The 144,179-nt window shown below is 40.3% G+C and overlaps 2 protein-coding genes and 1 long non-coding RNA gene across 3 annotated transcripts; all 3 read right to left on the bottom strand.

The window, feature by feature from the left end:
• Nucleotides 1-1,777: 1,777 nt before the first annotated feature.
• LOC125886023 (complement C3-like) lies at nt 1,778-45,241 on the bottom strand. The gene is made up of 43 exons (XM_049571924.1): nt 44,951-45,241; nt 40,244-40,442; nt 39,869-40,031; nt 39,682-39,776; nt 39,215-39,303; nt 38,693-38,775; nt 38,494-38,581; nt 38,163-38,265; nt 37,781-37,901; nt 36,971-37,086; nt 36,229-36,375; nt 35,078-35,177; nt 32,466-32,560; nt 32,174-32,365; nt 31,900-32,055; nt 31,621-31,750; nt 27,982-28,050; nt 26,234-26,431; nt 26,007-26,124; nt 25,836-25,924; nt 25,484-25,623; nt 21,702-21,914; nt 17,140-17,203; nt 15,291-15,380; nt 14,991-15,194; nt 14,688-14,763; nt 14,382-14,541; nt 14,124-14,219; nt 10,274-10,424; nt 10,048-10,133; nt 9,034-9,111; nt 8,775-8,930; nt 8,576-8,638; nt 8,329-8,410; nt 8,169-8,217; nt 7,526-7,616; nt 6,502-6,591; nt 6,304-6,418; nt 6,004-6,093; nt 4,366-4,458; nt 4,182-4,265; nt 2,359-2,503; nt 1,778-2,062 (listed from the first exon to the last, which is right to left on the bottom strand). The coding sequence occupies exons 1-43, from the start codon at nt 45,193-45,195 to the stop codon at nt 1,921-1,923; spliced, it is 5,154 nt and encodes a 1,717-aa protein (XP_049427881.1). The 5' UTR covers nt 45,196-45,241; the 3' UTR covers nt 1,778-1,920.
• A 3,865-nt stretch (nt 45,242-49,106) lies between these two features.
• Nucleotides 49,107-142,079, bottom strand: LOC125886024 (complement C3-like). The gene is given in 44 exon segments (XM_049571925.1): nt 49,107-49,379; nt 49,609-49,651; nt 49,654-49,752; nt 50,354-50,437; nt 80,032-80,124; nt 81,750-81,839; nt 82,897-83,011; nt 119,887-119,976; nt 120,094-120,184; nt 121,633-121,681; nt 121,815-121,896; nt 122,053-122,115; nt 122,227-122,382; nt 122,487-122,564; nt 124,119-124,204; nt 124,696-124,846; nt 125,139-125,234; nt 125,348-125,507; nt 125,670-125,745; nt 127,041-127,247; nt 127,387-127,476; nt 127,583-127,646; nt 128,088-128,300; nt 128,914-129,053; nt 129,194-129,282; nt 129,403-129,523; nt 129,633-129,830; nt 130,207-130,272; nt 131,602-131,731; nt 131,956-132,111; nt 132,269-132,460; nt 132,564-132,658; nt 132,776-132,875; nt 135,130-135,276; nt 135,525-135,640; nt 137,186-137,306; nt 137,441-137,543; nt 137,725-137,812; nt 137,917-137,999; nt 139,794-139,882; nt 140,212-140,306; nt 140,480-140,642; nt 140,778-140,973; nt 141,941-142,079. Coding segments are annotated over 44 exon segments (4,983 nt in total). The 5' UTR covers nt 142,018-142,079; the 3' UTR covers nt 49,107-49,237.
• Nucleotides 61,183-62,452, bottom strand: LOC125886026 (uncharacterized). Its single transcript, XR_007448970.1, has 3 exons — nt 62,406-62,452; nt 61,369-61,484; nt 61,183-61,203 (listed from the first exon to the last, which is right to left on the bottom strand). It is a non-coding gene; the product is annotated as an uncharacterized LOC125886026 (long non-coding RNA).
• Nucleotides 142,080-144,179: the final 2,100 nt, after the last annotated feature.

Genomic DNA, 144,179 nt, shown 5'->3' with positions numbered 1-144,179 from the left:
AGACACCTAGCCTCTCGTCATCAGGCTCTTCAAGCGAAGAGCCTGGTCACTCTGAATTTTGTCTGGATTCTGGTTCCGGTCTAGGGAGCGGATGCGGTATTCACCAAATTCACCAAACTAAAAGTGTTCACCATAGTAAAACTTTAAATTCTGGCGCACCATCGATTTGGGGTGATGAGGAGTGTAAGAAAATCGATTAACTTAATGGCTTGGGGCTTTTCTTGAAAATTATATTCTTTAAATTAAAAGTTTCACCGCATTTTTATTAGCTTGGTGCTTTTATTTTTACAGAAAGGCACATCCATTGAATTCCGGATCCTGTCTCACTCGCCCTGGTTCCGTTTCCTTACCAAAACGGCCACTAACGGCCCCAGACTACTAGACACCACACCTCATTTTACACCACCGCCATGCTGGATTTAAAAAAAACACCTAGAAGTGGGAAGATAGCCCCGTCCACTGTTTACTGCATTGAAAATACTACTGCAGGAGGTGTATAAAGATGGAGTAACATGTGAAAGATGAATTTGGAGCTAATTTTCGATGAATGATGTTAAAAAATGGGCTGAAGAGGGATCCAGAATACCTAGAGCTGTCTTGCTGAAAGGCTTCAGCAATTGGATTGAGGGCTACATCACTGACATTGAAGGTAGGTAACGTTTGTTTGGGTTGTGTCAGGTTGTGTCGGTGATAACATTATCAGGCTAGCTAAAACTCATGGCTAACTAGTCTGTCTTTAGAGTAGCCAATGTGATAGTCACCTTTCGATCCCGAAACACAGCACTTATGATTTCTGAGTAGTTTCTAAGTCTGCCCCGGTATCTGTCACCTTTTTCACTCTTCATTAGTTTCCTAAAGTTTGCTATTCGTCAGTAGGCCGCACAGTACACACATCACGTCAAGCTTAAAATGCATTGTAATTTGTTCAAGCTTGCATTAACGTTAGCCGCTTTGCTGTAGCTAACGTTAACTAACAAGTTCCTATGTGCCTTGTGTACTCTACTGTCTTAATTGATATCTCATGCTAACGTTTGGTGTCGTATGATTTTACAGTCAGATGGAGTGAGCCAGGGAGTGAAGGCATTTCGCTCAATGAGGCAAAATGAGTCCCCTTACAATGTTTGGGAAATCGGTGGAAAGATAGGTTTTTATCGCTTTCTCACCGTTGGTACGAGTTGCACTGGGGTACACAGCAGTAAGACATAACTGCCTCCCTCTCAAAACACTACTATTTTCAATGCAGTAAAAATCCAACATGGCAGCGGTGTGAAATCAGTCTAAAGAGCAACACTGCTGGCGTTTCAAACCTACTACCATTGTTGTGTTGATAGGACTGCAACCTTCAAGTTGGGAGCCAAACAACTCAGGGACTTCTCGGAGTCGGAGCTGTTTCCTGATTCCTGTTTAAGACTCACAGATAAGTCTGTGTGTTGTATCTTAAACATGCTCTTGTGTCCTGCCACCAGTTAACCAAAGTGTTAACTAGCAAATGTAGAAAAGCTGTTTATGTCTCCAACGTAAGGACTGTGAGGTAAAAAGGTCCTTCAACTTATTCAACTTAACTAATAACATTTTTGATCATCTTGTTGGTGATCCAAAATTTGGCAAGTAGGCAATTTGTCTTTTTTTTTTTTTTTTTACTCTGTTTGTTTCTGATAGTACTGCACAGTGTAACTTTTAGACATGTAGGTGCTTATGGTGTAATTTATCTCATAAAGTAAAGTACTCACCCTTTGTCCTCTTCCCACTTACTTACGGTACACTTTTGACCACCCAGTATAGGTTCTCTGTAAGTATTTTATTGATAATCCGTATGTACTACATGTTAACACTTCCATTTTCAAACTCTAATCTTAAGCATTACAGAATAATGCCAAATAAAAACAATTTGAACAGAACATTTTATTTCCTTAAGCTTCACTACTGCTGACATCCATCTCGTGTGTACTTCTGGGCCATCTCCAATATGCCTGCACAGGTAGGCTTGTATACAGCGGTTTTACACTCTGCATCTGTGGGCCAGTACTCGATCCAGTTTCTCTCACTCAGCACGTACTGATACCTAGAGAAAGTGAAAGAAACACTGGGTTTTCATGTAAACAGCTCTCTCTAACTGCAGGAATAATGAAAAAGGAATGACCAGAAGAATAATGGCAAGTACAAAGTCAAAAAAATAAAAAAAAAGATAAATAATAATTACTCACAAACAACACTACGAAAACTGATAAAGATAAGCATGATTTGCATGCGAGTATGTACTTTAGCAACACAAAACACAGACAGGTAAAATGTTTTAAATGCTGACAATATTACAGATGGAACAAACACACCACACATGCACAGATGCAACGAACTTACAATTGTCTCTGTTGGTCTGTGTAAATATCTTTGGATGCACCCATGATAAGGTAGGTTTTGCCTTTGCTCAGACCTAAAGTCTTTCTGCAGTGCCGATAACTGAGGAATGTGCGCTGTTTATTCAGAGGGCCTACGTCATCATTTCCTGTGGTTAAAACAAAGAACAGAGAGAACATACTTAACAGAAAACTATGGTTTATTACATCCACCAAAGAGGTCATGCTTTTGGTTCAGTATGTTTGTTTGTTTATCTTCAGGATTAGGGAAAAGTGCTGGCCTGATTTTCATGAAACTTAGTAAAGGGGTGTAGCATGGGTCAAAGAAGAAATGGTCAAATTATTTTGCCCTTTTGTTTAACTTGAAATATACGACATTGATAGTCTTGATTGCCTGCACTTGGCTATCTCGGACATCACAAGCAAACATAGAGGTTACTGGGCCGAAATAGCGGCATATTTGTGTGGTTTGTTTACATGATGAAACAGACGTGAATAATGGATTTCGTGTGGACGGACAGCTCTGATTTTATGTGATATGACATGATATTTGGATGCTCATTGACTGTCAGGACAGAGTGTCATTATGTTCCACTCAAGAGGGGTTGCTGAGTCAAGTGTGACTAGATAGTAGTGGTTCCGGTCCAGTGTTTGGCTTAATATCAAACCAGTTTGAAAAATGTTACACCAGTTGATCAGCTAGCTGGTAGGGACATGAAAGTGGGGGGACTAACATGCATATGCTGCCCACCGGCTACCGAAACTAAGGACAGGGAAGTTTGGATTACGTATGCATCGTCAACATTGTGGTATAGGGCATATGGCCTTGGAGGAGGTCTGCGATCTCTGAGGGCTCTTCTAGTTTAAAACTAGCAATACTTCTGTGTTCAGCAGATTTTGGGCTCAGATCACAGCTTTTATTTTGGTGAGTACGATCATATCTGATAGAAGTGATGATCAGAGCAACATGTAATCAACTACATTTTTCCTTTAAACATATTAGATGCCTAACAACAAGCACAACTTCGAAACATTACTTTTGAATTCTCACGTACTCCCAGTATAATTGTGGCTGGAAGCAGCTCTGGGGAGATCTGAAGTGAACGTCAAAATCAGAAAGGGATTGAAATGTATTGGTGAAGATTCTCAGTCATCCAGGTCATGGTCATCGTAAGTGCTGTATCGTAGGCAACTGGACTTGCTTGTGTTTCTTGAAGACGTTTCGCCTCTCATCCAAGAAACTTCTTCAGGTCTAAATGACTGGTAGGAAGTTGCAGGCTGTAAACCCTGTGTGGGTGGGAACCCTTGCAGAGTTGTAGGGGTCACGTGAGCTCTTAGTTTCAGAGTCGTGAAGGTCATAATGTGAGCCGTTGACCCACCTGGCTACCATGTGAGTCGTTAGGGTCAGGTGGGACCTGGGGTAAATGGGCGTGAAGTCATCTGGGGAGGGATCCCAAGACTGCACTGTAGGTGGGGGATAAATAGTGTCATAAGCCGCCCCCTCTGTTTAACGATGGTCATTCCAGCTTAACGTAGATGGCTTCTTTTACTCCTCCTTCAAACCATCTTTCCTCCATGGCCAAGATGTGCACATTGTTGTCCTCAAAGGAGTGTCCCTTCTCTGACTCTGCAAAGGTTCCCACCCACACAGGGTTTATAGCCTGCAACTTCGTACCAGTCATTTAGAACTGAAGAAGCTTCTTGGATGAGAGGCAAAACATCTTCAAGAAACGCAAGCAAGTCCAGTTGCCTACGATATAGCACTTACGACTGAAATGTGGTATCTCACCTTTGAGGTACTTTACGTTCAAAGATGGAAATACCCACCTTCTTTGATGACTTCCAGTACCAGCACTGTGTAAATGTCCGTGGACAAGCCATCTATAAAATCTTCCACTCTCACTTTGTACACTGAGGAAAGACAAATTGCATGTTGTTAGCTCACTGGCTCCATTGCTTACTTGTTCTTGTAATTTCTCAGTCACGCACAAAAACATACAGAAACTCTTACCAAAATCTATATTACTGCTCACTTTAGTCTCACAGCTCTTAGCTGTGCGCTCCACATTGCTGACGTTGCCCTTCTTTAGTACACCACAGTTCTCTGGAAATAAACAGTAGACACAAAGTAAATACTGATGTTGCGCACTGTAAAGCCACAATTACGCACGGCAGATCTGCTGGTTCCATTTGTGCAACCAGCATCAGACTATTGTAAAATAACTGTTCCTCCGGTTGCTTATGTACACATCAAACATGTTGTTTTGATGAATCATTCTTTGCAGTTTCTTCTGCACATCAACAGGTATGTTGGAGACAGACTCGTTAAAAAAAGTTCACACAGCTCCAAGAAAAATTGTGAATCACTTAAAATTTATTGCTCCACTTAAACTCCCACAGGATCCTCTGTTCTTGCCAGTGTTGCACCTAAACACTGGGTACTGGGCTAACAGCTGCATGTGTCATCTTTTTCTAAACAAGGCTGGCCAAAATGTCAGCTGGAGCTCCACATTTTTGTTTATAATACAGGGAGATGTGTTGTTGTGACGAGCAAGATGATGTGATAAAGATTGTTCGGGTTTCAATCTAAGCCACGCTTGTCATATCATAATGTATTCTTTCTCATCTCACCCCGAGCCCAAGTGTGCCACAGGTGTGCCAAGGGAGTCTGGCCTAAAGAAAATGCACCTAAAGTGCATTTGGCACGCTCGTAATACACGTAACTGCAATCTCGATGTGGATGGAGCCTGTGGTAACCTCTTGTGCACACAAGAGGACACCATTTTACCACTTTATTGCCGTAACACCTGAAAATGGGGGAATATAAATTCTGGTTGTCTCTCATGCTTTGGCTCTAGTGCTTCAAACAAGGTCTAACACTAAGTTCTCTATTATCACCCTGTGATCTTGAGAAAACAGATGTTGTTTTCTTATGATAAATGATCTTGTTGTCGAGAGAAATCAGCCTTTTGTTTCTTCAGTAGGGCAGAGTGTAGTTTGACCATTGTCTGGCATATTTGGATGTAATTTTTACTCTGTGACATTGTGGAGGCTTTGTAGCATTATTATCAAGTATTCTTTTGTGTATTGATACCTATTCTTGATTTAAACGTACCCCTGTAAGTTCATTTTTGTTATGTACGTCCAGGATTTGGATGTGTGTTTTTTGAGAGATTGCAAGTTAACAATAAGAATTCAAGCATTTATTCTCAAGAATTTACCTATGAAATGGTAACAAAACTGTTTGCGTGATGAAGGTCTAGTCTCTGAAATGCTGCAGCAGCACTAAAATTATTTTTGTAAGTTAGACAGTGTGCGGGAGTCTTTTCTACAAATTTTCTCAAATATCGACATAAATTAATCTATCAATACGAGAAAACAAGCTTTATCTTGATAAAATGAAATAACTAATTTGATCTCGAGATAATGTCGCTGGAAAAATAACAGCAAGCACGGCCGTTCTCAGCTTCCATAAAATATACAACTGACGGCCTGATTAAATAAGATATGTGTTTGTATGAGTTGATGGGTGAGTGCTGCTCTATCTAAGTCACAATTTAAGAATATTCATGAGTTATTCAGTCAAGATTTGAGATGCACAATTATGCATATACAGCCTCAGTCTTTAGTTAGACATCATCTTGTTTACCTTCTGCACATGTGCATTCATCATTTCTACAGATTCGCAGTAGCTCACCACCTCTCCTCTCTGGATGGTAGAACTTCACACAATGTGTTTCTGCAGTGGGAAAGAAAAAAACAAAAAATACTTGCAGGATATTCTGGGCTCACAGCAGGATTGTATATCTGGAGAATGTGAAAACACACTCTTAACCACTGTGCTATATACACTGATCTACTGGCAGCAAATAATAATCCTTTAACCTGGTCCGCGTTTGTTTGTGTGTCAGAGGCAGAGCATATATTTCTGGGTGTCTCTGAGACTCACGGTTACTGTTTTCATGGTTAAACTCATAGACAGACACGGCAGCTGGTTGTAAGACTCCCACTTTCATCTTCTGATGAATCCTAAAAATGATCTCCTCTGGTCTTGTGTGAGAAACCTGCAGACAAATGTGAGGTAGAGATAAAAAAAAGAACAAGGCAGACAGAAATAGTATAGAGGCAGGAAACAGTCATGTCTTACCTTGTCCAGGTGGATTATGAGTGAGCTTCTTTCTGACTGGGCGGGGTTTACCGAATACTTTGCAATGGTGCGAGCACGTCCTTGGGCTAACTACAAACACACACACATACACACACACACACACATATATATATGTGTGTATATAAACCGATCAGCCAAAACATTAAAACCACTGACAGATGAAGTGATTAACATTGATCATCAAGTCATAATGCTCTGCTGAGAAATCTTGGGTCCTGGTATTCATGTGGATGCCACTTGACTGGCACCATCTAATCAAACACCATTGCAGACCAAGTATACCCCCCTTATGGTAATGTAACTCTCAGATAGCAGTGCCCCCCACCAGCAGGACAATGCACCATGCCAAAAACGGCTTAGGAGGTGTCCAAGGATATGACAAAGAGCTCATGGCGTCAACCTGGCATTCAAATTAGCCAGATCCCAATCTGATTGAGCATCCGTAGGAAGTGCAGGCACACCACCTCGCAACCCACTTGACTCAAAGGATCTGCCAGACACCACGGGACACCCTCAGAGGTCCTACGTCCATCTCTCAACAGGTCAGAGCCAAATCCAATCCAAGATAGATCAGGAGTACCTCAGATTGGGATCTGGGAAATTTGGAAGCCCAGTTGATGCCTTGAGCTCTTTGTGACATTTCTCCTTTTTGCTGCATGGCATGGCACATTGTCATGCTGGGGGGCCACTGCCATTGGGGAGTGCCATTGCTATGAGGGGGTGTACTTAGTTTGCAAAGGTGTTTGGGTGGGTGGTGCATGTCAAAAGGCATCCACATGCATGTCAGGACCAAAGGTTTTCATTAGAAAATTGTAATGGGATGATCAGTGTTATTTACTTAACCTGTCAGTGGTTTCAATGTTTTGGCTGATAAGTGTATATGTAAACTGTGCGTCCAAACATAACATTGTATCATTTTTTTGATAACGACGAAGAGGGACCTTTTGTGTGTGTGTGTGTGTGTGTGTGTGTGTGTGTGTGTGTGTGTGTGTGTGTGTCTTACTAAGCTCAAATCATTCGTGTTAGGGGTGAAGCCAGTTAGCATGCCAATATCCAAGATTGTCATGGATGCATCGCGCTCCCTGTCTTTATACCTGTGCAGAAAATGGAATGAATAGATAAAATAAGGAATGTATTGGTAGTAAAATATTATCAAATATTACAATACATAACTGTTATAAAGCTATATAGTTATAAACTGTGACAAAACAATATTTTTTGAGAAAATTGAACTTGGTGGTGAAAATTAACTGCTTTTTCTAAAGATAATACTTAACTTTAAATCTGGACAAGAACTCGACAAGAAATTTAACTTGATAACTGCAAGATTGCGTGATACAATCAACAGCTTCAGACCAGCTGCCAAATGGTTTGGAATCTATGGATGTTCAATTGAGTTTAAAGTGAGTCGGACAAATTCAAAAAAATATGTGACCATGATATCTGCAACATTTCTATTTTTTGAAAACATGAGAAATGAAAGCAAAAAAAGTTGCTATACTGGGAAGGGATAATGACAAAATCAGGGACATGGGGCTACTAAAAACAATAGCAACACCGAAAAGATGATAATGGAAATAAATTGAAAATCAGAAATAGCCATTTAAATCTAATGTTTATTTATATGATTTCTTTTATGTACTTACAAAACCGTTATTTTCAGCCTGTATATCTTCTCATCCTCGGCCATTTTCTCTGGAGGAACAAAAATTTGGATGAAAATTAATCTTTTCTCATAAGAAAAGGAGGCAGATGTCAATACAAAATAGATTAATGTGAGCAATGAGACAGAGGGCACCAAATTACCTGGAAGGAGCTGCACTGACAAGTTAAACCTCTGACAGTCACTCTCCTTTTCTTTCGGTAGAGCGTAATACAGCGACACCATCTGTTACACAGACATTAAATGCATTGTGATAATGTCAATAGGCTTACAGACTTAATAGTACTGTCCACGTGAGGTTATTTAAATGTCTTTGTTCTTATCTAAAAAGGACATATCAATAATCAACAGATGATAAAACTCAGAACTAAATTAGTGTTTTTTATGTACCGTTAGCACTGCTTCTCCTGTGCCTGTGGCAGTCACTTTCACATTCCGGTTTATTTCATTGATCTGGGGGAATTTCAATGTGCAACACACACACACACACACACACACACACACACACACGTATAAGCAGGAGAAACATACAGAAAACTTCATGGATGATGATGTTAATGAAACATTGTGTGTTTGTGTGTGTTCTGACTTTAGATGTTCTGGTGCCATAGTGGTTTTCCCTGTTGAGGTTGTACTTGATAGGCCTAGACCTGCCCGGCAACAAGATGTCCACATTCAGGTCATACTCTGGTTCTTTAGCACTGGCCCAGTACTCTGCTACAGCCTGGTACACGAGTATAGTAGCCTAGAGAGTGTGGGAGAGAAGGAAAATGAAGTAGTTTGATCCCAGCAAAGAATTGAAACAGTGCGAAAAGATAGATAGATCGATAGCTGGAGGTCTGGGTTACCTGAGTTGATCCATAGCCTCCCTTCACTCTCCGCTGTTTGTTGAACCATCTCACAATAGGTATGGCTTCTTCGTAGGCCTTTATTAACAGAGGGGTTGGAGACAAAGGTTGTTATATAATAGAAATATCATTTTGATCCCTTATTGTTATACATCCATGTATATTTCCAAAGCATACCTTAGATTTCGGGACTTGTCTGTAATGTCTGCGTTTAACAAAAATGTTTATCTTGTCTCTGTGATAGATTACTTCACTTAAACAAGAGGTACAACATATTCTCACTCCGACCTCATCACATATTGACATTTGGTCATGGACTTTCTACGTCCACATACGATGTGCAAGGTACCCTGGGTGTGTTGGTTGTTGACGTTCTGGGACTCTGTGTCTAGTACTGCCTGTTACATGCATTGTATTCTTTCAAAATACACTTCAGTTTTCACAGGAAATTTAACGCTTACATACAGTCTCTTTCAAAATGAACATACATTGGTACAACACGGCAAGTTTGGTGGAAGGGGGCTCTGGCTTTAGAAACTTACAGGATGCAAACACCAATCTCTAGGCTGAAAGTTGGTGTTTGTTGGACCCATCCACTGACCTTCACCGCCTAAGCTTTCATCCTTGTCCTACAGCATTTCCCCCTGATGCCACCAGGCGCCTTTAAACTATAAGGGCAACCAGCCGCATACCGTGCCGACATTAAAGGACACCCTTTTTTTTGGTGGTTTCTGATGCCACAAGTCACTGCCCAAGCGCCAGATTTCGATGACTTTGGAGTGAGACTTGGCTCAGTTGTAAGTCTCTACAATGGGATTTTATTCTTTACTACCTAGCAAGAAATATGCCTTTGGTTATCCATATAGAAGCAACTATGATGTCAGCAGTGTTGTCAGGGCTCAGAGGCTTTGCAGTGACCAATCTTCTACCCTGTAGTGTGGTACCATAAAAGATAACTCCACTGAATGATTTTATAGCATGCTCTGTTGATACAGATAAGTAGGACATGCTCACCTTGGCCTTGACCAGAGCCAGAAGAGCGTAAGCTGTGGCCTCTAATGTGTAAACACGTCCCCTAGGTGTCGGCCAGTGGGACAAATCTAAGGAAATCACAGACACATGTAAATGCATTACTATTCTATACTTCTGACAAGCCAAGATATGTTCTACTGTTACTTTAACAATGCTATTACACTACACTTTTTCTCGGAAGATGTATGTGTATATTGCATAAAGAAACCTGGGGAAGCAAACTTCAAGAGGCTCTCCTGGTTCAGTTTGTTTTCATTGGCCAGGGCATATGATGTTATGGCAACAGCATATGGGTTGATTAAGCTGGGCAGACGCTTCTCCAGATAGGCTGCTGCTTTTTCTATACTGCCTTGCAGACCCTGAGCATAAGGAAAAAACAAAGAAAGTGAGGAAAAGGAGAATAATGGGAGAACATATAAATTGTAGAGATTCCTGAATCTGACAAGCTTAATCCTTGTGGGTCCTCAGGTGGTCCAAGAGGCCAATCCTAGATCCGCATATCAAGGGGGTGTGAGATAGAGGTTTTTGTGTGGTTTGGGCATTTTTTATTATGTTTTTTTCTTTCGGAGGCCATTCTTGACTTCTGCAACATGGTGGAGGTTATGGTTTTCATTTGTCCTCCTGGGACATGGTGACCTGTCTAAAGCTGGGAGAAGAGAAATTGCTTTGGCAGCTGAGAGTAGGGAATGTGGATCATGAGTTGGTGTGTGACAGGGGCAGCAATGGTGGGTAGACTGGCCTCCTTGGGGACACTGAAGTTAGTGCATCTACCCTGCCATAGATGTTGAGAATTCTCCTAAAGCACCTCTGCTAGTGAGCATCTAGAGGTTTCAGTTGTCTGCTCACGTGATCCATGTTACTGAATTTGTTCAGTAAAGTGGGCAGCACTATCAACTTTAAGACCAGAAATTTGGTTTTGGCCTTGAGATTGTGATTCTCAAAAACCCTTCTTCTCAGCCATGCGAAAACCCTGCTGGGACTGCAGGGACCGTGATAACTTTCCTCATCAATGCTGTACAAAAAATAAGGGCCATGTAGGGTGGTTGGTTTTGGTCTTTGATACTTTTCTTGAAGTTGGTTAGTGCCCTTGCAGTCTGCTGGCTGTTGGATCTCTAGGACTTTCTTTGTCCTCCACTGGTTCTTCAGTTCCCTAACCTGCCCTTTGAGTGACTGCTTTTGCATTGAGTGCTCTTTTATGTGTGCAATTTATGTATTTCTGCCATGTGACAAAGGATGCCAGCGTTGATGAGGTTTTGGTTGGTTGGTTTGGGTTTGATTTTGGCTTTGTGTCCAAGATGCTTCTTAAGCCATGAAAATGACAAACTTAAGCATACTGCAGTGTGTCTCAGTCCCCCAATCCCAAATGGATCCCTTATAGACTCGTTGACTCAAGCCCTTACAGAGCAAGGACCAATTCCATTTCTTCCCCTTAGCCCTTGTCTTAGCCCTTCCCATTAGTTTTGCACATTCACATGAAGGGAAGTGGTGTCCCAATTCTCCATCAGGTTAAGAGCTAACCTGACGGAGAATTGGGACACCACTTGGGATTGGGGGAGTGTCTTCAGGACACTACTTGGGCAGTTCCTTACTGAGTACAGTCTGAGACTTTTGTCAAAAGATGGTGTCATCTGGCCATTTTTTCTGTACCCTTCTTTTTCGTTGGAGACAAATGGACATGACGGAGTGGATGAAGTAATGGTCAGACCAGCAGCCATCTGCCTGCTCATTGCTCAGGTGTTCAGTACCTCATTGGGATCATTTGCTGTGATGTGGAAAAGTCAATGGGGTGCCAGAGGTTAGAGCAAACTGGTGGTCCACCATTGTAGTTGTTGTTTCTAGTGCATCCTCATTACAAAGCAACTATGGACATGCATAAACTCAGGAGATGACATCAACGTGTCCCAAATGCTCTTTTTTCCATGTCCACACAGATACACAGTAACCAGAGTTTTGAAAAACTGCACCTTAGAAGGTGTTTTAAAAAATCTCTGTTTTAGAGACCCAAAACTCTGTTTGTGTGTGAATGAGAGTTATGCCAAGATGTTGAGGCAAATATGTTTGTAAAAATATCTGTATGTAGACACTTAGTTGTGTCATATCCTGTAGTGTAAGATTTAATCACTAATCAGGTAAATGTTTTATTTTGCACAAGTTGATTAAGGTTGGAGTTCATGTAACCATGTTTTATGTATCCATGTAAGGCAAAGCACTTTTACACAAGTTTGAGTATTCATATATTGAAAACACACACATACCATACCATGTATTGCCTGGAACTGTAATAGTAGACACACACAAGGCACAAGGGACTGTATAGGAAAAGTCCCCAAGTTCCATATGTTTTTAAAAAAATAGGGTGAACCCGAGGTCAAACCTAATGGTGGGAGAGTTTGGGGATTTCCAGGCTGGGAGAAAAAGATTACACCATTAGGACATGTCTGGGCATGTCCAGGCATGTCTGTCTGCAAAGGCAAAAAGGCCTGCCACCAGTGGGTAGGATGGACTAAAGGAAAAAGGTGGAGATTCTCTCGAATCCTCGCCAGTATAAAAGGGAGCAGTGCAGAAAGTGAAGCTTCAGTCTTGCTCCGGAGCTTGACTCATTGAGTTGTGATGTGTTTGTTGCCAGCGAGCACTTTAAACTCAGTTGCATCTGATTCTACGTGTCTCCAGTGATTTTTTGACCTCTGAGTATTTGAGTTTTTGATATCTAATGGAAGACAAAGAAAGTCCGTTCGAGAAGAAAAGAGCGAGGTCGGGAGCCATCTGGCCCAATTCCAGGCACAGATTTTCGCTTCAACAATCCTTACTACATTCCAACATTTTACCATGAGGACAGATGAGATTCAGCCCTTTCTACTGAAAACACAACACTAAAATATGAATCAGCCTTTCACCAGATCAATCAAATTGTCCTGGGAAGGACCAGTCATGGGGTTAGGGGGCAATGGACAAATGCTATATTTACTGTGGTCTATTTAAAGATAGTGTTGCTGCTAATAGGTCCCACTTAGTCTTGATATGCTTATTTGTATATTATGTGCACTTAAACTATTACACAAGTTGATTCAGTGCTACATAAGTGGCAACATGTTACAGTTACGATGGCCCCAATAGGGTTGGGTCGGTATGAGGAAAAAAAAAAAAAGTTCTGTTTTTTGTAAAAAAAACAAACAAAAACAAAACAAAACAAAACAAAACAAAACAAACAAACAAAAAAAAACATCAAGTCGGTAATACCGGATTTTCGCCACTTAGGGGCGCAATTGACTCATTTAAAATAAAAAACGACAACCGAGTGACAGTAACAAGTTGTTTCTTTTATTCCTTACAAATAAATTTTGCAGCTTACTCAATCAGTGCAAACAAGGGTTGCCTCCTTCATCTGGCTCAAAGCCAAAGTGTTGCCATAGTGGCGTATTCTTTGATTTCGTCGAGACTAAATTGCTCGCCATTATCGACTCCCAAACTCCAGGCTACAGTAGAGGCCTCGGCACATGCGCACTCGCACCCCCTAGCTCAGTCCCCGCCCCACCCCCCACTCTCTCCTGCTTGCTGTGCGCTTGGTGAAGAGGCAGACACAGGTGCTCACAGACACGGGCGTATTATAAGCGGAGCGGACTCTGTGTAAAAATGTCCGTGAAAAATCCCCACGATGTGAAAAATACATGCCGAACAGAACAGAACAGTCTTTTGTGTGACACTGGTGCGCGTAGCGGAGTCCCCGCAGTCGTGCTTTGCGCACACAGGGCTTGCGGACGTCCACTTTTACCGGGCGGACCTCCGCGGCGTACACTCCGCCCGAGTATGCTGTCCGGTCGGTCTCAAAAAAAAAAAAAAAAAAAAAAAACGGTCCAAGACGGAGTACCGAACCGAATTGGTATTACCGAGAACCGACCCAACCCTAGCCCCAAACCAATTTTTGTTTAGGACCCCCAGAAGCCTGGGGTCGGGTTAGCTGTCCTTTTTGGACCTGCCACGCAATACGAGCCATAACCTCCTTAGTTACAGTTACCATTGGGGTGTAGGGTTGGTAAACTGTACACAGATGAGATACTCACATTAACAGTAGCTGTACATAGTATGCGTGACTCCTGCATGGCAATGAGGCAGAAGGCTGTCATGGAGGCATCTGAGTCTACACCACGCACATCCCCCTACGCACACACACAAACACAAGCATATTATTACCATCATCAATATTAAAATTCTGTTTATTCATCAATGACAGCCGGTGACATGTAATGGTTTTCATTTTGATTTGGTCTTTTGTTTAGAATCATGTTGAAGACTGATGTTAATAATAACAGTGCACCTACGATCATGGTTTCATGAGACACCGCTGCGACTTCTCTAAAAAAGCCACCAGGTTGCTGCGCGTTGTGAATCAGAAACTCAACAGCATCACAGATATGTTCCTTTTGCACCGCCACCAGATTGTTGGCAATGGAAAACACCTTGGCAACATAAGCTGTCAGCCTTAGATAGGAAAGGAGAGAAGAAGGTGTGATAGTTTAGTTTCATTTATTTGTACATGAAAAACATCGCTTCTCACATAGTCAAAATCTAGGTTAAAGGAGGGTGTGCCATCATTTATGTATGAGTTCATGCATGCCAGGTCTCACCATGCGCTGCTTTTGTGATCAGGATACGCAGCAAAGGACCCATCATTTTTACGGTTGTTAATCTGATTGTTGTAACCTAGATAAAATAAATACACAACTCTTCTACTGACAGCTTTTCAACTCTGCACAGAATCTCATCCATTGGAAGCCAGTTTGAGCAGTTAGGTGGTTTATACTGCTGTCTACCAGATGTCTTTTTTAATACCACTTCTGCCAAAGTCAGTGAGCTTCTTTTCTTACACACAAGGGCTTTAAACAGAATTTCAGGTATCTATGCTAAGGAATGCATTCGTTTGAGCCCACCGGTGCTGATGTGTTGGAGGGCTTCAGTACGTCTCTCAATGTATGCAGGTTCCCACTGGTTGGTTTTGTCCAAATATGTGATTGCAATGACAGGTAGGGTCAAGTGGATCATGTTCTCCTCTCCACAGCCTGAGGGCTGATAGATCAGGTTTTCCATTGATCTCCAATTAATGTTGTTCGTCAGATCAATTACTTTCTCTTTTCCTGCGAACATTTCCAAAACAAGTGAGGTCATAATTTGCCAAAGAAGAAGTAATACTGCAGTCACTTTATCACATGCTATGCCATAAGATATGTTACCTGTCACCGAGATCTGTGTGGTAGAAGGTGTGTTTGGAACAAACTCTGTCTTAGGAATCTCACTGTTGAGAACTTCTTGTTGTGTACCATCTAAAAGGCAGAAAGTATTTACATGTTTTGGGATTCATTCACAAATAATAACAGATATAATAACTTGGGGAATGGAATGGGGATGCATAGTTAAAGGCCATTAACTACGAAGAGATCAGAATAATTATGTACTAAACAAGTAAAACTAATGGCCCAGGTTCTGTACATCAGTAGCTTTGTAATCTTGTATCATAGGGCACATTTATCTCGATAATTTATAGTCCTCCATGGAGAAAACAATTAAAGACCACTGGTCACAGAAACATAAACACAAGAAACACAAAGGAGCTCACAAAAACATGTATCTCTTGTATTATTGCTGCAGTCAACGGAGGGCAGTGATCTGTATCTGAGATAGTTTGCATACCATCTGGTAAAAACATGTCAGTAGTTCTGTGAATGGTGAGCCCTTCATGATTTTTAGAGGGCTGTGCTGTGCAGATCCACAGACACGGTCAGATGACACAGATGTGCGCACATACATGTGCAGATGTGTGTCCACACTGATCATACAAACTGTATGCACATGCTGACGTGTAAACAGACACCCAATGTTGTGTACGTAAAACTGCATATGCATTCATTGTTGCCCTGCTGTCCACTATCGGCCCAGCTATAGATTAATATTTTAAAGCCCCTACAAGGAACTTTCATTTTGAGTTGATTTTGGCGACCCTGTGGACAAAAACGGCAGTGTTTTGCCGGAATGAAGCCTACATTTCCCATGAGCTCTAGCGTGTATTGTCGTAAAGACGCTTACCTGGCTCGCGCATGTGTTTGTTTTGGGGATGAAGGAAACAACAAAATGGGAAAACTTGGCCCCCGCTTCTATCGGGGATCCCAGCTCACCTCTGCCGCGCCCCAGCTCCACCTCTCCAGTGTAAGCACCACTGCCGCTGGGGTAAACGCAGCGGTCGGCTGGTAAGGCTGAAGGCCTGTTTGGCGAGCACTTCCACGGCTTCTTGGACTGAGTATGGAGCGGTGCCTTGCCTCTTTATTTCTCGGCACTCTCTGGACCCTGTTGACACCTGGCTGGTACCTGTGGTTGGCCCGGATGAGGTGTTCCAGCCCCGCGGCTCCTGCTCTCCTCGTCCCCGCTGGCGCGGGGTGAATCTGCACAACCTGCGGCCTCTGTGTGTGGCTGCCCGGACAGCTGACCCGCCGGCTCCTGCCAGGATTGGGCTGGTAAATGCTAGATCGCTAGCAAACAAAACGTTTATCCTGAAGGATTTCCTGACTTCCCGAGGATTGGATTTTCTCTGAGTGACTGAGACATGGCTGACTGTTGCTGAGTCCAGTGCTTTCACAGAACTTCTACCCGATGATTGCTGCTATTTTAATTCCCCGCGGACATCGGGTCGAAGAGGAGGAATAGCGACTATTTATAAGAGTCATAAATGTAAGCAGCTAGGTAAGATGATGTGTGCCATCTGAGTGCCGTAAATTGCTTCGTCCTGGAAGCGACCTGGGGCGGACCTGTACACAGTTTCCTAAAGGTATGGATATACACTATATAGAAATAGCTTATCTTCACACCGATGGTCTCATTTGCTGTTGTAGATCAAGCACAGACATCAGCAGAAATGAGAGACTTTTGCATATCCAGTTAAAAGTTCCTTGTAGCGGCTTTAATAATGAATTACTGTTTTTCAATTTCTGGTAATATTACTATGTAATTCATGGCCAGTAAATTAAAATGTTACAAAATATGTTTTTAAATTATTACGTATTTTTACATATTGTTAGCTTGTAAACTCACCTGCACCTTTTTTCACAGGATCCAGAGTTAGAATCTGGGGAGATTTTACCAATAATCCTTCGGGCTGAAAAACACAATTGAAAAACACAATTGGACAAAAATCAGAAATCACAACTTCACTATTTTTTCAAGTATACTTTTTAAACTTATGTATAACAGAATAGGTAGTGGGAATTCTTTGGGATCTTATGATGGGATCTGATTATAGCTCTTCAGTTCAATTCAATTCAGTTCCTTTTACTGTCACTGTAAATAAATACAATGAAATTCAATGCACATAATAAAACAGAACTCATTATAAAAGTAATAAATAAATAATACGGGAGGGGATAAGATATCATTCATTCATACACTAAACACATACATACATACACACACACACACACACACACACACACACACAAACAGTGCCAAAATATGTTTGAACATGAATAAGTTAAATTTACTGCACATACAGCAAAAAAATAAATAAAGATATTGCACATGATATAAGTATAAATATGAAATAATAATGTTCAGTGAAGTAATGGCTTTGGGGTAATATCTTTGTGCATGTTTTAATTGTCAGATAGAGTCTGTTTGAGGGCAGAAGGTCAAACAGACGATAGGCAGGGTGACATGAGTCCTTCAAAATGTTTGTTGATTTCTGGAGGCAGCAGGAGGTGAAAATGTCTTCCAGGGCAGGTGGGGGTGTGTTCGTTAAAATCCAAAGCGTTACAACTAAACTCATAATCAATTGTAAAAACATGACTAGCACTTCAGAGTACCCTGCAGCATGTTTGTTAACCTCCATGACTGTATAATAAGGCATTAAGTATATTTACAGGAGGTATCGGATCATATCGTCAGGATTTGACACTGCTCAAATTTGGGTGCAGCTGAGATAATATGGAGGGATACAGAGCTGTACAGGACAGTTCAGCTCCACCCACACCTCATTCATTAGCATTAAGTCAGGAGAGGAAGGGTGTGGGTGAAATGGATACATTTCAGCATAACAATACTTTCCTAGCAATATCAACAAGGTTTTTTTTGCGGACTGAGATCCAAAAACACACCTCTGACCTGTGATATTGCTCTGCTAGCTACTACAAGCCACAATCTAACATTTGGGAGTGGTTTTATAGGATGGACAGGGTTAAATAATCATATTTAATTGGATAAATTTAAATAACTGATGTTAAGGTGCTATCAAAAACATTCTAATGATTTTAAATAAAGTAAACACAGTGGGAAGTTGTGCATAATGGCACTGTGCTTTGATGTGGCCCTTCTCAACATATCTGTCCTGCTCTCCTCAGATGGCTGCCAACATTTCATTTACTCAACTCAACTCAACTTTATTTATAGAGCACTTTAAAAACAACCACAGCTGAAACAAAGTGCTGTACAAAAATAAAAACATAAGACAAACAATAAAAACAATAAAACAGTAAAACAAGAGCAGAGTCTCATGCTGGGTTGAAAGCCAAGGAGTAAAAATGGGTTTTAAGACTGGTTTTAAAAACGGACAGTGAGGGGGCCAGTCTAATGTGGACAGGTAAATCATTCCAGAAACTGGGGGCCACCACAGAAAAGGCTCTATCCCGTCTGAGCTTCCGCTTAGACCTCGGTACATCCAGGAGCACCTGATCAGCTGACCTGAGACACTGAGCAGGAGCGTAGGGATGAAGCAGCTCAGAGAGGTAAGGCGGGGCGAGACCATTTAAAGATTTAAAAACAAATAAAAGAATCTTAAAATGAATTCTAAAGTGCACGGGCAGCCAGTGGAGGAAGGCCAGAATGGGCGTAATGTGTTCCCTCTTACGTGCTCCAGTTAGTAGCCGAGCAGTGGCGTTCTGAACCAACTGGAGACGTGCGAGGGAAGACTGGCTGACTCCAAAATAATGTGCGTTACAGTAATCCAGCCGGGACGTGATGAAGGCATGGATTACTATTTCAAAGTGCTTTTGTGCAAGAAAAGGTTTAACCTTTGCCAGCTGCCTAAGGTGAAAGAAGCTGGACTTAACCACTGCACCAATTTGACACTCCAATTTAAAACCACTGTCCATCTTAAAACCCAAGTTAGAAACTGTTGGCTTCACATATAGTGCCAAGGGGCCCAAATCAATAGGGGGGTTTCACAAGAGCTATTTGGACCAAACACCATCACCTCTGTTTTCTTTTCATTGAAATTTAAAAAGTTTAAGGCCATCCAGTCTTTGATGTCATCAAGACATGACAGAAGCGGTTGTAGGGAGAAAGCATCTCTCTTCTTCAGCGGCACATAAATCTGACTATCATCAGCATAACAATGGAAGGAGATGCCATGCTTTCTAAGAATGGAACCCAGAGGAAGCAAATACAATGAAAAAAGCAGGGGCCCTAAAATTGAGCCCTGTGGAACCCCATATGACAGAGGAGCAGAGTGGGACTCAGAACAAGCAAGGCCTACACACATAGTTCTGTCTGCCAGATAGGATCTAAACCACTCCAGAGCACTACCCCAGATGCCCACATGGTGCTGCAACCGGGATACTAAAATATTGTGGTCCACAGTGTCGAAGGCAGCTGTTAGGTCCAACAAGACAAGAATTACATAATCACCAGAATCATTTGCCAGAAGGATGTCATTAAAAACCCTTAGTAGAGCTGACTCTGTGCTGTGCAGGGTTTTAAAACCAGACTGAAAGACCTCCAGGATATTATGCTCATCCAGAAAAGATTTTAACTGTGCATGAACAATTTTCTCCAAGATTTTCAAAATGAAAGGCAGCTTAGAGATGGGCCTGAAATTAGCCAATATAGTGTGGTTGAGGCTAGGTTTCTTCAGCAGGGGCTGCACTATTGCATGTTTAAAGCTTATGGGGACAACACCAGAAGACAGACTGCTGTTAATGATGGCAAGGACCAGCTGCCCTATACTAGGGAAGATTTCTTTAAAAAAGTGAGGAGGGACAGCATCACAAGGGGAACCTGATGGCTTGATATGGCCAACCACATCATCTAAAAGTGACAAGGTCACAAGCTCAAATTTATCAAACACAGCCTGGCAAGGGACAGAGACAGAGGGGTCAGAGACAGGCGCTGAAATGAGAGCCCTTGTGTTTACAACCTTGTCTATGAAAAAGTGCAGGAAGTTATTGCATAGCTCAGGGGATGCTTCCAAGCAGACAGACTGCGGGGCATTTAAAACAGTGTCAATAGTTTTGAATAACACACGAGGGTTATTGCTATTTGACACAATGAGGCTTGACAAGTATTCTCTTTTGACTTCCTTAATAGTGTTCTGATAACGGTGCCAACAGTCCTTTAAGATTTGGAATGAAACATGGAGCTTGTCCTTCTTCCACCTGCGTTCAGCTTTGCGGCACTCCCGTCGAACTGCATGAGTCCTGTCACTGAACCAGGGCTCGGGTTTCACTTTAGGCTGCCTTGTTTTTAATGGAGCCACAGTGTCCAGAATGGTTCGGCATGAGGAGTGGAACCAGGAGCTGAGCTCCTCCATGTCAGCAGACATTGAGTCAGAGGAGGCACAGAGCTGATCGAAAGCAGCAGAGAACTGACCAGCAGTGGAAGGGTTAAAAGTCCAATGGTGCTGACCAGGAGCGCAAGATTTAACTGCAGTACGAGACAAACCAACTTCAAACAATACGGGCATATGGTCAGAATTGACATGAATATTAAAATCCCTAAGAAAAAGGACACGATCATAGTTTGGCATGATTTCAGCCAGAAAATCCGAAAAGTCTTTCACAAAGTCCTTATTGTACTTGGGGGGCCGGTAGATGACAGCGCACATCACCGGGTCAGTGCGACCCACCTCAAATAAAGTCGCTTCGAAGCTGGAGAAAGAAGATGACACAGCACACTGCACCAGCACCGATCGAGGTCTCTGTCACACAGAGAAAATCCAGGCCACGGGAGCTGAAGAAATCCCTCAGGATAAAAGTTTTGTTTGCCAGTGATCTGGCATTTACCAGCCCAATCCTGGCAGGAGCCGGGGCCTGTATTTCGGCGGATTGGGGAGCCCGGAGCAGCGTCTTCAGGTTCCGGAGATTCACCCCGCGCTGAGGGAAGGTGACAGGCGACAGGTACCAGGCAGGCGTTGATCGGGTCCAGGAAACGCTGGGGCACAGCAAAGGGAAAGGATAATCCATGTCCTGACTGGGAAATGGACGGAGATCGTGCCAGGCAGACCTTCAGCTTCACCAGCCGGAGACAGAGACACTTCCGCCGGGGGGGTAGAGCCCAGGCCCGGTAAAGGTGAGTTGGGATTTCTGACAGGAGCAGGGGCAGAGTTTTCTGTCCACCATGATCAAATATACTTAGATCTCTGACATTATGTCTCAGATCTAACAGGGATTGGCGATCATACACCTGCAGAGACTCGATCTGTACAGTGCCAAGGATTACAAACAACAAAAATGCCAGCCAAAGTGGGAGCAGCAGACGACCAGCCATACACACTGGCGCCATCTTGCTTTGCAACAGACCTTATTTACAGATAAGACGACATTATTATGTATTTGTGGACAACAGAAAAAATGCTCTTAACCTCGTACAAAGAGTGTTTCTCTTACCACCACCTGCAGAGTCTTCACAATTCCATCACTGATATCTTGGTCTTTCACAGCTGCTTTAACCTCAATGCGGTATTGTCCTTCCCTTGTGGGAATAAGAATGAAGGGTACAGACTGCGGAGTTTTGGCCCCAACTTCAACCTCCTTGCGATATTTCCCACGCTTAGAAGCAGCACTGCACACGTGTGTCTCCTCAATCAGATCCACACGTACCTTGAAAACAAAACAGAGATACAGAAGGGGAGGTACTGTAAAAGTAGCTGATAAAAGATGGTCAGCTACCATGGGCGGATTATGAGATGATGGGCTCCTGGGCACATGGAAAATTGTATCTCTTTGTATTTTCTGTGCATCTTTTTGTGGTATTGTGTCTCTCTGGGGTAATTTGGTGTCCTTTTTGGTCACTTTGTGCTTCTTAGGATATTTTGTGAGTCTTTGTGGTTGTTTTGCCTCTTTTTGTAGTATTTGATGACTCTTTGTTGAGATTTTGTGTCTTTCTTTGGTTGTTTCCCCTCTTTGTAGTTATTTTGTGTCTCTTTGAAGTATTGTTGTGTCTTTCTTTGATCATTTTGTGTCTTTGGTTGTTTTGGCCCTTTGGTAATTATTTTGTGTCTCTTTGAAACAAGGTTGTGCATTTCTTTGGCTATTTTGTGTCTATATGGTTGTTTATCCCTGTAAATGTATCCATGATGGTGCATACAGTTCATTGATATATTTCATTAATGCATAATTGATTCCATGATTGGTTCATATAAACAGTTAATTCATAGTTAAAATTGTATTGCTAGCTACATGTGTGTAGCCTACGTTTTCTCTGGTCTAATTTACTTTATTTTATTATATCTAATTGTGTCAATTGTGTTATTTGTATACAGTTTTCACGGTGTGATGGAGATTGGATGGCTTCATTAAACCAGTTCCTAGAAAACTACTTGTGTTCGTCGTGCCCGTAGGGGGATTCATAATCCCCTTTTGTAGTTATTTCATGTCTCTTTAAAGTAATGATGTGTCTTTCTTTGGCTGTTATAGGTCTCGTTATGGTTGTTTTGCCCCTTTTTGTTGTTATTTTGAGTCTCTTTGAAGTAATTTGAATGTAATGCATTTTGGGAGTGAGACAGAGGGAGTGACATGCCACAGGCCGGAGTCGAACCCGGGCCGCTGCGGCAAAAGCCATATGGGACACCTGCTCTGTCCACTAAGCCACCAACATCGCTTTGAAGGAGATTCTGCTTGCTAAATTTCACATGCCGCCCCTCTCTCCTTGGCAGCTTTAGCGCTGTTACTTTTTTTACGAAATATATGCTCATATTCGCTGTAGGCATTCATGAGCACCTCCAATTCCACAGGTGTAAAATAAGTTGATTGCTTTTTCTTTATGGTTTACATGGTGAATTGAGGTATCGAGGCTCCATTGATGATGGCTTTTTATTATGGTTGTGCACGTGCTTAACTCAAGGGGTACGTCCCAGGTCCCTTAAAATTACTGCTAACAACCTAACCTAGCCACCTTACCTAACTGTTTAGTCCCTCCCACTTAGGAAAACATACAGGGAGTCAGGAGTTAGGAGTGAGGAGCGAGGATTGCTGATTAAGAGACAAGAGACGGCTTTACTCTGAAGCATCCGGTAAAGCTTTTCTGTTGACGGCGGCACAGCTGGATCTGCTGCATAACAGAGCCAGCGTTTGGCGTACATCCCAAGTCACATTATATTTGCTGATCAAAGCCGTAACCCCCACTCCCCGCCGTCATGACTTAAGTCACACACTTTTGCGTGTATTACCACTGCTATTGAGTCATTTACTGAATTTTTTCGCAATTAAAGAACGGTCTGTAGCCCTGCCACTGTCACTGTGATGAGCATCATTATCATTATTATTATCATCATTATTATTATCACTATTATTAAATCTACTCGCCATCATTCAACAAGTCAGCTGCTGAGTGAATAAGACATATCAGACCTGTCAGTCTACCTCAGTCAATTCAATTTTATTTATAAAGCCCAATATCACAAATCACAGTTTGCCTCACAGGGCTTTACAGCATACGACATCCCTCTGTCCTTAAGACCCTCACAGCGGATCAGGAAAACTCCTCAAAAAAACCCTTTAACGGGAAAAAAACAGAAAGAGAAAGAGAAACCCTCAGGAAGAGCAACTGAGGAGGGATCCCTCTTCCAGGACGGACAGACGTGCAATAGATGTCGTACAGAACAGATCAACATCATAAATTAACAGTAATCCATATGACACAGAAAGAGAGACAGAGAGAGAGACAGAGAGAGAGAGAGGTGCAGGACAGACGGTAATGACAGTAGCTTACAACAACATTAATGAAAGTAATAATATTAATATTAATATTACCTACAGACTATTAAACATTATTCCACTCACATGACATGCAGGACAATTAATGATGGGCAAATGTGTTTGTGTGATTGTGCTCACTCTGTTTCTTTTCTTTTGACTTTTCTAAGATGACAGATGCTGAATATATACTCCCTATCTGATGCTGTGGCTGTTTGTGGTTGGCTGAGAGGGATGTGAACTCATTAGTTTGCATCTGTGTTAATCAAATCAGGTTGGGTTTCCATTACGCGTGCCAAACGTGCCAAACGGTGCCAATCCCCTTTGATCTGACATCAGATGTGACGGGACAGTCGATATAGAGATTATGTGCTGATTGCAGATAGTTGCATTGAATAGTGGTTTTTGGGGTATTTATTGCATTGTTAATGTGCCTGATATTCTGGAAACCTGCCTGTGAGGTTTTGGTGACATGTGCGCACTGTCCGCCAGTCAGCCAAACTTCGGCTTACACCGGCTGCGCTCCGCCTGCGCTGACAGGCGAGCTTTTAGCGCACTTTCGGCGAAGCCTTTTGGCACGAAACTGTCACTGTGCCAAGCTGGATCTGTCGACACCTCCCCCTGCTGCGCTGCCACACCCATCTCAGCACACCTCGGTCTGCCAAACTGCCAAACTGAGCGTGTCTCGGGTTGCGCTGCTCAAAACTAGCTCTGCGCGGGGTTCGCCACCCTGCGCTGCACCGGGAAACTAGAGCCCTTTGTGTTTTCAATGCAAAGAATGCATGTAGGTACACTTGCACTGTTTCTCCGCCATCTCGTTCAAATGAGCCAGACGTAGTGGGCGGGTATTTATACGTCAAGGCCTCAAGCTGGAAAAGACTTCCTGTTAGGAACCTCTTGTGTTACCTTACACATCGCACCGAACAGATCCCTCCTAACTCCTAACGCTAACTCCTTACTGGCAGGAATAAGAGACATGAGACTGCCTTAGAGATGGCGGACCTCGAACGACTTCCGGTTCAAGTACGGAGTTAGTAGTATAAAAAAAGAGACTTGGGACGTACCCAAGGTGTACCTACTCAGAGTTGACTGAACTAATTAGAATCAGCTGTTCTGGAACCGGATACTCAGAGTTTCCCAGCTCAGGGTAAGTCAACTCAGAGTTCAGGATTAGACCCAGGATCAGGATCAGATTCCGATGATGTCAAACACTTTTTGTCATTACTTACAATAACCATAATACTATTTCTTGCCAGATTAGTGATCCAGTCCCTGTACTGACTGAAGAATGCAGAATTAACCGAATCTACTGAAAAAACGTCACATTGTTTTGTGAGACAGGCCTATACATTAGTTCCATTCATCCTCTTTTTAGCAACCTGTCGTATCATAGTCTAATATTTCCTATCCTTTTGCCCTGAATTGATTCATGAAAAATATGGTCCAGTATGCTTACTTGAATGATTCAGACTTACAGTAGAAATAGTGGGGCTGTAGTTGTGGATGACTGCTTTAATTTCCAGCTGCTCTCCACGAACAGCAGAGTAGGGCAATCTGAGATCAATGAAGAAGTTCTTCCTGACAATTATCTCCAATGGTTCAGCCACACAAATACCTTAAAAACAAACAAACAAGAAAACAGACAAAAAAACAATGACAACAACAACAACAACAAAAAACAAGGCATGAATCAATGACAGAAAGGGTAGCTGGGTGAGGAACAGACTAATGGAAATAGAGAAACCATGGAATGTAGTTTGGGCTCTTGGTTTTGAGGTTTGTAGCGCAACTAAAACACAAGACAGATTTAATTCATTGAATCCTCACCGAGAGTTCTTGACAGACTGATGCCAGTGAACTGCCAGGTTGTGATTGAGTCTTGCAAAGGAACACTTTTTGTCACTGATGTGGTGTCACTGAAACAAAGAATAATACTTTTAGAGGTGAAATTAAAGCTATCAAAGTATTTTGTGAGTGTATAAGCTTCAGTTGACTCACCAATTAGGTTTACTATCAGGGCAAGGGGGCAGCGTGATATCTGACCACAGCCAACTTTCAGGGAAGTTGGTACGAGAAACAATTTCATTGCTGTCCATGTAACTGTCTTCCTCTTCACCTAAAGTGTCATTAAAAAGGTTATTATACTGATTGTTTTACTGTTTCTACCAGTATGACCATGAGTAACTACCCAGGGCTTCAACCGATCCCTTGTCCCCGTCTCTTACTTCGAGCCAGTCGCAGGCTATCCTCCTTCATCTCAGCTCGCTGGATTTCCATCTCCTTGCAGCAGCGCAGGAAGGCCTCAACACAGGCTGCACCATCATTGATGTACTCGCTGCGCCTCTCACAAGTGTATGGAACGGGGGTTTCCCTCATGCCATCCAAACAACATTCACGTTGCAGTTGGTCCTCATATTGACTCGCTGGAAAGAAAGGGGGTTGTGGGGAGAGACAGAAGAAAGAAGATATGGAGTACAAGCAGTGTTGCCAGATTGGACTGACCAAAAATAGCCCAATCAGAGGCTAAAACCCGCCTGATCTTCATAACAGTAGCCATATCTGGTGAATCTGGCCAAACCATGGTGACAACAATGAAAAATTCATAGAAGATAGTGCTAAAAGTTTTCATATGGACAGATGTACTGTAGAATTTTACAAGACTTTTATCACAGAGTGATGATAGGATAACAAAGTGAAATTACATTTGGTTAACAGTCATTTTGTATCAAGCTAAGCCTGCTGTACATAGCGCCCTCGTAATGTCAATCATACTACTCGCTTGAGGATTTACTACTATTTACTATGACGGCATCCATTAACCATACAGTCTACAGTGTCAGCGAGTGCCCACCGATTAGCTTCCTTCACAGATGGAGTTGCAACTTGCCACTTAACCTCTTCAGTTACTTGGTACTGAGAGCGGTGCTCAGCAGCCACCGGCATGCGAGGCCTGTCAGGCGCAGTCCAAGTTTAGACACCAGCAATGGTGGACTCACTGCAAATGTTTTGATGTGTGTTTTGCCGCCATTAGAGTGAGGCAGAACTTGAGGCCAATAATGCAGACACCTGCTCTGACTGTCAACATGCCACCACCTCCAGTCATCCCCTCTGAGACAACAGCATCATCTGCAGATAATGACATATCTCTTCTGTGCCCGGTACTTCAGTGTCCTGGGATTTTACGGCCCGGCTTGCCCAGCTCCGGCAGCTTTTGTCTTGCCCCCTCTCATCAGATGCATTGCTTTGATGATGGAGTCGCTGGTAAGACCATATTCAGGAAATGCATTGCAGTATGGTGTTGTGGGTGGATATCTCAAGCCTACAGGCGGTCAGGTAGGGATCCTCCCTCTGTGTTTATGTATGCAGTGTGGCAGTCTTGGCAGCCATGTTTTGTTGAGTGAGTGTTGAGGACATATGAAAGCATTGTGGTCTACGCCCGGTCTGTTCATATGATTCTATCTCTTAGACATGTTGGGCTCCTTTTCAGGGTCTGTGCTCGCTAGAACAACAGCGAAGAGGGTTGGGTGTATGTCAGCTGTGTTGCGCTTGACTCCAATCTGCGCATGATACACCTACATCTTTTCGTGCTCCTTGATGACCCAGGAAATGTGTTGTGCAGTGTGTCTAGTGCTTGTCTTTTGACCCTTGCAAGTTAAGGTCATGGCTCCAACCAGTTCAGTTCCATACTTTCTGGGTTGGCTGGGGCCCTCTACTTCAGTTCAGCTGCCAGGTTACAAAGAAGTAGGCATGCTACAGCAACTAACTTTTAGCCAATGAAAATCAGTATGGCTGGGTCAATGTCATGTCATTCATTGGGCTCCACTCACTGTCCCTATAGTACCCCAATACATGGTATGGCAAAGTAGAGTACTGAAAAAATCAGCAGCGCAAGAAGACCTTCTACAGACATCACGGAGAGCCTGACCTGAGGGACATGAGATGTTCCTCGGTAGTTTAAGATTGTGTTTCTTACCCAAGCTAGTTGTTACGTCCATTATAGTTGTGGCTCGTTTTTTCCTGCTGAGGGCCGGACAATTCAAATCTGGAAACACAAGGCAGAAAAAAAAAATTCACAGAACCCAACAGGGTGGGACCAAGACTTGATTTCTGCTTTGTACAACTTACACTAAAATCTTAAAATGTGAGGTAATTTTAACAACTGGACATGTGGACAGGATGTGAGGAAATGAATCTTCAACTGTCCTTCATATTAACTGGATTGTTTGGAGATATGTCTCAGACATATATGGTATGCCTTAGCCCTGAGCCCCAGACATTAAAAACACCTTTAAAAAAAGTAAACAGTAACATGTTGTTCAGGAAACAGTGTCTGCATTGCTAAATTGGAAAAGATAAAATGATTTGTTTGGGTGAACTAACCCATACAAACGTAGTCCCTCTGTTATCTACTGGGTTTGTACCCCTAAACCTAAATTAACTGATATTTCGGCTATTTGAGAGCAAGGGGGAAAAAGCTGTAAACATAATTCTGCCATATTAGCACCTGTACCAACTCCTGGAGAAAATGTCTGGCTCTTTAGTTGCTTAACCAACTCGCTTTGTCATTTGGTGCTGGGCAGGAAGTGTATAATGGATTTTAGAGCACTTGCAGTGAGAACAACTGCCTGCTGCTTTGCTGCTCAAAACTGAGCAGGCAGGCAGTACAACCAAAACAAAATATAAGCAATTTTACTCTTTTTTACACAGGTAGTTTTAGATGCATGTTTTGAAAGTACACAAACCGCACACAGTGTTTGGCTTAAACAGTATACTTTGACAAAGAAAACCTCACGGGTCTATGTACACTGTCACTTTTATTTCGTAATTTGACTGTTTGTTTGAACATAGTTCATTTTTAACTGTGATGACTATGGGGTGCCGTTTGTAAAGTGGCTCACGCTGAAAATAACATCAACATTTTGCCACATTTAGCTTCAAACAATGTTTAAAAAAGTGTTGTGAATTTTTTAATGTCACCTTTTACCACATTTACAGCAATATTTGTTAACTTAGAAATATATTAAATCTAAATATTAAATGTGACACCTAAATGTTAAATGTTAAATCTAAATATTAAATCTAAATGCTAAATCTAAATCTAAATGTTAAATCTAAATATTAAATCTAAATGCTAAATCTAAATCTAAATGTTAAATGTTAAATCTAAATGTTTTGGATGAAACTAAATATTTAGCTAATATGCAAATTCACACTGCCGGTCACCGGAAGTACCAAAATAAAAGCTTGAGATGGTCAGACTGTGTTTATAGAATCAAATAATGAATTAAAACCAACTTATCGGGGGAAATGGACACTTGAAAATACATTAGCGTGATAATAACTACCTAAAATAACAAGAAACATGTTTGGAGAAATTTTATTTGACTTGTACTTTGAGTTGTTAATGTTCCTTCGGAGGGACTAACAACCTGAGCTAAGCTAACAACCGTTAGCTGTTAGCCCCGTTAGTGGTGTCTGTAATGACTCATTAACTGATTAAACGGTCTGTGAAAAAAATATTTTTTTTCCAGCGGATGTCTTAGTTACAACATGATTGAGCTAGCAAAGCAGTTTTGTGTTGGTCTGTGTGGTATTTATTCAGTTTTGGGAAATCACGATGTCTAGAAAGCATCAGTGGCCGCAGCAGCAGCAAAGCTAACATCAGGACATCATCTGTTAAAAGCTTCCTGTTGTCGGATACGACATGAAACTACTCCAGTTAGCTCAATCATGTTGTAACTAAGACATCCGCTGGAAAAAAATATTTTTTTCACGGGCCGTTTAGAGTAACTGAGTCATTACAGACACCGCTAACGGGGCTAACAGCTAACAGTTAGCCCCGCTAATCTACGATAAGTCCATGTTATTATTATTAGAACGTGATAGTAATGTTTGTTCAATCATTGTGTTTATAGACTTCACAAACACCAGATTAGTCTAAACGGTAATATAGTGACGGGAAAATGTGAGATATTCATATATATATGTAACGTTAGCTAAACTCTGCTGGTTTTCTACCCAGAAGTATTTGTAAACAACAAGGTGATTCCCTGCGAAGGGACACTAACAACTCAAAGTAGCCTACACATCAAATAAAAATTTTCCAAACATGTTTCTTGTTATTTTAGGTAGTTATTATCACGCTAATGTATGTTCAAGTGTCCATTTCCCCTGATAAGTTGGTTTTAATTCGTTATTTGATTCTATAAACACAGTCTGACCATCTTGAGCTTTTATTTTGGTACTTCCAGTGACCGGTAGTGTGAATTTGCATATTAGCTAAATATTTAGTTTCACCCAGAACATTTAGATTTAACATTTAACATTTAGATTTAGATTTAGATTTAGCATTTAGATTTAGATTTAACATTTAAATTTAGATTTAGCATTTAGATTTAACATTTAGATTTAGATTTAATATTTAGATTTGACGTTTAGATTTATATTTCGCATTTAGATTTAAATTTAATATTTAGATTTAGATTTAGATTTAATATTTAGATTTAACATATAACATTTAGGTGCCACATTTAATATTTAGATTTAACTATTTAATATATTTCTAAGTCAACAAATATTGCTGTAAATGTGGTAAAAGGTGACGTTAAAAAATTCACAATACTTTTTTAAACATTGTTTGAAGCTAAATGTGGCAAAATGTTGATGTTATTTTCAGCGTGAGCGCGATCTAAAATTTCACTATCAGCTTGAACTGCTGCAAGCCCTCTTGACTTACCATTGACTTACCAGTAAATGAAACTTAAGCAAAGAGGCCAATGTTGTTGTTTTCTATGAAAATGGAGGACAGTGGCAAGTTAAGCTGTCCTGAATGGACAATCAAGGCATGAAAGCATTCAAGAAGCATTGTGTGGAAGTAATTTGGGTTCTATATTGTAGATGGAAAAGTAACTAACAAAGACACGGTTGTTTGTCGATGTTGTACAAAACAGCTACGTATCGTACTCTACAAGGACAACAAATTGGCAGACTCATCTGCAGCATTAACTTGCCACCCGAGCGAGACAGCGGAGGCACCACAGACGAGCAGAGCAACGGCCAGTTTACAACTTTGTCAGACCGCCTACTATTTGACAGACAGATGGACATTGCTGGCCACACATGCTTAGTTACAGCTCACAGTATTTCAGATTCATGGGAACTACAATTATGTTTGGTGTACTAAGGAGCTGAGAAGAAGCCACACATCTGTCCATATTGCAGTAAGCATTGGCAGCATGCTGGATAAATTTGACATCTCCCATGAAGCAGCTGTAGTTGTTGCCAGTCACTGACACTGTTCAGAACTATGTGAACACCATATGCATGAAATAACTGATAATGTAACTTTAATGAACTGTTTCAGGGGTGGGGGAGTGGGGGGCATTCAAATTAATTTGAATAAATGATGTGTCATTTAAAAATCATTTGATCTTGATTTTTGGGAAAAGTGACAACCCTAATGGACATTTTATTAGTGATATTTTATTGGTACACTAAGGAGAGCATGTTCGGGGCAGTATTTGCTTTTTTGACAGGTGGCTGAGGCAGTCAAACTCAGCTATGGTTTTTACAATAGAAAAAAGAATGTGAATGGAGAGTGTCATAGTATCACCTTCTCTGTGGGGAGTCCCGGAAGCTGTGTTGGACTCAAACAACAGCCCAGCATCGTAGAACACACTCATACCATCCTTCCCTCCACCTGGTGTACACCCTGTGTCATATGTCTCTACCATCTCCCACACCTGAGGAGGGTGGAGGTTATCACACGTATAGAAATAGAAACAGATAAGGCTTGGGGTTAAGTTATATTTGGAAGAAGAGTGTATTGTCCTAGGGTTTGCAGTTTGATCCTTGGCTGCACCAAATGTGTGAGAATAAATAAAGAAATTGCCTTTTTTTGGTTGAGGTGGTGCTTGTTGTTTAGGACATAGACGCCTTTGTCAACTGCCACCAGTCCAACTGTGGCTCCTGGATCTCCAGTGACCTTCAGGTTAAATATTTTGCGAGGCATATAGGTTGTCTTGCGTTCTGCTGGTTCCAATTTTAACTGAGAGAGGAGGCATATTTGTATTTGTGAAAAATACAGTTATTTTTATTGATTTGTTTGTGTATTGTTATATTGTTCACCTACTTTAACTCTGCTATATTGGTGTGGTGTGTCATACCGAGCCCATGCAGGAGTCCTCTGCATCCACCCAAACAGAGTCTGATACCACTTCATTTTCATCTGTATGGTAGTAGGCTATGATACGAAATGACGGCAGCATGTTTTTGGTAATGGTGACTGTCATGGATATCAGCATTTGACCTTTTGTCTTGTAACGGTAGTGTTTCACCAGCTGACCTCTGCTCAGTACCTAGGGACACAGATCAGTACTTAGCCAACAACAGGTCGCAGGTAGCAACGCAAACACTCAAGCATATGCACAAACGCACACAGTGTAAAACATCTCTCACCAGTGCTGTGATGTCTTTTTCTGTACTTGCTGGCCTTTTGAGGTTGAGGCTGATTTTCAGGTTTTCTCCCAATGTTACTTCAGCTGTATCCACACCTGCAGTAACAACATTCCAATTAACAATACCACAAAATAGTGCTATATATATATATATATATATATATATATATATATATATATATATATATATATATATATATATATATATATGTTAAAAAAATCTTGTTTGGTAGTTTGGCAGCACTGCCACTACCAGAACCATCACTATCAGAGATTATTTCAGTTTTTACCTGGGGCATTCTACCGATTTTGTGCAAAGTGCTGTCCCTTACCAAAAAAACAACAAAAATAATAAAATTGAGTATTCAGACATAGATATTTACAAAGATTATGTTATGACCTATTTAAACCCAGGACATTAAATGAAAAAGTTATAAGCTAAATATATACAAAATCACCATTTATAGGGTACTTTCTATTGGGAAGTAGCTGTCCCCAACCCTGACCTCTAAAATTCAATTCATGTAAATAACACTTTTTAAACACAAAACATTTTTCATATTTTTTTTTTCAAAAGTGTAATTTAAAACATCTTTGTGATTAAGCTTAAACACAAGTTGAAAGATTTAGATGTATTGTGGGATTAATTTTTAAATTAAGAAATTAAGCAAAAAAAAAAATAGTGTCCCTTGTTTTCATGTCACTACCGAAACACAAGAGTTTTAATGCTCTGGTTGAGTCTGGATTTTAGCCACACCCCTGAATTTCTGAGAAGGGGGGTAGTACTGCACCCCCGTCCCAGATGGCTGCATGGTAAGTCGCTGACTCCCATCATTTTTTAAATAAATGTCTTCCAAAGTCTGAAAATCAGTGTGTAACTTTTAAAGTTGTCACTACTGAACACATGTTCTCTTCAATTATGTGAAAATTTGGGGGGTTATGCAGAATATTATGTTTTTCTGTGTGAACAACTCTTCAAACGTGCTTGTTAGCCATATGACTGCTAGCATTCTTTAGTTATCCTGAAAAATAGCTAGGAATGTCACTACTGAAACAGTCACTACCGAAACCTATGGTAAAGTTTCGGTAGTGACATGATCATTTCGGTAGTGACAAAATGGCATGGTCAGTAGTTAAACCCCATAATTTTGTGGTCCAAAGTCTTGCTCTTCTCTGCTCTGCTCTACTCTGCTCTACTCTACCCTGGTCTACTCTACTCTGCTTTACTCTATATTCTTCTCTTCTCTTCTCTTCTCTTCTCTTCTCTTCTCTGTTCTACTCTGCTCTACTTTGAACTAAACTGCTCTACTCTACTATACTCTGCTCTATTCTATAATCTGCTCTACTCTACTATGCTCTACTCTATTCTGCTCTACTCTACTATACTCTGCTCTATTCTATAATCTGCTCTACTCTACTATGCTCTACTCTATTCTGCTCTACTCTACTCTGGTCTACTCTACTCTATTCTGCTCTGCTCTGCTCTACTCTACTATACGCTGCTCTATTCTATACTCTACTATGCTCTATTCTGTTCTGCTCTACTCTGGTCTACTCTATTCTATTCTGCTCTGCTTTGCTCTGCTCTACTCTACTATACTATACTCTGCTCTATTCTATAATCTGCTCTACTCTACTCTACTCTGGTCTACTCTATAATCTATTCTTCTCTACTCTGCTCTACTCTATACTCTACTCTTCTCTACTCTATTCTGCTCTGCTCTGTTCTACTCTGCTCTACTTTGCTCTACTCCACTATATTCTGCTCTACTATACTCTACTTTGCTCTTCTCTGCTCTACTCTACTATACTCTGCTCTACTTTGCTCTACTCTACTATACTCTGCTCCACTATACTCTTCTCCACTCTACTCTACTATGCTCCGCTCTATTCTGCTCCGCTCTACTCTGCTCTGCCCTCTCAAATATTAAATTGTTTTATTGACCACAAAACAATTGTCTTTGAATTTGTAATTCCCACCATAAGGCATACATTTGAGGAAATATGATGCAACCTTAAAGACAGTATAATGGTCACTACGGAAACAGGACAGTCACTACCGAAACAGTGCAGTCACTATTGAAACACTGGGTGTTTTGTAAAAAATAAAGTATATTGAGTTATCAGCTAAAGTATTATGATGCTAATCGGTTACATTTATGTTCTGTTTCATTAGTTATTAACTCTGAAATCAATCTGATCAGCGTTATGCATTTTACAAAGAAAGACTGCATTTAGATTTTGAAGAATTCTATAATTTGAACATCAAAATTTGTTAAAATATTAAATTTTATAGATTTAATTGTGAAAACCTTCAGTCAAAATTTGTAAAAATTTAAATCTTTAAACAAGGGAAGGAACAAGCATAACAGGTTGATAAATATTTTTTTGTATAATCTAATACTATATGTTTCGATAGTGACAAATTTTGGGAGAGGAAAAACATTAAAAAACAGTCTGAAAATACAATATACAAATTTACAGTCATTTTACTAGATATGTGTCCTTTACATATGGTACAATATATAGAGGGACAAAGTTGTGGAAATAAAACATACAAAATTTCAAAATATTTCCAGCCAAACTTTGCACACATTCGGTAGAATGCCCCACCTATGTGAAGGTAATTGTTGCTGGCAGTGCTGTATGGGATAGCTGTCATGTTGGCTGATGCTTGTCTTTCAGATGAAATTTGAGGATCCTTGGTCATGGCCTACAGTTGAACACACAGATGAACATATACACACAGTGACATAAAGTGATGTACATGACAAATTGCTAATCATAGCCTAGGTTGACTGTGCCTACACACACAACCACAAATTATTAGCTTGTCATAATACAATGAAGTGTTGTTCTTGAGCCTTTTTATAGTACTACATTGTTTCATATGCAGAGGAATCCATTTAATTGTGTAACAGTGAAAATGAGTCCCCTTTCCTCAACCTCGCGAATTAAGGTTCTTCAAAACCATGGCCTAATCCCATTTTGTATTTTTACCCCTACCACTAGTTTCCAAGTGCCCCTTTGCCCCTTGGAAAATAGTTGGGATAGTGCTTGAAATCTTCTGTGAAGTGTGACAGCCCTTCAAGACCCTAATTAGTTATCAGTAGTTGTTGATAACGTTTACATGCAAATGCAGTCCCTCTGTTTACAGTCTCCACTCTGTAGCCTCACTCAATGTCCAACAGCACTTTCTGATTAGTTAGACATCATGAGAAACAGACTCTCACCACTGAAGGCTGCCATTCCACAGACTGTGGTGATAGGTCGCTTTTTCACCAAGGTAAGAAAAAATCCTTACCATCACAACCCTACCCTGACCTGCAGCAGATAGAATATATTTCTTGGGCTGCTGTTTTTATGGATTCTGCATCACTGGCTTGCTAGGAGCAGCCATCTGAGGAGGTAGCTGCCAAAGGACTTTGAATGTCTGCACACCAATTGGCTGGGCCTCAAAACAGGTGAATGTGTGGCAAGCACAAGCCAAGCTGCAGAGCTTCCCCTTTTAGGAACCGACAATAGTGCTGAAGCCAGAGGATTAAGTGTTAAGTTTTTTCCATGTCTGAAAGCCCATCTGGCCTCTTTTGGAGGATGACAATGCTAGGGGCCCTTCACACTGCCTGACATGTTGCTCCGGTGAGGTGATTGTGTGTCTGGTCAGTTGACAGTCCAATATTCACTAATAACCTACATTTGCTAAATGTACTAAAAGAGAAAATGTCAATGCATAAATAAAAATTTGAAGAATTGTCAAGACTTACTGTCACTGTCAGTGGTGCAGGACTTTCATCAGTATTGATGGAAAGCCTTGCCATGCCATTGGCTGCAGTGCGGCCCTGTACCTCACCCGGATTCACCTCCACTATAACACCTTCTTTTGGTGAGCCGTCAGGGTTCACAACTTCAACCTGCCATCAGAGAAACAGAGAGAATACTTCCTAACTAATGAAAGCAAGTTTAAGGAAGATCTAATACTATTATGAAAATACCATAATCATCTGCAAACTGCAGTACCTGTACTGAAAGAGCAGCCATATAAGTCATATTTTATATAACTGATATATATATATGACCTTAACCGTACTGACATTTAAGCAATTTACCAATAAGCTAAAGGACATTGCTGATTAAATTTTCTCTGCAAATATGTTATGACTGACATAATAGTGATTTAATACATCTACATGTAAAGTTCTAGTTTTTCTCAGAAAACCCATCTGTTTCATCTGTTTGAAGAGATTGCCATTTCTATCATAATCAAGATCCATGACAGATGCAGTCATGGCAGTAATAAGTGAAACAATAATGAAAGTTAAAAAAAAAAAAAAAAAAAAAAAGTTTTAAAAATCAACCCTTCGAGAGGAGATTTACATGAAAGACTACCACATCAATAAAAAGAAAGCCCGGTCTTTTATTTGTTATTAAAAATGTATTTGATATAGTCCTGTGTGGAGGACTGTGAAGGAACCCTAATGTTATTCTAAACTCATATGTGCACTTTACCGCAACATCAAAGGACATCCCTGGTTTGAAGTATTTGGGCGTTCTCTTGAAGTAGATGGTATAAGGTGATTGGACAATCTTGATACCTCTCAACTCTGCCTCCACCATTTCACTACCTGTAAGAAGACACAGTATCATGAACATGTACATAAGAAGATGCAAAGACGCATGCAAACACTAATTATTAAGTACAAGCATTTTTACTTTATCTTTCCTCCGGTCTTGTTTAGCTTACTTCTAACCATGTAACTGAAATAAACAGTTCAGTTAATTTTTATTTAGATCACACTTTCTGTAACTAACTTCTCTCTACTTTACTCTTTACATTTCAAGCTGTATTTCTGTATGTTATTTCACTAAACAAGCATTTATCCTTTATTAATTATATTAACAACAACAATAACAACAACAAATATTATAACCATAATGGTTATAACCAATAACCGTGCACAGTCAAATGCACATACTGTAAATGCAGGGAAGTATGTATTGACTTTTATTCATCACTAATGAACATGAAAGTGTAGTGCTAAAAGTACTGAAAATAAGTGCCATTTTAGCATAGCACACACACACCCTTGTACTTCTCTATTTATGAGGACCGTCATTGACATAATGCATTCTCTAGCCCCTTACCTTAATCTAAACCAATAACCATAGAACCAAGTCTTAACCTTCAAACAGGCCTTTGAAGAAGCGAGGACTGGCTGAAATGACCTTACTCTGTTGGTGGTGTGCTTCGGTCCTCACTATGTAGCAAGGACACACACACACACACACAGACACACAGACACAGAGTCTGTTTCTTACCGCTCTCTGTCAACACACCAGCAGCTACATATATGGAACTCCCCACCAGGTCGAAGATGTTTGGGAAGCTCTGTGTGATGTACTCTTTCTTCAGTATGACTTTTCCTTCACCGTCCTTGATCTAATGTGACATATTATAAAAATGCATCTTGAAATACAGCAAGTGGACAGTTGCTAGGTACTAAATTTTGTGACGCAGATTTTGTGTCATTGAAGGCCAAGCTGTAAAGACAGTGGAGGTCTGTGCTTGTCATGTCTGTGCTTTTCACGTGTTTTAATGCATGGCTGCAAAAGATAAAGAGCATGAGGGTGACAGATAAACACAGAAAAGATTAAATGACTGATAGACAGATGGTGATAGAGCAAATGTGTGAGCACTAACCGGCACTCTCTGAAGGGAGCTGGGCAAGCTTGTTTTATGACCCCCATGCATAATCCCAAATACCCCGTAGGCCATCCCATCTACGTTTTCACCAAAAAGATACCTAAAAACACAAATACTCATAAGCAGTTTGTTTATTTCATACTAAGCCAAAACAGAAGTGGTACTAAATGGTAATAAAATGGTTACAGTTAAGTGTAACTACAAAAAATCACCCTGACAGCTTAACAAGAAGAACCCCCCCCCCAAAACTTAAAGCAAACCTCTCTACTTAATCAGTCTACAAATCAAACCTTGTCTCTAAAGTCACAAAAAGAAAATATTCACTTACGTAGCTTTGATATCAACAATTAGTTGTCGACTGTCCACATAGAAGAAGGGGTTGTCAATCATCAGTTTAACCTCAAAACTGGGCAGCACTGAAAAATGAAATGCATTTTATTGGCTCCAATCAGTCAGAAAGTAAAGACAAGTTGTATATGTTTTTAATAACAGATTAAGGGATAAAGAAGACCTTTGCTATGACTCACCATATTCTTTGACCTCAAATTCTGCAGAGTAAGTCAACTGTGGTTTGTTGTGAAACCTTGCCACCACTTTCCACAGTCCAAAACTACACACACACACACACACACACACACACGCACAAACAAACACACACATGTAATTAGCCTATGTCTTATACATAAACCTAAATTCTCAATACTTTCAATGCAGTCTTCATAGTGGTGTATATGCAGCGCCAACACTTGACTACACTCTTGCAAGACTACTGACATCAACCTAAGCTGTATTTTGTGGTCAGTGATAATAGATAAATCTTAGCATGCTTACACGCTAAACTAAGATGTGAAGTAAACATGAAAGGCTACCTGCTAAACATCACCATGCTAGCACACCTACAGACTCTTATTAATGTAATACAGCTGAATCACCTATGCATGCAAGACACAGAAATTCATCACTAAAAAGGACAAATTTATTCAACCTTAAGGAACTGAAATAAAAACAAACAAACAAACAAACAAACAAAAAAGAAAAAAAAAACATACCTGACAATTTCAGTGAGCTGGTAATCTCCTGAGTGCATCCCTGATTTCAGAGAGACCAGATCAATTGGTAAAATGATGCCGTCAGGGTTCTAAAATAAGACGAAATTCAGCAACGGTTTATTAAATAATACAATAAAACAAGTTGTTTAGATCAGTGGTTCCCAGATGGTGGGCTGCAGTCTAAAAGTGGGTTGCAGGTCCATTTTGAATGGACCAAAAGTGACTTGCAAACTCACAAGTTTGTAAAAAGCGCACTTTCTTTAGAAGTACAGTGAATTTCCAACAGAGAACTTTTATTTTGAAGTGCCATTTCCTGCTGCAGAATGAGTAAACAATTAACAGCCACTTAACAGAGACTGTAAACTAGCTTGATCTGGACTTAACACGCTAAACTAAGATGAAAATTGAAGGTAAATGTTTGGAAATGATCTAAAATTCTATTGCATATAAAAGATAAAATACAATACCACAATCTCAATGTCAACAGAAGCATCAGCTTGGGTTTTGTTATCCCTCTCTACAGGCTCCATGCTGGGCGTCACTGCAAACATCCTGTAATGAACTGACGGAGAGACATTACTGTTCTCGTTAAAGTCTGAATGAAGCTTAGGACAGAAGTGTTTTAACAACGGTGGGTGTTTGTATTGAACTCACCTTTGCTGTTGGGGGTGTAGAGGGTCTTGTCTGTCTGGATGTAGATGTACCCGGACTGGAAGGACAGTAAGACAAGTTTCTCCAGCTCTATATCAGGGAACCGAGCCTTTATATAAACATACTGTTTCGTGTTGGGATCCGGACTGAAGTCTCCAGCAGGGATCTGAGAGACACAAGCAGTGTGTGAGGAGCAGGACGGATATATCATGTGCATTTATAGATGCTAAATTAAAAATCTTGTTGTCTCCTCTCTTGTTTGTATCCATAATAAAAAACAATATTGCTTCACTAGGTGATGAATTCAGGCTTCTTAATATATAGTATTTTGACAACAAAACCAAAACAGTGAGATGTATTTCAGTATTTCTACATTACCACAATTTCTCCGAAGCCTTGGAACTTTATTGCACTGGTAAGGGTCACAGATGTGGATGTCAGCCTTTTGCTTTTTGTTGGATAGTTTTCTACGAAGATTTCTACTTTGATGGCATCATCATCGGTGCAGTCTTGACACTCCACAAAGATGTTCACTGGTGTTCCAACCCGCAACAAGTTGGGGGCAGACATTATCTTCCTACACAGCAGTGGGAAAAATTATATGTAGAGTATAGTCAGTGCGTAGAAAGAACCACATGCTGTTTAGGATGTACTGAAACTTGCTGACAAACTGAGGAGTCATTTTGTTTTTCTCAGTGGTGGTTTGAGTTTTTTTTTTTTTTTTTTTTAAATTTGGTTATTCCAGTTTGCAACATATATTATATTGCAGATGAGAATCTTCTGCTCTAGCATGGTCTTCACATGAGTGATCCATTATCTTGGCAAAGATCCAGCGCTAGATCAACAAAACATTTCATCATTTACTGGCATTATTTGAAGGACCACATCACATGATTTACTGGAGCTACTCATTACATAAGACACCAGTGACATGTTACTTTAGACTAAGTTAAATAAATATTCTCTATCTGCACTCCGAACCATGTATCAGTATTTTTAATTGTTTGCAAATACTGGTAATACCTGGTCTTCTTCTTGCTCCCATTACAGCTGTTCTCAACTGCATTGTTAGACTCTTAAAATATTTTATACAATCATCCTGTCCACTTAACCTTTTGTTTGAGGTTTAAAAGGCTCTCTTAAAAACTCAGTCAAAGCCTTAAAGCAGCGTTTCAGTATTAGATAAATTCATCGATAAGTTAATCCTCATCCTCATCACACAGCGGAGCTCCCCCACCCTGTCTCTGAGGCGACAGTGCTAACCACTGCACCACCATGCTGCCAAATAAGTTAATCACTAAATATAATTTCCCTTTCTAGCTGCTTAAAGGTCCAGTGTATAGGATTTAATGGCATCTCCCAGTGAGGTTGCAGAACTGAAATTCTCCCTTGGTGTCAATCGTGGGAGAACTAAGGTGGCTGACACAAAAACGCAATTGGCCCTGTCTAGAGCCAGTGTTTGATTTGTCCGTTGTAGGCTACTGTAGAAACAATACGGCAGACTGTCAGAGACATAGACATATATACATAGACGCCGCATCGCCATCTTGGATGGGTCTTGCTTTGCCTCCACAGTGCATTCACTTCTATTGAGGAAGGAGCTATCTGCACAAGTAAAATAGAATAACTCACTGAATTTTCAACTGATTTTCACGAGGTTTGGTTTGTTACAAACGGCACACATGTAGTTATGATACAGGATGCGTTCGTACATTAAAAATGCGGGATTTCATGCTTTAATACTTTCTGCAGATGGCAACAGCATGTTATTTAGGTCACAACACAGTTATTTTATTCACCTCAACCCCAGAGTGGGATATATATATATATATATATATATATATATAGATACACACACACACACACACACATATATATATGTATGTATATATACTTTATAAACACAATATACACAATACAAAACATAGTATAGCATACTAATAAATTTATTAATATATTTTAATAAAGAAAAAGCTTGATTGTTGATTGAGTTTATTTCTCACACACACTCTCTTTTATACCCACAGCCATCAGACTTAATAATTCTTTGTTAAATAGATGATCTTACAGACTTCTTTGAGATTTTCTTTTTGGGGATTAATAAAGTTCTTTTTATTCTTATTACACTGACTGCTGTGATCCCTCAAAAGTAGTAAAAAACATTTTCAGTACTTACATAAACACTGAAATTAATTTTGGTATTGGTATTATAACTATTAAAATGGGACCGTGGTCAAGATAATTTGAAAAAAAGATACAGAAGGATGAGCAGCAGGGGATATTTGCAGCACAGCTGGTGGAAAAGTGAATATGTGCACAAAGGTGTGCTATACATAATATGCTATACTGTGTTTTGTATTGTGTATATTGGGTTTATACAGTATGTTTATACAGTATATAAATACTGTATATATATATATATATATATATCCCACTCTGAGGTTGAGGTGAATAAAATAACTGTGTTGTGACCTAAATAACATGCTGTTGCTATCTGCAGAAAGTATTAAAGCATGAAATCACGTATTTTTAATGTATGAACGCATCCTGTATCATAACTACATGTGTGCCGTTTGTAACAAACCAAACCTCGTGAAAATCAGTTGAAAATTCATTGAGTTATTCTGTTTTTACTTGTGCATACAGCTCCTTCCTCAATAGAAGTGAATGCACTGTGGAGGCGAAGCAAGACCCATCCAAGATGGCGGCCGGCGAGGATGTCGGCTCTGATAGGCAGCGGCAGTCAATGCGGCGTCTATGTATATATGCCTATGGTCGGAGAGATATATATGTAGATATAAATGGCTCATTTTAAGCTAACAAAAACACAATTCATATTTTCAGGTAATTATAAACTAATGAAAACACTGTTATGAATATTAAACATCATTTCTGCCAATAGATGCTCCTTAATCCTGCACACTGTACAGTGATGACAAAAGTATGTAAAGGAATTTTGTTGATTATAATGGTATAGTTAAAGTGTGTAATGGGTTAAAAAGCTCAGGGTCAAGGTTAATGTGATTAAAAAATGGTTAAAAAAGGTATAAAAAAACAGTTCATGTGAAATGATTAAAAATATGACAGTCATGATTAAAGTCAGGACTTTAAAAAAGATAAAAGTATTTAAAAGGAATTTTTCTGGGTTTAATTCAAGTAAATGTAATTTCATCACAGCGGTCTTTTCCTAAAAATGTTACTCAGGTTGGTCGCTAGAGGGCGCATATGTGGCGCTAGGGAGTTTAACATCCCCTGAGACACACACCACCACAGAATAAATACTGTGGTGAAGCTGTTAACACGCTCTTCGTGTGTCTGTTGTTTTCAACTAACAGGTGGGTTAATATTCCTCCAGAATGCACAGGCACATCACAGTCTGAAAGATAAACATGTTGTTAATGTTGTATGTGTATTGGTTTGTGTCAAAGTAACAGCGGTAGAGTTCGTTTTGTAGTATTGTGTGATTTACTGGACCATTCAACAACATGCTAATGTGCTAAACTAGCGGACCCATTGAGTTTACATTGAAGATGCTAACAAGCTAACCTGTAGATTGTAATAAGAATGTGAGATTACAGACAGCCCGGTTCATTTGTTTCAATCTGTTGATGTTATTTGTGGTATATTGTACACCGAGAATACTTGCTGCATGCTGTTGTTGCACATGGGAACAGTAGAAATATGGCGCCCGCGCCAGCGTATGAACGTAACTTTATTAGGAACGTGGCCTGATGTACATACGCCATCTTGCCGTTAAAGGAGCAGGCTGTGATATGTGTTTTCTTAATTTGTACTGAAAACTATCGGTTGCATGCACTTAATGTTTCATTCTTGTTATTTTATGATGTTTTATGAATGTTAAAGCTGAGCAAAAGTATAACAAAAGTTTAAGTATTTTGATAACTATATTGTGGTAACAGCTACAGTGATAACATTAAATTGTCACTTACTATATAGGTATGAAAGGGTTATGTTTATGATTTGTGTTTGAGATTATTTTCTGTATAGGAAAAAAGAGACATAAGACATTTATTTGATACAACATATAAACAAATGGTACAGACAAAAACTGTAATAGAACTGTGAAGTTTAAATAGCTGAAGTCTGTCAACAGTCAGGTTGTTTCAATAAGTGCAGAATATTTATTTGCCTAATTACACAGAATAAATACTGTGGAGAAGCTGCTAACACGCTCTTCGTGTGTCTGTTGTTTTCAACTAACAGGATTTCATTCTCACACACGCCCACCTGGTCAACGCTAGGCCAGGGGGGCAACACACATCCATTAAAGTTGTGTTTCTGTATTCCCCTCGTCAATAAGACAGTCACTCAAAAGTAAAGTCAAGTTTTCTATCAAGCCAATCGAACAGTATTCACCAAAGCCTGTGTTACACTTTCACCAAAAAGTCTGTTGATATGTTTTACACTGTTGGTGTACAGATTTCTAGTTTATGCATTTGTTTTCTAAGGTTTTTCTCGGCCTTCTTGGGTTGGGTCATGAAACAGTGACAAGAAGGGTTTGCATTTGGTATGCATCTAAAACTACCATCACCACCCTGAACAGTTTAACAATTTAAAATAACAATTATAATAACAATACACTGCTTTGTCGTATATCCTATATAATGTCTATTGTGTTTTGTGTGTCCTTGTCTATTCTATTTTATTTCGGAGCTTGTCAAAGACAAATTTCTGTTACTTGTGACAGACAATAAAGGTTTATCTTATCTTATCTTATCTTAAACAATATAAAAAGCGTAAACAGTAGGAACAGTAATGTAAAATACAAAAAATAATGCTGTTGCATGTAAATTGGGGACCTGAACTAGAATTAGAATTACAAAATCAATTTACCATGCAAATGCTCCTCTATGTGGCAGCAGCGTTTCTTTAACTTCACATCTAATATTTGTGTATACAGAACACAAACATATCTTGGCATAGTGCAGCCACTCCCTACATGCATGCAGGCAGCACATACATATTTTTTCCTCCTCCTGTCTCTTTCCTGTCCTTTGCTTTTAACCTGCTCTGCCTCTTTGAGCAGACATTTAAGGCAGAGTGTGAAAAGGCAGATCTACTTACATTGGAGATCCATCAGCCAGAAAAGTCAGAGAGGAAAAGACCAGAAAGGCCAACAGCCAGAGCCGAGTCCTGCACATCCTCCTGCTCGATCTCATATCTGCTCTCCCTCTCTGCAGCACTCTCCTCTTACACACTTGTACCCCTCTGCCTGCACTTTTACTCCACCTTACTGCTGTCCCATCCAGATGATCTGAAGTAAACTGAACAATGAAATCAATTAATATATGAATGAACAACTCAATCATTCATGTCACGTCACAAGGTACAACTTCAGTAAAATGAAGTGTCGACTCCTTCAACCTGTGCATTGTAATTTAGTCTTTATTTGCCTCTTGCATGGTGGTTAGTTTACATATCTTGACCTGAAAAAGACTGCCACATGGTCGCTCCCTCTGAACACAGGCAGCACACAGGCAGTGACTCTGCTCTGTAGCCACCTTTGAACTGTGTATAGCAGTGATATGGAGTGTTTATTTCCCTTGTGTTGCAGGGCAACCAGGAACAGGACAGCACTTCACATTCCACTGTCACACCAGTCCTTATTCACCATATAGCACATTCCTCCTCTCCTTCTCTTGCTAGAGTTTACCAGGAAAATGCATGAAAAGTTACAAACCAAGAAGTGAACAACTAGGTCTATAAAAGAGGTCAACATAACATAGCTATACTCAATATAATAACTGAACAAGGTGTTAACTGAACAAACTGACCTGTCAAAATGACGGAGCAGGTATAGTGGCTTGGCCAGACCAAATAATTCACCAGGGCTAACCTAAATGGACAGCAAATACATGCAAATACATAGCAAAACTAACTAAACCCCCCATGACATGGCAGCACATGGTTTGGTCCAGTGAGTTGGCTCCAGGATTTAAATGTCCTCAGCACTTAACCATGCCTTTTGCTCCACAGGAGGTGACCTGCCCTTACAACCACGGTGACTTAAAGACAAAGAAACAGGCGATTAATATCAGTGTGTGACCTCACAATGTTAGCACGTGTACACTTAAACAATATAAGATTGATGGAGTCCCCATGTAATGCGGCCAAACTTGACCTTGCGCGCTGTAATGATACGCCACTGGTGTTCACTCCTCAAATGCCGAACCAAGACGTTTTGTTCTAAACCCAACCATATGCCTTTCTGACATCTAGCATTAATGGCCTGTCCCGGAACGTCAATGCAGGGGGATACCTAGTGCGTAATATGTCAATGAGAAAGGTCACTGACAAAGCGGCAATATGTGACAACTTGGGATGAGAACATGTTGCTGCAGTGCAGGCTAGCTGGCAGGCGAAGGCAAGGACCTTTGACTCAAGAGAAAATCTGATTTTACCATTGAATAATTTAAGTCTCATTGACGAGGAAAATACAGAAAATCAGTTTCAGCAAATGCACAATTGACACAATTCCTTACACTTTTGTCATCTCTGTTTAAGCAACAAGAAATGGAAATTTCATTTTAGTGGTAGTGTTTAACTTAATGATAAATTCATTTAATTTTGAAACATTGCTTTAATGTTTTGAGTTATTTCACAGAGCCCTTTGTACCAAAAAGAAAGAATAAATAGAATAAATGAACATGACGATTGTATCTGATGTTCTGAGATTGTATTAAAGCAGTTGAAACAAACTGTATTGGTAACAATAAGTCCAGGTATTCCCAGTATTTGCAAACACTTAAAGAATTGTTGATAGAGGATAGGGAGTGAACACAGAGAATATACATTTGAATTTATTTTAGTTTAAAGTTTAATCAAGATACTGATGTCTGTCAAGTGATTCCAGTAAATGGGCCTGAATTTTGTTTTGACTTTGCACAGCATTACACCTGATCCAACAAACAGAGTCCAGGTCTTGTTGAAATGTTTTGTTGATCCAGTGCTGGATGTTTGTCAACGCAATCAATCGGTCACTCATTATGGGTGAAGTCCATGCTGTAGCAGAAGATCCTCATCTGGAAAAGATATGTTGTTAAATAGACCGGTGAAAAATTCTGTGTATGTACACACATAAAGCTGATGAAGACATGCCACTATTTGTGCTCTTTGTTAAAAAAAAACATGAATTTGATAATCTGGGACAGGTCTCTTTGTAACCTGGGACACTTTTATTAGTCTTGAGGAAAAGCTTGATTGACTGGGGAGCTTAAACTTCCCGCAATCCCAAAGAGGACATCACATTTCGAGTTTCCGACTCCTTAAACTTTATTCTGCTTTGTTTGTCGTCGTTTGCAGACACTTTTATCGGCCATCTAGTGGTAGTAAGTCCACAATATACTAATCTATGTAAAAACAAGATGGCAACAGTCAATGTCAAGTCAGTCTACAGCTGATCCAGACACAAAAATGTAATTTCATTTTTATGGTTGAAACTTGTTTATTTATGCTCAATAATGTTTGTAGTTTGATATGGCATACAAATCTGACCAATCTTAGCACCAGTAACAAGCTAGGACGCTTTTAGGTTTGACAGACTTCCTACGGACAAAAAGAACGTTCAATGCTCAGAGTATGGAGCAGGGAAGATTCATCCACAGTCACAAAATTATCAAATCACAAGGCTGCTTGCAAGTTTGCTTTTGCTCAGGCATGGCAGCACGGGGGTGTGGTGGTTAGCACTCTCGCCTCACAGCAAGAGGTTTCCTGGTTTGATCCCAGGTGTCGGAGCCCTTCTGTGCGGAGTTTGCATGTTCTCCCTGTGTCAGTGTGGGTTCTCTCTGGGTACTCTGGCTTCCTCCCACAGTCCAAAGACATGCAGATTGGGGACAGGTCAATTGGTGACTCTAAATTGTCCATAGGTGTGAATGTGAGCGTGAATGGTTGTTTGTCTCTATGTGTCAGCCCTGCGATAGTCTGGTGACCTGTCCAGGGTGTACCCTGCCTCTCGCCCAGTGTCAGCTGGGATAGGCTCCAGCCCCCCCGCGACCCTCAAGAGGATAAGCAGTTAGAAAATGGATGTTCAGGCATTGACATGAACAGTTTATAACAGTTGTAGCCCTGAACAGTGACCTCTTACCTTTAACAATGTTCAGGCATTGAAATAAACACTTGTGACTATTAAAGAAAAACCGATGTCCCCATATGAGGACATTTTTTTCTCAAAAACTACTTACTATTCAAAGATGATGCTTAGTTTTTTATACTCACCAGGTCCTACTAATTCCCAAATAGCTTGGAGAAATTAAAAATGCATGCGAAACAAAAGCTGTGGTTTTAAGTGGTTAATGAATCTGTTCCCTGTCAGTCTTCTTTATAAAACATTTCTTTTATAATAAATTTAAAATTTCTCTTTCTCTTCTTTTTCTTGTTGACCTCTCATCAATTATAGGTCATGGATATTTTCATATTTTAGCTGCCTAATGACTCACATTTGTACATGATGATGAACAACTACAAGTGAGTAAGACAGAGAAAGAGAGGATGTACAGAACAGATTATAAACCTTATAAAACTATATATGCAACCTTAGGATGTCCTAAATGTCTATAACACATTTTCTCGGGATATTGAGCATTTTCCACTTGGTTCTCTCATTTGTTGTACTTTGTTCTCTGTGTCCAGCATTCAAATTAATGAGGGTAACCTATGTAACGTAATCCACAGCTGTGGATGTGGATATAATGTTACTTTCTGTTAAATATATCTTATGCATCAGTAGGAATATATCTGTTCATTAATCATTATACTGTTGAACAGACTTAAATGGGTAAATTGTTCACTTCAATTTGTGACAGGCTATTGCATGTACTGTATCATGTTCCTTATACAAGATTCAGTATATACTTTTTGAATGTGATTTTATTGCTAAATAAATTAAGCCAGTAGAACAACATTTCAGTTACATAGTTTACATTTACTTTTTGCCAGTGGTTTAACAAAGCTGAAAATACCAGCTTTCTTAATGCTGCAGTCGTCATTGATTGAGCTATATGAGCTGTTATATAGTCTGAATAACAAACAATCTGAAATTTTAGTGTTGAACTTTCTATGTATCACTCCACTGAGCTCAACAATATCAGACTTTATGAAACCCCTACTTCCAGCTGAACTTATCAAGCTAATCATACAGTAATCAACATAACAGTGATCATTATTTGTCTAAGTTTCTAGATTAATCAAAAGTTCATTTGTATAGAAAACACAGACAATGAGATTGGGACCATTATATTTTAATCAGTACAGTGGAAATTGTAAGACCTCCATAGCAATGAAAGTTTTACATAATAAGAAAAATGCAACACAAACACAATTTGAAAAGAACGCGTTTTGTTTCCTTGTGCTTCACTACTGCTGACATCCGAAGAGTTGGTACTGCTGGACCATCTCCTCCATGCCCAAACAGGTCGGTCTGTGTTCGTCAGATTGACACTCTGCTTCTGTGGGCCAGTACTCAATCCAGGTTCTCTCTCCGAGTACATACTGATACCTGAGGAGAGCAAAGTAAAAACACATTGGGTTTCCATGTGACCAGCTTTCACTCTGTGACATGACATGAAAAAGCCTCCTGCCTCCCTCTGTGCATTTAACTACTCCATCAGTAGCTACAGTAACACATAAACTAGAGTCAAAGAAAGACTTGATTTAGTTTTGGAAAACAATAAAACAGGGAAATGGTAAAATGCACACTCACACATTCACACAAGGAACAAACTTACGTTTGCTCTTGTTCATCTCTGTGAATATCTTTGGAAGTGCCATGATAAGGTAGGTTTTGCCTGTCGCCAAATCCAAAGACTCTCTGCAGTGCGGATAACTGAGGAATGTGCGCAGTTTATTCAGAGGACCCACGTCCAAACTTCCTGTAATTCAAATATAGGAGAAGAGATAAAAGATAGGGATTGAATGCATAGCAGGTGTATTACAACACAAGTGTTGTATTCTCACATATTCCTGGTGAAATCATGCTTAAAGGAATAGTTGGACATTTTGGGAAATACATTTAAATTTGCCAAGAGTTAGACTGATACCAGTATTGGTACCATTCTCATGAGTGTAGCGGCTAGTAAATATGCAGCCAACAGCCGGCTAACGTAGCTTAGCATAAAGAGTGGAAACAGTTTGTCTGGCTCAGTCCAAAGTTAACAAAGCACCTTTAACGTAGTTTCTTTAACCTGTACAGAAAAAACTAAGTATAAAACCAACAGTTAGCCTTTTTGAACGGGTGTCCTGGACAATTTCCTGGCCAGGACCAATAAGTTCTTGAGTGCCTGCTGATTGCCTGGCAGTGCAACCTAAGTTAGCTTGCTGCTTGCGGTAGCTTCATACTTTGCATACTAAACATAAGAGGTACAATTCAATTTTAGAAAGAGGCAAACCAATCGTTGTGCCACCTTCACCTGTAAGGCATCTTAGAAACATCAGAGGACTGTACACTTTAGGCAGTTCTGCATAAATACCCACCTTCCTTGATGACTTCCAGTACCCGCACTGTGTAAATGTCAGTGGACAAACCATCTGCAAACTCTTCCAGTCTCACTTTGTACACTGAGGACAGACAAGTTGCAGGTTGTTAGCTCACTTGCTGATTCTACCAATTTCCATCAAAAACACACACATAAATTTGTTTGGGATAAAAATGAAGTTCATTTACGGTCTTACCAAAATCTATTTTGCTGATTTGTGTGCTCTTGCAGACGTTAGCTGTTCGCTGATCATTGTTGATATCGTCTTTCTTCTGCATACTGCAGTTTTCTGGAAATGCACAATATGCACACAGTAAATAACACAACTGATGACCTGATTAAATAGACACACGTGGATGAGTGTTAATGAGTTGAGTGCAGCTGTAGCTAAGTCACAATTAGTGTATGTTAGTGAGCTATTCGTTAGCTCCACTGCTGCTCTGATTATACAGGATCCTTCAGGTGCTTGTCGCCTCTGACTGTACGCTCTGGTGCTAATAACTATTACAACTATTTATGCTACCTAGCCATAAGGTACAGACACTCATGTTTTCATGACATTTTCATTAAAGTGCTAAACTAAGATGGTGCCAAGGATAATCGTTATATTTGCCAAGGCTAAGGATGTTAGCATTGTCATTTTGAGCAGGTTAGCATGCTGACAATAGCATTTAGCTCAAAGTGCTGCTGTGCCTATGGTACAGCCACTCAGAGCCACCAGCATAGGGTAGATGCTAGGATGTACCCACCTAATGTAGATGTTTTGCTAGTCCTGCTCTAATGTGCTGTGATTGGCTAGTACTAACCTGTACCATGACCTCTTTGTCCTAACCCTATTGGCCCCTGACTTTGACATGCCAATCACAGAATGTAGTCACAGCATAGTAGGGCAGGACTCGGCGAAATACTCGACTTAGCACGACTTAGCATTTACCCTAGTGTGGTTGTGGACTCTTCTTGTTTCTCCCACTTCACTGAGGGGTATAAATTGCTGCAGTTTACAGACAGTGCAGATGATAAGCCCCGAACATCTGATCAGTGCTTTACCTCTGTTAAGCACAATGTTAGTGTTGTCTTTAGGTGTTTGGGGCAAATGTATGTTTACAGTAGATAGATTAGGTATGATTGACGTCATCCCGTTTACCTTCTGCACATGTGCATTCATCATTTCTACAGAGCCGCAGTAGCTGTCCAGCTTTCCTCTCTGACTGGTAGAATTTTCACACACTTCCTGACGATACTTTCCACGTTTAGAAGCTGAACTGCACACATGCTCCTTCTCAATCAGATCCACACACACCTTGAAAACGAGACAAAGATGGAGACAAAGACTGAGGTATATGTGCCATTGATCAAAGATTAACTCCTCCCCCACCATCGTTAGGATCATAATCATCAGTTTCATTGTGGGTTGCCTAACCAATAAGCAACATTGGGGCGGACATATATGGAACTGGGAAGGTTGGGGGTCCTCCCTCAGAAAATATCCAGCATAAGAAACTTAATTTCTTGCATTCTAGTGAATTTTTATGCACTACTTTGTATATTTCCTTCATCAATTTAAGGTGGGAATGTCTTCTGCTGCTTCTTTGCATTTCTCTGATGTTTTTATCACTGGAGTCAAATGTACATGTTATAAATATTAAGGGGGCGCGTGACCCCTGTGTTCCCCTTAAAATTGATGCCTTTGCATCTAACAATGATGCATCTGGACTTTAAAGAAATGTAAAGCTGAAAATATTGCAATGAGGTTGCTGCAAGTGTTGGACTGACCACCACGTGAAGCTATAACACTTATCGAAGATTTCATGCCATTATTTGAATCATGTTAGTCCAGTGTTCATTGTTGTTTTTGTTGTTTTATTTGCAAACTCCTGAGAAAAATATCATTATCTCAATAATAATACCGCTCTTACAGTGATAGGATATGGGCTGTAGTTGTGGAGGATTGCCTTTACTTCTAGTTGCTCTCCACGGACGGCAGAGTACGGCAGCCTGAGATCGATGAAGAATTCCTTGCGGACAATTACTTCTAACGGCTGGCTGACACAGATTCCTTTCAAGATAAGAGGGATTAAAAAACAAAACAATTGATGAAACAGAAAGAGAGGTAGGGAAATGTGTAAGGGATTGGAGAGGTTTAAAGTTGGAGGTACAACTAAAACACAGGAGAGATTTTGGTCTGAATTCTCGCCATTAGTCAGTGACAGACTGATTTGATTTGATTTGATTTTATTGAGATCCCCATTAGCTGCTACACCTGGAAGCAGCTACTCTTCCTGGGGTCCATTAAAAAAGGACATAAAATAATCAAATATACATAAAATAAAACTAAATTACAAATAATATGAAAAGCTGCATAGTACCCATAATGACAAAATTCTCACCAACTATATACAGTACAGGCCAAAAGTTTGGACACACCTTCTCATTCAATGCGTTTTCTTTATTTTCATGACTATTTACATTTTAGATTCTCACTGAAGGCATCAAAACTATGAATGAACACATGTGGAGTTATGTACTTAACAAAAAAAGGTGAAATAACTGAAAACATGTTTTATATTCTAGTTTCTTCAAAATAGCCACCCTTTGCTCTGATTACTGCTTTGCACACTCTTGGCATTCTCTCCATGAGCTTCAAGAGGTAGTCACCTGAAATGGTTTCCACTTCACAGGTGTGCCTTATCAGGGTTAATTAGTGGAATTTCTTGCTTTATCAATGGGGTTGGGACCATCAGTTGTGTTGTGCAGAAGTCAGGTTAATACACAGCCGACAGCCCTATTGGACAACTGTTAAAATTCATATTATGGCAAGAACCAATCAGCTAACTAAAGAAAAACGAGTGGCCATCATTACTTTAAGAAATGAAAGTCAGTCAGTCCGGAAAATTGCAAAAACTTTAAATGTGTCCCCAAGTGGAGTCGCAAAAACCATCAAGCGCTACAACGAAACTGGCACACATGAGGACCGACCCAGGAAAGGAAGACCAAGAGTCACCTCTGCTTCTGAGGATAAGTTCATCTGAGTCACCAGCCTCAGAAATCGCAAGTTAACAGCAGCTCAGATCAGAGAGCAGATGAATGCCACACAGAGTTCTAGCAGCAGACCCATCTCTAGAGCAACTGTTAAGAGGAGACTGCGCGAATCAGGCCTTCATGGTCAAATAGCTGCTAGGAAACCACTGCTAAGGAGAGGCAACAAGCAGAAGAGATTTGTTTGGGCCAAGAAACACAAGGAATGGACATTAGACCAGTGGAAATCTGTGCTTTGGTCTGATGAGTCCAAATTTGAGATCTTTGGTTCCAACCGCGTGTCTTTGTGAGGCGCAGAAAGGTGAGCGGATGGATTCCACATGCCTGGTTCCCACTGTGAAGCATGGAGGAGGAGGTGTGATGGTGTGGGGGTGTTTTGCTGGTGACACTGTTGGGGATTTATTCAAAATTGAAGGCACACTGAACCAGCATGGCTACCACAGCATCCTGCAGCGACATGCCATCCCATCCGGTTTGCGTTTAGTTGAACGATCATTTATTTTTCAACAGGACAATGACCCCAAACACACCTCCAGGCTGTGTAAGGGCTATTTGACCAAGAAGGAGAGTGATGGAGTGCTGCGGCAGATGACCTGGCCTCCACAGTCACCGGACCTGAACCCAATCGAGATGGTTTGGGGTGAGCTGGACCGCAGAGTGAAGGCAAAGGGGCCAACAAGTGCTAAACACCTCTGGGAACTCCTTCAAGACTGTTGGAAAACCATTTCAGGTGACTACCTCTTGAAGCTCATGGAGAGAATGCCAAGAGTGTGCAAAGCAGTAATCAGAGCAAAGGGTGGCTATTTTGAAGAAACTAGAATATAAAACATGTTTTCAGTTATTTCACCTTTTTTGTTAAGTACATAACTCCACATGTGTTCATTCATAGTTTTGATGCCTTCAGTGAGAATCTACAATGTAAATAGTCATGAAAATAAAGAAAACGCATTGAATGAGAAGGTGTGTCTAAACTTTTGGCCTGTACTGTATAAAGAATAATTATAAAGAATAAACAATCATTCAAGAGAATAATTATAGAATACTAATTATAGAAGAACAATAATTATAAACAAGATAAAAAAAAAATCATAATAATAAAAAAATCAAAACAAAACATATTCAATACAACAATAACATACCAATAGCAACAGTAACAACAGTGACAAATAACACTGACAAGTCAGTAATAGGACATGTTAAACTTTAAGGTAACCTGAACCAAAAATCAAACAGACTTAAAATAATAATAATCTATGCCTTCTGCCTGTCAAGGCATTGCTTTTTAAGACATTTTTTAAAAACAATTACTGAATCTATGCTTCTAACATTATCAGGAAGCTTGTTCCAGAAAGATATAGCCCTATATAAGACCGTTTTTTGCATTGAGCATGATTTTGCAAGAGGTACAGCAATTAAGCCCTTTGCAACCTGTCTTGTATGATGATTGTGAACATTGTGAATGTGACAAATTCTAGAAAAGAAACGTGGGCTTATTTAAGGTATGGACTTTGTGAAAAAAAGAGAGAAGATTGCAAGCCAGCCTATTATCCACAGTCAACCACTGGAGCTTGGAGTGCATGCTTTTGACACTGGTTCTGAAGGGGCAACCTAAGACCAGGCGTGCGGCTCTGTTTTGCACGAGTTGAAGCTTGTGCATGTCTTTATTTGAAGCACAAGACCATATAACAGAGCAGTAGTCAAGATGAGTGAGTACCAGTGCCTGAGTTACAAGTTTCCTAGTGTGATTATTCAAATACCAGGAACATCTTTTAATTACTGAAATGACTGCTCATTTTGAGAACTGTGTTATCAATATGAGTGGTCCAAGATAATTTCTCATCAAAAGTCTATCCCCGGAGCTGGACTGAAAACCGCTTCTCAGCACATCTGCTTTTATGCTGGTGGAGACTGGGTAGAGTCTCCACCCCTTTGTGCTAATCCATCCCACTTAAATACAATTCTATTGGTGGAAACCTTTTTCTTTTTGTCCAATCATGAGCAGGCCCGTAATACTGGTGTAATACTTTCGTTTTGAGCCTGGAATTCCCCAAGTTTTCCACCCTTAGCTCCGGATTCACTTTCACTTTATTTTTAAAAAACGTGAATTTTAGGGACTTTCTTTATACAGCCCCTTGTGCTCTAATGTGCTCTCATGCAGTATAATCCTTTACTGTGCATCAGGTAATACAAACATTTGAGTGTGTGTGTGTGTGTGTTATCGTTATACAGAACATGATAGGTTACATTTGACTGTGTGTGTTCTTGAGTGTATGGATACAATGTGGACTCATATTGTGAATACTTTGACATGTATGACAGTATTTTAACACATATAGATGCATCTCACTCTGTTTCATAAGAACTTATGCATAATCTATGGTTATATGATGGTCATATGGCTTTGTTTTCATAATCAGCTTATGCAGTATAATCATTCTTCTTGATTGGGAGTTAACTTTTTACACTACAAACATCATCTCACTTACCCCAGTTTTTGTTTTATGTGCCAAAAATTTAAGAGAATGGATTTGAGAAACAGTGTCTCCAAAACTATCTGCAAGTGTTGATACCAAAAAGGGGAGTAAGAAATTTAGGGCCAAATTTTACACCTGGCAGAAAGTGGAGCACAGCCAGCGCCCACATTGTGTAAATAGCAAATGTACTTACATTGTATTTTCATCTGTGCGCTCACGAGCCAGTAGGTCTTAAAATGAGGAGTGTTCAGTTGCATTGTTGGCGTATTGCTAATTTGAGGCAGCAGAAAGCTATTACACCACTGACCAACAAAAACCAGGTCTAACAACAGAACGGCGCTGTATTTTCCTGCTATTTAAAGAGCCGCCTCTGTTTGTTCTGTTGGAGAAATACACAGTATTTGCATTTACTAGACATTTAGCTGTTTATTTTTTACTGAATAAATGGTCCCTGTTCTGAATTCTCAGTGGACCTATCCAAATTACTGCTTTATTTTTTGTCAGATGAGTGCATCCCCATTAAGAGAGACACTGTGTGCATTTACCAACAAGGAGCAGTGTAGCTTCAGTAATTATTTCAGACGCTACACATTTACTGCTGTTTCCTCCATCAAGTTTATACCGACAGCTTTTAGTTTTGCTGCTTAAATGTCGCGTGATATTTGCTGCAGTCACATTACAGCTCTTACTGCATTACTTTCAGCAGCTTCTCCAGTTTGCCAAATCTGCCATGTAAATAGTGTTGTACAAGCTGCAGGTGTACCTGGCTTTTAAAGGGAGTGGGAGATGACACTCTGATTGGTTGAATACATATTTAAAACACACCTATGCTTAATTGAGGAACTAAATACAACTCCTTGTGCTTTACTTTGTACCTAGATTATGTGTCATTTAACTTGCAAAACCTCAGTTTGTCACACCCTAAATGCACTTACACCATACACTACTGATCATTAAAATAGGACCCACAATTAAATTTAGTTGAAAAGACCCTTTAATATGAAGTTTTTTTTAAATTTTATTTCATTGGTACAGTATTAAAGCCTAAAGAAGCTACGTTCAAGGTAGGAGAGAAGCCGTGCTGGATTCACACACAAAGATACAAACAAACAAGACATATGGCATGAGACACGCTTACTCAGACAATGTCTTTGCTGCAGGGCAAAGTTATACTGGACATAATTTGAAGCCAAAATCTACCACGAAAGTTCACGTGTCATTTGTTTAAATACGTTTTTATATTAAGCAACTTTCAAAAACTTTATAGATCAATATGAAATAAAGAAATGACCTTTTTCTGAGTGAGACGATGCTTGTTGTTCAGCACATAGACTCCTTTGTCAACTGCCACCAGTCCCACTGTGGACCCTGGGTCTCCAGTGACCTTCAGACCAAACATCCTGCGAGGCTCATAGGACGGAGCAGGTCTCGATGACTCCAGTTTTAGCTACATGTGAAGGTGAGATCAGTGGATGAGACATGCTGTTTTGTATTTGTTCAAGCAGTTTCATACGTCAAAAATAAGTTTGAGTTAACTTTATCAGTTTGTGCGTGGGTGTATTGTTTGCACTTTAAACTCTGCTATATTGGTGTTTATGTCTCACTGAGCCCATGCAGGAGTCCTTCACATCCCACTCCACTCCACGCCTTCTCTCCTCCCCCTTTCCGACTTGCGCAGGTAGGAGGGACGGAGGTGGGTAAGAGGAGTAGCTGCGCCAGGCACATGGTGTGCCAAACTTGCAAAATCCGCCTGGCCACACCCAGTTGGCGAAGCGCAGGTGTCACTGTTGTGATTTTCCTGTCTGTTGAGGTTCAGGTTGATTTTCAGATTGTCTCCTAATTGCAGCTCTGCTGTATCCACACCTGTAAACGTGACATGTGATAAGTGCTTAATACTGAACAAATGGGGACTCTATAGCAACTGATTGAAATTGCAAACTTTGAATGGGCATATCTCATGCCCCGTATGTCGTAGAGACATGAAACTTTGCGCAGAGATGCCTCTCCTCATGAGGAACAATTTTGCCTCAAGAACCCATAACTTCCAGTTATATAGATTGTCCGCCATTTTGAATTAAAACAAAAACACTTAAAATCGATCTCTTCCTCTGAAGTTTGACCGATCTGTATGAAAGTTGGTGAACATAATCTAGGGACCAATATCTAAAGCTACCTCTTGGCAAAAGTTGGAAAACTTACTAAAACTGAGCTTCTATAAGGCAATGAATATTGTGGAGGGTGTGGCTCATCACATAAAGGTGTATAACATCTCAAGGGTTTCACCGATCACCTCACAACTTTGTAGGCATATGAGCACACATAATCTGAGGGGACTCCTCCATTATTGAACCCATCAAACAAAATGGGGGCGCTAGAGAGCTAATTTCTTATCTAGGCCTAACTGCCATATCGATTTTTCCTAAACTTGGTAGATATGTAGAACAGGACGCCTCAAGGTGACTGGAGAAATGTAACTCTAATTGGCAACTGGGTGGCGCTATAACAACAGAAAAAATGCTTAAAAATGGCTCGCGACCGATCGCTGTGGCTCCCCCTGTGGCCGAATGTTTGTTTTTTTCTTTCTAATTTTTGGTATGACTTACTCATGGTATGGTATGCTGTACATAATCACAGAAGCTGTCAGTGTGTCATTCTGTCAGTCAGTCATTCTGTCTGTCCCACGTTTTTCTACTCACTGACGTGGTCAATCTATGTCAAACTGCACATAGGCATCGAGGACTGGCATAGGTAGAAGTTGACAAAGCTACCAATGGGTATGGACTAGTTATTAATAATACATGAAAAGTCTCAAGTGTCTCCTATCCTATCTTAACTTAATGCAGCTTTGCCCAGCACAACTTAACCTAGCAATATAAAAATGTTCAATAAACTGATAAAAAGACATAAAACTGACTAAGTTAAAGTCCACCATGCACATACTGTACAGTAAACATGTAAGCAGCAGAGCCAAAAAAATCAGCTATGAGGAAGCTAAAAATCTGTTTAGAGCTGCAGGGTTAGGTGATAGCACTGCTTGATTTCACCACTAAATGTGAATATCAAAATGTCCATTAATAGAGGTTTAAAGGGACAGTTAACCCTTAAATCAAAAATGCAGATTTTCCTCTTACCTGTTGTAGTATTTATCAGTCTAGACTGTTTTGGTGTGACTTGCAGAGTGCTGGTAAAGATGTCTGCCTTCTCTTGAATAAAATGTAGCCATATGGCACTCAGTTTGTGGTGCTCAAAGGACCAAAAACAAACATTTGAAAAACTCGACAGCAATGTCTCTCTCCAGAAATCACGACCCAGTTACTCAAGATAATCAGCAGACTTTGTTGTGAGCAGTTTCATGTGGGAACTATTTTCTTTTTACTCAACTACACCCGCCAACTGTGTCACCACAGAGAAGGAAACATGCATCTACTAATGGACAAGAGGCTCGGGCTACAAGCACAGCTTTAGATATAAACACTGATGGACTCATCCACATCCGCGCTGTAACGTTAGCTAGTTCAGTGGTGCTAGGTCAGCTAACAGTAGATGAACACTTCCCTCTGCTCAGTGATATGATTGGTCAGTGTAGTTTAGTAGACAGAAAATAGTTCCTACATCAACAACAAGGTCTGTGGATTATCTTGAGTAACTGGGTCATGATTTCTGGAATGAGACATTGCTGTTGAGTTTTTCAAATGTATTTTTTCGGCACCACAAGCTGAGTGCCATCTTGTCCCACAATATTCCAGAGAAGGCAGACATCTCTACGGCCGATATCTCAAACACTCTGCAACTCACACCAAAACAATCTCATCTGATAAATAGCACTACAGGTAAGAGGAAAAGTACATATTTTTGATTTTGAGGTGAACACGCCCTTAAAAAGATTTCGGAGACTTACGTTGATTGTTGTTCCCTGCGACTGTATTGATGGTGAGCCTTGCCATGCCATTGGCTGTGGTGAAGCCCTGCACGTTGCCTGGATCGACCACCACTGCAACACCTTGTGCTGGAGTCTCATCAGGATTCACAACTTCAACCTGCCATCAGACACACACACAACTGAACGATCAGAAAACGTCTAACTGCCTTATTAAAACACATCTTATTAAGGTCAAACACATTATTAAATTAGTTTTCAGTCACATGCACTATGTATTATGAAATACATACCCAGCCATCAAAGTGTCTCAAGACGTCTTAAGATGTGTCTTAAGACACATTTGTTAAGATGTCTTAAGACGTCTTGGTAAGTCAAGACGTGTCTATAAGATGTGTCTATAGACATGGGTCTTGAGATGTCTTAAGATGTCTTGGAAATATGAAGATGTCTTAAGATGTCTCAAGATGTCTTAGAAATATTACTGTCTTTCAGTTAAACTTTCATTACAAATGTCAAAAAAGAATGCAAAACCATATGAAAATACTCAGCATTTAATAATAAAACATAGTATGTACAGAATGATTATGTTTACAAATTGATTACATTTATACAGGTACCCTACCACCCCCCCCATGATTCCATTTCCTTATCATATGACGCATACATCTCAAAGCCACATTGTACGCATAAAAGACCAATTCTCCATCTGTCTTTCCGCTTCATTCAGACACAACAAAAACATCTGTATTTTGGACTGGTATCAGGCTACAACAGCACAAAGTGCTTCACACAATTTTCCCACGCCCACATGGAAGTAGCTCACATAGGCTAAATATGATGTGCCATCACTTCACCTTATTTCCCCTTCAAAGGGGCATTCTAGTCACGTGACTGAAAAGAAAAGAAAAGGCTGTTAATCACTCGGCTCGTGTGCATGTCTTGTTTTTAGGAGAGAAGGCCTTTTTGGGGGATGATAATTTGAAAAACTGAAATGATAGTGAAGCAAGTCTAATGATAAAATGATGAAAATGAGTTATCTGTAGGATGAAATTGACATTGACATATGCCCCCACAGAAAACACCTCAACACCCCCCATTTAAAGATTTTGCTTCTAGCGCCCCCAGACATTCTATGAACGCCCACTGTACTGATGGAGTGTTTACTCTGTATGAGAGTGTAGGAATGTGTTCTTAAGGTACCATTTGTTCCTGGGATTGTGAATGATTTTTTTGTCAACAATCTGACAGTATTGTCCATTGGTGGCAGTGGACTTTGTCGATCCCTAGGTGTTGATTTGGTTCCCAGAAGCATTTGTGGTGGAGGAACAGGAGGGTGTCAGTGATGGCTGCTGTCGGAAAGAGTAGTTTTCCTCCTTCTTGATACTCTTTGCAACCTGTCAGGGGATCTTCTCTGTGTTGTGGCAGGAAGATGGTCCTCAAACAGGACCAGCGGATTATCTGGGGAAAAAACATCATGCATTTAGCTATGGGTTACATCAATATCTTTAGTATAACTGCTTAACCTAACACGATAGCATTAAGCATTATGTTATGGGTTCACATTGCCTGGTTCCTCTGTAATCTTCTTTACATATTTTATTCAAGATCTTTTGACTACTTTACCTGAGATGGTAGCCCATATGGCGGTGATTTTCACTGGTTGCCTGTCGTTCACATGGGTTGGGTTGAGAGGGGCTGTCTCCACAAATGAGCCAACTTTGATAGTCTTTATATCAAATCTGAGAATGAGATAATATATGTTAAACACACTTGGGTTTATATAAAAAGGTTTATTATAAAAGGGGTATTTTCATTTCTTTAGATAAATTTCTAAGGGCCTAATCCATGAAAGGATGCACAGCATCTGGGAAACACTATGCAATACTATTGTGTTGCTGGTACAAATGCTGTGCTATAATTTGTTATAATTTAATTTAATATAATTTAATAATATAATTTATTATAATATATAATATAAATAATAAAATAATTTAGAATTAATTTAATATAATTTGTGTTGTTGCCATGGCACTGGATGTAAATGGCTGCCTCGCCAATAGCTCTCCAGTTTTTTTAGTTTTTTCTCCAATTTTTAAACAATTTTGTACAGATTTTAGACTTTCCCTATCTTTTTGACCTTTCTGCTCTTCTTATGAAGACATTTCTTCTGTTTTATATAGCCCATGGATATTTGCTTTAACTATCAACGCTACCAGGAGGCAGTTCCAAAGCTACCGGCAGCCTGTTTTTTTCCCTCAAAAAATGCTACCAAGAGCCAGTTTCATCAGCTTTTCAAGGAGGCTCCTGGTTCTGGGGAGGAGGAGTGGCGGAGGGACAGAGGACGGAAGGAGCAGTGGCTAGCCAGTAGCCAGCTAGTAGCCATATTTCATTTATTTCTTTTCTTTTACTATATTATTAATAATTTTTATTTATTTTATTTTGTTTATATTTGTTTTTATTTATATTTTTGTTAATATCTATCCTTTTATGTATCTTTATATCTACTTTTTGTAATAGCTATTGGAATTCTAATTTCCCTGAGGAATTTTCCAAAGGGATTAATAGAGTACTATCTAATCTAATCTAATCTAATAATACATTGAATACAAGTTTCTCAATTCAATACATTGCTACCGCTATTAAACACATTGATAACATACTTGTATTTTTGTGGGGACAGTGTAGCACTCTGGTGTTTCATGCATCTCTCGGTTGCCCAGAAAGAGGGTTGTCAATGATGGTGATGACAGGCTTCCCCCTTATCCAAACCTAGGAAATAACAGCATATGATACAAAGAATGCTTCCATACAAGAAGATAGTACTCATTTATTAATATGCATTTTCGTGTACTAGACTGAGAATTATCAACTACAGGGATCATACCTTGGGTCCAAGGAAGATCTGTTCCCATGTCAGGACTCTATCCCCCATCCTCTCCATGAGGTCCGGCTGCCGTGATCATTTTGCCACTTTCAGATGGGATAACTCTGGCATTTGGTTTCCAAGCTGTAACCCTGTTAAGAAAAGAGTTAGAATAAAGTAAAGGATCTTGTTACTGTCATTTTAGACATTATTGGTAGAACTGACACGCAGGAATATGTTAACAAGCAATACAATTATTTTAGTAATTTATTTTAGTAACATATTTTGCAATAGATTTTCCTACCAAGCCCACGTCTTTGCCGAAATTCAGCGGCAGATATCAGTGTGACTGATCCCGATGGCCTGTAAACAGGGGCGTAGCCTGGAAGCCCGTGGACAGATGTATTTTCTGCTGCTCCATCATTTGGTGTTGACAATGTGCAAAGGGCATCCAACACTGCAATCCTCTTCACCATTGTTTTCTCGATACTGACGCCATTCTTGTGAGCGATAACTGAAATACAACATGCATATCAAGACAGTGAGCTTCAAGCACCTGTAGGGCCTAGCAAATGAAATGTCAGGGAAATTTACTTACCCATGTCCTTGATCCTGTGGTGGTATCGCTCAAAGCGGTTGCAGTCACCAATCATGGGGTGGCCCAGTACATCTATTTGCTCCCCAGTGTGATAGCCACAATGGATGTTAGCCCGGTTTGCCACCTCTGCCTTCCATATCTTAAAGAAATATGGAAATAAAAAGTTCTTAAATGTCTAAACGTACAGTAGCATTGGAGACAAAACAAAATGGAGGTACAAAATTACCCTCTCAAATAGTCTGTGATGGTCACATATGTGAACCTGGAGTTGCCTCGCTTCCTCGTCAGTTAGACTTGCCGATCGGATTGAAGACAAGTAGCCACTCAGCAAGATGTTGGCTTTGGTGACAAGGCGGCAGTTGTTGCGGCCAATATATTCAGCAGAGGCTGCTGTAAATGCCTCAGGGCAACACAAAACATCTCTGGTTATTATGGTCCACATCTGAATAAGATGGAGCACCTCACAGCCAGTGGCACATGCCAAGTGATGAAGATCTGGGAGCTAAAAGAATAATGTGTTGTGTAATTAATTTAATCTCTGCATAGCACAAAAAGCTATAAAGGATAGATCAATTTAAAATGAACATGCAAAAGCATCATCTTTGGGTGGACTGTCCCTGAGTAAATGCATTGGTTATCTATATAACTTTATTACCTGCTTGAGCCAATGAGGTCTGTCGATTGCAACAATCAGATCACTGAGGAACTGTTGGACTTGTGTCTTCACGTTGCCCCAGATCAGACTTATTTGCAGTCTTCCAACACCAAGAGCATCGAGGTGGAAGTGATCGATCCTTGTCTTAAACAAAATACAAAGCCAACCGTAGTATTGTTTTTACATGGTTTTCATCATACATGCTTCCTGTTTCAATCCTTTCAACACAAGGTAGAGCAGGACATGTTCAGTCCATTGGTATTGTTGCTCAGAGCTTCATTGTGGCTACAGATACATTAAAACATTTACCTGAATGTGTGGTTCAATGACAATGCCATCGGAGAACAGCTGGTTGTTCGGGCTATACAGGGTCCCAGTCTCTGTTTCATGTTGTTTCCTCTCCACAACACCCATTTCAGACATGGCAGCGATAATGTTGTTTGTGTTGGCCTTTGTCCTGCGGGGTGCTTCACTGGCCACCTGTGGGTTGGAGAGGTCGGCCTTGTCAACCGTGCAAAACCTACATCTAAGAGAGGGCAAAGGAAAAGGGATTAGGAATACATTTTTAAGATTTTTCACAATAAACAGTAAAACCAAATAGCTTATGAAGTAATAATTAATCTAACCTTTTGTTTGCAGTGGATGACAAACAGTTGGCACAGTGGTTTGCCTGGGGCATGTCTGCATTGATCTCGCCAATTCCTCCACAAACAAACACCTCACCCCCATAGTAAGGGCAGTCAGCATAATAACCTTCCTGCAGTTTCTCTATGTATGGTGAAATGGCATCCATACACTGCTGAAATGATGTTCCTGATTTGGAAAGAAGATAAACTGTATCAAATCCTACATAGGCCATGATGTAAACAATTAACTATTTGTATCTAAATGTAGTGACCATGCTACCTGGTTCTCCGAGGCCTATGATGCCCATGTGTTCCCTTTTTGCCCCTCAGAACGAGGCAAATTACCAAGGGAAAAGTACATCCCATTAGTGGAATGGTACTTCCGCCTGTACAGCCCAAACCCATCAAAATATAAATGGATGTACAGCGGAGCACTGGTACTCCTTAAAGAAAAAAAACAATTAGGCTACTTCATACATGTTCATGTTCATCTTAGCTACATCAGTCTCACTCTTTTGATTGAACATATTATTCATGTCCATTGACCATGAAAAGTTCTACTGTACCTGTGGACGGTCTCTTTGTTGCTGTCCCTCACTGCAATGAGCAGGGAGAGTTGATGCATCTCTGATGAACCTGCCGCTTGGCTCTGCAAAAGCTGTGGCAGAGTGGCTGCTGTACAAGTACTGGCCAGTGTACTGTTGGATCTGTGGCATTTTTCTCACCACATCATCTAGTGTAATGGACTCAATGGCGTCAGAGATGAAAATTTGTTCTCTGACTGGTGTTATATGGTGATACTGCTGGTGATTTCTCATCTCCAGGCCACGGAACAGCAGCCTGCACCTAAGGACCAGGTTTCTTTTAGAGCTATCAAAAGCAATTGACTCCACTCTTGCAAGTTGTGCTCTCCGGTCCGTGTTAATCCTGATGATGTCAAGTGCAGTTACCTGAAAAAAAAAGTAAAAAAGCCTACATAAAATGATGACCTGCATCTTTTTTGGTGTGCGCTTTTTAAAAAATTAGTTTACCTTGCCCACATTTGTCTTGACAGACTGTATGCAAAAGAGCTTGCTCTGATGAAAGAGCCTTGAATTGAAGGCGTCCCTGTGGCAGTCGGTCACTGGCACAAATGTCATTTTGGCCATGTGCATATTGTTTTTTAAGATGTTGTCCACTGTCTTCTCCATATTAAAGTGGTAGAAATGGGAATCATCACCATGTACACTAATAGGCACCTTTGGTAGGTTTTTCCTTATCTTCTGAAATGGGAACACAGTCAAATTACATGAGTACAGTATCTTAAAACAAGCCTATTTCTTTACTTACAGTCATTAACAGGACCCTATGTGAGTGCCCAATGGAAAGCTGATGCTAGAGCGCCATGGTATCCAACTTTGCTTTGCCTACCTTGAAAACACTGACATTTGGTGGTACGTCCTCCTTCTTGAAACTGTCGACAGGATTTCTAGTAAGCTAGAAAAATTGCTCTCTGAAATGCCAGAGGTTTCAAAGAACCGGCTCCGGGATGCCTCAGTGAAGGAATTGAATGGATATAGATCCACCTGTAGAGGCAAGGTATAAGCAAACATACATAAACATATGACATATCCTTAATAAACGTTACAGCAATAATTAATGTGGCAATGATGTATTGTTGTGTTATTTTCTTGACATATAGTAATTTTGTGAGTAGCCTAACCTTCAGTTGTACAGTCCTAAGACCGCATAGAGTAAAAAGCAATGCATTATCACAGTGTATCAATTGGACTCTACAGATGGCAGTAAAAGTGTAAAGCAAAATCTAGGTTTGTTATTAGCCTACCATTTCATTTTCAGCATCATCAATGCCTTCTGGCTCAGGAGCTTCCTCAATATCTATGTCCATGATGTCCTCGTCTGGCTGAGGCATGTCCTGCTCTTCATCCTCTTCATAGGCATAGTCTTGCAACTCATTGCCTTCATCAGAGTCCTCCTCATTGTGAACTTAAGAGACACAAAAGCAAAGCAGTCTGTGAGCAATAAAAAGGCTTTCTATTTTCTCCATATAACATTAATGTAGCCTAAATCAGTCACAGCACACAATAGCCTTAATAATAAATAGATAAAAAAAGTAGTCTAATTTCATTTCATTTTATGTCATTATTTCCATATATTTTGCAGGCACTGCTAAGAGCACTGTTTACATGTTGCCATGACAACGCAAGCAGTGCAATCTTTTATAACGGTTTAAAACGGTCTTATGGAGCAAAAAAGATTTTGCTTACCGTTCCTTTGGGACACTTTACATGTTAAATGTTGTCGTGATCTTAAAACTCTTTACCATCAGTGGAGGCGGGAAGAATTGTCACGACAAGGGAATTCAGTTCAACGGTTTACTGAGCACTTCTTCAAGGCAGGTACAACCATAGACATATATACATAGACGCTGCATTGACTGCCTGAGCGTCCCAGCCGGCCGCCATCTTGGATGGGTCTCGCTTCGCCTCCATAGTGCATTCACTTCTATTGAGGAAGGAGCTGTATGCACAAGTAAAATAGAATAACTCGCTGAATTTTCAACTGATTTTCACGCGGTTTGGTTTGTTACAAACGGCACACATGTAGTTATGATACAGGATGCTTTCGTACATCAAAAATGTGGGATTTCATGCTTTAATACTTCCTGCAGATAGCAACAGCATGTTATTTAGGTCACAACACAGTTCTTTATTCACCTCAAACCCAGAGTGAGATATATATATATATATATATATACTGTGTAAACATACTGTATAAACACAATATACCAATATAAAACATAGTATAGCATATTAATACATTTATTAATATATTTTAATAAAGAAAATGCTTGATTGTTGGTTGAGTTTATTTCTCACACACACTCACTCTCTTTTATACCCACAGCCATCAGACTTCATAATACTTTGTTAAAAAGATGATCTTACAGACTTCTTTGAAATTTCCTTTGGTGATTAATAAAGTTCTTCTTATTCTTATTACACTGACTGCTGTGATCCCTCAAAAGTAGTAAAAAAACGTTTTCAAAATTTACATAAACACTGAAATTAATTTTGGTATTGGTATTATAACTATGAAAATTGGACTGTGGTCAAGATAATTTGAAAAAAGATACAGAAGGATGAGCAGCAGGGGATATTTGCAGCACAGCTGGTGGAAAAGTGAATATGTGCACAAAGGTGTGCTATACATAATATGCTACACTGTGTTTTGTATTGTGTATTTTTGTATTGTGTATATTGTGTTTATACAGTATATACATCTCTCTCTCTCTCTCTCCATATATATATATATATATATATATATACACACACATGTAAGAAAGAACTGTGTTGTGACCTAAATAACATGCAGTTGCTATCTGCAGAAAGTATTAAAGCATGAGATCCCGCATTTTTAATGTACGAAAGCATCCTGTATCATAACTACATGTGTGCCGTTTGTAACAAACCAAACCGCGTGAAAATCAGTTGAAAATTCAGTGAGTTATTCTATTTTACTTGTGCATACAGCTCCTTCCTCAATAGAAGTGAATGCACTGTGGAGGCGAAGCGAGACCCATCCAAGATGGCGGCCGGCTGGGACGTCGGCTCCAATAGGCAGCGGCAGTCAATGCGGCGTCTATGTATATATGTCTATGGGTACAACACTCACCAACACTGTGTTTGACTTTGTACAATCTTTCTTAGCATATCAGGCCAAGGCAGGCTGTCTTTGGTGTCTCCCAGGCACCGACGGAGGAGGTTCAACTCTACATCTATGCATTACGGCAGACAGCCGACAACTCTCTCACACACACGCTAACTCTTATTCTGTTACACCATATCACTGCGCCTGGGAGCCTATCACATCATTGTAAACACTGACGTACTAGGAACTGCATTACTGCTTAACAAAAGGCAAATTAGCTTTATGCATCTGCGTTACAATATTATATGGTCTTATATATATTATATGTTAAATGTGTAAAGAAAAAGTCGGGCGAAATCGAAAGTGATGAAAAAAGTGGCCAGCACAAATAACGGACTTTCTGTGATCCTACAGCTAGTCTCACCAGGCTAACGTTGGCTAACGTTACAGGCGACTGGCCTCACACTCATCCTGCAAACCCGCCTTTCAGTAACGGTAAAGAGGAACTTCGGGCAAGCTTTCACTCTGGCAGCAAAATGACGAGACGGTGCGTGTGTGGGACTCGCAAGTCCGACAAACTAGTTCTAAGGTAAGATGCTAACGCTTACTTCTCTTAAGACAAGGAACCCGCCTGGCTCATAACTAAATAAGGTAGATAGATACAACTTACCTTCTGCATCTTCTCTGACTCTTAGGGGATGAGGGTTGTCGTTATCGGGCGAATTCGCAACATTTGTACGACCAAATAGACACGGCAACGTTAGTCTGCTCGCTACGCTGTCAAACTGCGTAGTTGGGCTTGATGTGCTTGACTGTCGCGAGCTGAGTTGACAGGCGCCGTTGGTTGCAACACTGTTGCACGCGGGCTGAGTTGGCACGGGCCAAAGCCCGCGAATAAATTGCCGTATCCTAAGAGACTGGGAGCTATCGAAGCTAATGAAAATGCCCCCGTCGAGACTTGGGAACGTAACGTCGAGCAGTGAAGGCGAAAATCAAAGTTTGTAATACATGTAGCCAAAGCGTCAGTGTACTGTGTCTGATGGAAAATGAACGATACACCCTTTTTGGTTATGAGGTTATATTATTCGGTTATTGGCTAGCTAGCTAACGTTAACGTACATGTAGCCAACGTTAACTAGGTTGTATCAAGGATAACATTTGGCTAGCTTTGGTACTTTATGCTTGCTTTTCTTACTGAACCAGAGCAGTCTTCATTTGAGCCAGAGCAGACTTTAATGCCATACAAAATAGTAAAGCATGATCATGCTGCATGCTTCACTCTTTCAAATTCTTTGTAATTTAGATGGAGAAGGCAGGAGGAGAGGAGACGACGAGGACACCAGGAGACAAGGGGACAAATCCTGGTGCCAAATCTATCAAGATTTGGCACCAACAGAGGAGAGTTGTTCGAGGTGAGTGAGTGATAGACATAGATTAACTTTATCATTACATAGAACAAGACAATTCCAACCAGAAGTGCTAAAATTATATTGCAGTTTATCCTTTATTGGAGCGTATTTGCAGCAGTATGTATGCTACAATACAAGGCAAATAATCATAGATCTATATCTAAGTAGACTGGTGACTGGGATGGTTAAAAGGGTAAATAACTGGTTTTATACAATAGCCCTATGTGCAATGGTTATACAACATGGGCAATGTACTGTATATTTAAAGTGACTTATGCATGGAGTTTACACAGGAGCCTACACAGCATAAACACAATATAGTTGAATGATACACATTGAGCCTCATTCACTAATATGTTCTTAAAGGGATAGTTCACCCAAAAATGAAAAATTAGCCTTTATCTACTTACCCTGATGACATCGAAGAGGGTTAAGGGGCTATTGTCAATATTTTAGTAAACTGAATTATAGAATATTGCCTACTCACAGTAAGGTAAGAGCCCCCGTTTTTTGGGGTGAAAAATGTATGTCCAAAAAAGGCTAAATTTGTGTTTTCGCCCGTGCATACCTTTACTAAAACCTTTCTACAACTGTTCAGGTTCACCCTTTTTTTTAGGTTCACCTTTGCACAGTTACCTATGAGATGTTACATTAACAATTCCTATTTGAATTTGGCTGTGTTTCCAGGGGTGGTTTTAACTCAAAATGAAACACTTTTCTTTAGGCGAGAACCAAAATTTACATTTTCTGATGTGTTCCAAATGGATTTTCTCAGACACACTTATACATATCTTGATTCTGACACTTCTGTAACAAACGTATAGGTGTTTTTGTCATAGGTGACAAAAATTATTCCTACAGCCCTTGTATTTGTGAAGATATACCCTTTTTATTTTGGGTATGTCATTTTCACGCAGGAGGTTGAAAAATAGGTGGGGGGCTTAAGGGATACTATGAGGTGTGCATTAATTTTGAAAATGGAATCGATATACGGTCATAGCTATAGACTCATGTCTATGATTTTGAACCACAGGGTCAGCTGAACGAGGAGATGGGGCATGCTGTCCCTGTGTGGCATGTTCATGCCCATGCCACCTCATGGCTGGGAATAGGATGACAAGTAAGTGAAAAAGAAAAGAATATATGCCTACGACTCTCACCATTGACAGCTCCACCATCACTACCAACCCTCTGGCACACAACCTTAAAGGGATAGTTCAGTTTTTTTTTAAGTGGGGTTGTATGAACTCCATATGGCTACTTAGTAAATTAGATGCAGTACACAGCTATCTCCTCTCCCTCAGTAAGACACAATTGCTCAAACTTTTGGACGCAGAACCAGCCGCAAACAGGGAAGTATTGTACCAAATAAACAGGCTATTTTCTCTGCATACTAGAACTCCCATCTTAGAATAATACCACAGTTTAAGAGGACGCTACATAGACATTTTTAGTGCATTAACTTTTCAGAAAAGCGAAGTTTAGTGGAAAAACAAAGCCATGGAAAAACACAGCTCTCTCCTCTCCTTCAGCGAGTTCAGACTCCTTGTAACAAGGCTACTATCAGAGCCTGAACTCGCTAGCTTGTTGACTCGAACAGCTGAGAGTCGCATATTGCCTTAATATCCACTTCTCTAGTCTCCCGCTCATGCGCAGCACCCGGACGCACAAGTATAGTGGGACAAAATCCTACGCCAAGCTAAGGCATAGCAATGGCGTCAACGCACCGCAGAAGTATAAACCATAAACCAGGCTTTAGTTTCATCCTAGGCCCCACCATCTCCAGTGTTTCCCATATAGTTTATTTGGGACAGCGCCCAGCCCCCCAACGGACACCCCCGCCATCCCAACAGGATCCCCACCCAGAAATTCAAGTGCGGATGAAAAAAAAAGAATCCATTATTTGATTTTTATTTCAATCAAAGGGCGTATAACAGGTATTCTTTTTATCAAATAAAAAGCTAACTTTAATTTGCGCAATTTTAGAGTCTAATGCGTCGCTATCGTTTCATTACATTCCTTCAAATGCATTTCTCCTCTCCCCTCGCTCCTCTCACAACATACTCACCTGCACTCACACCGGTACAGACCCACCCACACTCAAGAGAGTGGAGGAGAGAGCGTGTTGCCGACATTATGGTAAAAAAAAAAATCGAAAGAAAAATCTCCAGACATCCAGCTATGAGCCGCTGTTTTCACTCACTCACTGTTTTCTAAATGATAAATTCATCCTGAGGTATCCTGCATCACTTATTTTCCATGATATAAGAACAATCTTTGAAGGATCAAGCTTCAAATACAATCTACTAGTGCAGTGGTTCTCAACCTGTGGGTGGAGGCCCATAAGTGGGTCTCAGAGCTATTTTCACTGGATGGCGTATAAAGGTAAAGGTAAAAATGTGGCAAACATGTCTTTAGTGTATGGAGGCCCTAAGCAGACAAACATCCATCAGAGTATGTCAGAGTATACCCACTAGAATAAACCAGACTACACCAACTGGATAGATAGATAGATGAATGAATAAATAAAAATGATTAATATAGACAGATAGATGAATGAATAAACAAACAAACAACCAAACTGATTAATATACATGATCCTGAACGATGGACCACGCTCATTTCAGCCCAGGCACCCCCCTTCCCAAAGCAAAAAAGTTAGCGGAAACACTGACCCCCATGTCAGCCCCATTATGAAGACCTGATAGTCCACCTCTGTTACAACGCCTGTCATTCCATCTATCCCAGCTATAATGCTATCTCTTTGTGATGCAGGAGAGCATATGGTGTTGAAAACCGTTTTAACTTATTTTGTTTTTCCAGGCAATGAAGGGGAGCAGAAGAGGGCATTAGAGAAGAGCAAGGCTCTCTTTCTTCTGAAAAGATACCCTCCACTGAGGAGAAGTCTGAGCTGTTAGTGAGGGGCTTCAGATGAAGACTGTGAACAAATGGTTCATTAATTACAGGTATAAAAGGTCAATAATGTAGTATTGGTCCATAGGTGCTGTAGCCTAATTTCACAGCTTTGTGTGCACACTATTTACATCTTACTGTACCCTTATGTATGTAACCCACAAACAGACTACAGACTTTACTGAACTGTCAATGCATAGATTTATCAGAAGAGTAGTGGTTCTTCAATAAGTAAGTGGGGACAGGGACAACATATTTTGATGTCTCTTGATTCATTCCCATTTTAAATAGCAATATTTTTGAAATTGCAGATACACCATGTTTCTTGAACTGGAGGCGGGCAGTTAAGAAAATAACAATGGAGAGCACGGAGGCCGATGTGGACCGCTTGGTGACGAGGGGCACAAACCTGGCCTTTGCCCACCTCCTTGGTAATGGGAGAGTGCTGAATGAGTCCTGCAGGGACACTGTGAAAACATACCTGCAGGCTTGGCTCAAGGCCCTAAGGGGGGGAAAGGACCCCAATGCCGAGGCCATTAAGGCAGTCCAGGACATGAAGAGTGCCTAGGTGTGTGTGTGTGTGTGTGTGTGTGTGTGTGTGCGTGTGTGTGCGTGTGTTCAAACTTCAAATAGAATTTAATTCAATCTTTTGAAGTTTTTAATTTGTTTGAATGTATTTTTGAATCGTTCATTGTATTCCCTAGATTAATTCATTTAAATTCATATTTATTCAATTGAATGATAAAATATTATATCATTCTTTATTTATTACATATTTTTGTATAGATCAGTATAAATGTATTGTTATTGTATATTTAAAATTGATTATTCTATGATACTTTTCTATGATATTCATTTAATTCAATAATTTATTCATTAAACACTTTTATAAACTTAATTTCACCTCCTGTTTATGTTCATCTTCTGTTGAAAACAATTGTTATATAAAAAAAAAATCACAGTACATTACCATATCCTTCTTCATTTGAAGCAGTATTTTACATTTTTAACTTGTTCATTCAGTTATTGTTTGTTTGTTTTTACCTTATTAATCCCATTACGCAGGGCTCTCAAGGAAATTAAAAATAATGCAAGTTAAATATTGAAAAAATAAGTAATTATCATTTACACTCCAATAACATTATATAAGATTTTACAGTAAAATATAAATAGACCATTATCATATTATCATCATAATACTCCAGTTGAAACAAGATAGCTTGACCATGTCTTTGAGACATGCATACCAATATCTGAAGCCGTCTTAAAATGGGAATGTCTTAAGCCAAAGGAAATATGTCTTAAGATGTCTTAAGACACTCAGTGTCTTCAAGACACAAAAATCTGTCTGGGTGCATCCCATGTGCTGCTCTGGCATGTCTTGAGACATGGGTGGCGTCTTCAATTTTTTGTCTTAAGATGTCTTAAGACGTCTTGATGTACAAAAATGTCTTGAGACGTCTTGATTTCTGTCACTAAGACATCTTGAGACACTTTGATGGCTGGGTATGTAAGTAGTTTATGGTGATGCAAACTGTTGGTGGGTAGATTGCTCTTTTTATCTGGAATCTCAGCTGTTTGTGAAAATCCAAACTTATGTGGTCAGTAATGCAAATGTTAATGAGTACTGTACCGCAACATCGAAGGACATTCCTGGTTTGAAGTATTTGGGTGTTTTCGTGAAGTGAATGGTGTACGGTGATGTGACGATCTGGATATTTCTCAACTCTGCCTCCACCATTTCACTACCTGTTGAGTTAATGCATAAACGAACACATTTACACAAACTAATTGCAGCTGAGTATTTCTTAAATACTGGTTTACTTTCTTCTTTATCAGAGAAATAGTTTGCTGATTTTCAACCAGCCTTTAATCATAACAGTGTGGGTAGTATGTCTCTCTCAAACTCCAGAGGTGGAAGGAGTACTGAAAATTCTTACTCAAGTACAAGTACTGTTACATTGCTTAAATTGTATTCAATTACAAGTAAAAGTACTGGTGTTTAAAAAATACTTAAGTAAAAGTACAAAGTACTCTTCTCAAAAACTACTCAGAGTATTAATTACTTTTAACCGATGGATGTTTTATTGTGTCGTCAATAGCAGGCATTAGATTAGATTCACCTGTATAAAATATCAAAAACAGCTCACCTTATGCAGTGAAATTACTGCAATGATATGACTATTATGAGGCAAGAGTGTAAACACATGGCACACACATGAATACATGGGGCTCACTGACTCCACAAGAGTCACAGCTTTCCAATCAGCCCCAATTTATCCAACTGTAATACTGACCCCAATATGCAGGAATAATAAAATAAAATAGGCGAAATTACATAAATACCGCACGCAAAATAACCGCATGGGTTTTGCACAAAACTGCAAGGGATTAGAGTGGATGTGTCTGTAAAGGGCTAACGCTTATCATACGAAAACATCTTCATTCAGTTATCTCGAAGTAAGAGAACAAGGGACCCCTTGCTTGTGCCCTGTTTTCCATGCTAAACGTTAGCCTGAATTTGGAGCACTATTTACCCCCCTTACCGACAAGCTAACATGACATGGTTAATTTTCATGGTTAATGTTTCATATGACATCGCGTCACTCTAGCACAAAATATAGGCCTGCTGAATGTAGGCCTGTGAGTATTAAATGACTACAGATTTAATTTATTGTAATGACGGTGGTTGTTCAAATATTAAGCTAAAACATTTCTAAGAATTGTAGCTCAATTATGCATGTAGGCACACGCACATGTTAGCTAGCTCCGTCTTATTTTGATATCAGGCAAACCAGTGGCAGTGACAATATCTTTGCAGACTTATCTTAGCCAAACTAATGACCAGTGCTTAATTTGTAAAATTAGAAGTAGGGGAACACTTTGGGCCTCTGAGAGAGCAGTGGGGGAACACTTTTTTAAGCGGCACCCGAGCCGCCTCACTGGACGACTCCGAATGGAATGGTTGTGACATCTAGTGTTGTCACGGTACCAAAATTGGGACCCACTGTACGATACCAGTGAAAGTATCACGGTTCTGAGTAGTATCACGATACCATAGCGAAAATGAGGCAGATGTGCCTTTTGTCATTCATAAAAAGATAAATCACTTTTCTATAATACATCAGTGATATTTCAATGGAATAAATTACTTATTGACTTATTCGTACTTCAAAATCAGCATCAATAAGTGATTAACATAGTGGGAATCAAAATAAAATAAAAAGATAAAATAAAAATCAACCAGCCACCCTCCTCCCCTGACAAGTAAAGAACAGTCCCTCCATAAGTAAAGAACAGTCCCTAAGTGCAGTGAGGTTTGTGGACCGTTACCTGCCACAGAGAGAAATGTGAATGGCTTGTTTCTCCTCTGACACGCCACATACCTGTGTGCTGCCACAGCTCGGTTGTCCAGGTACTACTGGGCAGTCATGACACCAATGAAAGAGGAAATTACTGGACCTGGAGTTGGACTTCTCTGTCGCCGGTAAGCCGTTATGTTGTGGCGTGGAGCTCATGGGATTTGCGCAACATGCATGGACACTCACCCTTGGCTTCTTTGTCTCCAAATCTTTAGTCCATAGTCCATTTAGTCTACTCCGCTGTGTAGGTATGTTACCGCCAGACACCTGTGCCTGCTGCAGCGGAGTTGTCCTTTCCTTACGTCATAGATTAATTGGGGCAGTCGCGATCAGACAGCCTTATTGGCTACAAAGATGCAGATGAAAGGTTTGAATATTAATTCAAATTGTGGGCGTAGTCAGTAGCGACTTATGATTTTAAAAGTAGCGAAGTAGATTACATGGTGTAAATTGTACTCAAATATGAGTAAAATTACTCACTTGAAAAAAATACAAATAAAAGTACAAGTACCCAAAAAATCTACTTAATTACAGTAATGTGAGTATTTGTAATTCGTTACTTCCACCCCTGATTATTTGTGAGTAGTTTCTAAGTCTGCCACGGTATCTGTCACCTTTTTCACTCTTCATTAGTTTCCTAAAGTTTGTTATTCGTCAGTAGGCCGCACAGTACACACATCACGTCAAGCTTAAAATGCATTGTAATTTGTTCAAGCTTGCATTAACGTTAGCCGCTTTGCTGTAGCTAACGTTAACTAACAAGTTACTATGTGCCTTGTGTACTCTACTGTCTTAATTGATATTCCATGCTACATTCGGTTTCGTATGATTTTACAGTCAGATGGAGTGAGCCAGGGAGTGAAGGCATTTCGCTCAGTGAGGGAAAATGAGCCCCCTTACAATGTTTGGGAAATCGGTGGAAAGATAGGTTTTTATCGCTTTCTCACCGTTGGTACGAGTTGCACTGGGGTACACAGCAGTAAGACATAACTGCCTCCCTCTCAAAACACTACTATTTTCAATGCAGTAAACAGTGGGCGGGGCAAACCTCCCACCTCTTGATTTTTTTAAAATCCAACATGGCAGTGGCGTGAAATCTGTCCAAAGAGCAACACTGCTGGCGTTTCAAACCTACTACCATTGTTGTATTGATAGGACTGCAACCTTCAAGTTGGGAGCCAAACAACTCAGGGACAGAACTTATCAAATTCAGAGACTTCTCGGAGTCGAAGCTGTTTCCTGATTCCTGTTTAAGACTCACAGATAAGTCTGTGTGTTGTCTCTTAAACATGCTGCCACCAGTTAAGCAAAGTGTTAACCAGCAAATGTAGAAAAGCTGTTTATGTCTCCAACGTAAGGACTGTGAGGTAAAAAGGTCCTTCAACTTATTCAACTTAACTAATAACATTTTTGATCATCTTGTTGGTGATCCAAAATTTGGCAAGTAGGCAATTTGTCTTTTTTTTTTTTTTTTTTACTCTGTTTGTTTCTGATAGTACTGCACAGTGTAACTTTTAGACATGTAGGTGCTTATGGTGTAATTTATCTCATAAAGTAAAGTACTCACCCTTTGTCCTCTTCCCACTTACTTACGGTACACTTTTGACCACCCAGTATAGGTTCTCTGTAAGTATTTTATTGATAATCCGTATGTACTACATGTTAACACTTCCATTTTCAAACTCTAATCTTAAGCATTACAGAATAATGCCAAATAAAAACAATTTGAACAGAACATTTTATTTCCTTAAGCTTCACTACTGCTGACATCCATCTCGTGTACTTCTGGGCCATCTCCAATATGCCTGCACAGGTAGGCTTGTATACAGCGGTTTTACACTCTGCATCTGTGGGCCAGTACTCGATCCAGTTTCTCTCACTCAGCACGTACTGATACCTAGAGAAAGTGAAAGAAACACTGGGTTTTCATGTAAACAGCTCTCTCTAACTGCAGGAATAATGAAAAAGGAATGACCAGAAGAATAATGGCAAGTACAAAGTCAAAGAAATAAAAAAGATAAATAATAATTGCTCACAAACAACACTACGAAAACTGATAAAGATAAGCATGATTTGCATGCGAGTATGTACTTTAGCAACACAAAACACAGACAGGTAAAATGTTTTAAATGCTGACAATATTACAGATGGAACAAACACACCACACATGCACAGATGCAACGAACTTACAATTGTCTCTGTTGGTCTGTGTAAATATCTTTGGATGCACCCATGATAAGGTAGGTTTTGCCTTTGCTCAGACCTAAAGTCTTTCTGCAGTGCCGATAACTGAGGAATGTGCGCTGTTTATTCAGAGGGCCTACGTCATCATTTCCTGTGGTTAAAACAAAGAACAGAGAGAACATACTTAACAGAAAATTATGGTTTATTACATCCACCAAAGAGGTCATGCTTTTGGTTCAGTATGTTTGTTTGTTTATCTTCAGGATTAGGGAAAAGTGCTGGCCTGATTTTCATGAAACTTAGTAAAGGGGTGTAGCATGGGTCAAAGAAGAAACGGTCAAATTATTTTGCCCTTTTGTTTAACTTGAAATATACGACATTGATAGTCTTGATTGCCTGCACTTGGCTATCTCGGACATCACAAGCAAACATAGAGGTTGCTGGGCCGAAATAGCGGCAGAGCTATGGTGCTAATGGTTACGTCTCCAGTCTGATCTCTAGAGCACAGCTGATATATTTGTGTGGTTTGTTTACATGATGAAACAGATGTGAATAATGGATTTAGTGTGGACGGACAGCTCTGATTTTATGTGATATGACATGATATTTGGATACTCATTGACTGTCAGGACAGAGTGTCATTATGTTCCACTCAAGAGGGGTTGCTGAGTCAAGTGTGACTAGATAGTAGTAGTTCCGGTCCAGTGTTTGGCTTAATATCAAACCAGTTTGAAAAATGTTACACCAGTTGATCAGCTAGCTGGTAGGGACATGGAAGTGAGGGAACTAACGTGCATATGCTGCCCACCGGCTACTGAAACTAAGGACAGGGAAGTTTGGATTACGTATGCATCGTCAACATTGTGGTATAGGGCATATGGCCTTGGAGGAGGTCTGCGCTCTCTGAGGGCTCTTCTAGTTTCAAACTAGCAATACTTCTGTGTTCAGCAGATTTTGGGCACAGATCACAGCTTTATTTTGGTGAGTACGATCATAACTGATAGAAGTGATGATCAGAGCAACATGTAATCAACTACATTTTTCCTTTAAACATATTAGATGCCTAACAACAAGCACAACTTCGAAACATTACTTTTGAATTCTCACGTACTCCCAGTATAATTGTGGCTGGAAGCAGCTCTGGGAGATCTGAAGTGAACGTCAAAATCAGAAAGGGATTGAAATGTATTGGTGAAGATTCTCAGTCATCCAGGTCATGGTCATCGTAAGTGCTGTATCGTAGGCAACTGGACTTGCTTGTGTTTCTTGAAGACGTTTCGCCTCTCATCCAAGAAACTTCTTCAGGTCTAAATGACTGGTAGGAAGTTGCAGGCTGTAAACCCTGTGTGGGTGGGAACCCTTGCAGAGTTGTAGGGGTCACGTGAGCTCTTAGTTTCAGAGTCGTGAAGGTCACAATGTGAGCCGTTGACCCACCTGGCCACCATGTGAGTCGTCTGGGGAGGGATCCCAAGACTGCATTGTAGGTGGGGGATAAATAGTGTCGTAAGCCGCCCCCTCTGTTTAACGATGGTCATTCCAGCTTAACGTAGATGGCTTCTTTTACTCCTCCTTCAAAAAATCTTTCCTCCCTGGCCAAGATGTGCACATTGTTGTCCTCAAAGGAGTGTCCCTTCTCTGACTCTGCAAAGGTTCCCACCCACACAGGGTTTATAGCCTGCAACTTCGTACCAGTCATTTAGAACTGAAGAAGCTTCTTGGATGAGAGGCAAAACATCTTCAAGAAACGCAAGCAAGTCCAGTTGCCTACGATATAGCACTTACGACTGAAATGTGGTATCTCACCTTTGAGGTACTTTACGTTCAAAGATGGAAATACCCACCTTCTTTGATGACTTCCAGTACCAGCACTGTGTAAATGTCTGTGGACAAGCCATCTATAAAATCTTCCACTCTCACTTTGTACACTGAGGAAAGACAAATTGCACGTTGTTAGCTCACTGGCTCCATTGCTTACTTGTTCTTGTAATTTCTCAGTCACGCACAAAAACATACAGAAACTCTTACCAAAATCTATATTACTGCTCACTTTAGTCTCACAGCTCTTAGCTGTGCGCTCCACATTGCTGACGTTGCCCTTCTTCAGTACACCACAGTTCTCTGGAAATAAACAGTAGACACAAAGTAAATACTGATGTTGCGCACTGTAAAGCCACAATTACGCACGGCAGATCTGCTGGTTCCATTTGTGCAACCAGCATCAGACTATTGTAAAATAACTGTTCCTCCGGTTGCTTATGTACACATCAAACATGTTGTTTTGATGAATCATTCTTTGCAGTTTCTTCTGCACATCAACGGGTATGTTGGAGACAGACTCGTTAAAAAAAGTTCACACAGCTCCAAGAAAAATTGTGAATCACTTAAAATTTATTGCTCCACTTAAACTCCCACAAGATCCTCTGTTCTTGCCAGTGTTGCACCTAAACACTGGGTACTGGGCTAACGGCTGCATGTGTCATCTTTTTCTAAACAAGGCTGGCCAAAATGTCAGCTGGAGCTCCACATTTTTGTTTATAATACAGGGAGATGTGTTGTTGTGACGAGCAAGATGATGTGATAAAGATTGTTCGGGTTTCAATCTAAAGGTCTAAGACAATGTCCACCTTAAATACCAGACAACAGTAAGTTTCCTCTGAGAAGAAAAGGAAATCCACAGGATTCCAAGGCGGGGCGGGGGTGAATGTGATAGTGAATATGATAAGCCACACTTGTCATATCTTAATGTATTCTTTCTCATCCCACCCCGAGCCCAAGTGTGCCACAGGTGTGCCAAGGGAGTCTGGCCTAAAGAAAATGCACCTAAAGTGCATTTGGCACGCTCGTGACCCACGAGTCTGTGGTAACCTCTTGTGCACACAAGAGGACACCATTTTACCACTTTATTGCCGTAACACCTGAAAATGGGGGAATATAAATTCTGGTTGTCTCTCATGCTCTGGCTCTAGTGCTTCAAACAAGGTCTAACACTAAGTTCTCTATTATCACCCTGTGATCTTGAGAAGACAAATGTTGTTTTCTTATGATAAATGATCTTATTGTCGAGAGAAATCAGCCTTTTGTTTCTTCGGTAGGGCAGAGTGTAGTTTGACCATTGTCTGGCATATTTGGATGTAATTTTTACTCTGTGACATTGTGGAGGCTTTGTAGCATTATTATCAAGTATTCTTTTGTGTATTGATACTTATTCTTGATTTAAACATACCCCTGTAAGTTCATTTTTGTTATGTACGTCCAGGATTTTGAGAGATTGCAAGTTAACAATAAGAATTCAAGCATTTATTCTCAAGAATTTACCTATGAAATGGTAACAAAACTGTTTGCGTGATGAAGGTCTAGTCTCTGAAATGCTGCAGCAGCACTAAAATTATTTTTGTAAGTTAGACAGTGTGCGGGAGTCTTTTCTACAAATTTTCTCAAATATCGACATAAATGAATCTATCAACACGAGAAAACAAGCTTTATCTTGATAAAATGAAATAACTAATTTGATCTCGAGATAATGTCGCTGGAAAAATAACAGCAAGCACGGCCGTTCTCAGCTTCCATAAAATATACAACTGACGGCCTGATTAAATAAGATATGTGTTTGTATGAGTTGATGGGTGAGTGCTCCTCTATCTAAGTCACAATTTAAGAATATTCATGAGTTATTCAGTCAAGATTTGAGATGTACAATTATGCATATACAGCCTCAGTCTTTAGTTAGACATCATCTTGTTTACCTTCTGCACATGTGCATTCATCATTTCTACAGATTCGCAGTAGCTCACCACCTCTCCTCTCTGGATGGTAGAACTTCACACAATGTGTTTCTGCAGTGGGAAAGAAAAAAACAAAAAATACTTGCAGGATATTCTGGGCTCACAGCAGGATTGTATATCTGGAGAATGTGAAAACACACCCTTAACCACTGTGCTATATACACTGATATCTACTGGCAGAAAATAATAATCCTTTAACCTGGTCCGCGTTTGTTTGTGGGTCAGAGGCAGAGGTCCGGGAGGCAGACACCGTCTCCACATTTAAGACTAGACTTAAGACTTTCCTCTTTGATAAAGCTTATAGTTAGGGCTGGCTCAGGCTTGTCCTGTACCAGCCCTTAGTTAGGCTGACTTAGGCCTAGTCTGCCGGAGGACCCCTCTATAATACACCGGGCCCCTTCTCTCCTTCTCTCTCTCTCTCGCTCTCTCGTATCCTATTACTGCATCTAGCTAACCCGGCCATTCTGGATGTCACTAACTCGGCTTCTTCTCCGGAGCCTTTGTGCTCCACTGTCTCTCAGATTAACTCATACCGCAGCGGTGCCTGGACAGCGTGATGTGTGTGGTTGTGCTGCTGCCGTGGTCCTGCCAGATGCCTCCTGCTGCTGCTGCCATCATTAGTCATTAGTCATACTTCTACTGTTATTGTACACATATGACTATTGTCACACATGTATACTGCCAGATATTAATACATACTTTCAACATATTGTACCGCAGTAGCCAGAACTATAACTATAATATTATTACTTTCATTAATGTTGTTGTAAGATACTGTCATTACCTGCATCTCTCTCTCTCTCTCTCTCTCTCTCTGTGCCATATGGATTACTGTTAATTTATCATGTTGATCTGTTCTGTACGACATCTATTGCACGTCTGTCCGTCCTGGAAGAGGGATCCCTCCTCAGTTGCTCTTCCTGAGGTTTCTACCGTTTTTTTTCCCCGTTAAAGGGGTTTTTTTGGGGAGTTTTTCCTTATCCTCTGTGAGGGTCTTAAGGACAGAGGGATGTCGTATGCTATAAAGCCCTGTGAGGCAAATTGTGATTTGTGATATTGGGCTTTATAAATAAAATTGAATATATTTCTGGGTGTCTTTGAGACTCACGGTTACTGTTTTCATGGTTAAACTCATAGACAGACACGGCAGCTGGTTGTAAGACTCCCACTTTCATCTTCTGATGAATCCTAAAAATGATCTCCTCTGGTCTTGTGTGAGAAACCTGCGGACAAATGTGAGGTAGAGATAAAAAAAAGAACAAGGCAGACAGAAATAGTATAGATGCAGGAAACAGTCATGTCTTACCTTGTCCAGGTGGATTATGAGTGAGCTTCTTTCTGACTGGGCGGGGTTTACCGAATACTTTGCAATAGTGCGGGCACGTCCTTTGGCTAACTACAAACACACACACACACACACACACACACACACACACACACATATATGTGTATACTGGTCAGACAAAACATTAAAACTACTGACAGATGAAGTGATTAACATTGATCATCTCGTCATAATGCTCTGCTGAGAAATCTTGGGTCCTGGTATTCATGTGGATGCCACTTGACTGGCACCATCCAATCAAACACCATTGCAGACCAAGTATACCCCCCTTATGGTAATGTAACTCTCAGATAGCAGTGCCCCCCACCAGCAGGACAATGCACCATGCCAAAAACGGCTTAGGAGGTGTCCAAGGATATGACAAAGAGCACATGGCGTCAACCTGGCATTCAAATTAGCCAGATCCCAATCTGATCGAGCATCCGTAGGAAGTGCAGGCACACCACCTCGCAACCCACTTGACTCAAAGGATCCGCCAGACACCACGGGACACCCTCAGAGGTCCTGTGTCTATCTCTCAACAGGTCAGAGCCAAATCCAATCCAAGATAGATCAGGAGTACCTCAGATTGGGATCTGGAAAATTTGGAAGCCCAGTTGATGCCTTGAGCTCTTTGTGACATTTCTCCTTTTTGCTGCATGGCATGGCACATTGTCATGCTGTGGGGCCACTGCCATTGGGGAGTGCCATTGCTATGAGGGGGTGTACTTAGTTTGCAAAGGTGTTTGGGTGGGTGGTGCATGTCAAAAGGCATCCACATGCATGTCAGGACCAAAGGTTTTCATTAGAAAATTGTAATGGGATGATCAGTGTTATTTACTTAACCTGTCAGTGGTTTCAATGTTTTGGCTGATAAGTGTATATGTAAACTGTGCGTCCAAACATAACATTGTATCATTTTTTTGTGAACGATGAAGAGGGACCTTTTGTGTGTGTGTGTGTGTGTGTGTGTGTGTGTGTGTGTGTGTGTGTGTGTGTCTTACTAAGCTCAAATCATTCGTGTTAGGGGTGAAGCCAGTTAGCATGCCAATATCCAAGACTGTCATGGATGCATCGCGCTCCCTGTCTTTATACCTGTGCAGAAAATGGAATGAATAGATAAAATAAGGAATGTATTGGTAGTAAAATATTATCAAATATTACAATACATAACTGTTATAAAGCTATATAGTTATAAACTGTGACAAAACAATATTTTTTGAGAAAATTGAACTTGGTGGTGAAAATTAACTGCTTTTTCTAAAGATAATACTTAACTTTAAATCTGGACAAGAACTTGACAAGAAATTTAACATGATAACTGCAAGACTGCGTGATACAATCAACAGCTTCAGACCAGCTGCCAAATGGTTTGGAATCTATGGATGTTCAATTGAGTTTAAAGTGAGTCGGACAAATTCAAAAAAATATGTGACCATGATATCTGCAACATTTCTATTTTTTGAAAACATGAGAAATGAAAGCAAAAAAAGTTGCTATACTGGGAAGGGATAATGACAAAATCAGGGACATGGGGCTACTAAAAACAATAGCAACACCGAAAAGACGATAATGGAAATAAATTGAAAATCAGGAATAGCCATTTAAATCTAATGTTTATTTATATGATTTCTTTTATGTACTTACAAAACCGCTATTTTCAGCCTGTATATCTTCTCATCCTCAGCCATTTTCTCTGGAGGAACAAAAATTTGGATGAAAATTAATCTTTTCTCATAAGAAAAGGAGGCAGATGTCAATACAAAATAGATTAATGTGAGCAATGAGACAGAGGGCACCAAATTACCTGGAAGGAGCTGCACTGACAAGTTAAACCTCTGACAGTCACTCTCCTTTTCTTTCGGTAGAAATACAGCGACACCATCTGTTACACAGACATTAAATGCATTGTGATAATGTCAATAGGCTTACAGACTTAATAGTACTGTCCACGTGAGGTTATTTAAATGTCTTTGTTCTTATCTAAAAAGGACATATCAATAATCAACAGATGATAAAACTCAGAACTAAAGTAGTGTTTTTTATGTACCGTTAGCACTGCTTCTCCTGTGCCTGTGGCAGTCACTTTCACATTCCGGTTTATTTCATTGATCTGGGGGAATTTCAATGTGCAACACACACACACACACACACACACACACACACACACACACACACACACACACACACACGTATAAGCAGGAGAAACATACAGAAAACTTCATGGATGATGATGTTAATGAAACATTGTGTGTTTGTGTGTGTTCTGACTTTAGATGTTCTGGTGCCATAGTGGTTTTCCTGTTGAGGTTGTACTTGATAGGCCTAGACCTGCCCGGCAACAAGATGTCCACATTCAGGTCATACTCTGGTTCTTTAGCACTGGCCCAGTACTCTGCTACAGCCTGGTACACGAGTATAGTAGCCTAGAGAGTGTGGGAGAGAAGGAAAATGAAGTAGTTTGATCCCAGCAAAGAACTGAAACAGTGCGAAAAGATAGATCGATAGCTGGAGGTCTGTGTTACCTGAGTTGATCCATAGCCTCCTTTCACTCTCCGCTGTTTGTTGAACCATCTCACAATAGGTTTGGCTTCTTCGTAGGCCTTTATTAACAGAGGGGTTGGAGACAAAGGTTGTTATATAATAGAAATATCATTTTGATCGCTTATTGTTATACATCCATGTATATTTCCAAAGCATACCTTAGATTTCTGGACTTGTCTGTCATGTCTGCGTTTAACAAAAACGTATATCTTGTCTCTGTGATAGATTACTTTACTTAAACAAGAGGTACAACACATTCTCACTCCGACCTCATCACATATTGACATTTGGTCATGGACTTTCTACGTCCACATACGACGTGCAAGGTATCCTGGGTGTGTTGGTTGTTGACGTTCTGGGACTTTGTGTCTAGTTCTGCCTGTTACATGCATTGTATTCTTTCAAAATACACTTCAGTTTTCACAGGAAATTTAACGCTTACGTACAGTCTCTTTCAAAATGAACATACATTGGTACAACACGGCAAGTTTGGTGAAAGCGGGCTCTGGCTTTAAAAACTTACAGGATGCAAACACCAATCTCTAGGCTGAAAGCTGGTGTTTGTTGGACCCATCCACTGCTCCTCTTGCCTGCCCCAGTCGGACCTTCACCGCCTAAGCTTTCATCCTTGTCCTACAGCATTTCCCCCTGATGCCACCAGGTGCCTTTAAACTATAATGGCAACCAGCCGCATATCGTGCCGACATTAAAGGACACCCTTTTTTTGGTGGTTTCTGATGCCACAAGTCACTGCCCAAGCGCCAGATTTCGATGACTTGGGAGTGAGACTTGACTCAGTTGTAAGTCTCTACAATGGGATTTTATTCTTTACTACCTAGCAAGAAATATGCCTTTGGTTATCCATATAGAAGCAACTATGATGTCAGCAGTGTTGTCAGGGCTCAGAGGCTTTGCAGCGACCAATCTTCTACCCTGTAGTGTGGTACAAAAGATAACTCCACTGAATGATTTTATAGCATGCTCTGTTGATACAGATAAGTAGGACATGCTCACCTTGGCCTTGACCAGAGCCAGAAGAGCGTAAGCTGTGGCCTCTAATGTGTAAACACGTCCCCTAGGTGTCGGCCAGTGGGACAAATCTAAGGAAATCACAGACACATGTAAATGCATTACTATTCTATACTTCTGACAAGCCAAGATATGTTCTACTGTTACTTTAACAATGCTATTACACTACACTTTTTCTCGGAAGATGTATGTGTATATTGCATAAAGAAACCTGGGGAAGCAAATTTCAAGAGGATCTCCTGGTTCAGTTTGTTTTCATTGGCCAGGGCATATGATGTTATGGCAACAGCATATGGGTTGATTAAGCTGGGCAGACGCTTCTCCAGATAGGCTGCTGCTTTTTCTATACTGCCTTGCAGACCCTGAGCATAAGGAAAAAACAAAGAAAGTGAGGAAAATGAGAATAATGGGAGAACATATAAATTGTAGAGATTCCTGAATCTGACAAGCTTAATCCTTGTGGGTCCTCAGGTGGTCCAAGAGGCCAATCCTAGATCTGCATATCAAGGGGGTGTGAGATAGAGGTTTTTGTGTGGTTTGGGCATTTTTTATTATGTTTTTTTCTTTCGGAGGCCATTCTTGACTTCTGCAACACGGTGGAGGTTATAGTTTTCGTTTGTCCTCCTGGGACATGGTGACCTGTCTAAAGCTGGGAGAAGAGAAATTGCTTTGGCAGCTGAGAGTAGGGAATGTGGATCATGAGTTGGTGTGTGACAGGGGCAGCAACGGTGGGTAGACTGGCCTCCTTGGGGACACTGAAGTTAGTGCATCTACCCTGCCAGCTGATGTTGAGAATTTTCCTAAAGCACCTCTGCTAGTGAGCATCTAGAGGTTTCAGTTGTCTGCTCACGTGATCCATCTTTGATACTTTTCTTGGAGTTGGTTAGTGCCCTTGCAGTCTGCTGGTTGTTGGATCTCTCGGACCTTCTTTGTTCTCTACTGATTCTTCAGTTCCCTAACCTGCCTTTGAGCGACTGCTTTTGTATTAAGCGCTCTTTTATTTGTGTATTTCTGCCATGTGACAAAGGCTTGCTGGCATTGATGAGGTTTTGGTTGGTTGGTTGATTTTGGTTTGGTTTTGGCTTTGTGTCCGCGATGCTTCTAAAGCCATTCAAAATGACAGACTTAAGCATACTGCAGTGTGTCTCAGTGTCTTCAGGACACTACTTGGGCAGTTCCTTACTGAGTACAGTCTGAGACTTTTGTCAACAGATGGTGTCACATTGCCATTTTTTCTGTACCCCTCTTTTCCGTTGGAGACAAATGGACATGACGGAGTGGATGAGGTAATGGTCAGACCAGCAGCCATTTGCCTGCTCATTGCTCAGGCGTTCAGTACCTCATTGGGATCATTTGCTGCGATGTGGAAAAGTCATTGGGGTGCCAGAGGTTAGAGCAAACCAGTGGTCCACCATTGTAGTTGTTGTTTCTAGTGCATCCTCATTACAAAGCAACTATGGACATGCATAAACTCAGGAGATGACATCAAATGCTCTTTTTTCCATGTCCACACAGATACACAGCAGCTGGTGTCTTGAAAAACTGCACCTTAGAAGGTGTTTTAAAAAATCTCTGTTTTAGAGACCCCAAACTCTGTTTGTGTGTGAATGAGAGTTATGCCAAGATGTTGAGGCAAATATGTTTGTAAAAATATCTGTATGTAGACACTTAGTCGTGTCATATCCTTACTACATTCCAACATTTTACCATGAGGACGGATGCGATTCAGCCCTTTCCACTGAAAACACAACACTAAAATATGAATCAGCCTTTCACCAGATCAATCAAAATGCCCTGGGAAGGACCAGTCATGGGGTTAGGGGGCAATTGACAAATGCGATATTTACTGTGGTCTATTTAAAGATAGTGTTGCTGCTAATAGGTCCCACTTAGTCTTTATATGCTTATTTGTATATTATGTGCACTTAAACTATTACACAAGTTGATTCAGTGCTACGTAAAGTGGCAACATGTTACAATTATGATGGCCCCAAACCAGTTCCTGTTTAGGACCCCCAGAAGCCTGGGGTCGGGTTAGCTGCCCTTTTTTGTACCTACAACGCCATATGAGCCATAACCTCCTTAGTTACAGTTACCATTGGGGTGTAGGGTTGGTAAACTGTACACAGATGAGATACTCACATTAACAGTGGCTGTACATAGTATGCGTGACTCCTGCATGGCAATGAGGCAGAAGGCTGTCATGGAGGCATCTGAGTCTACACCACGCACATCCCCCTACGCACACACACAAACACAAGCATATTATTACCATCATCAGCATTAAAATTCTGTTTATTCATCGCTGACAGCCGGTGACATGTAATGGTTTTCCTTTTTATTTGGTCTTTTGTTTAGAATCATGTTGAAGACTGATGTTAATAATAACAGTGCACCTACGATCATGGTTTCATGAGACACCGCTGCGACTTCTCTAAACAAGCCACCAGGTTGCTGCGCATTGTGAATCAGAAACTCAACAGCATCACAGATATGTTCCTTTTGCACCGCCACCAGATTGTTGGCAATGGAAAACACCTTGGCAACATAAGCTGTCAGCCTTAGATAGGAAAGGAGAGAAGAAGGTGTGATAGTTTAGTTTCATTTATTTGTACATGAAAAACATTGCTTCTCACATAGTCAAAATCTAGGTTAAAGGAGGGTGTGCCATCATTTATGTATGAGTTCATGCATGCCAGGCCTCACCATGCGCTGCTTTTGTGATCAGGATACGCAGCAAAGGACCCATCATTTTTACGGTTGTTAATCTGATTGTTGTAACCTAGATAAAATAAATACACAACTCGTTTACTGACAGCTTTTCAACTCTGCACAGAATCTCATCCATTGGAAGCCAATTTGAGCAGTTAGGTGGTTTATACTGCTGTCTACCAGATGTCTTTTTTAAAGGGCCAGTGTGTAAAATGGGTTGAAAACAGTGAGATCAGTGGTCAAATTCTAGATTGCAGGGCTCACTCGCTCACCCCTCCCGTCGGGTACATGACGGCGGCCTCGTAGGGTCAAAAAGCCTTGCGCAGACACAGGTTTTTCAGGAGTAGGTCTATCTAGCGACGAGGTGAATGTTTATTTAGAAATCTAAACCATGTTACGATATTGTAATGAATCCCTCACGAGCAGGAGACCAGAGGAGCGTTCGGGAAAAAGGCCCGTTTATTTGAGCACTCCAGAAACTCCGGTAACACTCCACTCCGTCCCAAACTCTGACTCTTCTGGCGTAACAGACACACTTCATAACTTTACACACATACTCGTTTACCATACTGAGTGGGGACCCCCCTCCCCTCTCTGCTCCACCAATCTCCAGCCCGCACACTGACTGACAGCGTAGCCGGTAAACAGAGCTCAGCTGTTTATTTAGCCTAGCAATATCTCCGGACTATAGTAGCTGCAATGGACGACTTTGAACGCGATTTTGAAGAGTTTCTTATAGTGGACACAGACCCAGAGCCATACCTGTTTGAGCCGGAGCATACAGATGAGGAACTCCATGTGTTTGATGCTGAGCGGACGAGAAGAGATGCTGAATGCACAGAATGGGATTCGGTGCTACCATTGTTGGGGAGATATATCATCAGGAGGAAAAGCGCCGCAGAGAGTGCATCACAAGGAGTGAAGTTGCGTCTTCTTTTCCTTGCAGATGACGGTTCGGGTTCATTCTCTCCTGTTGCGTGGTAAGTGTGGTCCATTCGCAAACTTTATAACTAAAAAAACTTTTCACTACTCTCTATCGACGAACTACTAACACTCTGCTGTTTCTTCCTCCTTCTTCCTTCCTTCCGCTGTCTTCGTTGGTTCATTTATACACGCGAAACGCGTTCTCTGGCTGGCTGGATTGTCCGTTTGGTCTGCCGTACATACATGGCGGCACAAGATGGCGATCTCTCTAAAGCAAGGCCCTTGCTATATATATATATATATATATATAAAAGCATAATTATAAGGCTACGAAAACCAAACAAATTTTATAGCAATCATACACTTGTATAAACATATTAATGGGTAGAATATTCAGATTCAGATTGAGATTGACAATAAACCATTCCAAATATTACACACTGGCCCTTTAATACCACTTCTGCCAAAGTCAGTGAGCTTCTTTTCTTACACACAAGGGCTTTAAACAGAATTTCAGGTATCCATGCTAAGGAATGCATTCGTTTGAGCCCACCGGTGCTGATGTGTTGGAGGGCTTCAGTACGTCTCTCAATGTATGCAGGTTCCCACTGGTTGGTTTTGTCCAAATATGTGATTGCAATGACAGGTAGGGTCAAGTGGATCATGTTCTCCTCTCCACAGCCTGAGGGCTGATAGATCAGGCTTTCCATTGATCTCCAATTAATGTTGTTTGTCAGATCAATTACTTTCTCTTTTCCTGTGAACATTTCCAAAACAAGTGAGGTCATAATTTGCCAAAGAAGAAGTAATACTGCAGTCACTTTATCACATGCTATGCCATAAGATATGTTACCTGTCACCGAGATCTGTGTGGTAGAAGGTGTGTTTGGAACAAACTCTGTCTTAGGAATCTCACTGTTGAGAACTTCTTGTTGTGTACCATCTAAAAGGCAGAAAGTATTTACATGTTTTGGGATTCATTCACAAATAATAACAGATATAATAACTTGGGGAATGGAATGGGGATGCATAGTTAAAGGCCATTAACTACGAAGAGATCAGAATAATTATGTACTAAACAAGTAAAACTAATGGCCCAGGTTCTGTACATCAGTAGCTTTGTAATCTTGTATCATAGGGCACATTTATCTCGATAATTTATAGTCCTCCATGGAGAAAACAATTAAAGACCACTGGTCACAGAAACATAAACACAAGAAACACAAAGGAGCTCACAAAAACATGTATCTCTTGTATTATTGCTGCAGTCAACGGAGGGCAGTGATCTGTATCTGAGATAGTTTGCATACCATCTGATAAAAACATGTCAGTAGTTCTGTGAACGGTGAGCCCTTCATGATTTTTAGAGGGCTGTGCTGTGCAGATCCACAGACACGGTCAGATGACACAGATGTGCGCACATACATGTGCAGATGTGTGTCCACACTGATCATACAAACTGTATGCACATGCTGACGTGTAAACAGACACCCAATGTTGTGTACGTAAAACTGCATATGCATTTATTGTTGCCCTGCTGTCCACTATCGGCCCAGCTATAGATTAATTTTTTAATAATGAATTGCTGTTTTACAATTTCTGGTAATATTACTATGTAATTCATGGCCAGTAAATTAAAATGTAAAAAAATATGTCATTAAATTATTATGTATTTTTACATATTGTTAGCTTGTAAACTCACCTGCACCTTTTTTCACAGGATCCAGAGTTAGAATCTGGGGAGATTTTACCAATAATCCTTCGGGCTGAAAAACACAACAGGACAAAAATCAGAAATCACAACTTCACTATTTTTTCAAGTATACTTTTAAACTTGTGTATAACAGAATAGGTAGTGGGAATTCTTTGGGATCTTATGATTGGATCTGATTATAGCTCTTCAGTTCAATTCAATTCAGTTCCTTTTACTGTCACTGTAAATAAATACAATGAAATTCAATGCACATAATAAAACAGAACTCATTATAAAAGTAATAAATAAATAATACGGGAGGGGATAAGATATCATTCATTCATACTCTAAACACACACACTGCACGCACACACACACACACACACACACACACACACACACACACACACACACACACATACGCACACACAAACAGTGCCAAAATATGTTGTGAACATGAGTAAGTTAAAATTATTGCACATACAGCAAATAAATGAATAAAGATATTGCACATGATGAAAGTATAAATATTAAATACTAGTCCTCAGATTCAGATTCAGATTCAGAATACTTTATTAATCCCAGGGGGAAATTGTTTTTGTTCCAATGCTGTAGAAATACAGCATGAATGGAAACAAGAGATAAAGATGAAGATATAAATAAGATACTAAAATAGACAATGAAATAAATAAAATAAAATATTAAAGTAGACATTAAAATAAAATAAAATAAAATAAAATATTAGAGTAGACAATAAAATAAAATAAATAATAAAATAGTAAAGTAGACAATCTGAAATATATACAATATACAATGAAATGGTTGTAGCGTTATAAATGAAATAAGAATGAGTAATTATATTGTGTGTTTTGTTTTATAAATAGCCAAATGAGTCCGATCATCAGAGGGAGGAGTTGTACAGTTTAATGGCCACAGGTAAGAATGAATTCCTGTGGCGCTCAGTGGTGCATTTAGGAGCAATCAGTCTCTGGCTGAAGGTGTTCCTCTGTTCGACCAGAGCGTTGTGGAGAGGGTGAGAGCCATGCTGAAGTATCACCCGCACCTTCGACAGCATCCTCCTGTCTGACACTGCTGTCAAAGGGTCCAGCTTTACCTCCACAACGTCACTGGCCTTTCTGATCAGCTTGTTGAGTCTGTTGGCATCAGCTACTCTCAGTCTGCTGCCCCAGCACACCACAGCAAACAGAATAGCACTGGCCACCACAGACTCCATACCCACTGGTAGCTTTGCCACCTTCTACCTATGCCAATCCTCAATGCCTATGTGCAATTTCACATAGACTGACCACGAGTAGAAAAACGTGGGACAGACAGAATGACTGACTGACAGTTTCCGTGATTATGTACAGCATACCATACCATGACTTAGTCATACCAGAAATTTAAAAAAAAACAAAAACCCAAAACATTTGGCCACAAGGGGAGCCACAGCGATCGGTTGCATTTTAGCCATTTTAAGCAGTTTTCTGTTGTTATAGCGCCACCCATATGCCAATTAGAGTTAAATTTCTCCAGTCACCTTGAGGCGTCCTGTTCTACATATCTACCAAGTTTAGGAAAAATCGATATGGCAGTTAGGCCTAGATAAGAAATTAGCTCTCTAGCGCCCCCATTGTGTTTGATCAGGTCAATAATGGAGGGGTCCCCTCAGATTATGTGTGGTCATATGCCTACAAAGTTGCGTGGTGATCGGTGAAACCCTTGAGATGTTATACACCTTTATGTGATGAGCCACACCCTCCGCAATATTCACTGCCTTATAGAAGCTCAGTTTTAGTAAGTTTTCCAACTTTTGCCAAGAGGGAACTTTAGATATTGGTCCCTTGATTATGTTCACTGAGTTTCATGCAGATCGGTCAAACTTCCTAGGAAGAGATCGATTTTAAGTGTTTTTCAAAAAATTCAAAATGGCGGAAAATCTGTATCACCGGAAGTTATGGGTTCTTGAGGCAAATTTGTTCCTCATGAGGAGAGGCGTCTCTGTGCAAAGTTTCATGTCTCTACCACATACGGGGCATGAGATATGCCCATTCAAAGTTTGCAAATTCAATTGGTTGCTATAGCGCTCCCCTTTGACCAATTGATGTAATATTGGTTCATTCGCATCCTAAGTTTTTTTTCTTTTGCATGGTCATGTGACTCAGTCACCAAATGACTCACACTGCTGTGATTTACAAGCTGCGTCAGTCAGGTTGATTTACAATTAAGCGCACCTGTGCATGCTGTTGTATTGTTTGCCAGAGTACACTGAAGAAGGGCCAGACCCGAAACGTCTGTGTGGCAAAATAAAATTTAATAAACTTGGAGTGCTGTTCCTCTCATCTTTTTGAATTAATTCGCATCCTCCCATGACCCTCTACCACTGTGCCAAATTTCACATGGATTGACCAAGTCAGTAAGGAGAAAAATGTGGAACAGACACACACAGACACACACACACACACACACACACACACACATACACATTCACATATTTGTCATTATATAGTAAGATTACTGGCTGTGTGATTTCAGTGCAGCGTTCAGTGAAGTAATGGCTTTGGGGTAATATCTTTGTGCATGTTTTAATTGTCAGATAGAGTCTGTTTGAGGGCAGAAGGTCAAACAGACGATAGGCAGGGTGACATGAGTCCTTCAAGATGTTTGTTGATTTCTGGAGGCAGCTGGAGGTGAAAATGTCTTCCAGGGCAGGTGGGGGTGTGTTCGTTAAAATCCAAAGCATTATAGCTAAACTCATAATCAACTGTAAAACATAACTAGCACTTCAGAGTACCCTGCAGCATGTTTGTTAACCTCCATGACTGTATAATAAGGCATTAAGTATATTTACAGGAGGTATCGGATCATATCGTCAGGATTTGATTACTTTGCTCAAATTTGGGTGCAGCTGAGATAATATGGAGGGATACAGAGCGTTACAGGACAGTTCGGCTCCACCTACACCTCATGCAGAAGCATTAAGTCAGGAGAGGAAGGATGAGGGTGAAATGGATACATTTCAGCACAACAATACTTTCCTAGCAATATCAACAAGGTTTTTTTTGCAGACTGAGATCCAAAAACACACCTCTGACCTGTGATATTGCTCTGCTAGCTACTACAATCCACAATCTAACATTTGGGAGTGGTTTTATAGGATGGACAGGGTTAAATAATCATATTTAATTGGATAAATTTAAATAACTGATGTTAAGGTGCTATCAAAAACATTCTAATGATTTTAAATAAAGTAAACACAGTGGGAAGTTGTGCATAATGGCACTGTGCTTTGATGTGGCCCTTCTCAACATATCTGTCCTGCTCTCCTCAGATGGCTGCCAACATTTCATTTACAGATAAGACGACGTTATTATGTATTTGTGGACAACAGAAAAAATGCTCTTAACCTCGTACAAAGAGTGTTTCTCTTACCACCACCTGCAGAGTCTTCACAATTCCATCACTGATATCTTGGTCTTTCACAGCTGCTTTAACCTCAATGCGGTATTCTCCTTCCCTTGTGGGAATAAGAATGAAGGGTACAGACTGCGTAGTTTTGGCCCCAACTTCAACCTCCTTGCGATATTTTCCACGCTTAGAAGCAGCACTGCACACGTGTGTCTCCTCAATCAGATCCACACGTACCTTGAAAACAAAACAGAGATACAGAAGGGGAGGTACTGTAAAAGTAGCTGATAAAAGATGGTCAGCTACCATGGGCGGATTATGAGACGATGGGCTCCTGGGCACGGACATGCAAAATGCCCTCCTACATAGGAGCAAGCCACTCACAGTTTGTTATGGTTTATGTCTTTTTTTGTTGTTGTTTTGTATCTCTTTGTATTGGCTGTGTATCTTTTTGTGGTATTGTGTCTCTCTGGGGTAATTTGGTGTCCTTTTTGGTCACTTTGTGCTTCTGAGGATATTTTGTGTGTCTTTGTGGTTGTTTTGCCCCTTTTGTAGTATTTGATGTCTCTTTGAAGAGATTTTGTGTCTCTCTTTGGTCATTTTGTGTCTTTCTGTGATTGTTTTGCCCCTTTTGTAGTTATTTTGTGTCTATTTTCAGTTCCATTGCATCTCTTGTGGTCTTTTAATTTGAGTGACATTTTGCAGCTGAAGACCAGTGGGGCCCCTGACTTTGGGCCCCTGGGCCTGTGCATGGTAGGCCCATACAGTAATCATCCATGTCAGTTACATATACCTACACTTTCCACGGAGTGGATCAGATTCCAATGATGTCACACACTTTTTGTCATTTCCTACAGTAACAATAATACTATATCTTGCCGGATTAGTGATCCATTGAAGAATGCAGAATTAACCGAATCTACTACAAAAAGTCACATTGTTTTGTGAGACAGGCCTATACATTAGTTCCATTCATCCTCTTTTTAGCAACCTGTCGTATCATAGTCTAATATTTTCTATCCTCTTGCCCTGAAGTGGTTCATGAAAAATATCCAGTATGCTTATGCTCGAATGATTCAGACTTACAGTAGAAATATCGGGGCTGTAGTTGTGGATGACTGCTTTAATTTCCAGCTGCTCTCCACGAACAGCAGAGTAGGGCAATCTGAGATCAATGAAGAAGTTCTTCTTGACAATTATCTCTAATGGTTCAGCCACACAAATACCTTAAAAACAAACAAACAAAAAACAAACAAAAACAACAACAACAACAACAACAACAACATAAAAACAAGGCATGAATCAATGACAGAAAGGGTAGCTGGGTGAGGAACAGACTAATGGAAATAGAGAAACCATGGAATGTAGTTTGGGCTCTTGGTTTTGAGGTTTGTATCGCAACTAAAACACAAGACAGATTTAATTCATTGAATCCTCACCGAGAGTTCTTGACAGACTGATGCCAGTGAACTGCCAGGTTGTGATTGAGTCTTGCAAAGGAACACTTTTTGTCACTGATGTGGTGTCACTGAAACAAAGAATAATACTTTTAGAGGTGAAATTAAAGCTATCAAAGTATTTTTTGAGTGTATCTGCTTCAGTTGACTCACCACTTAGGTTTACTGGCAGGGCAAGGGGGCAGCGTGATATCTGACCACAGCCAACTTTCAGGGAATTTGGTGCGAGAAACAATTTCATTGCTGTCCATGTAACTGTCATCCTCTTCACCTAAAGCGTCATTAAAAAGGTTATTATACTGATTGTTTACTGTTTCTACCAGTATGACCATGAGTAACTACCCAGGGATTCAACCTATCCCTTGTCCCCGTCTCTTACTTCGAGCCAGTCGCAGGCTATCTTCCTTCATCTCAGCTCGCTGGCTTTCCATCTCCTTGCAGCAGTGCAGGAAGGCCTCAACACAGGCTGCACCATCATTGATGTACTCGCTGCGCCTCTCACAAGTGTATGGAACGGGGGTTTCCCTCATGCCATCCAAACAACAGTCACGTTGCAGTTGGTCCTCATATTGACTCGCTGGAAAGAAAGGGGGTTGTGGGGAGAGACAGAAGAAAGAAGATATGGAGCACAAGCAGTGTTTCCAGATTGGACTGACCAAAAATAGCCCAATCAGAGGCTAAAACCCGCCTGATCTTCATAACAGTAGCCATATCTGGTGAATCTGGCCAAACCATGGTGACAACAATGAAAAATTCATAGAAGATAGTGCTAAAACTTTTAATATGGACAGATGTACTGTAGAATTTTACAAGACTTTTATCACAGAGTGATGATAGGATAACAAAGTGAAATTACATTTGGTTAACAGTCATTTTGTATCAAGCTAAGCCTGCTGTACATAGCGCCCTCGTAATGTCAATCATACTACTCGCTTGAGGATTTACTACTATTTACTATGACGGCATCCATTAACCATACAGTCTACAGCATCAGTGAGTGCCCACCGATTAGCTTCCTTCACAGATGGAGTTGCCACTTAACCTCTTCAGTTACTTGGTACTGAGAGCGGTGCTCAGCAGCCACCGGCATGCGAGGCCTGTCAGGCGCAGTCCAAGTTTAGACACCAGCAGTGGTGGGATCACTGCAAATGTTTTGATGTGTGCTTCGCCGCCATTAGAGTGAGGCAGAACTTGAGGCCAATAACGCAGACACCTGCTCTGACTGTCAACACGCTGCCACCTCCAGTCATCCCCTCTGAGACAACAGCATCATCTGCAGATAATGACATATCTCTTCTGTGCCCGGTACTTCAGTGTCCTGGGATTTTACGGCCCGGCTTGCCCAGCTCAGGCGGCTTTTGTCTTGCCCGCTCTCATCACATGCATTGAACAACTATTTGCTTTGATGATGGAGTCGCTGGTAAGATCATATTCAGGAAACGCATTGCGATAGGGTGTTGTGGATCTCTCAAGCCTACAGGCGGCCAGGTAGGGATCCTCCCTCTGTGTTTGGCGCACAGTCTATATGCAGTGTGGCAGTCTTGGCAGCCTTGTTTTGATGAATGAGTGTTGAGGACATATGAAAGCATTGTGGTCTACGCCCAGTCTATTCATATAATTCTATCTCTTAGACATGTCGGGCACCTTTTCAGGGTCTGTGCTCACTGGAACAACACAGGACAGGTGAAAAGGGTTGGGTGTCTGTCAGCTGTGTTGCACCTGACTCCAGTCTGCGCATGAGACACCTACATCTTTTCGTGCTCCTTGATGACCCAGGAAATGTGTTGTGCAGTGTGTCTAGTGCTTGTCTTTTGACCCTTGCAAGTTAAGGTCATGGCTCCACCCAGTTCAGTTCCATACTTTCTGGGTTGGCGGGGGCCCTCTACTTCTTCACTTCAGCTGCCAGGTTACAAAGAAGTAGGCACGCTACAGCAACTAACCTTCTACAGACATTGCAGAGAGCCTGATCTGAGTGACATGAGATGTTTAGAGATAGTTACTCAGTAGTTTAAGAGTGTGTTTCTTACCCAAGCTAGTTGTTACTTCTATTATAGTCGTGGCTCGTTTTCTCCTGCTGAGGGCCGGACATTTCAAATCTGGAAACACAAGGCAGAAAAAAAATCTTTCACAGAACCCAACAGGGTGGGACCTATACTTGATTTCTGATTTGTACAACTTACATTAAGCTCTTAAAATGTGTGATAATTTTAACAATTGGACATATGGACAGGGTGTGAGGAAATGAATCTTCAATTGTCCTTCGTATTAACTGGACTGTTAAAACATAGTGCCAGGTTTGGAGATACAGTATCTCACATAAGTGAGTACAGCCCTCCCATTTTTGCAAATATTTCTTTTTATCTATTCATGGGACAACACTATAGAAAAGACACTTTGATATAGTAGTATAGATTTACCTTCCTCTGAAAATTACTCAAAACACAGCCATCAACATCTAAACAGCTGGCAACATAAGTGAGTACACCCCACAGTGAACATGTCCAAATTGTGCCTAAAGTGTCAATATTTTGTGTGCCAACCATTATTATCTAGCACTGCCTTAACCCTTTTGGGCATGGAATTCACCAGAGTTGTCTTGGTGCTCTGTCAGCATGTGTGGCACCTTGGTGAAAAGCACCAAGACAACTGTCCCTTGCCTACAGTCAAGTATAGTGGTGGCAGCATCATGGTTTGGGGCTGCATGAGTGCTGCTGGCTCTGGGGAGCTTGGTTCATTTAGGGAAACATGAATTCCAAGCAGAGCATGATTGCCCCTCTTCAGAAACTGAGCTGCAAGTTTTCATTATCAAGTTTTCCAAGATGATAATGACCCAAAACACACCTAGTAGATGACAACTGCCTTGCTGAGGAAGCTGAAGGTGAAGGTGATGGACTGGCCAAGTATGTATCCAGCCCTAAACTCACCTGTGCACCTGTGGGCCATCCTCAAGCTGAAGGTGGGGTAGCGCAAGATGTCTTCACATCCATCTGCTCCATGATGTCATCATGGAGGAGTGGGAGAGGATTCCTGAAGCAACCTGTGAGCTCTGGTGAATTCCATGCCCAAAAGGGTTAAGGCAGTGCTAGATAATAATGGCTGGCACACAAAATATTGACGCTTTAAGCACAATTTGGACATGATCACTGTGGGGTGTACTCACTTATGTTTCCAGGTGTTTAGATGTTGATGGCTGTGTTTTGAGTAATTTTCAGAGGAAGGTTAATCTATGCTACTATACAAGCTGTACACTGACTACTTTAAGTTATATCAAAGTGTCATTTCCAGTGTTGTCCCATAAAAAGATAGAATGAAATATTTGCAAAAATGGGAGGGGTGTACTCACTTATGTGAGATACTGTATGTCTCAGACATATATGGTATGCCTTAGCCCCGAGCCCCAGACATTAAAAACACCTTTAAAAAAGTAAACAGTAACGTGTTGCTCAGGAAACAGTGTCTGCATTGCTAAATTGGAAAAGATAAAATGATTTGTTTGGGTGAACTAACCCATACAAATGTAGTCCCTCTGTTGTCTACTGGGTTTGTACCCCTAAACCTAAATTAACTGATATTTCAGCCACTTGAGAGCAAGGGGGAAAAAGCTGTAAACATAATTCTGCCATATTAGCACCTGTACCAACTCCTGGAGAAAATGTCTGGTTCTTTAGTTGCTTAACCACCTCGCTTTGTTATTTGGTGCTGGGCAGGAAGTGTACAATGGATTTTAGAGCACTTGCAGTGAGAACAGCTGCCTGCTGCTTGAAATAACCCAGATAAGCATGGTGAGAGTGAGCCAAAACGGTGCAGGCAGGCAGTACAACCAAAACAAAATATGAGCAATTTTACTTTATTTACAGAGGTAGTTTTACATGCATATATTGAAAGTACACAAGCTGCACACGGTGTGCTTTGGCTCAAACAATTTACTTTGACAAAGAAAACCTCAAGGGTCTATGCACACTAGGGCTGTCACTTTTATTTCGTAATTTGACTGTTTGTTTGAACATAGTTCATTTTTAACTGTGATGACATGGTTAAATTTACAGCTATATGCTCATAAAAACTGTTAGTTTACAGTCTATAAGTGCAGCAGACTGTTTATAAGCCAGCAGGCCGTTTTAAGTAGTTTGCCTTGTGATCCAGCAGAGGGCGATCTAAAATTTCACTATCAGCTTGAACTGCTGCAAGCCCTCTTGACTTACCATTGACTTACCAGTAAATGAAACTTAAGCAAAGAGGCCAATGTTGTTTTCTATGAAAATGGAGGACAGCGGCAAGTTAAGCTGTCCTGAGTGGACAATCAAGGCATGAAAGCCTTCAAGAAGCACTGTGTAGAGGTAATTTGGGTTCTACATTGTAGATGGAAAAGTAACTAACAAAGACACGGCTGTTTGTCAACTTTGTACAAAACAGCTACGTATCGTACTCTACAAGGACAACAAATTGTCAGACTCATCTGCAACATTAACTTGCCACCCGAGCGAGCGACGAGCAGAGCAACGGCCAGTTTACAACCTTGTCAGACCGCCTACTATTTGACACACTTCATCAAGCATCTTGCCAGAAGCTTGTAAAAATGCCATCACCGCCAAAATAGCACGATATACATGCAAGGATATGCAGCTGATTATGATGGATATGGAGCCATGATTCCAAGTCACATTACACTCTTAAAAACATAGTGCAACTGTATGAAACAACAAAAGACAACATAAAGACTATACTAAAGGATACGATAGTCGCTCTTACCACAGACAGATGGACATTGCTGGCCACACATGCTCAGTTACAGCTCACAGTATTTCAGATTCATGGGAACTTTACAATTATGTTTGGTGTACTAAGGGGCTGAGAAGAAGCCACACATCTGTCCATATTGCATTATGTGAACACCATATGCATGAAATAACTGATAATGTAACATTAATGAACTGTTGACAACATTGTTTTTTCAGGGGTGGGGGAGTGGGGGGCATTCAAATTAATTTGAATAAATGTGTGTCATTTAAAAATCATTTGATCTTGATTTTTGGGAAAAGTGACAACCCTAATGGACATTTTATTAGTGATATTGTATTGGTACACTAAGGAGAGCATGTTCGGGGCAGTATTTGCTTTTTCGACAGGTGGCTGAGGCAGTCAAACTCAGCTATGGTTTTTACAATAGAAAAAAGAATGTGAGTGGAGAGTGTCATAGTATCACCTTCTCTGTGGGGAGTCCCGGAAGCTGTGTTGGACTCAAACAACAGCCCAGCATCGTAGAACACACTCATACCATCCTTCCCTCCACCTGGTGTACACCCTGTGTCATATGTCTCTACCATCTCCCACACCTGAGGAGGGTGGAAGTTAACACACATATAGAAATAGAAACAGATAAGGCCCGGGGTTAAATTATATTTGGAAGATAGTGTGTTGTCCTAGGGTTTGCAGTTTGATCCTTGGCTGCACCAAATGTGCACATGCCAAAGCATTTCTCAGCAAGAGAAAAAACAACAACAAAGAAACAATTTTCATAAATAAAGAATAAATAAAGAAATTGCCTTTTTTTGGTTAAGGCGGTGCTTGTTGTTTAGGACATAGACGCCTTTGTCAACTGCCACCAGTCCAACTGTGGCTCCTGGATCTCCGGTGACCTTCAGGTTAAATATTTTGCGAGGCATATAGGTTGTCTTGCGTTCTGCTGGTTCCAATTTTAACTGAGAGAGGAGGCATATTTGTATTTGTGAAAATACAGTTATTTTTATTGATTTGTTTGTGTATTGTTATATTGTTCACCTACTTTAACTCTGCTATATTGGTGTGGTGTGTCATACCGAGCCCATGCAGGAGTCCTCTGCATCCACCCAAACAGAGTCTGATACCACTTCATTTTCATCTGTATGGTAGTAGGCTATGATACGAAATGACGGCAGCATGTTTTTGACAATGGTGACTATCATGGATATCAGCATTTGACCTTTTGTCTTGTAACGGTAGTGTTTCACCAGCTGACCTCTGCTCAGTACCTAGGGACACAGATCAGTACTTAGCCAACAACAGGTTGCAGGTAGCAACGCAAACACTCAAGCATATGCACAAACGCACACAGTGTAAAACATCTCTCACCAGCACTGTGATGTCTTTTTCTGTACTTGCTGGCCTTTTGAGGTTGAGGCTGATTTTCAGGTTTTCTCCCAATGTTACTTCAGCTGTATCCACACCTGCAGTAACAACATTCCAATTAGCAATACCACAAAACAGTGCTAGATATATATATGTATATATATATATATATATATATATATATATATTTAAAAAAAATCTTGTTCAGTAGTTTGGCAGCACTGCCACTACCAGAACCATCACTATCAGAGATTATTTCAGTTTGTACCTATGTGAAGGTAACTGTTGCTGGCAGTGCTGTATGGGATAGCTGTCATGTTGGCTGATGCTTGTCTTTCAGATGAAATTTGAGGATCCTTGGTCATGGCCTACAGTTGAACACACAGATATACATATACATATACACACAGTGACATAAAGTGATGTACATGACAAATTGCTAATCATAGCCTAGGTTGACTGTGCCTACACACACAACCACAAATTATTAGCTTGTCATAATACAATGAAGTGTTGTTCTTGAGCCTTTTTATAGTACTACACTGTTTCATATGCAGAGGAATCCATTTAATTGTGTAACAGTGAAAATGAGTCCCCTTTCCTCAACCTCGTGAATTAAGGTTCTTCAAAACCATGGCCTAATCCCATTTTGTATTTTTACCCCTACCACTAGTTTCCAAGTGCCCCTTTGCCCTTGGAAAATAGTTGGGATAGTGCTTGAAATCTTCTGTGAAGTGTGACAGCCCTTCAAGACCCTAATTAGTTATCAGTAGTTGTTGATAACGTTTACATGCAAATGCAGTCCCTCTGTTTACAGTCTCCACTCTGTAGCCTCACTCAATGTCCAACAGCACTTTCTGATTAGTTAGACATCATGAGAAACAGACTCTCACCACTGAAGGCTGCCATTCCACAGACTGTGGTGATAGATCGCTTTTTCACCAAGGTAAGAAAAAATCCTTACCATCACAACCCTACCCTGACCTGCAGCAGATAGAATATATTTCTTGGGCTGCTGTTTTTATGGATTCTGCATCACTGGCTTGCTAGGAGCAGCCATCTGAGGAAGTAGCTGCCAAGGGACTTTGAATGTCTGCACACCAATTGGCTGAGCCTCAAAACGGGTGAATGTGTGGCAAGCACAAGCCAAGCTGCAGAGCTTCCCCTTTTAGGAACCGACAATAGTGCTGAAGCCAGAGGATTAAGTGTTAAGTTTTTTCCATGTCTGAAAGCCCATCTGGCTTCTTTTGGAGGATGACAATGCTAGGGGCCCTTCACACTGCCTGACATGTTGCTCCGGTGAGGTGATTGTGTGTCTGGTCAGTTGACAGTCCAATATTCACTAATAACCTACATTTGCTAAATGTACTAAAAGAGAAAATGTCAATGCATAAATAAAAATTTGAAGAATTGTCAAGACTTACTGTCACTGTCAGTGGTGCAGGATTTTCATCAGTATTGATGGAAAGCCTTGCCATGCCATTGGCTGCAGTGCGGCCCTGTACCTCACCCGGATTCACCTCCACTATAACACCTTCTTTTGGTGAGCCGTCAGGGTTCACAACTTCAACCTGCCATCAGAGAAACAGAGAGAATACTTCCTAACTAATGAAAGCAAGTTTAAAGGCACTATGTGTAACAATTTCAGTTGTGGCTGTGTAGGAGCCTGAATGGATACTCCATGAAGTATCAGATGACATGGTTTCATCAATGTTATCATAGCTTTTTGGTACACAGCAGTTACCGTTGTTGCAATACGCGTTTAAAACAGTGAGGTGCTAGAGTGCGCTATCCGTTTGAATGCAATATACGATCTCAACACTAGATGGGAGAAATTCCTACACAGTGCCCGTTTAAGGAAGATCTAATACTATTATGAAAATACCATAATCATCTGCAAACTGTAGTACCTGTACTGAAAGAGCAGCCATATAAGTCATATTTTATATAACTGATATATGACCTTAACCGTACTGACATTTAAGCAATTTACCAATAGGCTAAAGGACATTGCTGATTAAATTTTCTCTGCAAATATGTTATGACTGACATAATAGTGATTTCTGGTTTTCTAGTTTTTCTCAGAAAACCCATCTGTTTCATCTGTTTGAAGAGATTGCCATTTCTATCATAATCAAGATCCATGACAGATGCAGTCATGGCAGTAATAAGTGAAACAATGAAAGTTAAAAAAAGGAAAGTTTTAAAAATCAACAACATTCGAGAGGAGATTTACATGAAAGACTACCACATCAATAAAAAGAAAGCCCGGTCTTTTATTGGTTATGAAAAATGTATTTGATATAGTCCTGTGTGGAGGACTGTGAAGGAACCCTAATGTTATTCTAAACTCATATGTGCACTTTACCGCAACATCAAAGGACATCCCTGGTTTGAAGTATTTGGGCGTTCTCTTGAAGTAGATGGTATAAGGTGATTGGACAATCTTGATACCTCTCAACTCTGCCTCCACCATTTCACTACCTGTAAGAAGACACAGTATCATGAACATGTACATAAGAAGATGCAAAGACGCATGCAAACACTAATTATTAAGTACAAGCATTTTTACTTTATCTTTCCTCTGGTCTTGTTTAGCTCACTTCTAACCATGTAACTGAAATAAACAGTTCAGTTAATTTTTATTTAGATCACACTTTCTGTAACTAACTTCTCTCTACTTTACTCTTTACATTTCAAGCTGTATTTCTGTATGTTATTTCACGAAACAAGCATTTATCCTTTATTAAACATTGACTAATAGCTGTAAAAAAAAAATGCAGTAATATATTTTAAGTATGCATAAAGTGCATGTTTAAAACTCTAACGTTAGCACAGAAAAAGTGTACTTAAATACACTGAATTAACATAATGGTTTAAAATGCACAGTCAAATGCACACTCTGTAAATGCAGGGAAGTATGTATTGACTTTTATTCATCACTAATGAACATGAAAGTGTAGTGCTAAAAGTACTGAAAATAAGTGCCATTTTAGCATAGCACACACACACCCTTGTACTTCTCTATTTATGAGGACCGTCATTGACATAATGCATTCTCTAGCCCCTTACCTTAATCTAAACCAATAACCATAGAACCAAGTCTTAACCTTCAAACAGGCCTTTGAAGAAGCGAGGACTGGCTGAAATGACCTTACTCTGTTGGTGGTGTGCTTCGGTCCTCACTATGTAGCAAGGACACACACACACACACACACACACATACACAGAGTCTGTTTCTTACCGCTCTCTGTCAGCACACCAGCAGCTACATATATGGAACTCCCCACCAGGTCGAAGATGTTTGGGAAGCTCTTTGTGATGTACTCTTTCTTCAGTATGACTTTTCCTTCACCGTCCTTGATCTAATGTGACATATTATAAAAATGCATCTTGAAATACAGCAAGTGGACAGTTGCTAGGTACTAAATTTACTTGCAGATTTTGTGTCATTGATAAAAGGCCAAGCTGTAAAGACAGTGGAGGTCTGTGTTTGTCTTTTTTCATGTGTTTTAATGCATGGCTGCAAAAGATAAAGAGCATGGGGGTGACAGATAAACACAGAAAAGATTAAATGACTGATAGACAGATGGTGATAGAGCAAATGTATGAGCACTAACCGGCACTCTCTGAAGGGAGCTGGGCAAGCTCGTTTTATGACCCCCATGCATAATCCCAAATACCCCGTAGGCCATCCCATCTACGTTTTCACCAAAAAGATACCTAAAAACACAAATACTCATAAGCAGTTTGTTTATTTCATAATAAGCCAAAACAGAAGTGGTACTAAATGGTACTAAAATGGTTACAGTTAAGTGTAACTACAAAAAATCACCCTGACAGCTTAACAAGAAGAACCCCCCCCAAAACTTAAAGCAAACCTCTCTACTTAATCAGTCTACAAATCAAACCTTGTCTCTAAAGTCACAAAAAGAAAATATTCACTTACGTAGCTTTGATATCAACAATTAGTTGTCGACTGTCCACATAGAAGAAGGGGTTGTCAATCGTCAGTTTAACCTCAAAACTGGGCAGCACTGAAAAATGAAATGCATTTTATTGGCTCCAATCAGTCAGAAAGTAAAGACAAGTTGTATATGTTTTTAATAACAGATTAAGGGATAAAGAAGACCTTTGCTATGACTCACCATATTCTTTGACCTCAAATTCTGCAGAGTAAGTCAACTGTGGTTTGTTGTGAAACCTTGCCACCACTCTCCACAGTCCGAAACTACACACAGACACACACACACATGTAATTGGCCTATGTCTTATACATAAACCTAAATTCTCAATACTTTCAATGCAGTCTTCATAGCAGTGTATATGCAGCGCCAACACTTGACTACACTCTTTTTTTTTTTAAGATATTTTTTTGGGCATTTTTAAGCCTTTAATTGATAGGACAGACAAGCATGAAAGGGGGAGAGAGAGAGAGAGACATGCAGCAAAGAGCCACAAGCTGGAGTTGAACCCGGGCCGCTGCAGCAGCAGCCTTGTCATTGGGGCGCCTGCTCTACCACTAAGCCACCAACACCCCAACACTTGACTACACTCTTCCAAGACTACTGACATCAACCTAAGCTGTATTTCGTGTTCAGTGATAATAGATAAATCTTAGCATGGTTACACGCTAGACTAAGATGTGAAGTAAACATGAAAGGCTACCTGCTAAACATCACCATGCTAGCACACCTGCAGACTCTTATTAATGTAAAGGTTAAGGTACCGTTAAGGTACTGAAATAAAAACAAACAAACAAAAAAGAAAGAAAAAAAACATACCTGACAATTTCAGTGAGCTGGTAATCTCCAGAGTGCATCCCTGATTTCAGAGAGACCAGATCAATTGGTAAAATGATGCCGTCAGGGTTCTAAAATAAGACGAAATTCAGCAACGGTTTATTAAATAATAAAATAAAACAAGTTGTTTAGATCAGTGGTTCCCAGATGGTGGGCTGCAGTCTAAAAGTGAGTTGCAGGTCCATTTTGAATGGACCAAAAGTGACTTGCAAACTCACAAGTTTGTAAAAAGCGCACTTTCTTTAGAAGTATAGTGAATTTCCAACAGAGAACTTTTATTTTGAAGTGCCATTTCCTGCTGCAGAATGAGCAAACAATTAACAGCCACTTAACAGAGACTGTAAACTAGCTTGATCTGGACCTTGTGGCTGGACCAGTTGGGAGCCACTGCTTTAGTGGTTACCGACCTCAGTGCCTTGTCACAATCACATTACTCAGATATGAACAGGGGAATACTGTATTCGAGTACACCGACTTTGTATTGGTGGAAACAGCTGTTTCTCTGTTAAAATGACCAATGAGCGCCGTGGGGGGACTTGATTTTCCGATCAGTACTATGGGCAGGGCTAACACCGTTATCTAGCTGTTGTCAAGCGTTGCGCCAGAACCAGTGAGGGGTGGCTAATAAAAACATCTTGGCTGTTCTGAACTGACATTTTTCCTCCATTGCCTGACATCATAGTTTGTTTTAATTCACTCTACTCCACTCTTAAAATCATGATAAAACCAGTATGTTGGCATGGCTATGCATCAGTGTGGATGTTAGTTTCAGAGGAATATGTTGGTCTCTAGTGATTGGTCAGGGAAAATCGAATCCCCCTCTCCCATGGAAATTAGAGTGGACCTGATGTCAGACTGAAGATGGAAATGGAGTGTAATGAGTTGACAATTGACCCTTCGCTAAGCCCCGCCCCTTTGTGATGCTCTTTTAAGCTGTTGCATCGAGCATGGAGCCCACACTGTAACTAACTGCACTCCCTGAAGTAATATTATCACATTATTTGGAAAAACAAAAAAGCAATTTCACGGAGAAGCAGACAGAGGGGTCAATCGATCAAGACAGAAGATAATGGACATTAAGGAAAAATTCATTAGTATCTAACCACCTGTGTGCCATTGCACCAATTTGTCAGATATTTTGGTTTATAACCAAATACTTGCAAAACATTGCCATCAGCCACAGGAGTGCTTTTCCTTTAATGCTAATTTGTAAATGATAGCATGCTAACACGCTAAACTAAGATGAAAATTGAAGGTAAATGTTTGGAAATGATCTAAAATTCTATTGCATATAAAAGATAAAATACAATACCACAATCTCAATGTCAACAGAAGCATCAGCTTGGGTTTTGTTATCCCTCTCTACAGGCTCCATGCTGGGCGTCACTGCAAACATCCTGTAATGAACTGACAGAAAGACATTACTGTTCTCGTTAAAGTCTGAATGAAGCTTAAATTTATATATATATATATATATAAAAAATATTAGGACAGAAGTGTTTTAACAAAGGTGGGTGTTTGTATTGAACTCACCTTTGCTGTTGGGGGTGTAGAGGGTCTTGTCTGTCTGAATGTAGATGTACCCGGACTGGAAGGACAGTAAGACAAGTTTCTCCAGCTCTATATCAGGGAACCGAGCCTTTATATAAACATACTGTTTCGTGTTGGGATCCGGATTGAAGTCTCCAGCAGGGATCTGAGAGACACAAGCAGTGTGTGAGGAGCAGGACGGATATATCATGTGCATTTATAGATGCTAAATTAAAAATCTTGTTGTCTCCTCTCTTGTTTGTATCCATAATAAAAAACAATATTGCTTCACTAGGTGATGAATTCAGGCTTCTTAATATATAGTATTTTGACAACAAAACCAAAACAGTGAGATGTATTTCAGTATTTCTACATTACCACAATTTCTCCGAAGCCTTGGAACTTTATTGCACTGGTAAGGGTCACAGATGTGGATGTCAGCCTTTTGCTTTTTGTTGGATAGTTTTCTACGAAGATTTCTACTTTGATGGCATCATCATCGGTGCAGTCTTGACACTCCACAAAGATGTTCACTGGTGTTCCAACCCGCAACAAGTTGGGGGCAGACATTATCTTCCTATACAGCAGTGGGAAAAATTATATGTAGAGTATAGTCAGTGCATAGAAAGAACCACATGCTGTTTAGGATGTACTGAAACTTGCTGACAAACTGAGGAGTCATTTTGTTTTTCTCAGTGGTGGTTTGAGGTTTTTTTTTTTTAAATTTGGTTATTCCAGTTTGCAACATATATTATATTGCAGATGAGAATCTTCTGCTCTAGCATGGTCTTCACATATAATGAGTGATCCATTGGTTATCTTGGCAAAGATCCAGCGCTAGATCAACAAAACATTTCATCATTTACTGGCATTATTTGAAGGACCACATCACATGATTTACTGGAGCTACTCATTACATAAGACACCAGTGACATGTAACTTTAGACTAAGTTAAATAAATATTCTCTATCTGCACTCCGAACCATGTATCAGTATTTTTAATTGTTTGCAAATACTGGTAATACCTGGTCTTCTTCTTGCTCCCATTACAGCTGTTCTCAACTGCATTGTTACACTCTTAAAATATTTTATACAATCATCATGTCCACTTAACCTTTTGTTTGAGGTTTAAAAGGCTCTCTTAAAAACTCAGTCAAAGCCTTAAAGCAGCGTTTCAGTATTAGATAAATTCATCAATAATTTAATGCTCATTCATTTTCTATAAGCGCTTATCCTGTTGGGGGTCGCGGGGGGGGCTGGAGCCTATCCCAGCTGACATTGGGCCAGAGGCAGGGTACACCCTGGACAGGTCGCCAGACTATCACAGGGCTGACACACAGAGACAGACAACCATTCACATTCACATTCACACCTACGGCCAATTTAGAGTCACCAATTAACCTGCATGTCTTTGGACTGTGGGAGGAAGCTGGAGTACCTGGAGAAAACCCATGCTGACAAGGGGAGAACATGCAAACTCCACACAGTGGAGCTCCCTCACCCTGTCTCTGAGGCGACAGTGCTAACCACTGCACCACCGTGCTGCCAAATAAGTTAATCACTAAATATAATTTCCCTTTCTAGCTGCTTAAAGGTCCAGTGTATAGGATTTAATGGCATCTCCCAGTGAGGTTGCAGAACTGAAATTCCTCCTTGGTGTCAATTGTGGGAGATCTAAGGTGGCTGACACAAAAACGCAATTGGCCCTGTCTAGAGCCAGTGTTTGATTTGTCCGTTGTGGGCTACTGTAGAAACAATATGGCAGACTGTTGGAGAGATATATATGCAGATATAAATGGCTCATTTTAAGCTAACAAAAACACAATTCATATTTTCAGGTAATTATAAACTAATGAAAACATTGTTATGAATATTAAAAAAGTATGTAAAGGAATTTTGTTGATTGCACATCCATTGAAGTTGTGTTTCTGTATTCCCCTCGTCAATAAGACAGTCACTCAAAAGTAAAGTCAAGTTTTCTATCAAGCCAATCGAACAGTATTCACCAAAGCCTGTGTTACACTTTAACCAAAAAGTCTGTTGATATGTTTTACGCTGTTGGTGTACACATTTCTAGTTTATGCATTTGTTTTCGAAGGTTTTTCTCGGCCTTCTTGGCTTGGGTTGGGTCATGAAACAGTGACAAGAAGGGATTGCATTTGGTATGCATTCTACAACTAAACAGTATAAAAAGCATAAACAGTAGGAACAGTAATGTAAAATACAAAAAATAATGCTGTTGCATGTAAATTGGGGACCTGAACTAGAATTAGAATTACAAAATCAATTTACCATGCAAATGCTCCTCTATGTGGCAGCAGCGTTTCTTTAACTTCACATCTAATATTTGTGTATACAGAACACAAACATATCTTGGCATAGTGCAGCCACTCCCTACGTGCATGCAGGCAGCACATACATATTTTTTCCTCCTCCTGTCTCTTTCCTGTCCTTTGCTTTTAACCTGCTCTGCCTCTTTGAGCAGACATTTAAGGCAGAGTGTGAAAAGGCAGATCTACTTACATTGGAGATCCATCAGCCAGAAAAGTCAGAGAGGAAAAGACCAGAAAGGCCAACAGCCAGAGCCGAGTCCTGCACATCCTCCTGCTCGATCTCATATCTGCTCTCCCTCTCTGCAGCACTCTCCTCTTACACACTTGTACCCCTCTGCCTGTACTTTTACTCCACCTTACTGCTGTCCCATCCAGATGATCTGAAGTAAACTGAACAATGAAATCAATTAATATATGAATGAACAACTCAATCATTCATGTCACGTCACAAGGTACAACTTCAGTAAAATGAAGTGTCAACTCCTTCAACCTGTGCATTGTAATTTAGTCTTTATTTTCCTCTGGCGTGGTGGTTAGTTTACATATCTTGACCTGAAAAAGATTGCCACATGGTCGCTCCCTCTGAACACAGGCAGCACACAGGCAGTGACTTCGCTCTGTAGCCACCTCTGAACTGTGTATAGCAGTGATATGGAGTGTTTATTCCCCTTGTGTTGCAGGGCAACCAGGAACAGGACAGCACTTCACATTCCACTGTTACACCAGTCCTTATTCGCCATATAGCACATTCTTCCTCTCCTTCTCTTGCTAGGGTCCTCTGCTTCGTCATATCGGCATATAGAAAAAGAGTCAGTTATTATTACAGTTTCTAATATCGTGTTGGAAACTAATACAGACATGGAGGTCATCCAGTTTATTGTCCAACGGCTGAACAATGACTCGCAGGATGCTGGTTTGGCTGGTGCCCAACTTCACCTTGATGTTTACTAATGATCACATTCGAAAACCTCGACATGGCTAGCTAGCAGTGTCAGCAGAAGGAGAGTTTACAGACTGGTGAGTTGATTTCCTCATCCCAATGACAACCATAAAAAGCAACACCAACACTCGCCAACAGTCCTGTTTCATATTGATAAATGGTTGCCCGCTTTTTTGTTGGACTGGTTTGAGAAAACTGTCAATAACAGGAAAAGTTCTACTGGAGGTTGGCACTGGAAGACCACATTAATCCACATGATTTTAAAATGTCAAATTTCATGGACTGGCTGTTTAATATACCTTTTAATATCTAAAACAGAATTCTTGGAATTCTTTTTCCTGCCCTTTTTGACATTGTTGTAAAGACTATTACAAATAATTATGGGGAAAGTTAGAAAGAGAGATACTAAGAGTGATTCACAGACCCCGTATTAATAGGCGAAATAAGGAAAAGTTAAAGGCTGGAAGGAAACTGGGCCTTGCCTTGACCCATGGGGCCTGGCCTGGAACAGCCCAAACAATCTACATGAAGCCACTACCCCATGGGCCCATCACTCGCTGAATTCAGTTTTGGGGTCGGCTGCAGTCAGCCTGTTCTCATTCTGAAGTCGTTGAATACCACCGCTTTGTCAATGATTTTGGTGTCAGACACCTGATGCCAAAAGACACCTTTCTCGACAGTATGAAATGCACATGGGTGGCATCAGTATGTATTGCAGCTGGACATAACCTTTTGCATTTTTATGATACACTGCGGGTCGGCTGGACGGCACCTGTCGTGGCGTTATGGTACACGGCTGTTAGGGACCAAGCAGTGAGGCAACAAGGTCACATGAGTTGTTGACAAAATCGTGGCTTTTTATTTACCAGGAAAATGCATGAAAAGTTACAAACCAAGAAGTGAACAACTAGGTCTATAAAAGAGGTCAACATAACATAGCTGGACTCAATATAATAACCGAACAAGGTGTTAACTGAACAAACTGACCTGTCAAAATGACGGAGCAGGTATAGTGGCTTGGCCAGACCAAATAATTCACCAGGGCTAACCTAAATGGACAGCAAATACATGCAAATACATAGCAAAACTAACTAAACCCCCCATGACATGGCAGCACATGGTTTGGTCCAGTGAGTTGGCTCCAGGATTTAAATGTCCTCAGCACTTAACCATGCCTTTTGCTCCACAGGAGGTGACCTGCCCTTACAACCACGGTGACTTAAAGACAAAGAAACAGACAATTAATATTAGTGTGTGACCTCACAATGTTAGCACGTGTACACTTAAACAATATAAGGTTGATGGAGTCCCCATGTAATGCGGCCAAACTTGACCTTGCACGCTGTAATGATACGCCGCTGGTGTTCACTCCTCAAATGCCGAACCAAGACGTTTTGTTCTAAACCCAACCATATGCCTTTCTGACATCTAGCATTAATGGCCTGTCCCAGAACGTCAATGCAGGGGGATACCTAGTGCGTAATATGTCAATGAGAAAGGTCACTGACAAAGCGGCAATATGTGACAACTTGGGATGAGAACATATTGCTGCAGTGCAAGCTAGCTGGCAGGCGAAGGCAAGGACCTTTGACTCGAGAGAAAATCTGATTTTACATTGAATGATTTAAGTCTCATTGACGAGGAAAATACAGAAAATCAGTTTCAGCAAATGCACAATTGACACAATTCCTTACACTTTTGTCATCTCTGTTTAAGCAACAAGAAATGGAAATTTCATTTTAGTGGTAGTGTTTAACTTAATGATAAATTCATTTAATTTTGAAACATTGCTTTAATGTTTTGAGTTATTTCACAGAGCCCTTTGTACCAAAAAGAAAGAATAAATAGAATAAATGAACATGACGATTGTATCTGATGTTCTGAGATTGTATTAAAGCAGTTGAAACAAACTGTATTGGTAACAATAAGTCCAGGTATTCCCAGTATTTGCAAACACTTAAAGAATTGTTGATAGAGGATAGGGAGTGAACACAGAGAATATACATTTGAATTTATTTTAGTTTAAAGTTTAATCAAGATACTGATGTCTGTCAAGTGATTCCAGTAAATGGGCCTGAATTTTGTTTTGACTTTGCACAGCATTACACCTGATCCAACAAACAGAGTCCAGGTCTTGTTGAAATGTTTTGTTGATCCAGTGCTGGATGTTTGTCAACGCAATCAATTGGTCACTCATTATGGGTGAAGTCCATGCTGTAGCAGAAGATCCTCATCTGGAAAAGATATGTTGTTAAATAGACCGGTGAAAAATTCTGTGTATGTACACACATAAAGCTGATGAAGACATGCCACTATTTGTGCTCTTTGTTAAAAAAAAACAACATGAATTTGATAATCTGGGACAGGTCTCTTTGTAACCTGGGACACTTTTATTAGTCTTGAGGAAAAGCTTGATTGACTGGGGAGCTTAAACTTCCCGCAATCCCAAAGAGGACATCACATTTCGAGTTTCCGACTCCTTAAACTTTATTCTGCTTTGTTTGTCGTCGTTTGCAGACACTTTTATCGGCCATCTAGTGGTAGTAAGTCCACAATACACTAATCTATGTAAAAACAAGATGGCAACAGTCAATGTCAAGTCAGTCTACAGCTGATCCAGACACAAAAATGTAATTTCATTTTTATGGTTGAAACTTGTTTATTTATGCTCAATAATGTTTGTAGTTTGATATGGCATACAAATTTGACCAATCTTAGCACCAGTAACAAGCTAGGACGCTTTTAGGTTTGACAGACTTCCTCACACAAAAAGAACGTTCAATGCTCAGAGTATGGAGCAGGGAAGATTCATCCACAGTCACAAAATTATCAAATCACAAGGCTGCTTGCAAGTTTGCTTTTGCTCAGGCATGGCAGCACGGGGGTGTGGTGGTTAGCACTCTCGCCTCACAGCAAGAGGTTTCCTGGTTTGATCCCAGGTGTCGGAGCCCTTCTGTGCGGAGTTTGCATGTTCTCCCTGTGTCAGTGTGGGTTCTCTGGGTACTCTGGCTTCCTCCCACAGTCCAAAGACATGCAGATTGGGGACAGGTCAATTGGTGACTCTAAATTGTCCATAGGTGTGAATGTGAGCGTGAATGGTTGTTTGTCTCTATGTGTCAGCCCTGCGATAGTCTGGTGACCTGTCCAGGGTGTACCCTGCCTCTCGCCCAGTGTCAGCTGGGATAGGCTCCAGCCCCCCCGCGACCCTCAAGAGGATAAGCAGTTAGAAAATGGATGTTCAGGCATTGACATGAACAGTTTATAACAGTTGTAGCCCTAAACAGTGACCTCTTACCTTTAACAATGTTCAGGCATTGAAATAAACACTTGTGACTATTAAAGAAAAACCGATGTCCCCATATGAGGACATTTTTTTCTCAAAAACTACTTACTATTCAAAGATGATGCTTAGTTTTTTATACTCACCAGGTCCTACTAATTCCCAAATAGCTTGGAGAAATTAAAAATGCATGCGAAACAAAAGCTGTGGTTTTAAGGGGGGTTAATGAATCTGTTCCCTGTCAGTCTTCTTTATAAAACATTTCTTTTATAATAAATTTAAAATTTCTCTTTCTCTTCTTTTTTCTTGTTGACCTCTCATCAATTATAGGTCATGGATATTTTCATATTTTAGCTGCCTAATGACTCACGTTTGTACATGATGATGAACAACTACAAGTGAGTAAGACAGAGAAAGAGAGGATGTACAGAACAGATTATAAACCTTATAAAACTATATATGCAACCTTAGGATGTCCTAAATGTCTATAACACATTTTCTCGGGATATTGAGCATTTTCCACTTGGTTCTCTCATTTGTTGTACTTTGTTCTCTGTGTCCAGCATTCAAATTAATGAGGGTAACCTATGTAACGTAATCCACAGCTGTGGATGTGGATATAATGTTACTTTCTGTTAAATATATCTTATGCATCAGTAGGAATATATCTGTTCATTAATCATTATACTGTTGAACAGACTTAAATGGGTAAATTGTTCACTTCAATTTGTGACAGGCTATTGCATGTACTGTATCATGTTCCTTATACAAGATTCAGTATATACTTTTTGAATGTGATTTTATTGCTAAATAAATTAAGCCAGTAGAACCCACAACATTTCAGTTACATAGTTTACATTTACTTTTTGCCAGTGGTTTAACAAAAGCTGAAAATACCAGCTTTCTTAATGCTGCAGTCGTCATTGATTGAGCTATATGAGCTGTTATATAGTCTGAATAACAAACAATCTGAAATTTTAGTGTTGAACTTTCTATGTATCACTCCACTGAGCTCAACAATATCAGACTTTATGAAACCCCTACTTCCAGCTGAACTTATCAAGCTAATCATACAGTAATCAACATAACAGTGATCATTATTTGTCTAAGTTTCTAGATTAATCAAAAGTTCATTTGTATAGAAAACACAGACAATGAGATTGGGACCATTATATTTTAATCAGTACAGTGGAAATTGTAAGACCTCCATAGCAATGAAAGTTTTACATAATAAGAAAAATGCAACACAAACACAATTTGAAAAGAACGTTTTGTTTCCTTGTGCTTCACTACTGCTGACATCCGAAGAGTTGGTACTGCTGGACCATCTCCTCCATGCCCAAACAGGTCGGTCTGTGTTCGTCAGATTGACACTCTGCTTCTGTGGGCCAGTACTCAATCCAGGTTCTCTCCGAGTACATACTGATACCTGAGGAGAGCAAAGTAAAAACACATTGGGTTTCCATGTGACCAGCTTTCACTCTGTGACATGACATGAAAAAGCCTCCTGCCTCCCTCTGTGCATTTAACTACTCCATCAGTAGCTACAGTAACACATAAACTAGAGTCAAAGAAAGACTTGATTTAGTTTTGGAAAACAATAAAACAGGGAAATGGTAAAATGCACACTCCACACATTCACACAAGGAACAAACTTACGTTTGCTCTTGTTCATCTCTGTGAATATCTTTGGAAGTGCCCATGATAAGGTAGGTTTTGCCTGTCGCCAAATCCAAAGACTCTCTGCAGTGCGGATAACTGAGGAATGTGCGCAGTTTATTCAGAGGACCCACGTCCAAACTTCCTGTAATTCAAATATAGGAGAAGAGATAAAAGATAGGGATTGAATGCATAGCAGGGGTGTATTACAACACAAGTGTTGTATTCTCACATATTCCTGGTGAAATCATGCTTAAAGGAATAGTTGGACATTTTGGGAAATACATTTAAATTTGCCAAGAGTTAGACTGATACCAGTATTGGTACCATTCTCATGAGTGTAGCGGCTAGTAAATATGCAGCCAACAGCCGGCTAACGTAGCTTAGCATAAAGAGTGGAAACAGTTTGTCTGGCTCAGTCCAAAGTTAACAAAGCACCTTTAACGTAGTTTCTTTAACCTGTACAGAAAAAACTAAGGATAAAACAGTTAGCCTTTTTGAGCGGGTGTCCTGGACAATTTCCTGGCCAGGACCAATAAGTTCTTGAGTGCCTGCTGATTGCCTGGCAATGCAACCTAAGTTAGCTTGCTGCTTGCGGTAGCTTCATACTTGGCATACTAAGCATAAGAGGTACAATTCAATTTTAGAAAGAGGCAAACCAATCGTTGTGCCACCTTCACCTGTAAGGCATCTTAGAAACATCAGAGGACTGTACACTTTAGGCAGTTCTGCATAAATACCCACCTTCCTTGATGACTTCCAGTACCCGCACTGTGTAAATGTCAGTGGACAAACCATCTGCAAACTCTTCCAGTCTCACTTTGTACGCTGAGGACAGACAAGTTGCAGGTTGTTAGCTCACTTGCTTGCTGATTCTACCAATTTCCATCAAAAACACACACATAAATTTGTTTGGGATAAAAATGAAGTTCATTTACGGTCTTACCAAAATCTATTTTGCTGGTTTGTGTGCTCTCGCAGACCTTAGCTGTTCGCTGATCATTGTTGATATTGTCTTTCTTCTGCATACTGCAGTTCTCTGGAAATGCACAATATGCACACAGTAAATAACACAACTGATGACCTGATTAAATAGACACACGTGGATGAGTGTTAATGAGTTGAGTGCAGCTGTAGCTAAGTCACAATTAGTGTATGTTAGTGAGCTATTCGTTAGCTCCACTGCTGCTCTGATTATACAGGATCCTTCAGGTGCTTGTCGCCTCTGACTGTACGCTCTGGTGCTAATAACTATTACAACTATTTATGCTACCTAACCATAAGGTACAGACACTCATGTTTTCATGACATTTTCATTAAAGTGCTAAACTAAGATGGTGCCAAGGATAATCGTTATATTTGCCAAGGCTAAGGATGTTAGCATTGTCATTTTGAGCAGGTTAGCATGCTGACAATAGCATTTAGCTCAAAGTGCTGCTATGCCTATGGTACAGCCACTCAGAGCCACCAGTATGGGGTAGATGCTAGGATGTACCCACCTAATGTAGATGTTTTGCTAGTCCTGCTCTAATGTGCTGTGATTGGCTCGTACTAACCTGTACCATGACCTCTTTGTCCTAACCCTATTGGCACCTGACTTTGACATGCCAATCACAGAATGTAGTCACAGCATAGTAGGGCAGGACTCGGCAAAATACTCGACTTAGCACGACTTAGCATTTACCCTAGTGTGGTTGTGGACTCTTCTTGTTTCTCCCACTTCACTGAGGGGTATAAATTGCTGCAGTTTACAGACAGTGCAGATGATAAGCCCCGAACATCTGATCAGTGCTTTACCTCTGTTAAGCACAATGTTAGTGTTGTCTTTAGGTGTTTGGGGCAAATGTATGTTTACAGTAGATAGATTAGGTATGATTGACGTCATCCCGTTTACCTTCTGCACATGTGCATTCATCATTTCTACAGAGCCGCAGTAGCTGTCCAGCTTTCCTCTCTGGATGGTAGAATTTCACACAACGTGATTCTGCAATAAGGAAGAAAGTTTTTTTTTAAAAAAAATCAGTGGTAACTGCAGTTTATCAAAAAATGAACATAAAGAATTCAAAATGTAGCTAATAACACCTGCTTATCCACTATGTCATCTACTGTGACATCTACAAGCAGCAAAGCACATGGAGACATCATATATTTCTTAGTGTTTTGAGACTCACGGTCATAGTATTCATAGACAGACACGGCAGCTGGTTGTAAGACTCCCACTTTCAGCTTCTGATTGATCCTAAAACTGATCTCCTCGGGTCTTGTGTGAGAAACCTGCGGACAAATTTGAAACAGATAAATAAAGAAAGAACAAGGCAGAGAGAAAGTGTGTAGAGGTAGGAAACAGTGATGTCTCACCTTGTCCAGGTAGATGATGAGTGAGCCTCTTTCTGACAGGACTGTGTTCATCTCATATTTTGCAATGGTGCGGGCACGTCCTTTAGCCAACTACACACAATCACATGTTGTCAGACGACTTTCCAAACCATAAAACACAGCTTGTTCCTCCCAACAATACACACTGACTGAACTTTGCGTGGGTATATGTGTATTTGTAGTTCTTACCAAGTCCAGGTCATTTGTGTTGGGAGTGAAGCCAGTAAGCAACCCAATATCCAAGATTGACATGGATGCATCGCTCTCACTGTCCTTATACCTGGACACAGAATGGACAGAATAATTAAAATGAAAGCGTAAAGATGATGGAGAGAAAGAAAGTAAAGCTCATTATAAAATGTCATATCAAATATCCTTTAACATTTCAGACTCTGAGCAGCTCAAAGGTACCCTGGAAATCCAGAGTTCTCGTGAGAGCACAATTTGAATTTGCCCAGCAAGTCACTCTGGCAATCAGTAATGATGCTCATTATCTATGCCCTTGGAACCGAGCTGCACCAATCACATCGGTGTATCTGATATAGGCGGGCCAGAGGCGAGCTAAACAGATGATGACAGCGCTGTGACGTCAGAGTCTGGAATCAGTCAGTAAACACTGCAAGATGGCTACGGATGAACACCAGCTGTTTGAAACAGCTTTGGCCGCTACAATGAACGAGTTAGACTTGGCTTTTTCTCTAAAAGAGGAACAGAAGACAGCACTCGAGTCTTTCCTTTGCAAGAAGGAAGTTTAAAAAAAATTATAGCTGCTGCGCAGCAATGGTTGGGGCCGGGCAATTTTAGGCAACAATATAATTATGGCATGCCCTTCAAACTGTGAATGAGTGGCTGAAGTGATCAGACTCATAATATACAAAGGAAAGAAAAAACTCAAGAACAAGAAAGTAAGAATAACATTAACTGCTAGCAATTATGAACAAACTGGCCTGATCTAGCTTAAAGCTAAACATTATCCATGGTGACAAAGATGAAAACATTTTTGAAAATGTAAAAGTAGCCATTGGATAGACTCTGCATATTGACTGATAGCTAAGCCAAATAAACAGGGAAAAGAGACAAGGGATAACAGGGAAAAGTGTTGATAAAGAGTATTTATCTCTCTGCGAAACTGCCTGGATCATAATTATTGTAACCTTAGTAGTCTCTAATCCACACAGCATGATGCCTGAACATAGGACTTTCACATTAGAATGTCTGTTATGCCTTAGCTGAGGCTTGAACTCACAACTTCTGAGACTAAGATCCGTCTTCTAGCTCACTGAGCTAATTGGCAAGTGACAGTTCATGTGTGGCTTCACAAATTTGTTTTTTTGTTTATTTTATTTGGATTTATTTGTTTATTTTATTTGAATTTTCAAAATTTTGAATTTTAGAGGCTTGCTGTAGTGCCACCATCAGGACTATTAGCCTATTTTTGCAGCTGAGGCAATCTGGCATGAGACTGGACCTTTGTGCAAGGTTTGGTGATTTTTCGCGCATGGGAAGTATGATTTCCTCAGAAGAAGAAGAAGAAGAAGAAGAAGAAGAAGAAGATGCAGGATAACAATAGGGTCCTGGCAGCTTAGGCTGCCCGGCCCCTAAAAATCACAGACATCTATTTGCAGCAAAGCACATGGAGGCATCATGAGGGAAGAACAATTGAAAATGAGCAGAATAACACTTGTAGCACTGTAACGCTTGTCAGTATGACAACTTGATTGTACTTACAAAACCTCTATTCTCAGCTTGTATACCTTCTCCTCCTCTTCAATTTTCTCTGTAGGAGCAAAACATTGTATTGAGTATTAGGTTTATTGGTTTGTCATAATCTAAGGTAAACTGATAAAATTACAACAATTAGAGGCAAATGAGGACAAATAAACAGAAAGAGACACAAGGCACCAAATTACCTGGGATGAGCTGCACTGACATGTTAAACTTCTCACAGTCACTCTCCTTTTCTTTAGGCAGAGCATAATACAGCGACACCATCTGTCACACGGACAAAAGTGCATCTTAATATGTGATAAATTAATAGACATCTGTCTTTGGAAAATATAGCACAAATCTTTGCTCTCATCTTGGACACACCGATAATCAACAGATAATAAAACTCAGAGTATAAAATGTAAAAATGTCTGTACTTACTTTCACCGTTGCTTCTCCTGAACCTGTGGCAGTCACTTTCACATCCTGGTTTATATCATTGAGCTGTGGGCAATTAGATATATACACAGGGATCAGCAGAAGAGACACACAAAAAACACTTCATGATTGATGATATTAATGAGCCACTGTGTTTTTATTTTTGTGGCTTCTCACTTTAGATGTTCTTGTGGCATATTGGTTGAGCCTGTTGAAGTTGAACTTCTCCGGCTTTGACCTGCCTGGCAACAAGATGTCCACATTCAGGTCATACTCTGGTTCTTTAGCACTGGCCCAGTACTCTGCTACAGCCTGGTACACCATTATAGTAGCCTAGAGAGAGAAAAAAGAGTGAGGAAGAGAAAACACAACTTAATAAAGTTATAAGCTAACATAAGATGTGGAGGTATCAAGATGGAGAGAAGGGTCTGGGTTACCTGAGTTGATCCGTAGCCTCCGCCCACCTTCTGCTGTTTGTTGAACCATCTCACAATAGGTCTGGCGTCTTCAAATGCCTTTATCAAGAGAAGGCAGGTCAGTGATTAAAATTTTATGTGGTTGACAATGCATTGGATTTATAACACAACTAAGGTAAAAATAGTGAGAAGTCCTGATTCTGGCACAGTTATGTTTTAGATTGTAACCTCACAGTTTCCAAAGCCGACCATAGAGCTTCTACATCAGTTTTTGTCTGTAATGGCCAGTGTTGTGCTAGTTACTGAAAAATATTAACTAGTTACCGTTACTAGTTACTTCATTAAAAAGTAACTCAGTTACTTAAACCACTTAGGACTTAGGACTCTCGTCTTGGCTCGCCTGGCTGTAGATGACTGAGTGTGGACGCTAGGCAATAGGTGCTTTTCTTTTTTTTCTAAGCCACAAAGAAGACAACGTTGCTAAGAAGGATCATGTTTTGGGAAACTCAGCTCTGCAGCCCAAAACATTTCCTAACTGTATTGGCTCGTAGCTACAGCGCCTAAGAGACAGCGGATGGAGTTTAACCAAGGGACTGTTAGACTACAACTGGACAAAACAATTGAACGGTATAGGAAACATGCAACCGTCTTCTACAGTGGAGTCACTTGCCTGATACAAAGGGTTCCTGCGGATCCTTAAAAAATGTCTTAAAAGTCATTGAATTCAGTCATCTAAAAGTAAGGCCTTAATAGGTCTTAAAATGGTTTAAATCAATGTTTCAAAAGTCTTAAAAATACAAAGACATGGGAAGTAGGATCTTATGAACTGTTTTTTTCTGACATTACATTGTAAAACCTCAAAATAATTGCTGACATATATATATTTTTTAATAATTCACAGAACGCATCTCGCATTAGCGTCACACAGATCAGAATAGGGGAACCAACAACGCTGATAATTTGTTTCCAGGATTGCAAGAGTGGAGGATCCACTGTCTGCCAGCTAGCTGTCACTGTAACCCGAATAACATGAGAAAGTGCAAATTCAACAAGAATTAACTATTTAGCCAAGATTTCATGGCATGGCTGAAACTGGTACAAGGAAAGCAAACAAGGCTCAGTGTATTTTACACAAGAAGTTTTTCAGACTCTGTCAAGGCAGTGGATTTTCACATGCAGAATGAGGAACAAAAATCGCCAATAAAACCTGACTGCAAACGTCACATCCCAATTCTGTTGAGGTCTTCAGTTTAATTCAGAATGGCATTAAAAAGTCTTTAAAAGTCTTAAATCTAACTTGACTTACCCTGTAGGGACCCTGATATAACTGGGTTACAAGTAATCAAGTCATAGCAATAGGTACAGAAAAATGCCTTTGAAAATCTATATATAATCAAAGAGAGCGCTGTAAAGAGGAAAGCAGTCGTTTCAAAGGTCAGTTATGTTAAAAAGAGCCAAACAAACAACTGAAAAAATATATGTGTTTATACATAAACACATTTTGATGTAGTAAAGTCACCGTCAGACACGTTACACTGACTTTTGTTTCTGAACCCTCTACCCTTTTAGTGAGGCAGCGTGGATAAGGACTCTGCTGTATGTCTTCTGTAACATCACATGCTGGTCAAACACACACCAGTGGGACATGCTCACCTTGGCCTTGACGAGAGCGAGAAGAGCGTAAGCTGTGGCCTCCAGTGTGTAAATGCGTCCCTTATGTGTCGGCCAGTGGGATAATGCTGGGGAAGACACACACAAATTTGTTTTTGTTCCTCTGCTCTACCTGGAATAATGTTATTTCACAAATAATTACCCATTCCCTAATCTTAAAAGAAAAATAATGTCATAGAAATTTAGAAAAAAAGAATGGAAAATGTGCTCACTTTTAAGAATTTCTGTCCTTTTAAGGTCATTTGGTCCTTTTAAGTGTAAATTCACATACAGGCTTATGCATGTGAGAGCCTGACAGATAAGGACTTTTAAGGCCAATACAGATATTGATGATTGAGAGATTAAAAAATCTGATAATTGGATTTAACACTTAACATACTCAAGATCCCTTTCATTTAGTTGATCAAAACTGGTTGCCAATTTACATTGTCATTTCTGGGGGACAGTCTACCTAAATGTTAATAATTACCTCAAACATATATTTGATAGTAATTTTTCATGAATGTGTAATTTGCATGTTTATGAATATGAGTTTAAGCATATTGCCGTGTGACAATACCTGGGGCAGCAAACTTGTTGAGGATTTCGCGGTCCAGTTTGTTTTCATTGGCCAGAGCATATGACGACATGGTAACGGCATATGGGTTGGTGAGGCTGGGCAAACGCTTCTCCAGGTAGGCCACTGCTTTGTCAATACTGCCTGGAAGACTCTGGACAAAGGGAGAGGAAAGGAAGGAGAGGGGAGAATAAGGTGAGAACAGAGAGATAGTAGAGATTTCAGTATGAATATAAAAGGCTGTCAAATGAGTCAGATAACAGTAATGCATCTATTTCAAATATCCCCTTCTGTTCAAGAATTTCTCCGGATTTGACCGTGGCACAACAGCTCAGGCCACATTGAAATGCTGCAAGATGTTTTGGTGCCTAGCTTTACGATAAGAAGAAATAACAGAGGTTTGGGAACAAGAGAAAACAGTGTCATACAGGTACAGGCTTACTCACATTAACAGTGGCTGCACATAGTGTGCGTGACTCCTGCATGGCAATGAGGCAGAAGGCCGTCATGGAGGCATCTGAATCTGCACCGCGCACATCTCCCTACACACACACACACACACACACACAAACTTGTATTATTCATATAAGATGATAGTCAATGACGTAATTTTTTTCATCTCCATTTTTGTGGTCAGTTAAATTAATGTACGTACAATCATCTCTCCATGAGAAACCTTTCCAACTTCTCTAAACAAGCCGTCAGGTTGCTGGGCGTTAAGAATCAGAAACTTGATGGCTTCACAGATGTGTTCCTTTTGCACTGCCACCAGATTGTTGGCCATGGCAAACACCTTGGCAACATATGCTGTCAGCCTTGGAGAGGAGAGGAGAGGAAAGGAGAGGAGAGGAGAGGGTGTTAGTTTAGTTTCATGTACTTGCGCATGAAATACATTATCCTCATATAGTCAGGATCTAAGCTAATCAAGGGTGTGCAAACAACTGCATATGAGTTCATGGATGGTTGGAGTGCCTCACCAGGTGCTACTTTGGCGATTGGCCCAAACAGCAAAAGACCCATCATTTTTACGGAAGGCCAGCTCGTTCCGGTAGCCTAGACACAAACAAAAATACATAACAGTAATACATAACTTCTTTTACTGACAGCCATTCAACTTGGAACCCAGCTGGAGGAGTCCTGTTACATTTTTTTCTAGGTAGCGTGCGTTACTGTCTACCAAAATGCCTTTTCTCATACCACCTCAGTCAAGTCAGAATTTTATTCAAATCTGAAAATTTAAATTTTGGTTGAAGTATGTTTCAGCCTCAAAATGCTATTGTCCCAAGGCCTTTTAAAAAATGTTTACAACATGACCTGTGAGGTTTCTGCATGATGTCGTCGTGCTGTGGACGCCATGTCAGTTCGGTTCCAAAAAGTTGCTTTACTTCCCTTTGTATTCATTTTGAGTCTCTCTGTGGTCGTTTTAGTACCTCTTTGTAATCATTTTGTATCTCTTTGTGGTCGTTTTGCCCCTTTTTGCTGGTTGTGGTGCATCTGTTTGTCTCTTTGCAGCTCTCTTGCATTTCTTTGTCGTCGTTTTGTGTCTCTTTGTGAGCATTTTACGTGTCTTTGTGGTCATATTGAGTCTCTTCCTGGTCAGCACATGTTAATTTGAGGGACAATTTGGAGATGAAGGCCAGGGGGGCCTAAATCTTTCAAACATGAGTAGTAGTGTTAGTTAAGTATTTTGACAGAAACAGTCATTTTGCATTGTAGAATACAAAGAGTTGCTAGATACCCTGACCACTGATCAGTTAGGGGGTAAGCACTGTAAGCTACGTCACAGTATTCTGATAACGGTTGAGTTGGAGTTTCCACTTGAAAAACACAAAAAAGAAGACTGATAGTGCCACCCTTTAAAATACCGCACATATCCCTTGTCCACCAACAGAGTGGGCTCTGCTCCGGTAGCCACGCCTAGTTTTGAACCATTCAGATTTCAATTTGGACCAAAGGTAAATTGGTTTGGAACCCAAAAAGTTAAAAAAAATAGCAGATTTTTCTTAACCTGAAGTGTGAACCGTCACATCAATGGGTGTGTCACATTCTACAGACTGGAAAGAGAGGATAATTAATGCAACAATAGATGAGTCAAATGAGAAATCATTGGGAAAAAATAGCTTACAGTGGTCTAATTAATAGTTGGTCCATGCTTGTTTTTTGGATAAAAACAAAAATCTGTAATAACAGAACAAAAGCTCTCAGGTAATCAATGAAATCTGCCACTTTGCTACTACTGTTTGTTGGTTCAAGATCCAGAGCTCATTGGTGGAAAAGGGACATGGAGCTTTCTGGTACCTGTGCTGATAAGTGTCTGTGTGTGTGTGTGTGTTTGTGTGTGAGCTTACCGGTCTGAATGTGTTGGAGGGCTTCAGCACGTTTCTGAAAGCCCACAGCCTCCCACTGGTTGGTTTTGTCCAAATATGTGGTTGCAATGACCGGCAGGGTCATGTGGATCATGTTCTGCTCTCCACAGCCTGAGGGCTGATAGATCAGACTACCCATAGATTTCCCACTAATGGCGTTCTCCACCAGTGCAGCCACTTGTTCTCTTCCTGCACGTACACACACAAACAGAGAAACCAAAATACCCAGTGAGGTGGTCATTTCCCAGTAAGAATTACACCAGTTTCCACCAGTGCAGAGTTCAGTGTACAAACACAGTATCACATAACATGACAAAATCTATCTCACCTGTCACAGAGATCTGTGTGCTGGTAGGTGTGTTTGGAGCCAAATCTTTCTTAGGAATTCCACTGTTGAGAGTTTCTTCTTGTTTACCACCTAAAAAGAGAAACAGTGGGTGAGTTTGGGGCTCAATTAGCAGGTGATGAAATGATATATATTACCGAATTACCGCACATTGCGGCTATTTTATGGGTAAACTCACCAACTCCTTTATTAATGGGATCTAGAGTTACAATCTGAGGATGTTTAATCAGTACGCCTTCAGGCTGGAATAGGGATAAACATTAGAAATCACAGTTATTTTTGAGTAATCTCTATCTACTGAAGCGTAACAAAATGTAATATCAGAACAGCCATTTATACTCAAGCAGTAAAACCCAGGTCTCAATAATCCAGTCATATGCTGTCATATGTCATATGTGTTTGGGAAGTACTAAGAATACAGCCGGATGAATGAGACTTGGATTATACTGCTCGAATTGAGTGAGGGTTCATAAACGATGTTTTGATATAGTTTTGCTGTTGTTAAACCCAGTCAATCAATTGATTTAATACGTTTGCCATTTTCTGTGGAGATGTGAGAAAAACATTTTTTTTTCACATATTCAAGGACTTTGATTTTTTTGCGGCCGAAGTATTTCTTAAAGCTCTTTTTCTACATTTACTTTAACACAAGGAGATTGCTGTTTGCTTCCTATTTCTCTTACCACCACCCGTAGCATCTTCATGATTCCGTCATTGAGGGACGAATCTTTAACAGCTGCTTTGACCTCAATGGGATAGTGTCCATCTTTCATGGGAATAACGATGAAGGGTACAGATCTGGTAGTCAGGGGCCCAATGCTGACTTCCTGACGATACTTTCCACGTTTAGAAGCTGAACTGCACACGTGCTCCTTCTCAATCAGATCCACACGCACCTTGAAAATGAGACAAAGATGGAGACAAAGACTGAGGTATATCTGCCGTTGATCAAAGATTAACTCCTCCCCCACCATCGTTAGGATCATAATCATCAGTTTCATTGTGGGTTGCCTAACCAAGAAGCAACATTGGGGCGGACATATATGGAACTGGGAAGGTTGGGGGTCCTCCCTCAGAAAATATCCAGCATAAGAAACTTAATTTCTTGCATTCTAGTGAATTTTTATGCACTACTTTGTATATTTCCTTAATCAATTTAAGGTGGGAATGTCTTCTGCTGCTTCTTTGCATTTCTCTGATGTTTTTATCACTGGAGTCAAATGTACATGTTATAAATATTAAGGGGGCGCGTGACCCCTGTGTTCCCCTTAAAATTGATGCCTTTGCATCTAACAATGATGCATCTGGACTTTAAAGAAATGTAAAGCTGAAAATATTGCAATGAGGTTGCTGCAAGTGTTGGACTGACCACCATGTGAAGCTATAACACTTCGAAGATTTCATGCCATTATTTGAATCATGTTAGTCCAGTGTTCATTGTTGTTTTTGCTGTTTTATTTGCAAACTCCTGAGAAAAATATCATCATCTCAATAATAATACCGACTTACCGTGATAGGATCTGGGCTGTAGTTGTGGAGGATTGCCTTTACTTCTAGCTGCTCTCCACGGACGGCAGAGTACGGCAGCCTGAGATCGATGAAGAATTCCTTGCGGACAATTACTTCTAACGGCTGGCCGACACAGATTCCTTTTAAGATAAGAGGGATTAAAAAACAAAACAATTGATGAAACAGAAAGAGAGGTAGGGAAATGTGTAAGGGATTGGAGAGGTTTAAAGTTGGAGGCACAACTAAAACACAGGAGAGATTTTGGTCTGTGAATTCTCACCATTAGTCGGTGACAGACTGATGCCAGTGAACTGCCAGGTTGTGATTGAGTCTTGCAAAGGAACATTTTTCGTAAATGATGTGGTGTCACTGAAACAAAGAGAAGTGTTAATACTTTGAGCAGTAAAGGATATCTTTGAATATCCATGGTGTCACTTATTAATGTAGTTATCAGTGTATTTTATCATGTCTATATTCCAGTTGACTCACCAGTTGGGTGATTGTCGAGGGCAAGCAGGCAATTTGATATCAGACCACAGCCAGCTTTCAGGGAACTTGGTGCGTGAACCAATTTCATTGCTGTCCATGTAACTGTTGTCCTCCTCCTCACCTAAAGTGAAATTTAAAATGTTATTATTTAGATTGTTTTCTAACTACCAGTATAACCATGATGAATAACCACCCAGAGCTTCAACCCATCCCTCGTCCTTGTCTCTTACTTCGAGCCAGTCGCAGGCTATCTTCCTTCATCTCAGCTCGCTGGCTTTCCATCTCCTTACAGCAGTGCAGGAAGGCTGCAACACAGGCTGCACCATCGTTGATGTACTCTGAGCGTCTCTCACATGTGTACGAGAGCAAAGATTTCTGCATGCCATCCAAACAACAGTCACGTTCCAGTTTCTCTTTATACTGACTCACTGGAAAGGAAGAGGGTTGTGCAGGAGAGCGGTAAGGAGGTATGAGTACAAGAATGTTTTGAAGCATTTTTAAAATAAGGCACATGAGAAATAGAATTTTTTTCCTTTATTTATTTACATGCCCTCTATCTGTAGATTTAAATAAGGAACAACAAAAAACAAAAACAAAAAACAAACAAAAAAAAAATGGAAAGGGAGGACAAAAAAAAGAGAAACCTGCCAGGGAGGAAGAAACAAGGGCTCCCTTTCTCTTCAGTATGAAAGAGAAGCAGTATGAAGGACATTATTGACATATTAAATAAATAAAGAAGTCCACTATAATCATAGTGGAGAGCCTGATCTGGGTGACATGTTAGTTTAGAGCTGTGGTTCTTACCTAAGCTGGTTGAAACATCCATTATAGTGCTTCGTTTCTTCCTGCTGGGGGCCGCACATTTCATTTCTGGAAACGCAACATAGACAAGATCTTTAACACAACCCAACCAAGTTGGACTTAGACTTGACTTTTTGCACTATATCATTGATTTGAACCTCATACAATCAGAGTGAGGTCATTTATCAGGTAGGACACATGGACAGGGTGTGAGGGTGAGAACATCTGATCTACAGTTGCACACAGGGAGCCATGATCAGCTTGTGTGGCAGTCGCCATGGCTGACTGTTGACAGCAACATGGAAAGGCCTCAGAGGGTTGGTTCACGCAGGAACATCATCTCACTTACCCCAGTTTTTGTTTTATGTGCCAAAAATTTAAGAGAATGGATTTGAGAAACAGTGTCTCCAAAACTATCTGCAAGTCTTGATACCAAAAACGGGAGTAAGAAATTTAGGGCCAAATTTTACACCCAGCAGAAAGTGGAGCACAGCCAGCGCCCACGTTGTGTAAATAGCAAATGTATTTTCATCTGTGCGCTCACGAGCCAGTAGGTCTTAAAATGAGGAGTGTTCAGTTGCATTGTTGGCGTATTGCTAATTTGAGGCAGCAGAAAGCTATTACACCACTGACCAACAAAAACCAGGTCTAACAACAGAATGGCACTGTATTTTCCTGCTATTTAAAGAGCCGCCTCTGTTTGTTCTGTTGGAGAAATACACAGTATTTGCATTTACTAGACATTTAGCTGTTTATTTTTTACTGAATAAATGGTCCCTGTTCTGAATTCTCAGTGGACCTATCCAAATTACTGCTTTATTTTTTGTCAGATGAGTGCATCCCCATTAAGAGAGACACCGTGTGCATTTACCAACAAGGAGCAGTGTAGCTTCAATAATTATTTCAGACGCTACACATTTACTGCTGTTTCCTCCATCAAGTTTATACCGACAGCTTTTAGTTTTGCTGCTTAAATGTCGCGTGATATTTGCTGCAGTCACATTACAGCTCTTACTGCATTACTTTCAGCAGCTTCTCCAGTTTGCCAAATCTGCCATGTAAATAGTGTTGTACCTGGCTTTTAAGGGAGTGGGAGATGACACTGATTGGTTGAATACATATTTAAAACACACCTATGCTTAATTGAGGAACTAAATACAACTCCTTGTGCTTTACTTTGTACCTAGATTATGTGTCATTTAACTTGCAAAAATTCAGTTGGACACACCCTAAATGCACTTACACCATACACTACTGATCATTAAAATAGGACCCACAATTAAATTTAGTTGAAAAGACCCTTTAATATGACGGTTTTTTTTTAAAATTTTATTTCATTGGTACAGTATTAAAGCCTAAAGAAGCTACGTTCAAGGTAGGAGAGTAAAGTAGTGTCACCTTGTCTGTAGGCAGTCCCAGAAGCTGTGCTGGACTCAAACAACAGCCCAGCATCGAAAAACACACCCATACCGTCCTTCCCTCCACCTGGTGTGCAGCCTGTGTCATACTTCTCCACAATATCCCACACCTGAGCACGATGGAGGTCATTCACGCACAAAGATACAAACAAACAAGACATATGGCATGAGACACGCTTACTCAGGCAATGTCTTTGCTGCAGGGCAAAGTTATACTGGACATAATTTGAAGCCAAAATCTACCACGAAAGTTCACGTGTCATTTGTTTAAATACGTTTTTAAATTAAGCAACTTTCAAAAACTTTATAGATCAATATGAAATAAAGAAATGACCTTTTTCTGGGTGAGACGATGCTTGTTGTTCAGCACATAGACTCCTTTGTCGACTGCCACCAGTCCCACTGTGGACCCTGGGTCTCCAGTGACCTTCAGACCAAACATCCTACGAGGCTCATAGGACGGAGCAGGTCTCGATGACTCCAGTGTCAGCTACATGTCAAGGTGAGATCAATGAATGAGACATGCTGTTTTGTATTTGTTCAAGCAGTTTCATACGTCAAAAATAAGTTTGAGTTAACTTTATCAGTTTGTGCGTGGGTGTACTGTTTGCACTTTAAACCCTGCTATATTCGTGTTTATGTCTCACCGAGCCCATGCAGGAGTCCTTCACATCCACCCAAATTGAGTCTGATACCACTTCATTGCCATTTGTATGGTAGTAGGCAACGATACGGAATGATGGCAGCATTTCTTTGGTGATGGGAACGATCAGGGAAATCAGTACTTGACCTCTTGTCTTGTAACGGCCGTTTTTCACCAGCTGACCTCTGCTCAGGATCTGGGGACACAGATTTGGATCAGTTCTTATCACAACTACACAGGTTGTGGAATGCAACAAAAATAATTATATGTGTGCACACATGATGTTAAACATCTCTCACCAGGTATGTGATGTCACTGTTGTGATTTTCCTGTCTGTTGAGGTTCAGGTTGATTTTCAGATTGTCTCCTAATTGCAGCTCTGCTGTATCCACACCTGTAAATGTGACATGTGATAAGTGCTTAATACTGAACAAATGTAGTGCATGGTACATACCACTACCGCCACCCCTTTTATTCTAACCACCTGATGTTATTTCAGGATGTCCCTTACCTATGTGGATGTAGTTGTTGCTTTTGGTGGTATATGGGACAGCTGTCATGCTGGCTCTTGCTTGTCTTTCAGCTGAAATACGAGGATCATTGGTCCTTGCCTGCAATTAATGGGACACACGGGTAAATATACACAAACAGATCTTACTATATAATGATGAAAACTGTCTATGGGTGTGTCCGTTTGTCTGTCTGTGTGTCTGTTCCACGTTTTTCTCCTCACTGACTTGGTCAATCCATGTGAAATTTGGCACAGTGGGTCATGGGAGGATGCGAATGAAGCAATATTACATTAATTGACCAAAGGGGGGCGCTATAGCAACTGATTGAAATGGCAAACTTTGAATGGGCATATCTCATGGGGAACTGCCCATCGGTTCGACATCCCATTGTTCCGACCATGCCCCGTATGTCATAGAGACATGAAACTTTGCACAGAGATGCCTCTCCTCATGTGGAACAAATTTGCCTCAAGAACCCATAACTTCCAGTTATATAGATTGTCCGCCATTTTGAATTAAAACAAAAACACTTCAAATCGATCTCTTCCTAGGAATTTTGACCAATCTGCATGAAAGTCGGTGACCATGATCTAGGGACCAATATCTAAAGTTCCCTCTTGGCAAAAGTTGAGCTTCTATAAACTGAGCTTCTATAAGGCAATGAATATTGCGGAGGGCTCATCACATAAAGGTGTATAACATCTCAAGGGTTTCACCGATCACCACGCAACTTTGTAGGCATATGACCACACATAATCTGAGGGGACCCCTCCATTATTGACCCCATCAAACAAAATGGGGGCGCTAGAGAGCTGATTTCTTATCTAGGCCTAACTGCCATATCGATTTTTACTAAACTTGGTAGATATGTAGAACAGGACGCCTCAAGGTGACTGGAGAAAATTAAGTCTAATTGGCAACTGGGTGGCGCTATAACAACAGAAAAATGCTTAAAAATGGCTCAAATGCGACCGATCACTGTGGCTCCCCCTGTGGCCCAATGTTGTGTTTTTTCTTCCTAATTTTTGGTATGACTTACTCATGGTATGGTATGCTGTACATAATCACGGAAACTGTCAGTGTGTCATTCTGTCAGTCAGTCATTCTGTCTGTCCCACGTTTTTCTACTCACTGACGTGGTCAATCTATGTCAAACTGCACATAGGCATTGAGGACTGGCATAGGTAGAAGTTGACAAAGCTACCAATGGGTATGGACTAGTTATTAATAATACATGAAAAGTCTCAAGTCTCTCCTATCCTATCTTAACTTATTGTGGCTTTGCCCAGCACAACTTAACCTAGCAATATAAAAATGTTCAATAAACTGATAAAAAGACATAAAACTGACTAAGTTAAAGTCCACCATGCACATACTGTACAGTAAACATGTAAGCAGCAGAGCCAAAAAAAATCAGCTATGAGGAAGCTAAAAATCTGTTTAGAGCTGCAGGGTTAGGTGATAGCACTGCTTGATTTCACCACTAAATGTGAATATCAAAATGTCCATTAATAGAGGTTTAAAGGGACAGTTAACCCTTAAATCAAAAATGCAGATTTTCCTCTTACCTGTTGTAGTATTTATCAGTCTAGACTGTTTTGGTGTGACTTGCAGAGTGCTGGAAATATCCACTGTAAAGATGTCTGCCCTCTCTTGAATAAAATGTAACCATATGGCACTCAGTTTGTGGTGCTCAAAGGACCAAAAACAAATATTTTGAAATGAAAAACTCGACAGCAATGTCTCTCTCCAGAAATCACGACCCAGTTACTCAAGATAATCAGCAGACTTTGTTGTGAGCAGTTTCATGTGGGAACTATTTTCTTTTTACTCAACTACACCCGCCAACTGTGTCGTTACAGAGAAGGAAACATGCATCTACTAATGGACAAGAGGCTCGGGCTACAAGCACAGCTTTAGATATAAACACTGATGGACTCATCCACATCCGCGCTGTAACGTTAGCTAGTTCAGTGGTGCTAGGTCAGCTAACAGTAGATGAACACTTCCCTCTGCTCAGTGATATGATTGGTCGGTGTAGTTTAGTAGACAGAAAATAGTTCCTACATCAACAACAAGGTCTGTGGATTATCTTGAGTAACTGGGTCATGATTTCTGGAATGAGACATTGCTGTTGAGTTTTTCCAAATGTATTTTTTCGGCACCACAAGCTGAGTGCCATCTTGTCCCACAATATTCCAGAGAAGGCAGACATCTCTACGGCCGATATCTCAAACACTCTGCAACTCACACCAAAACAATCTCATCTGATAAATAGCACTACAGGTAGAGGAAAAGTACATATTTTTGATTTTGAGGTGAACACGCCCTTAAAAAGATTTCAGAGACTTACGTTGATTGTCAGTCTTGCGTTCCCTGCGACTGTATTGATGGTGAGCCTTGCCATGCCATTGGCTGCGGTGAAGCCCTGCACGTTGCCTGGATCGACCACCACTGCAACACCTTGTGCTGGAGTCTCATCAGGATTCACAACTTCAACCTGCCATCAGACACACACACAACTGAACGATCAGAAAACGTCTAACTGCCTTATTAAAACACATCTTATTAAGGTCAAACACATTATTAAATTAGTTTTCAGTCACATGCACTATGTATTATGAAATAAGTAGTTTATGGTGATGCAAACTGTTGGTGGGTAGATTGCTCTTTTTATCTGGAATCTCAGCTGTTTGTGAAAATCCAAACTTATGTGGTCAGTAATGCAAATGTTAATGAGTACTGTACCGCAACATCGAAGGACATTCCTGGTTTGAAGTATTTGGGTGTTTTCGTGAAGTGAATGGTGTACGGTGATGTGACGATCTGGATACTTCTCAACTCTGCCTCCACCATTTCACTACCTGTTGAGTTAATGCAGAAACGAACACATTTACACACAAACTAATTGCAGCTGAGTATTTCTTAAATACTGGTTTACTTTCTTCTTTATCAGAGAAATAGTTTGCTGATTTTCAACCAGCCTTTAATCATAACAGTGTGGGTAGTATGTCTCTCTCAAACTCTGACCAAACTCAGATCAAACAGTAAAACTGGGCAGCGCTGAGCAATTATAAGCCAAGATTCTGTTACTGTATTGCCTATTTCTCACCTGAAATTAAACCTCATTGTTCCTTTAGTTTCTTTTTGTGTCCCTGCGTTAAGAAAATGTACTTTCTGTGTAAATAAATCTTCTTACTATATAATGACAAAAACTCTGTCTGTGTGTCTGTTCCACGTTTTTCTCCTCACTGACTTGGTCAATCCATGTGAAATTTGGTACAGTGGTAGAGGGTCATGGGAGGATGCGAATGAAGCAAAATCACATCAATTGGCCAAAGGGGGGCGCTATAGCAACCGATTGAAATGGCAAACTTTGAATGGGCATATCTCATGGGGAACTGCCCATTGGTTCGACATCCCATTGTTCCGACCATATGAAACTCATCGTTCCGAAGTCCGTTCCGAAATCATCATGATGCCCTGTGGTTAAGGTCTGGTTAGGTTTAGGCACAAACACCACTTGGTTAGGGTTAGGAAAAGATCGTGGTGTGGGTTAAAATGAAAAAGAAAGTGACAAACACATAAGCCGTGAACCTGCTCCGCCTCAAGCCGGTCGCGGCGCACCATACGCCTGCCGCGAGCCGTTCAGCACCGCGGACAGTTGGACTAAAGGGATGTCGAACCAATGGGCTGTCGAACCAATGACATGGACCCTATCTCATGCCCCGTATGTCGTAGAGACATGAAACTTTGCACAGAGATGCCTCTCCTCACGAGGAACAAATTTGCCTCAAGAACCCATAACTTCCGGTTTTATGGATTGTCCGCCATTTTGAATTTTTTGAAAAACACTTAAAATGATCTGTTCCTAGGAAGTTTGACCGATCTGCATGAAACTCGGTGAACATAATCTAGGGACCAATATCTAAAGTTCCCTCTTGGCAAAAGTGGGAAAACTTACTAAAACTGAGCTTCTATAAGGCGATGACTTTAACTATCTGCCTTTCAACGTGCTACCTCAACCACTAATGTACAGTTTAGCCCACTAACTATCCCACTGTTGGCAATGGTACTACTGTACTTTCAATAAAGCAATCGTACTATCAAATTCACAAAAACTCTGAATACATTGCTCTTCTTAATGGGTTCAGTTGACTATATAATCTGCAATTATCCCAAACACACACCATGTGAAACTGTACGTGGGCAACTGTGCACTCAATGGGTATGGACTAGCATATATTATTTTGCCTTCAGACTGTGTCTCCCTCTTTCTTTGGCATGCCTTTAGAGCCAAGTCATGACATTCTTTGAGAAAGTTTAGACTCTACTAATACTGAAAGCTCTGTCGACCCACACATGATCATATACACCTAACAGGTACAAACACACTCTCTCTTTCTTACCACTCTCTGTCAGCACACTGACAGCTACAAATATGGATTTCCCGACCAGGTCGAGGATGTTTGGGAAGGTCTGTGTGATGTGCTCTCTCTTCAGTGTGACCGCTCCACTACCTCTGCCAACCTAATTTGGCATAGTATAAAAATGCATCTTGAGATACAGTATAGTGGTACAGTGATACAGTCAGTTGAAGGCACTTTACATAATGTATGAATTTTAGGGTCTTGTAAAAATGCAGCAAAAGTATATGTGCTCACCGGCACTCTCTGAAGAGAAGATGGGAAGCTTTTCTTTTGACCATCTTGCATAACCCCAAACACCACATAAGCTGTCCCATCCACCTCTTCACCAAATAGGTATCTAAAACCACAAGAGAAAGACATGTTTAGGTCCACAATTAAAAGTGGGATGGCCACAATATAACAACAACACAACACATGACTAACAGACTAAAAGTACAACAGCCTCAACAAAACCTCTGAACACCCTTTGTTTCCTCACCCAGTCAAACCTGGTCTATAAAACAAAAACCTTCACATACGTCGCTTTGATGTTGACGCGGAGCTCCTGACTGTCCACGTAGAAGAAGGGGCTGTCAGGTGTCAGTTTGACCTCAAAACTGGGCAGCACTGAAAAATTGAAAACATTTTATTGTGTGTCCAATAAAGTAAGTCATTGTCATAGGCTTATTTAGGTTTAGGTTTTAAATGACAGCGGGGAATGAGGGACTCACCATATTCTTTGACCTCAAACTCTGCAAAATAGCTCTGCTGTGGGTTGCTGTGGAACTTTGCCACCACCTTCCACAGTCCAGGACTACACACACACACACACACACACACACACACACACACACACACACACAAGAACATATATTTCAATAATCTAGCAAAAAATGAACTGCTTGCAGACAAATGAGCTTTTGCAAAGAACATAGTGTTTATACTGTCCCACAGAGGGCAGTAACTTTAGAAACACTTAAGTTTAAAAGAAAAGGCTTAAAGCTTTCAGGTTGGCTGAGCAAAAGACAGAACATCATCGTACCTTTATTTAATGCCTTTTAAGGTGGATTATTTTCGTTCATAATGTATTGTGACTGAATGTATTTCTCTTGGGTTATGTCTGTCTGTCCATGTACAGTTAATATTAAGATCTAAATAGCTAATCTGCTCTACAATTCAAGGATCAGCTTTATGTTTCATTGGAGAGTTATGCCTACCATACACTAGAAGACCTTGAAGGGACTTTGATAGTGCTTTTAAAAGTCAGACATCCTCTCACATCTAAACACAATGTGTGTTTTTAGCCACACACAATAGGATTTTATAAAGACTGGGGATCTTGCAAGACTAGATTAGAACTAGTAACTAGATTCCTTTTGAGATTATTTCTTGTCCTACTCCTGGTGGAAAATAGTAAGCCAACCTCCCTTTAAAAAATATGTCATATCAACAATTCCTTTCAATTACGCAAAAACACATACCTCTAGAAACACAAGATAAAGATAAAGGGCATAATTGTTTACAGTATTCTTGTCAATTCAGCATGAAAACTATCCTTAAAGTGAGAAAAGTATTTGTGTACAAACTTTACATGTTGGATTTTGTTGCTTTAACTAGCCACCAGTTTTCGTTGGTTACATTTGCTATTTTATTGGGAGCACACCATGGGAATGAGAGGTGAACTGTTTCAAAAATTAAGATTTCTCATGAAAATGAGTGCTGGTTGGTGGATCAGATACACGCCGAATTAAACTGACTCTTGTTCACTCCACAGCTTCAGTTTCTCCTCTTTTTTTCCACAGAACAAGAGGACCAGGACTTGTTTGCCTCCATGCAGTCTCCTCCATGTTTACTGTCTACCCAGTTTGCTGCTTCCTGTTTGGTGCTGGAGAGAGCGCAGCTATTGGTTGTTGACAATATCATCGACTTTCAGTATTTGCATGAGTCAAGACTAAAAAACTTTATTCCAATATTGGAGTTATACTCACACAACTATTTTTCCAGTTCATGTGTGGCTACTTTTCTATCAAGCTGTGCTTAACTAATATTTATTGATTAACTCATCAGTGGCCTACTAAATGAAGCTCTGTCTCACCAAAGTCATGCGCCCCAACTTTTAATCAGCTGACAGCCAGGTGATTGGATCATTGTTTCTTTTCAGTCACACATCAATCACAGCCCGTTCCCATACAAAACATTATATTTAAATATGGCTTTCTACTCATTGATCCCTGCCCTGTTAAGTATAGAATTGATTTTAAACTTTTTGCCTGCGCTCATCAGGTAGGACCCTCCTGAGGCTTTTTTTTTTTTTTTTTTTTTTTACAGTTAATCTGTTGTTGGTCTAGTTTCTATCCTTCGTTTATCAGTTTTATTATTTATTTATCTTTATTAAACACACTGATTTATCTGGTCTTAGCCTATGATCAATGTTTTTATTGCTCTTTGTCTTGATGGTGTATACTGTTTAATTTGTCTCATAGAGCACTTTGTAACTGTGTTTTGAAAAATGCTTTACAAATAAAGTTATTATCATTAGTAGTAGTAGTATCAAACAAAATGTATAGAAATGCAATGTGAAAAAGTAAATTCAAATTAGATAAAATACCTGACAATTTCAGAAAGTTGGTAATCCCCAGAGTGCATCCCTGATATCAGAGAGACTGGATCGAGTGGTAAAATGATGCCTTCAGGGGTCTGAAAATAAACAACAACCATGAACTGTGGTCCGTGCCAGTATAAATTAAAAAGATCCATGCTATCTTCAGTCCACAATCCACGAGAAATTACATTTCTGATTTCTAAATAAGGAAAAAGCTGTAACTCAACCACTAGAGGGACGAAAGCATTTATTTTTAAAGTCATTGGTTGGACAGGTGTCACTAGAGATGGACATGAAACTAACAAAGACGCAACAGTTCAGTGGATGTTTTTTGTGATATCATCTCATCAAGAGGCCTCATTCTCCCAGTTACAGCTGATTATATATATTCAATTCTGTGCTTATCAAAGATAAAATACAATACCTCAATCTCAATGGCAATAGAAGCATCAGTTTGGGTTGTGTCATCCCTCTCTACAGGCTCCATGCTGGGCGTCACTGCAAACATCCTATAATAAACTGACAGAGACAGAAAGAGACGTTAAGTTTGCTGCTGAAAGTTTAAGAAAGGTGGATCTTTACTATTCCACTTATGATAAAAGACTGATTACTCAGTACAACCATTCAATTTGGGAAAAATACCTTCACAGGAGTAGGTGTGTTTCTCAGTACTGATATGGTGTTGAACTCACCTTTGCTGTCGGGGGTGTAGAGGGTCTTATCGGTCTGGATGAAGATGTAGCCGGATTGGAAGGACACCAAGACGACTTTCTCCAGCAGTCGGTCAGGGAACTGAGCTTGCAGGTACACATACTGTTTCATGTTGGGATCTTTACTGAAGTCTCCAACAGGGATCTGAAACCAGTGTGAAGAGATACAAAGAGTGTATGATGAGCAGGGTGGGACACATCATGTGCATTTCTGGATTGCAGATCTCTTGTGCTTATGATAGAAAATGAGATGAAGTAACAGTGACAGCATTTCATTTACCGTTACTGTTCCAAGCGACTGGAAGTCATTTGCACCATTAAGTGTCACAGTTGTGGATGCTAGCTTTTTGTTTTTAGTCGGATGGTTCTGCACGATGATTTCGACCCTGATGTCTCCTCCAGTGCAGTCTTGACACTCCACAAAGATCTTTTCTGCTGTTCCTACCCGCAACAAGTTGGGGGCGGTCATCACCTGCCTGCAGAGTAGTGGCAAGAGAGACAGATATTGATCTAAATATTCAGGAATCACCGTGCAGATAGAATATGCTGTTGTTGGTAATAAACTTGCTTGTACGTGTCTCTACCATGTGCATTTGGGCACATTTGTTTGTACAAAGTTTTTAAGAATGAATCTTACGGAAGTGTGTGACCTCTTAAAATAAAGAAAACTGTGCTTAACCTCTGATCACAGGTGCTGGTCTTACTAAGGGCATGTGTGAGATTTTTATGTTTCTGAATTTTCAGTATTTAAGAAAAAAGCACAAATGCTAGGAAGTCTTAAAAATATAAATGTAATTTTGTGCAACTGATTTTTCTCACCCCTTACTTATCCCTTTATTTATCCTCTGACCCCTAAGGTTTATCTGGGGACATGAACCCCAGGTTGAGTACCACTGTCTTGGATCCTGTGAGTTTAAGTTTCAGTTTACCCAAGTTACCAAACAGACAAACAAACAAAAAACAACTATTTGCTCAGTGGAGGATCCTGAGCTTCAGCATGGACTTCACACAGAATGAGTGATCTATTGATTACCTTGATGAAGATCCAGCACTGGATCAATAAAACCTTTCACCATGGCTCCAGACTCTCACTGTGTGTTGTGTCATGCATCGTTGTGCAAACCGACAAAAATTAGGCCAGCATACTGGCATCATTTTAAAGACCGGAGTACCTTGACTTTTGTGACACAAACTGCAAACTGGACTACAGACCCTCATTATGTAAGACACAAGTTAAACTATAATATTTGTAGCCATACACTTTTTAAATCGAGTATAAATGCAGAGGACCCCAGATATTGTTCTTGCTCCCATTATAGTTTAACTAATAACAATATCAATATCGAGAAGATGAACAACAAAGCAAACTGTATATTTTGGCTCTGTATTCCTTGCTTTAATTCAATCACGGGGGGTATGTAGAGATAAAGCAGGTCTACTTACAATGGAGCTCCATCAGCCAGAGAAGTTAAAGAGACAAAGGCCAGAGAGGCCGTCAGCCACAGCAGAGTCCTTCTCATCCTCCAACCTGATCCTGATCTGCCGTCAATGTAGAGTGTCGCTCTGCAGCACCCTTCTTTTATCCACTCACCCCCCCACTTCACCTCACTGCTGTCTCATCTGTCCTCCTCCCAAAGAGTTTCTGTGCACACGTAGCGCACACAAACACAGGTACACATCATTTCCCAGCAGCAGTTGAGAAACTGTGTATTTCTGATAAACATTATCTCCTCTGAGGAAAAAATAAACAGTAGAAGATCAATGAGAGCTGACATGTTTGACTGACTTCAAAGCATACAGATGAATGAACTGTTGCCTGCAAAATTATAATCCTGCATTTATCATGTTTTCTTTTTGTCATGTTTTTGTTTTCTTTTTGTCATTTTGAGTCACTTTTAGTTCTTATTTTGAGCCCCACTTATATTATACACACACATAATCAAACATATTGATCATGCACACAGACAGCTAGTCAGATCAAAACCGTGTTGAGTAATTTCCAGGCAGAGCATCTGGCAGTGATTTTTGGAGTTTTGACAGCAGGGAATTTTCCTCCTATGACTGAATGATTAAAATAATTGTATGGTTTTTAATATCTTAAATCATACCATATATCCTATATGTTTCGGAGGTATTCTTATGACTCAGTGGATTCAATAATTTTAATGGATGTCACAAATGTAATCAGTCTTTAAATGTTTGGAGAATGAATGTATGAATGAATGACTTTATTTCAAGCCAAACATAAAAAAACATAATAAAAAAACAAACACGACAAAGATAACAGTGTCCACAAAGTTTTCTTTTCTCCACTTAAATTATGACCCCCCCTCTCTGTCACAATACATTTTTTGAATGTTGCCTGGAAGTGAATTATATCTCACTTTAAACATGATTGATTGCAGTTTTAAATTTGACCAGATCTAAAAATTTTCAATGCATGTGACTTCAAAAACAGTGTGTTGGTGTGTTCCCTGTACCCCACATTGTGTACTGTCCTAATTGCTCTCTTCTGAAGGATGTGTAATGGTTGTAAGTTGCTCAAATAAGGTAGTACAAGTGATGAATACTGAATATGCAGTGATTCATGGTCCAGTGTGAGTTTTGTTTTCCCCAGAACCGCAATGGTCTTTGTCAGTTTTGTTCTTACATAATTGGTCTGAAGTCCAGATTTTGTCATCTAAAATCACACCCAGAGGTTTAGTTTAGTTTAATAGACTCTTTCCACATTAACATTACCAATCATCATCTGTACTTGTGTGTGCTGCGGTTTCCAAACAGCATGAATTAAGTTTTGTTCAAATATAAGACAATTTATTTATGCTAAACCATTGTTTTTGATTTACTCATTTCTGTCATGACCTCCTCCAAACACTGCCGCAGATTTTCCCCAGAACAAAGAGCACCACACATATATCATTTATGTACAAAATAAACAGGGCCTAATACTGACCCCTATGGGACCCCAACAGTTATATCTAGGCATGATAATGTGTAGTCACCTATTTGCACAGACTGCTGCCTATGTGAAGTCAAAGTTTATTATTATAGCCCAAAATCATTATCATCATTAATGCCATTGATGTCAATCTATTTGCTCTCATCCCATATTGACTGTCTGAGAGTAAATGATACTTTTCAATGAAATCACCCAACCTCCTAATAAACAGTTTTTCTAACATTTTAGAGAACTGGTGGAGACTGACTGGATGGCTGCAAAAAATGAATCCCATTGTTTGATAATTACACTGAAATATTTTTCAGATAAAAATATATTTTTTTATTTCTTGGGCCTGGTGTGAACCAAAGGTGATGCAATTCATGGTCGGTGCCTTAACATAGGTCACTAGGACGCCCTGATTATTCATATAATTGATATAAATTCATGAGAAATTATTAATTTATATCACATTAGAGAGTTCATTTGAGGTGCTTCAAATGCTTTTAAAGTCATTAACTTATAAAAGGGTCCCCTCCTCCGCCCTGAGGCAACGCCTTGATTAACAGCCCTGCTAGGATCTTAAGACCATGCTTCCTTTCTCCATGACATCCTGTCCCTTCCTGTCACCCCAGGGGACCACGCCATCCCCTCTCTTACCAAATGTTTCTGTGTGACAAAATTGAAATGTACGTTGGAAGTGAGATTATTCATTTTGTTCCTCTTTGTTGGTTGCTTTGCTAT

This window comes from Epinephelus fuscoguttatus, linkage group LG3 (genome assembly GCF_011397635.1).
Source record: "Epinephelus fuscoguttatus linkage group LG3, E.fuscoguttatus.final_Chr_v1".
NCBI classification, from domain to species: Eukaryota; Metazoa; Chordata; class Actinopteri; order Perciformes; family Serranidae; genus Epinephelus; species Epinephelus fuscoguttatus.
This window is presented reverse-complemented; position numbering and strand designations above follow the sequence as displayed.

Coding starts and splice junctions, on each gene's coding strand:
- LOC125886023 (XM_049571924.1), bottom strand. CDS start 45,195: ATGATTGAGTTGTTCATTCATATATTAATTGATTTCATTGTTCAGTTT. Junction 6,592..7,525: donor ACACGAATGATTTGAGCTTA/GTAAGACACACA, acceptor GTGTGTTTGTAG/TTAGCCCAAGGACGTGCTCG. Junction 6,419..6,501: donor TCATAATCCACCTGGACAAG/GTAAGACATGAC, acceptor ATTTGTCTGCAG/GTTTCTCACACAAGACCAGA.